Raw genomic sequence first — 133,061 nt, 5'->3', positions numbered from 1 at the left:
CCATTAAATAAGAAAATTCACCCAAATCATTTAAAATGTTTTATCTCACAAACCGTAAATCGTTAGACGAAACAAAAAACATGGGTAGTCTTATAATTTCATCCTCTTTCATTAGAGATCCAATTCGATATAATTTTGACAACTTTTTAATTTTCATTTTTTTTCCCATCACGTTCATCCTACACATGTGTAGGATCATTGTTTTCACATGTAAATTAGTAAATGAACATATGTACACAACAATAAAGGTCAAGGGCGGAGCCCATCAATCTATGGCAGAGCCATGGTGGCCAAGGACGGAGCCCGTCAGTCCATGGCGGAGCCATAGCGGCTAAGGGCGGAGCCCGTTAGGTAGATCACCCCTCACTGGTCACCCCCTATGACCTATCACCCTCTATGACCTATCACCCTATGACCTATCACCCTCTATGACCTATCACCCCCACTAGCTTTGGTTTATGAATATCCTTAAGGGCGAAGCCCGTTCCGAATCATAATTTTTGTTCAACCTACACATGTGTAAGTTCAACCTACCCATGTGTAAGTTATGTGTAACTACAAAAAAAAACGAAAATTAAAAAGTCGTCAAAAGTATACTGAATTGGATCTCTAATGAAAGAGGACGAAATTTTAAGACTATCCATGCTTTTTGTTTCGTTTAACGATTTACGGTTTGTGAGTTATAACATTTTGAATGATTTGGGTGAATTTTATTATTTAAATGAAGAGAGAGAAAGAGGGAAAGAATGTGTGGTCCAGATTGGTTCCTGAGTTCTTTTTTTTTAAGAGTTCTCAAAATAACTCACCCTATATGTAGATAACTTAAAAAATTAAAAACCAACTCCAGTTGTATTCAGGTTTTTTAGCATATATATATATATAGGTTTTAAGTAAAATAAAACAAGTATTAAAGTAAAACAAATAAAACAATAAGTTTATATTCACTGAAAATCACCGTGCATCATTAAAATCATTTTGTATCAATTGTTTCGTGAATCTTCGTGCATCAATCTAATCATGATCTAAGGGTCAAGATCTTGTCTTATTTATTTTACTTTAATACTTATTTTACAATACCCAACCCCTATATATATATATATACTAGATTATTGTCTCGCGTAATACGCGAGATAACATATTAATTAGTGACAAGTTATCGTTTCACAATATCATACATTGACAACCATATATAAAAGATGTTGAAAATAGATTAATTAGTATCATGGTGCCAAAGTTGTAAATTAATTAGTATCTTATTGTTAATGTATGTCTTTATATAGAAAAAAAAACATAAAATTTCATGATTTTTATGTTTCTATAAACAATTGGTAACACTTCAAATTATTGTGTCAAGTGATAGTTTGAAATTCAATATAAACATATTTTTAACGGAATATAAATAAGAGCTCTATATGGATTTGACTTCTCTTTAATTAGTGTAACTATATTAGTCATTTTTTACAATTTTCACGTAGTTTAATGTTTATATAAATATACATATAAAGAAAATTTAACAAAACAAAAGTAGTTAGCATTTGGACCACGCATGTCTGAGATGAAACCCAATATTATTGAAAACCCTCTTAATTATCCACTCATACAAACTTCGAAAGTGTGATTTATACCCTGATGGATTTCCTTAAGGTTTAAGACCTTGCCAGTAGCTCGCCTTTTGAAAATTTACTTTTTGTGTTTATAGTTAACCTTTTGAAATTTTTAAAATTAATTTCACATCAATATATTGAGGTTTCGAATTATGTACTTATAGTTAAATTTTTAGAACTTTTCAAAATATTTTTTTAAAATCATGGTTGAATTGTATTATTAATATTAATAATATTTGAAGCAAATATTGGATTTATGTAACAAATTTAAAAACTAAAATATTTAGGAAATTAAAATCTTAAACTTTTAATATTTACTTTAATTAACATAACTTATGTAAAAGCAAATTATAATACAATAATTAAGATTTGAAAGTTTATAATATAATCTTATAAGAGACCCTAAATTTCAACTTCTAGATTTATTAGGAAAAACATATAATGAATAACTTATTAAAAAGTGTCAAATAATAAGTTTTTCAATTTGATGGGATCAACAACATAAGCAAATGTTAATTAAATGAAATAAAATATTTCAATTGGTTAATAATTATTTAAGAAAATCGTATTTTGGTATATATAAAAGTAAAATTATATTTTCTGTATATTAAGCGAGATAATATAAATACGCGAAATAAACACAATAAGTTTTAAGAATAACATAATTATTAATTATAGATAAAACATGTTAAAATACAGTTGTATTGTTATTTAAAGTTTTATTTGCATCAAAAATGGCTAGTAAGATATATAAATTTTGGTATAATGACAATGTAATGTTAATACATCTAATACTGGTGAATATAGTAATATTCAAAATTGCTCTTTAGTGTAGCTGTTTTCTATAATATAGTTGTTATATATTTGTATAATGACGATATAAAAGTAAATATAAACAAAACACTTTATCTACTATAATTAAATTTCAAACCAACTCATTTAGATGGGTTGGCCACCATGACATCATTGAGAGTCTGTTGTCTTGAGGGACGCATGTTCAATTCTTGTCGTGGATAAGACTGATAATGATAACTAATCATCGATGCAAAAAAACTCAACATTGAGGTTTCGTAGGTACCAATTCGGTACACGGGATCAAAGGATTCCCTTCGATCTACCCTGTGATTTAAATGAAATTTCAAAAAATATATTATCTTCTTATTTATATAAAATCAAATACTCGATTATAAATCTTAAACTACATTATGTATCTATTTAATAAAATAACATATTTATTTCATGTGTTTTGTTCGAATAATCTAACTTCCAATAATAAATTAGACAATCTAACTTCCATATTTTTGTGTTTTGTTCTAGTATTTTTTCATATTTTATAAATCTTTTTTTAATTTTTTTTCTTGTAATATTTTGTCAAAATATAAGAGGTAATTGTTCTTGCATTGAAATTTAAATATGCGTACGAAATGAAACTAAGTTAATAAAAAAATTTAAGGCTTGTAATGAAAAATTCAAACTTATTATGTTTTTATAAGTATATATCAAGTATTCAATCTCTCTATGTAACTAAGAGATGATAGTTTCATAGGTGACATTTTTAGTTTTTTTTGTCACATTAGATTTTTAATGAGGTGCCATATTTTCCATTTAAATTGTTATATCTATGTTGCCATGTACAATCTTTATCATCAATTTTGATCATAATCATTAATCATAATCCTAATCATTAATATTTAATTTTTCATTTTATATATAAGTACAAAGATTATATACATTATACTACTTTTTTTATAATAAATCAATGATATTTATCTTTTATCAAATAAGATTGTTTATTATTTTATGTTTATTTTTTGAAAAGTATTTATTATATTATTTTTTAATAATTATATATCACGAGAAAGACTTTTAAGATTTAAATATTTATGTTTCATTAGTCTTACTTTTATACTTGGCGTATATAATATAATAATAAACTATAAATTTTTTTATCGGTCGTAATCTGATAGTACTTTATATTACCATAACTATGAATAATAATGTAACTATCAATTATTGTTTTTATATTTATGTTCTCAATTATCTCGCACAACATACGAGTTTAATCTATTAAATATACAAAATTTAATTATTTCAAATACAAGGACTAATATTGTGTTTTCTTAATATTAGTGATTAAATATTAATGGTGGAAACTGTAAATTAGTGATGGAAAACAAAAAAGTGTAAATTATCCAAAGTAGATGGACTAATGTTGTGTTTAATTAATATTAAATTTGGTAATGGTACTATTATTTAGATCTAAGGGTTGTAATCAAAAGTTTGAATTCATCTAACGGTCCTTGTTTCTCCATAAAAGAATTTAGCACCTTGTTATATATATTGGTAGATATACTAGGTATTTTACCCCCACGATGCGCGGCTAACTAAAAAGATTATTTTATACATTAGTAAATAGCTATTCTATAGGTTTATTATGTAAAAATTGATTATGTTATAATTCATGGTTAATTCATGTATCACGTATCACTCTGGTCACCCTTTGTTTTTTCGGACATGTCGATAGCACAGTCACTTAACATACTATAGTGATTACACATCCCTTCTAAGAATATTTAACCTAAGATATTTTGATATCATCAACAACACCATTTGTGTAGCCATAAATCGCGTAAAAATGTATTAACTTTATAGATTAACACTACAACAAATCAAACGTAAATCGCGTAATAATGTAGCATGTTATCTATGCATCAAACGTAATAATATGTACAAAGTAAAAAACCAAACATGACAAAAATTTAGTCATATAAAATACACATAAATTTAGTCATATGAAATACACATAAATACAATACGAATAAGTAAAAAAAAACCCAATAAGATAAATAAGAGAAAATCATTATAGTTTTTGCTTTTTATTATATAATAGACTTTGTTTTATGATAAGAATAACAACCAACTTTAGTTAAAGTTTCGGCAAAAAAAAAGAAACAACAAAATTGATTGGTCATATATAATCTAATAATATATTCAAATAATTTCTAAAATATGATATAGTCTTTAAAGTTGTATATATTTTAATAAATAATATTATTTTTGTCAAATATGTGTGCCAATTTAGTAGATGCATGGACGTTATTTTATTTTTTTAATATGAGTTTTGATATTATTTTTTTATCTTGTGTATATAATTATGATTAATATATTATATTATATTTAATAAAATAAAATAGATTATTTTGAGAATAAATAAAGGTTATAAAATAAATATATTGTAAAAAATGTATGGAGATGCCACGTAGGAGACTGGTCCGAGTGATCCCCCAGCATCATCTTCTGCAGCTTCTTCTTCTATTGCTGCTCATGATTCATTTGATGGTCAGTCTTTGTATCGGAGTTTGATGGAGTCGATCTTTGGACCACCTCAGGGTCCACGTCAGTGATTGGTACCTTCTATCCATTTTTCTAATTCTCTTTTGTGACTATGTGCTTTTCTATGTTTGTTTTGATGTTTTTGCATTTTCAATTTGTAGGTAGATTTAATTTCTAGTTAATTGCATTTATGTTTCTAGTTTAGATGTTGATTTACTTTCTTGTAATATTGAATTGAATCAAAGATACAAAATGTTCGAGTTATATTAGTTATATATGTTTGTAAAATGAGGTTTTCTTGTGATTGGATAAGTACATGTAAGTGGGGCTAGGTGGTGTAGGTTAGATTGCATGATATGATTGACTTATGAGCCGCTTGATAGAGTTGCTAGCAAGTAAAAACATAGAAATGTACAATTGAAGGTAATATGCCAATTGTGAGTCGCAATGCATTTATCACACTTATTTATCCGTTATATCCTTCAATTTCATGAGAAAAACGCCTCGTCGACGATTGATTTAGATTGTTAGCGTAGCATTGTTCTTGTGATCCTTATCATATTGTGTGAACCATTATTGTACATTAGGTTAGAACTAGTATACTTACCGTGTCGAGACCTCTAGCTTGAATTATGTGCTTAAAATCATAAAACAATCATACAAATCACTCCATAGTTCACTTCACTTCGTCATGAAATCCGTTAATAGTTCAAAGTTGTGTTGTTTATGATGATGAATCGAAAGAAAGAACAAATCAAAGTCAAATTGAAAAATCCGGTTAAGAAAGTCAAAGTATATGGTCATAAGTGAAATCCAATTCAATTATCCATGTAAGTTGATTCAAAAGAACCAAAAGTGAATTGTTCCAAAATCATTCTAGTAAATCGCCAATTGAGAATCATTACCGTGTTTCATTCCATATTTCCATCAATCTTGTATGAATACCGAAGTAATAGTTTGAGTTATGAGGTCTTGATTCGATTTGTGTACTAGCCTATGACTTGAGGTTTATTAGGTTTAATTGCACATTTATATATTTCTATTTGCTAGTCGTAAATCTTTTGATAGTTGTAAGTCTTGTGAGTTGGTTGTATTATGTGGTTTGGTTTGCATTACTTAGTTTTGCCCAAGTGTATTTTGAAGGTTGCTTGAAGATTGAGTTTTATAAATATATATAATCGATATAATTCTTATATGGTGTTTCTTTGGTGATAGAATATATTATGAGATTGTAAATTGACTTGTCACATGATGAATGTCTTTTTCGGGACGAAAAAGAGTTAAGTTGGGGAATGTGATAAACGCTTAATTCGTCTAATCTTAAAGTATGAAAACGAACATGTTTTGTGAATGTTAATAGACGATTAGGGCGTTTTTATGTTTGTTTAAGTGTTTCAGGTCTTTGGTGACAAATTGAAGTTAAATGGATCATTAAGAAGTCAAGCAAAGTCAAGAAGTGTCAAGGCAAAAATCTAGAAAAGTGCCATTTCTGGAGGGCAGTCTGGGACGCCCTGGTGACCATCTGGGACGGCTGTATCTGTATACAAATCCGAATTTGGTGGTTATATTCTAATTTTCAGTTTATATTCCCTCATACACGACTTTGGGAGGTTACACTTCATATTTTCTCATCCCTGGAGCAATTCCTAACCTACACAACACCCCAATTTCATCATCAATTCATATTTCCATGGAGATTCAAGCCCTAATTGAAGAATCAATGATATCAATGATGAAGATTTTAGGCTAATTCTCTTTTGATCATTCTCATGTGAAAAATTATGTAAGACAATTGCATTCAATTTTTCTTATGTTCATGTTGGATTAGATGTTTAATTTCCCATTAGTCTTTTAACATCTAATGTTGTTTGGATTGTTTGAATGATTACTAGTTTATGACTTGAATGAATTCCATCTATCTTTTGATTTCAAATTATTGTTAATCAATTATTATTGGAAAAATCTCTTGTGAACTTGTAATCTTGTTAATGAATAAATAATTTAGTTGTGTCAATTCCCCGGTTTTCATTATCGTGAATCATCACAACCTAATTGATTCTTAGCATTCATTCAATCCAAACATATAACGAATCATGTTTATATGATTTCCAACGAACATAAGTTAGGTTATACTCTTGAAAACATAATTTGAAGCATGAGAATGATCCCTTTTATTTAATTGAAGTAATTGTTAAGTTTATGATCAAATTTAGTTTTTAATCAAATTAATCAATCAATCGGTTTTAAGTTTCATGTCTAGTTTAATTAATTTTGTAAAATTCTTCAACACTTTCCCTTGATTCCCTGTGGATATGATACTCTACTTGCCCTAGCTAATTAGTGGTATTTAGTTTTATTTTTGATCGGTTCAACGACATTGATCACCTTCTATATCTAAAGTTACCTTTAAACATTACCACATAAGATTTTATCTTACGTGGCATCTCCATACTTTTTCTACAATATTTATTTTGTATCTTATATTTCTTCTCAATCTAATTTATATTATTAAAGATAATATAAAATATTAATTCAAAATTATATACACAAGATATAAAAAAAAAATCAAAACCCATATTATGAAGAATAAAAAGTCGTTTAATATCTCTACTAATTTGGCAAGGATATTTGACAAAAATAATATTATTTATTACAATATATACAACTTTGAAGACTATGAAATTTTAAAAATTATTTTAAAATATCATTAAGTTATATATGACAAAACAATTTTTTTGTTCATCTCTTTCGTTCTCTTGGCCGAATCACAAAATAAAGTAACCAAAATTGGTTGTTACTATTCTAGCCACAAAACAAAATCTACTATATAATAATGATAATAGTTACTGAGTTTTACAAACGAGTTTTTTGATTGACGGAGATAAAATACTCTATTTCTTAATTGTATTTAGGATTATTTTTTGCCATCACTAACATAAGGTTTTTTCTTCATCTTTTGAGCATAACTAGAAGCAAAAACTAACAGCATGCTACATTATCGATTTACGTTTGATTCATAGTAGCGTTAATCTATCAGGTGAATACATTTTTACGTAATTTATGGCTACACAAATAGTGGTGTTGATGATATCAAAATATCTTAGATTAAATGTTCTCATAAGGGGTGTGTAATTACTATAGTAGGTTAAGTGACTGTGATATCAACATGTTGGAAAAAACAAAAGGTGACCATAGTGATCCACGAATTAAGCATGAACTATAACATAATCAATTTCTACATGATAAATCTATAGAATAGATATTTACTAATGCATAAAATAACCTTTTTAACTAGCCGCGCATCGCGCGAGGTAAAATACCTAATGTATATATATGTATATAGAACTATAGAAAGATAGTCATACAAATCTTGGGATATGTAGTAGACGATGTATATATATATATATATATATATAGGGTAGAGATCCTGGAAGAAGGTGTCTTAAGGAGAATAGGGAGAGAAGGTCCTATAGGCCAATTAGAACGCGACATGTGTCAAAATGAAAAAAAATGCGCGGTGGCATATTTGTAAATAAATCAAACTTTTGTCAGCCTGGTTTTGGGTCAGCTTGGGTCTGGGTCAGTTTTGGTTATGATCAGCTTGGTAAGTCAGCTTGGTTTGGTCAGCTTGGGTTCTGGGTCAGCTTGGGTGGTCAGCTTGGTCTTGGTCAGCTTGGGTTCTGATCAGCTTGGTTGGTCAGCATGATCAGTTTGGTCAGATTGGGGTCAGGGTCTGATTGGGGCAGCTTGGGTCAGGTTGGGTCAGCTTGGTTAGCTTGGGTTGGGCCAGCTTGACACAATCTACACAAATGTAGATTAATCTACACAGATGTAGATTATAGGTTTTGGGTCAACTTGGGGTTGTGTTGGGTCAACTTGAGGTCTGGGTCAGGTTGGGTGAGCTTGGTTAGCTTGGGTTGGGTCAACTTGACACAATCTATACAAATGTAGATTATGGGTTTTGGGTCAGCTTGGGGTCAGGTTGGGTCAGCTTGGGGTTGGGAAGTCAGCTTGGGGTCTGGGTTGGGTCAGCTTGACACAAAACTACACATAATCTACACAAATGTAGATCCCAAGCTGACCCATAACCCAGGCTGACCAATCTGACCCAACCAAGCTGACCCACCAAGATGACAGACCAAGCTGATCATAACCCAAGCTGACCCAAAACCAGGCTGACAAAAGTTTGATTTATTTACAAAAATGCCACCGCGTTTTTTTTTTTAAATCCACATGTCGCGTTCTGATTGGTTCATAAGACCTTCTCTCCCTTCTCTCCTTAAGACACCTTCTTATTTGATCTCTCTCCAATATATATATATATATATATATATATAGGGAGCCTTATTTTGAGAACATATTTTTTTGTAAGAATCTTGAAAATTCTTAAATTATGTATTGGATCACATGTTTTTTTTTTCCATTCATATGTGAAATGTTATAAAAATACATGTAGAAGAAGAAAGTTTTTTTCAAAACTTTATATATACTCATTTGTTAACATGTGAACGAAAACGTGAACATATTCATTTACAAGTTCACAAAAGGCTATTTTGAAGGTTTTTAAAATTTATTTTTTCTACAATATACTTTTTATATCATTTTACATGTGAATGAACAAAAAAAACATGTGAACAAATATATTATTTAAGAGTTCTCATGATTCTTAAAAAAATGGTTTTCAAAATAAAGAAACTATATATATATATAACACCCTTAAAATGAGAACAATGTAAGAAGACTTAAAAACATCATTTTGATTCATTAAAAGTCCATAGAATTAAACTAACATGATGTATAACTAATTATTACTATTTAACTGTTTAATAACATATTGATCCGTCAAAATTAAAAAAATCTTGTTTTTTATTTTGTGCATCCATTTTGATGAATATGCATCCAAGATGGATGCACAAAACAAAAAATACGATTTTCTTGATTTTCACATATCAATGTGTTATTAAACACTTAAATAATGATAATTAGTTATACACTATGTTAGTTTTATGAATTTTTAATGCATTAAAATAAAAGTTTTTAAGTGTTCTCCCCGTGTTCTTATTTTAAGAGTGTTTTTATTTAGATTTACCTTATATATGAATTGTATATATATGTGAATAATTGTCACATGAATATTTTCTTTCTACCAATGTGTAGATAAATCAAAGGAAGTATGAATGATAAACAGAGGTATTAGTTGCTTATCGCATATTCAATTCTAGATTCTAGTTTACGACAGCTATACTTATAAAAGTAAAAACAACACATCTTCCAGAACTAATTAAACATATATAGATATGTAGCTTAACAAAATATTCTTTACACAACAGCTTTGCTTAGATTTTTTTTTATATTCTTTTTTATTGGTTTTAGAATTATAGGGTTCTGATTTTCTTTTTTATAGATACTAGCATTGTACCCGCGCGATGCAACGGTGTGGTGGTGGAGGCGAGTGTTGGTGGTGGATGCGACGTCGAGTGCCGTTGATAATTCATATAAAAGTAATTGATTTAAAAGGTTAATGAAGATATTTTAGAAAAATAAAGGATTGATAGTGTAATTTAATTATTAATGTTAAGAGAATAGTGTATGTGAAAATATTTTAAAGGGTTGTAGCCTTATATGTGTAAATATTACATAGGAGGGTATTTTAAACATTTCCCCATGTAACTTTCAACATGGAAGTATTTTCTTTAATATAGAGTATAGATATATATCAACATCACTACTTATTAACCAAGATATACACGTACATAGCTAGTTAGAAGCTGTAATTACTTTCAAGCAAACAAGTTTAGTTTTTCAGATTCACATAGTATAGTATATTTTAATATGGGTTATGACTTATGACCGAAAGAATTCGAATTTGAACTTACGTTCCTTCTATAGTTCTATAATTATTTTATTTTGAACAGTCCTATAATTATTTGAGTATGACAACCTTTGTAATTTTGTATTATAAAAATATTTTCTTACACCCATTAGGCCATTTGGTTGTTTTAACTTCTTAAGCACTTTGGAAGTTTTAAGGAAATGAATTGGTAAGTTTTTTGTTTATATTTTAAGAGTTTATGGCAGATAATTAACTAATAAATGTTTTAATTAAGGGACAATTCGACCTTGTTATATCAGGATTATAAGTTATATGAGCATTAGGTATAGTTAAGTATTTAAGGCATGCAAAACCATCCAGAACGTCACCTTAGCACCATATCAGCTTTCATCATTTCATTAGTTTTAAACAGTTATAGTCGCAGAACCATCCAGAACGCAGAACACCATTTTTTTTTAATTTTTTATTTTATATCTTACACTATGTTTAATTGTTGTTTCAATTGTTTATTAATAAAAAGATATTACTAACAAAAATTAGATATTAATAATCAAAGTAGAATAACACTTAATAATAAACTAAAATTACATTAACATTAACAGTAATCACCTTAAATTACATTGACAATAAACAATTAATAAAATAAAATAATCATGTCTGCATGCATTTCGTGATATCTATCATGTCTACTAAACTTGGCTGCATATATATAGAGAGAGATAATGTTAAAGAACATAAGATTTAACATACAAGTAGTGGTGGGCCTCTTTATTCGCCTCTTGCGAATAGAATAATAACACCACTCACCTCAGAATAAGTAAATGAACTTTTTATTAGCCAAGACATAAATACTCACTACATGCCAAGATATTGAGCTAACGCCGGACATCCGCTTCTCCACGAAGAACCCCAAATTCTTGATCGGTGTTGAATGAAGTGTTATGGTCAAGTGTTCGGTGCCAATTGCCAACTCATTGTCCGGGGTCGTCATAACGCTACCATACCCCATGCTCTACTACTAAAGGTTTTGTTTCAAACAAAACAAATTTTAACGTAAACTAAATAAACAATCATTTTTTTACTGTAAATCATTACGTATTATGAAAACCTTCGTGTGTCAGTGTACATTTGTGCTCCATAAACCTTTATGTGCATGTCATTTTTATCATGATCTATTGGTCAATATTTTATTTTATTTATTTTTTTTAATATTTGTTTTACAAAAACCAGTTTTTAGTACTATCTATACTCTATATTAAAGAAAATAACCTCATGTTGAAAGTTACATGGGGGAAAATGTCTAAAATGTCCTACTATGTAATATTTTCACCTACAAGGCTACAACCCTTTAAAATATTTTCACATACACTATTCTCTTAACATCAATAATTAAATTACACTATCAATCATTTATATTTATAAAATATTTCCATTAACCTTTTAAATCAATTACTTTTATATGAATTATCTATGGCACTCGACGTCGCATCCACCACCAACACTCGCCTCCACTATCACACCGTCGCCGTCATGACCACCGCCGCATCACGCGGATACAATGCTAGTAGATATTAACACACATAATGTCCAATTAAATTTTCTTACTTAGTTACCTATTTAAGCTAGCTAGTATTTTATGAAAAACAGTTTTTAAAATTTGTGTCCTTATAAAACGTACATGTTAATATGCAATTCGTTGTTTTTGAATACTATCAATCAAATGTATTGATACGTATAAAATGTATACAAGCTATTTTCTAATAGACATATAATTAATGCTTATATTTGTACTTTTTTATAAAAATATGAAATGTATCACACCCTCCAATTTTGAAAAGTGTTACACAATAGTTACATATGAAATTACTAAATTATCCTTAATAAACACTCACTATGAAAAGAATTTTTATAAACTACCAAATTTGTCTTTAATGAATTAATTTACCCGCCAAACCCTTATTTTAATTAGTAACATTCTAAGCTCTTATTTTCTAAAATATTTAATCATCACCTTTATATCAACCTACATCACTTGATACCGTCAACACCACCAATAGTACTATCACCGACACCATCAAACCGCCATCCCAGTCACCACCATCGCATTATGGGGGTACCATACTCGTTAGTTTTTAAGCTGATTAATGCGTACAAATAAGAAAATTCCTTATAAGAAATTTGTAAAAACATTTATTTAATAATAAACGGTAAAAACATACATTTACTTGGGAATACACTATATTTATTTTATTACTAGTCTTCAGGTCCGTTCGATGAACGGATAGTCTCAATATATATATATATATACATACAAAGGTTAATATAAAAATAATAAATAACAAAATAAGTAAAAATAACAAAACATGAAGAAAACAAATTTAAAAAAGTACACCCTTTTGTAGTAGAAAAATAAGTCATAATCAAACTAAAATTTACAACAAACTCAATTGAAAGAAATGATAAATAAAAAAAACATAACAATTCAATATCAAATAATAAACAAACACGAATAAAATACCAAAAATAAAATTAAAGTTTTTTTTTTTTTAGAAACTTACTTGATTTGTTTATTAATAGTTACGATGAAGAAGAATAAAATGAATGAGAATGATTAATAAAAATTTAGGTTATATATATAATAATACATTGGGAGAATTTTAAGGATATTATATATCTTTAAAACTTAAAAATATTTGTTTTCATATAAAAAGATTTATGATAAAGTTTTAAATATAATTATCTATTTAATAAGCAAATAAAAAATAAATAAAAATCTAGACAAAAAAGGAGGGAGAACTCTAAAGTAATTAAGAGAGAGTTTAGGCCTAAAAAGAGCTTTAATGGATGTTAAAAATTACCTCCAACCTCCTATTTTAATTATTATATAGACTCTACACTTTTTACGAGTATATTATATCTACTTTAGATATTGATTCCAAAACAAATAAAGTAAATTTTTAGCTAGGTAGACATTTTACCTTTTCGAAATAGGTCTGAAACTTAAGTAGATTATATATAGAAGATTAACCAATTTGTTTATGCCATATTAACAAAAAGGATAAATGGGTGAGAATATGCCACCAGAATGCATACTGCATAGAACTCATGTCTGTTAAATCATCTTTACACATGAATTACAAATTATAGTTTTTTCACTTGTCTTTAACAAGTTTTGAACATGTGACATAAACATGTGTTTCAAAAAAATTAATGAAATTATTCCTTGTAAAATAGTACTAAGAATAAACTTTAACGATGTGCATTTTATTTTTTTTTCAATACTTTTGAAAAGTTTAGAGTTCATCAAATATGCTTAAATTTAGGCTTTAAATTTGAGTGATTAAATCCATTAAAGGTCATATTGAATCAAAAACTTGTGGGGAAAATTACATTTTCCGTCCTTCAATTTGACATGTTTTGTACTTTTCATCCTTAAAGTGAAAAAATAGCAAAAAAACCCTAAACTTGACACTTTTTTCACTTTTCGTCCATACGATAACGGTGTTAGTTTTTCTTCGTTAGGGTTGTCAACATTCGTTAGCTTTTTTGTTCACTTTTTATCCTTTCCCTTTTTCCACTTTTTTTTTATTATTAAAAATGTCGAAACTGCAAAGCGATGTAGAAATCGTAAAGGAGTAGACAACGAATCTTAAAATAAACTATTGAATGAGTAAAGTCAGTATCAAATAATACAAAGAAAGCACGAATATCTATGAACACATGACGATTTATTGAACAAGACAGTTACATAAATGTACAATTAAGACGATGAATAAATAAAAGCAAACACATAATATGTCATCTCTACCAATATGCTAAAATACGATTGAGATTTTTTTAAGTGACACATGACAATATATTTAAACGACTCATGTTTCTTTTAGGTTATACTTAGTTAAAAAGAAAAAATTTCTTTTAAGCATTAATAAACAATAAATTTTCATACTTTTCGCATTATTAAAATTAGTATTATATTTATTAATTAAACATATATACATAAATTATTTTTCGATTATTGAATTTTACAAATCATCAAACCAACCTACGGTTATACTATACTATAGGGATGAGCAGAAAAACCGTGACTGAACCGGTACCGAAAATCGGTACCGATGGGGATTCGGTTTCGGTTCTCATTTTAGGATGAAATCGGTTTCGGTACTAATCGGTTCGGTACGGGAAAACCGAATATGAATCCCGATTACTTGAAAAACATAAACCGTAGGATGTAGTGGTAGGTTTAGCCTATACTATTCATTTGTTGTAGGCTACTGCGAATGTTATACTATCATGTTGTAGTGACTGACGGCTTAAATGGTCACACAGTATGCTAATTCTGCAAATAATTATTACTATCTCTACAAGAAAATTGGGATGCACTGAACTTTTCAATTAGAGTATGTAATTAGCACAACATGTACACTAACAATGGAGAAGCTGGAGGTGGTATTTGACTATTTTCATACTGAAAAGTGAAAACAATAAATTTATTGGAACATTTCCAGTTTTTCAAATGCCCATAATTTGATTACCAGTTATGCTCTTTGAGTTGTTGCACACTCTTTTTGTATCAAATATAATTTTCTAGAATATGTTCTTATATATATATGATTTTGTTTCTAAATTGAAGTTGATTACTGATTGGGAGGGTGCCATGGTGCAACAAGGCAATTTCGGATTTTTTGTTCAATAAAATTCGGTATTATAGGGGTATGGTACCGAAAAACCGATACCGGTACCGGTACCGAACCGGTACTGATACCTATACTTTCGGTACGGTATCGGTTTTGGGATTGAGATGATTTCGGTATCGGTATCAATCGGTTCGGTACGGTATAGTACCGAATACCATCCCTACTATACTATAATGCTTTTGCTAAGTATATTGTGTTATCTAAATTTCAACAAATGTATTTGGATAAGTAAAAATATAATTTTTTTTTTGTAATAGGTCTCTAACTCTGATTACAAATATGGTTTATACATCATTGGGCAGTTTTGAAATTATCAAAATGAAAAAAAAAAGTGAAAAAAGAAAGAATGGACGACAAGTGAATAAAAACTAACGAATGTTGGCAACTTTAACAGAGAAAAATTAACATTGTTATCGGGGGATGAAAAATGAAAAAAGTGCCAAGTTTAGGGGGTTTTTTTTATTATTTTTTCACTTTAAGAACGAAAAGTGCAAAATGTGTCAAATTCAGAGACAAAAAATATAATTTTCTCAAACTTGTGTGATTGATTTAAGTTTGATACATTCCTAACTACCTATTTATGGGTAGATTTTAGGGGTTGGTAGATTAAAGGTAATTGCTTAGAAGTTTTATCGGGTTTTATACAAGAAAAACAGGAAGAAGAAAAGGCATGAAAAAGGAGGAAAACTAAACGAGAAAGATGCGGGCGCCGGAAACTGATTGCGAATTCCACACGTTATTTGCTGCTCGATCGCCGCCGCCCATGCTTACAACTGTGCTGCATGGAAAAAGTAGTGGTTGCCTGGCTCGCTCTCTTTTCATTTTCTTTTCTATTCTTCACCATCATATTCTATTTTATTACGGTACATATATATTTTATTGAAAAAAAGATTCATATTATTGGATCATGTTCACACTTTCGCAGGTTTAAACACAACATTTGGAAGTAGCAATTAACTCATGTCATTTCTTACGTTAATGTTGAGAGTTGAGACACAAATATATATATGGGGATGAAAATATAAGGCTGTAAGGTACATAAGGTTAGGTGTTGAATACTCACATATTACTTTTTTAATTCATGAAAATTATTGGGGCCCAACCATTTATTCATTAATCAAGATATATTAAAAAAATTGTATGTGAAGGGTTCCACACCTAAGCTTAGGTGCCGGACAACATTTGGAGTAATATAAGTAATATTTATATCAATATTTTATTTTATGTTATTAATTGTAATCAACTTATTGTAATAATGTTCTTATTAACAATTGTAATCAAACTATATTTAGATAATAACAAATTCTTTAACCCTACATATAAAATCACAACGCACGAAATCATTTAAAACCCCACGAACCAACTGCTACTTTTATTGTTTTTAACAAACATGACTAACAAAAATAAAATTACTTTTAATCTTAGACCCATTATTTTTACTGTCATTAGCAAAAGTTAGCAATTTTTACATTATTATTCTATAATTTTTAAATTAGTAATAATATATATTTTGTAATTTTATTAACTGATAATTTACTAATTAATATCATTATTCAATTAGCTACCTAATACTACTAGTCTACCACTATGTAGTTGTGTGTGTATTTAAGGGGTCATGAGTTCTTCGCAGTCTTACTACTAGCTAATTAAGTTAGAACAGTAGTGTGTGTATTCGGTTAATTTAAAATCAAAGAAAACTTTTCCTTTGTCTACACATAGAGACATAGAGTACGTAATAGGGACAGATAAACGAACAATAACAAAAAGAGACTTTATGTGAGGCTACGATGGTCCCACGTAGTTTTTTTTTGTTTTTTTTTTTTATTTTTTTTGTTTTTTTTTTTATTTTTAAAGAAGGTAGTTTAAATTCAGACGTGTTACAGACAATTTTAACCAGCGATTTGCTGAAGCTTCAACCCTCTCCTCATGGAAAATACGTTTAGATAAGAAACCCAATACTCGAACCCGAAACCTTAAGAAAAACTCACTTTCGGGGTTCACATAATGGATTTAGAAGATACTCTGATCAACTGCACCTAAGCGGAGTTGGGGAGTTGGTTTCCACGTAACTTTAGTTAATTACAAACTTACTCGATATACAACCTGACTTTGCTTTGTGTTATATACTTATATGATCGTTTTGACAATATATTTCTTAAGTTTAAACTAATGTTTTATAATGTTATGTATATGCAATAACAATCCAAATTAGCAGGGGAAATGATTAATCCGTTTAAAAAAAATAGCCAAAAAATCTTCCTAATTATTGGATGATGACATATGGAAAAATCAAAGGACAAGATTAAGAAAGAAAATTAGTGGATACCACATGTCACCTTTTTTATAATGTTAAGAGGAATTTTAAGCTATTTTGTTGGGAGGATTAGTCATTTTCCAATTAGTAGTTATCTATAGTAAATAAACAAGCACAAATAAAAAGGAAATACGGTCCTTAATAATCATCTCAAGTCAAGTATTTTATTTGAAGTTCTTTGTATTAATTATTCAATGAATTTGTATAATTTAAGGTATTCAAACCGATTACCTTTTACATGGAAAAAACATATTTAAAAAGTATGCTTGAACCTTATAATTTTCGTTGAGTAGAACATGTTTGTATCATGTTAATTACTTTCTAAGATATTACATCGTGTGAATGACATCGAAAAACTTTTTATGTTACTTTCTAAGATATTACTACATCATGTTAATGACATCTTATTTTCAATATAGCATTAAAATATGTAGACTTTTTTTAATTCTTACTACAATATCTAGTTATCTAGATTATTACCCGCGTAACATGCGAAATTTGTATATTTTATTTGCATTAATTAAAAAACTTTTAATGCCAGAAAACTATTAACATTTAAAAAATTTTTACAACCTGTTTAGACCATAATATTTAGAATATAATATCGTCAAAGAAAATATTAACAAATAATGTTTTCAACCATAAACTAAAATATATACATAAAATATTAAAGAGATATTTTTATTATCACTAAGTTGTAACTATATTTCTATTCTTATCAAGGGTATTAAAGATGTTATTTTAATCCATATATTTAAGCAATCACATAAAAAAACCATGTAATATAAAAATCTTTGAAAAAATATTTGTATTGTTATTGAAATAAAACGTTATTGATGGAAAGAAAATGTAACTGAAAATTCTCAGAACAATATATATTTTAACGTTTTATTATAATTAAACACTAACATTTTTTAAAACAAAAACATACGACTAAAATTTATTATCAAAAAATAACTAGTGAAGTTAATTAAGGTATATATCATCAACAAATAAATAAGCGTATAGTAAATTTATCAATTTTTTTTTTATCAAACTTAAATATCATATCCAATTTATTAACCTATATTAAATTGAAATATTGTCAAATACTCAGTTAGACGACATTAAAATATAAAACTTTGTATACATGAATATATAATATATACTATATAAATAAATGATTTTTTTTATAAGTTATAACATTAAAAAAAAGAGTACCATTATTATAAAGATTTGATTAATAAAATTATTACTAAAATAAATAAAATTAATTGATTTATTTGTATAAAAATAAAATATAAGGACTACAAATGTTATTAACTAATTTGTTGGTCAATGATGATGGCATCAAAGAAATCTAATGGTGAAAAATTAAAGGCAAAACTTAATCAATGGTTAACATTTTCTCAATTTAAAATTAAGGTTTTTGGTTGAATATATATTAAAGATGCTGTAAATTTCAAAAGATTACACATATGGATATAAAACAAATTGTACAGTATCATATAGAAGAAAAAAAATATAAGTTTTATACAAGAAAAAAAACTATCACAAAATTATCAGACCTCAATATGAAAAAGAAAAGAAAAAAAAATAGAGAAAACAATGTTGTCAAATTTCAACCGTTGTCAGTTCAACGTCATATTAAGGGTGTTCACGGTTTGGTTTTTACCCAGTTAAACTATAAACCAAACCGTTTAAAAAGCTGAAAAAAACTAAACCGTTTTTGAATTTGGTTTTGGGTTTGGTTTGTAACTGAAACCGAATTATATATTCCGGATTTTGGTTTGGTTATGGGTAAAAGATAATGAATTTGGTTAAACCGAAAAAACCGAATAACTTATATTACTATTATGTATTATTAAAATATTTAATTCGTATTTTTTTTTATGGACAATTATTAATGTATTTTTTACTTTATATGTCTATTTGTTTATCATATTAACTTTTTTTTTTTATGAAATTAGATAAATTCAATTTTGATGAATAATTTTTTAATAATGATGGCAAACAAGAGTTTAGTTGTTTTACTTATGTTATTTGTTCATCCATATGGTTTAAATTTACTACTTTGGTGAAAATTGAAATTATGAACCTATTTTGATTAATCACAACTTAGACAAAAAGAAATGGTAAATTTGTGTTTTTCATATTTGGTTTTTTCGGTTTTAAACCGAAACCGAACGGAATTCTAATTTGGTTTTCGGTTTGGTTTTTCTATTTCGAATTAGGTTTTGGTTTTGAAAAACAAAAATAAAAAAACAAAAAACCCGAACCAAATAAACCAAATAACCGAAACCGAACCGATGAACACCCCTCCGTCATATTAGTATTAAACTTGAGGGAATCTCATTCCTATTTTTAAACTAATACGAGTTTTAAACTAATACGCTAATTGACACATTATTATCAATAACATTTCTTCACTTCCTTTATTATTTTACCCTTTTTTATTGTTTACTATCAAATTCAATAATACTAAAAAATGATATTTATAAAAAAAAGTTACGATCGAATTCTCATTCGAGACATCATTATAGCAACTTATTAGTAATTGTCTAAAGAAGATAATATTACAAATAGACTTACATATTCTATTAGAACTATGCATATTAAAATACTATATTGTCTTGTCTTTGGGTTCATGCTCGATCGATCAAATACTGTGGAGTACATAGGTACCGTCTATTCCTAGTGGGGGTGGCGTGATACGTAATACTCGTAGTATATATTATCCAAAATTAGTTAGTCAAACAGAGAGTTAATTAGCGTTGACATTTCTTTAAATTATTGATTCGAAATTATTTTATGAACCCCTTCAAACGCCATCACCCCTCTCCCTTTCATTATGATCGAAAATTGCTCGTATTTCTTAATTGTAGAAACTATAGAAGTCTTTCTAACACACTTGCAGAGTCATAGATGTGTCACTGTCGTAGAAATACATACAACTTGTATAACGACTTTGTACGAAACAGGACACGGTATCAACACGTACAGAAATATTCAAGATGTCATTGTAAAGTTCATGTATGCAATCAAAGTTTTGGGTTAAATGAGAAGGATATATTAGCCGCATCATAAATATGTTTTAAGGCGTTGTACTGTATAATAATGTGAAATATGTTTGATAGTGTACGGCTAAACATAAGTGGTGTACGGATTACTACTCACCATGTAACATAGTATTAACCATATCCCTATTGAAAAGAAATAGCATGTGATTGCTTGTATATTTGCTATAAAGAAGAGAAAGTTTTGAGTTTGATTATGAATTTAGTGGATGCTATGGAATTGCTCATATATGGTTACAAACTTACAATAAGAAATGCATGATATCATACATTTCTTTGGCAAAACGGCAATTGCCTAATTTCATTAGACCTTTACTGCAATCGTTTTTCGCCAGTTTAGATATAGCTGAGCCTACTTTATATTCTAACTTATGCATCTAAGAGAGGAAGCTTGGAAGAATTTTCCCCATTCCCTTCTTTTTAACGGGTAATGAACATATAAACTAAGATGGGATCTCTCATCATTAGATAGGTACTTATTTAACAATTAAAACTATAATTATAAATGAACTTATTACATAAAATGAACTTATTATAATACAGATATAGAAATCCTATTCAGATTGGGAAAGACATGGTCATGGAACTAAAAGGGAGCCAAGAACAGATGAATGACTTGCATGATAAACAATGATAGAGAATTGAAGGGTAACATGTCCTTGGTGGTGATGAAGCTACATGGGAAGGATCGGTGCTGGTCACAAGTCACAACGGATCCAGACTCAAACGCCTGTCTTAACCAGCCATTAATTTAACTTGAAAGGGAAATCTTAATAATCCCCATCAATCCCAATCAGTCCAAGACTTCTAGTGTCATGGCCCATACTAATTCCATGACTCCATGAGAAAGACCCAACTGGCCGGGTCCATTTGGGATTTGGGTGCTCGGAAGGGTCAAATTTTGGAAATCAGAAAAACACAAATTCTAGTTTCATCTGCAGTCCTGCACAAGAGGTGAAACTTGAAAGGGTCAAATTTTTATGGTGGGAAAAGTAACATGCATGTAGATCAAGTTTCTTGAATGAAACCTTATCAAGTTGGGAACTTTAGACTGCACATGTTCCACCCTCATCCCCACTTTACCTAATTCCCACCCATCTGTTTTCATGTTCAAATTTTAACCAATTACTCAACAAAGACAAGTTATTGGTTCATTGATTCTTAGACAATTTTACCACACATCATAGGTGAACTGCATAGCAGACAAAAGTGGAGGACAAATTTGCAAAGAAGAATGACTTGCCCTAAACAAATAAAATCTAACATTGAAAAGAATGACATCTGCAAGCTTACAACTTTTCAGTTAACCTATTCCTGGAAGAAGGAAAATAATTTGTCATGTTACCTATTCTGACTATAGTCTTAGTTCATGCACTAGCATATATACCTACGTCAGCTGACTGATGGTTTATCAAAAGTTTAATAATTGAAATCTCATGTACGTCTTGTAACGACTGCAACAAGATTAACCAATATCCCCTGAAATAGGACAACGATATCAGCCCTCAAAGGGCAGAGTATGAGAATGTCCCCAGAAACAGTATCGGTAATAATATATAAATCAAGTAGGTCACTTCAAAAAAGTAGGTCACTTCAAGATCACAAGACTTGCACAAAAATAAAAGCTTCCTGGCTTCTAGGCCATAACAGAATTCTGAACATTGAGCAGATCTAGGACACCATATACCCAAAAGGATTCATCCTTGAGCAGAATGATCATATGTATACTATCCAACCAAAGGGCATTTAACCTAGCAGTATTGGGGTGGCCCAATGGTTCAAGTCTTGTTAGAGGCACTTGATATTAGGTGGTTTTAGAATTTAAATATTTTCCTTTCAAAAATAAAAATAAAAATGTAAATCATCACAGGAAGCTTGCATAGTATTCACATGATCTTAGATTCAAATGCTTCACTTTTCAACTGCCCTTGTGTTCCAAATTGTAATAAAATCACAGAAAGGAAAAGATTCCAGAACTAGCAGTCCTACGTGCTACCATTCTTATCCTTCCAATAAGCGTGCCTTTTCAGTCTCCAGGTGAATATGTTCATTATAGAGGCAGTCTTAGTGTAAACTTTGATACCAAGTCTAGTATTCAGTCAAAACATTACCAGATGAAAAACCATTACCTAAAAGGTCCTGAAGGCACAAGACCAGCGTTATAGAAATTGTCAACTCCAAATTTAGTTTTACCTTTTGTCATGCATTTCCCTGGAACCACCTTCAATTTCAAGAGTATACCATATATTCCTTTATAAGTTTTTAAACTCTCAACTCTTAAGCAACCTGTTTGGAATAGCATTGCAATTTTGCACATTATTTTTGGAAGAATTTGGCATAAAATGCATGCTTTTGCAAAAATGGGAAACTTTTTTACCGTGAAAATGTATACCATACTTTAAATCTGTACTTATTATGTGTATTTAACTTCAAACTTTTGCATTTTGATGGAATTAACCCAGTGACGGAGTGACCTACTACAATACATACAGAGGTGACATGACACAGTTGATGTATCGAGTATACATATTTTTTAGTTTGACTAATAAATACGAGCATATCTTTTAAGACAGCGGTGTCGATTAACGAGATGGAACTTAGTTGATTTACATGAGTCGATTAACGTTGGAACTTAATTTGGCTAATATATCGAGTATATAGATTAGGTTATAACAGTGGTGTCGATTAACAGTCAACACCACTAAGAAGCAACACTCTGCTGCGACCACCCACTGATACGTCTACCAGTGCCTCCACACACAACACAAATACATAAATGTAAAGGCCAAATGGAGAAGAAGCCACCCACATAGAGGGATATCAAAAAGAGAGGCAAAACAATTTGTTGTAAACAAAGTAGCAAACACTAACTACATCTAAACTTAAACTTTAGATCCACGAACTTCAACCAAGATTAGCCTAAGATCACTGATCAATGCACTTCTTTATGACTTTGTGTGATATGTGCCGATGTTAAATGAAATGCCTACATGACAATTGATTATATTTGCATACTAACTAATTCATGGTGGTATAATGAAAGGTGAAAAAGGTTGAAGCACATGAAAATGAGGACACTCTAGTCGAGGAGGTGATGTCAAAGAAGGGTGAAAGGAGTCAATGAAGGACAGGACAAGGCAGAGGAATACCCAGTGGCTGAGCATGTAAAAGGACCAAAAAGAAAGAGGGCCGAGGGCAATGGTGACAGGGCATATCCAGCAGGGAAGAGTCCTTGGATCTTTGCTAACCAACAGATTGAGTAACAGCGTGACACGATAAAACACATGAACTAAAAACATAACTCCTTCAAGCATCAGACTATTTCTCAGGAAACTCAACCCGTGGAGCTGATAACTGGTCCTAGTTTTCTGAAGCAAGCTACTACAAGGATTAAGGAACAATACAATTCTGCTGACTTTCAGATTCAACACTATACAATACGAATGCAAAATCGAACACTGTATTTAGCACAATTCATCCATAATCACTGGCCAAAAAGTCACAAACTTTAAGCAGAATCATCAACAACTTCCACAAATTCAAGTCCATCCTAACAGTTACTTTCCTGTGCATTCCTTGTAAACGCCTTATCGTTTCAATTGCTTCCAAGTCACAAGAATTTCCACAAAACTGATACAACCTCATGCGTTTTATTACCTTCGTTTACACAGACAAAAATGTCATCCAAAACATTAAAACCAACAATATAAAGAAAGTAAATATACTGAAAGTGGTCAAATCGATCAGCGATAGAGCCGGTGGGCTATGATAAATCATGAGTTGAATCCTGTTGTTGATCATCAACAACTTTTTGATCATCTAAGGTTCCAAACTTCTGCTTGAATGTGTCTTGTCTCTGTAACCACATCATATGCCCCTACATACATACACATATATATATCCATAGCTTCAATCACAATTCTTAAAAAAATGAAAAAAAAAAAGAACAACAAAAAACAAAGGAAAGGAAAGATGTGTTTACCTGTAAAGCAGCAGCCCAACCAATAAGGAAAGAAGCGAACCAAAACCTCTTATCCTTCAATAGCTTCTTCACATCAAAATCACGACTTCCCATTTCCCCCCAATTTTTATGTTTTTTATAAACCCTAAACCCTAATTTTACTACACAGAATCATTCATTTTCAATTGTGTTCCTAAAATATCGTATTTATGTAATTTACAAAATCACCCCCATAAGTTTTTGGTAATTTTCATTTCAAACCTCCAAACATTTTATTTATTTTTTCGTCTCTTAGTTTTGTAGAACTTCACACAACTATTGACGGAGCCACATAGAGGCTAATGGTGGTCATGACAATTCCACATTGTCTAATTAGCTACCCAACAAAACATACATTTAATATTCTATATGCTTAACTCAACTCAATTTATTAGTTTTTATTAAAAGAAAAGAGAAGAGAAAATTAGATAGGGGAAGAAAGAATAGAAAATTACATAAAAAAGAGGCATTCTCAAGTTGAAAGAAAAGAAAAGAAGAAGGGAATGAAAAGAAAAGGTAAAAAGATACAATTTTACATTTATAGCCTTGTAGTAATTAAAACCTTTATATAAGTTTGAGGGGTATAATAATAATTTAACCACTTTTCCTTCCAAATCTTGCCAAAAGTATCAAGAAAGCTTTGGGATCAAAACACTCTATTTTTTCCTTTCTTTCCCTTCCCTTTCTTTTATAACAAAAACTCAAGAATACCAAAACTAAAAATTTCTTACCTTTTCTTTTCTTATCTCCTCAAAATAAAACTCAAGAATGGAGCCTAAATATACCATTCTATTTTATCCAATACGTACATTTGTTAGTATCTTGTAATTGTTCAGCAACACGTGACTTAAAATCTTGGATTCACCCCACAACTTGTATATACTTGACTTGACCAACAAATATGTTGTTATTAGATTGCTATCAAGGTTGGTCTGCCGTTACAAGACGGTTTGTGTTTATGACGCGTTTTGGTAGCTGCTTCGTATGTCCAAGCTCCATCTTGAGAAAAAAATATTTGTTTGAATGTATGTATGGAACTATAATGATTATACGAGTATTGGTAGCTGCTATTTTTGCTTACACTTAACTGGTGTGGTTTGTCAAATGCATCCACTGCTATGTGTTTAGGTGTATGTCCTTTCGGGGTCTACGCCATGATGCGCTAACTTGTTTAAGGAAGACAAGTATCCATGAAAACCTACAAATATAAATACCGCTAAGGAAGACAAGTATTATGATGGATCCGTTTGAGTATATGTTGGATAGTAAGCCTTGTGTAAAATTGTGTCAAAGCTTCCTTTTCAATAAGCTTTGTGGTGGCTATCAATATCAAGCATTGTTGAGTTTCATTTTTTCTGATAGGCACGCTAACCAAATGATGGTTCATATTCTTTTATTTTCGAGAACCACGAAAACAAATCTTGAATCAATATGGGCCTTGAATCAAGAATGGACAATCACCTGCAAGAAACTATAATCTCATGTGAATGTGTATAATCACACGTGTTACTAAGCCGTTTGGACCTTTTTTTTTTTCTGATGGTTTGAGTGGCTTCCTAGTTTTAAGTTTCCTGTGATCCTCAAATGAACTCGCCCCTATCATGTTAATTTACTTTATACGGGTCATGTTAATTCAATACATAATATATCTTGTTGATTCAATACATAATATATCGTGTTGATTCAATACATAATATATCTTGATGATTTGTTGGTTCAAACCAGAACATGGCTTACACATCTCATATAGAAACTCAACTATCAAGAACCGACTAGATAAACCTAAAGGTTGATTGGATCTCATATTAGTGCTTCAGTTTTCGTATCTTCATGCAAAATCACTTTTTAATGTATACGTAGTGACTGAACTGGATTTTAACCACTATACCTGCTACTTCACTGCAAAACAATCTTTCTATGAGATAATGCAAAGATTAAGGAATAAACTTTGCGATTGCTAACACTTTCAAGGAATGAACTTGTCACTAAGTTGCAAATCAAACATTGTACAGTAGTTTGTTAGCTTTCAGTAAAAGTACTGCATAAAAATTGCAAACTTCAATGTTTACTTCCATCTTTCACAAGTTTAAGAGCCCTAGTAACTAATGTAAACCACGTAGAAAAGGCACCCATTTCAGTACCGGTTCCATGTTTTGCAGGTAAGTGACGAGTATAATCTTCACAACAAAAAAAATGGCAAAAATCAAATTGCATAAAAAAACCAAAAAAAATAAAAATAAAGCAACAATACTATCATATTCCTTGAGCTTTAACCAAAATTTATGAAATAAAACAGTCTCATCTCATTTTTAGTTTATATAAGAAAAAGAAATGGTATAAAATCCAAAGACTAAAATGAAACAAAACAGCTATTGCACTGATCTTCCAGACAAATAAGCTGAAATCTTCTCTCTCAAAACCAAACCATTCTGGTCATCATCCGAATTACAAAGGACTGGGCGGTAATCCAAATCCTGAAGGTGCGAGAACACGTGCTTCTCTTGAACTTCATCTTCCATATCAATAAGTATATTATGCAGGATGCAACAAGCAAATATAATCAAGGGTAATCTGTTTCTGTCTGGTCTCCACATTACTCCTTTAATGATCTTCCAGTTCTCTTTCAACCTCACAAATGCTTCTTTCGCCACCATTTGTGTCTTTAACAACATTTCATTGAACTTCACTTCAGAATCAGAAAGCATGTCACCTTGATATGGAGTTATTAACCATTTTAGTAAAGGGAATCCTGAACTACCAACTATATATTCTTCTATTTCAATTCCTACTGATAGTTTTCTTTTTTTCCCGTTTAATCTCTCCCCTTCTTTACATCTTTCGAAAAATGCTGACTGTTTATGGATGTGCTCATCAGTTAATCTTCCTGGACACCCGGCAACAATATCACGGAATTTCAAATCAGCATCCACAATTGCTTGAATAGTCATACTTTGATTTTTCTCACGATCACACCAAACGTTAGTTGACCTGTCTGCGTTGGAGAGAGACATCAAAACGTGAGTGGTGTCGATTGCACCACAGCAATTTGGAAGACCTCCAACCTTTTCAAGCTTACGTTTTATGTCATCCATCGCACATTCAGTTGAAGACCATTCGAGATGGGAGAGTCCTTGAATTATCAGAGTATCCACGAACCGTTTAGTTAGCTGAGCAACCGTGGTTTGGTTTAGATTAAGTGAACGTCCGACCCATTTCAAAGATTCACCAGACCCTAACCTTGTTAAAACAATGGCAACCTTATCATAAAGGCTCAACGGATTTCCGTTGACGTCAGTTAAACTTGTAGTCTTGGCCATCATTTTTTCTTTTACAAGCGAACAGATATAGTCAAACGTTTTCATTGACATCTTGAACATAGACTCAAAGGTTTGTGAATCCGCTGATTCTTTTAAACTCCCTGAGAAATAACACAAATTTGATATTTTTTATATAGATTCTGATTAGGATTTATCGACATCTTTAGCCACACCAACATTTGAAAAGATCTGGCAGAGACTTTGATGAACTAAGAAAAATGAAAACTTTCTAGCTATACAGAAAAATATACTATTTACATAATGACATACATAATTATATCCATATTTGATATTTTCATCACTTAACAAACATCTTACCACATATAGACTTCATAGAAGAGTGGTGTCAGTGAGGTCAAAACTAGCCAAGTTTTAACTTCAAAGAGACTCAAACTTACAACTACATATTATAGATAGAGAAGTAATGGTTAGAGATGGGAAAAGACCCAGCCCGGCCCGTATTTTTTTTGGCCCAGTCATAACAATATGAAAAAGACCGGCTGGGCTTTGTGCTTTTTTTGGCGCGCATTTTAGAACTGACGATAAATTTTGAAGTATAATAAAATATTTAGTTCATAATGAGTTTTTGAATGACAAAACTTGTTAACATAAAATGTTAAAAATGACAGTTAAATATTTTCTTGATATTTATACAAGAGGACAGCCATATGCACAAAAGAGAGCTACTGGGTTTTCATCATATCCTTGTCCAAGTCTATATGAATGTTAAAGTTTTCACAAAGCTTTTCAATGGGTGAAGTCCAACCTCCATTGTGCCTGATGTCTACTGCCACAATTAAATTATCGTTATAGGTCGGGTTTAAGACCCTATAGTGTCATTGACATTCTGAATAATCTATGACCATGAAGGACCCTATAATGATCTAATCCATCATTGAACCAAGTTCCAACGGAGATCTTGTGGTTGAAGTTGATGAATAATGATTCCTACGATTACGTGCAAAATTAACAAATCTTAAAAATGTACAGCATATTTAACATTGACCATGTGTTTGACTTTTCCATCCATGGCCAACAGCAATCACAAAGGGCTCAAAGAGTGTCTTTTGGTGCAAATTATGCTCTTTGTGTTGGTGTTCTAGCAGCATTTCCAAGTTAAAAAGTTTATTATTTTTTGAGGAGTCACAACCTCTGCGTTGTAGAGAACTACTTTTACCATTGCGTGAAATTAGTTTTGAATGCAAAAGGACCATGAGAATGTAGTGTACTAGATTCATGCCATTCTTCTTAGTTTGACATACAACAATACATTATAAGAGAAGGCCAAAAACAACAGTTTTGAATCATCTGATGAAGTCATTTGGTACATTCAAGTCAAGCAGACTATCTATTTAGATCTGTAAAATGGTTCCCAAACCCTTTCTAAGCATCGAGTAGTGGTGCATCACGGTCAACCTTTTAATTATAGACTGTGAACCCCGGAAAGAACACACATCTAGTCAATACCTCCACATAGCATCATAAATTTACCCAGAAATCCTATATTAAGCAGTCAAAGTATGATCTTTTACTCTTTTAGTATCAAGTGAGTCAGTTTTCAAAGTCAAAGTTGATAAAACCTTGTCATGGTAACATTTGACACATTGAAACAAATACCAAATTAAACACCTTTAGAGATTATAAAGCAAATGCTTTGGGTGAACCTTTATTCTAAAAAGATGACTTAAGGTAATCAAACACTTTAATGTTAAACAAACATAAGGAACACAAAAATAAATGTCTAACAAAAAAAAAACAGATCCTTCAAGTTTATCCATTGCAACAAAAATCAACAAAAACATGAGGTACACATTGATTTACTTGACATAAAAAAACAAAAAATCCCCTATATATAAAATAAAAAAAAAAAACATGAAGAAACATCCCCACAATCACATTCTACCAAAACATAACTAAGAAAACCAAATAAACACGTAAGCAAGCAAGAAACCTTAAATCAAATCATACCCACAAAGATTAAAAGAACCATATATACATATGTATATACAAATTAAAGCAAGATACTTAAAGTAAAAGATACATAGATATAAATAGATAGATAGATGTATGTACCATGAAATCTTTTGGTGAAATCAGGCCACCAATCGGAAGGATGTTGCTGTTGTTGAGAAAGCGGCGGAGTAAGATTAAGGCTGCTGCTGCTGCAGGTGGTAGCAGACTGTACATCCATAGCCTGTTTCTTTTTTGATTTCAACTTCTTATTATTAATGGGCCCCATTACCACAAGATTTAACAACAACAACGACAAGTACTAGAACTTAAAGTCAAGAAACCTTGGAATGAATTCTTTTTTAAGGATAGATAATATTGGAAAAGAAAAGAGTCAAATGATGTCTCTCTGAAAAACCAACTAAATGGGGTTTCAGAATATCGTAATAAGAAGGAAAAACGGGTTTTTTTGGTTAAGGAATTTGAATGTAGACAGCATGCAATATATGATGATGATGATATATATATATATATATATAACAATCAAATCATAACCAATTTAAAATGAGAACAAATTAGAATATTTAAAAACTACATTTTGATACATTAAAAGTCCATAAAACTGACATAATGCATAACTAATTATCATTATTTAAGTGTTTAACAACACATGGATCTGCCAAAATAAAAAAAAATCACGTTTTTTGTTGGATGCTTCATTTTGATAATATGCATCCAAGATGGATGCACAAAACAAAAAACGTGATTTTTTCGATTTTGAAGGATCAATGTGTTGTTAAACACTTAAATAATGATAATTAGTTATTCACTATGTTAGTTTTATGGACTTTTAATCCATCAAAAAGATGTTTTTAAGTGTTCTCACCGTTCTTATTTTAAAAGTGTTCTCACCGGAGTGTTACCCTATATATATATATATAAGTGCCTTAAGTCGTTTTTTGGGTGAAATAAAACTTTAGAAAACGATTTTTGGAAATTAGGATTTAGGAATTGAATAAATTTATATATTATTTTTATTTTATTATATGTAGCACTCGTACAACAAAAATATAGAAGGTGTATTTGGTATTTTTATATACACATGTCATATACATGTATATCCGTGTATACACATGAAATTATTATGAAAAGTTGTACGAGTAATACAATTTAATAGATTGGTAGGAATGGCAATGGGGCGGGTAGTGATAAACCCGAACCCGATAAGAAAACCTCTACCCGAACCCGCCCCGATCCCCGTCGGGTATCTTATCGGAGATCCCCATCGGGGGTAAATGGTCCCCAAAACAGACCCAATACCTGATCCCCATTATAAAACCCGAAACCCGACCCGATATTAGGCAAAATATATCAAACAGAATGTTGACTGTTGTTATAGCAAAGTAGCAAACAAAGACTTTGTACTAACACAAAAGATGCAGAATGTTAATCGAAAATACTAACAAACAAAAGCTAACTTCATTTTGTGTAAATTTAAGAATATAAAAGTTGAAACGGACTGTGGGCTTTGGCGATGTGAACTGTGAAACAAAGAAGCAATGTAGTTCTTATTATTTAGTGGTAGTTATACTTTATGTATGATATATATACATATTATCGGGGTCGGGTCGGGGTAACCATGCCCCAGTCACTGCCCCGAACCCGAATAAAAACCCGATAATTGCCCCGAAACCCGATAAGCTTGCCCCGCCCCGCCCCAAATCTTTCGGGTATCGGGTTTTCCCATCGGGTTCGGGTTTTTTGGCCATCTCTACGGATTGGGTTTTGCGAAAGCTGAGCGATGGAATGGGGTCTAATCGGAACTCACAATGTGGTAATAAACAAAGAGAAAACCCGAAAGAAAACACCAAAGTGGGGTGCGACGTGACGAAAGTCAAATGATGGAAATGTGTGTCTTAATATTTAAAAAGGAATTGATATTCGTACCATTTTTTAAAATTATTTTATACAAATAAATTAACAAACTGTACACAATGGATGCATAAGTGTGGTAACTTCATTGAAATATTTGGTACTAATATCATCCATTTAAAAAGGGAAAAATTGTGCAAGATCCCAACAAAAACTTGAAAAGTGTGCAAGATCCCAACAAAAACTTGAAACAGAAAGACTCAAACCAATTAAGCGGTGTCTAAATCCGGACAATGAAACGGGATGCAACATGGTCAAATCGAAACTCACAACGTCGCAAGTCATAATTCACATCAAGTTCTATTAATATTGAACATAATGGTTAAAATATACAACGTGTTTCTATTGTTAATCATTACACGTTATCGAGGGGAAAATTAGGTTAGTAAATAATGTGTCATTATGTTTTTTTCTCAAATATTCAGTCGGTATACAACATCGGAAAAACATCATCGTATAATACATTAGACAATGAGATGTTGATCATGGACCGTTACAAATATTTAGAGGGAAAAACCCTAAGGTATTGCCATCTCTAAGAATCGAACTCAAAACCTTGGGTAAAACCACATTAGACAACGAGATGTTGATCATGGACCGTTACAAGTACTTAGAGGGAAAAACCCTAAGGTATTGCCATCTCTAAGAATCGAACTCAAAACCTTAGGTAAAACCGAAAATGTCTCCGACCAGTTGGGTTGACCTTCATTGACGGGACGTTATGTAAATTATAATTTGGATGGTTAATTTGTACTTTTATAAATAAGTAGATTTTTTTTTTTGAAAAATAAGTGTTAATCAAATTAATCACACTACTACGTAATTACTGAGTGGTAACATAGTCACAATTAGAATAAAGATTAGATTACATTAAAACTATTTCAATCACTAGAAGTTCGATATTTAATTATGCATTACAAATTTACAAGACTAGTCATGGAAGCAATGATAATGAGCAGATGGAGATTTTCTTTGTTAAATTATATGGAATTAATCCATTATGAATCCATCTTTAATTGACTTTTGGATTGAGACTCAGGAGGATTTGTTATTGGTTAACGAACTGATGAACGCCTAATTAGTCTAATCTTAAGATATGAAAATAACAAGTTTTGTGAAGATTAATAGACGATTAGGGCTTTTTTTATGTTTGTTTAAATGTTTCAGGTCTTTGGTGACAAATTGAAGTTAAATGGATCATAAACAAGTCAAGCAAAGTCAAGAATCAAGTCAAGAAGTGTCAAGGCAAAAATCTGGAAAATTGCCATTTCTGGAGGGCAGTCTCAGACGCCCTGGTGACAGTCTGGGACGGCCCTAGCTGCACTAAAAATCTGAAAATTAGGGATTTAATTACTTTTCAGTTTATAATTCCCTCATGGACGACTTGGGAAGTAACCACTTCATATTTTCTCATCCCTGGGCAGTTTCCTAACACACACAACACCTCAATTTCATCATCAATTCATATTTCCATGGAGATTCAAGCCCTAATTGAAGAATCAATGATGATATCAATGATGAAAATTATAGGCTAATTCTCTTTTGATCATTCTCATGTGAACAATTATGTAAGACTTTTATGTTCAACCTTTCTCATATTCATGTTGGATTAGATGTTTAATTCTTAATTGTGTTTTGCATCTAATGTTGTTTGGATTTGAATGAATGATTACATGTCTATGACTTTGAATGAATTTCATCCATCCTTTGATTTCAAATTATTGTTTATCATGGATTTTTGAAAGAATCTCTTATAAACTTGTAATTCTATGTTAATGAATTGAAAATCTAGTTGTGTCAATTCCTCGGTTTTTCATTATCGTGAATCATCACAACCAATTACTTTAGTTCTTAAGTTCATTCAATCCAAACATTATAACGAATCATGTCTATGTGGTTTCCAACGAATATAAGTTAGGTTACATATTTGAAAGCATAATTGGGAGCATGAGAATGGTCTACTTTGTTAATTGAAGTATTTTGTTAAGTTTATGCTTTTAATCAAACAAATCAATCAATCAATCGATTTTAAGCTTGCCACAATACATGCATCACACTCTCACAATATGCACTCCCCTCGGGTTCATATTTGAGTGAATTGGCAAAAAATGTGCCAATATATTTATATATGAAGCTCTCAACTCATTATTGCACACTAAAAGTCATAGGCTAGTACACAAATCGAACCAAAACCTCATAACTTAAACTATTACTTCGGTATTCATACAAAATTGATGGAAATATGGAATGAAACACGGTAATGATTCTCAATTGGGCGATTACTAGAATGATTTAGGAACATTTCACTTTTGGTTCTTTTGATCAACTTACATGGATAATTGAACTGAATTTCATTTATGACCATATACTTTGACTTTTCAACCTGATTTTTCAATTTGACTTTGATTTGTTCTTTCTTTCGATTCATCATTATAAACAACACAACTTTGAGCTATTAGCGGATTTCATGACGAAGTGAGGTGAAATATGGAGTGATTTGTATGATTGTTTTTAGTTTTAAGCACATAATTCAAGCTAGAGGTCTCGACACGGTAAGTGTACTAGTTCTAACCTAATGTACAATAATGGTTCACACAATATGATAAGGATCACAAGAAACAATGCTACGCTAACAATCTAAATCAATCGTCGACGAGGCGTTTTTCTCTCATGAAATTGAAGGATATAACGGATAAATAAGTGTGATACATGCATTGCGACTCACAATTGACATATTACCTTCAATTGTACATTTCTATGTTTTTACTTGCTAGCAACTCTATCAAGCGGCTCATAAATCAATCATATCATACAATCTAGCCTACACTACCTAGCCCCACTTACATGTACTCATCCAATCACAAGAAAACCTCATTTTACAAACATATATAACTAATATAACTCAAACATTTTGTCTCTTTGACTCAATTCCATATTACAAGAGAATAAATCAACATCTAAACTAGAGACGTAAATGAAATTAACTAGAAGTTAAATCTACCTACGAATTGAAAATGCAAAAATTTAAAACAAACATAGAAAAAGCACATAGTCACACAAGAGAAATAGAAAAATGGATAGAAAGTACCAATCACTGGCGTGGACCCTGAGGTGGTCCAAAGATCGACTCCATCAAACTCCGATACAAAGACTGGCCATCAAATGAATCATGAGCAGCAGTGGAAGAAGAAGCTGCAGAAGATGATGCTGGGGGATCACTCGGACCAGTCTCCATCCTACCCACACAAGACTGCCGTGGTAACCACTCAGAATCGTGGCTCTGAGGATAAGCTGGATGTTTCTCCTCCTCATAATCTCCTATGGTCTGAAAGTTATAGACTGGAGGAGTCTCGATAAAAGGAAGTCCTGCAGTGTGATCCTCGTGATGACGAACGACTTCAGTATATTGGAATCTTCTCCTGATTTCCAACTCATGAGCATATGCCATTGCCCGTTCATAATCTCTCTGCTTTTGTCGCCTAACTCTTGCTTCTTCAGCTTGTTGAGCAGCCAAATCCCGCATACTCCTCTCAAAAGAAGTCCATCGATGATAATCACTAGGCCGCTTAATCCCAACACTCGGCCTATTTCTCCCTATACCTGCATCTAACACACCAGCACATATCCTTGGTAGTTCTTCCTCATTCCCCACATTATCACCACTAGGCTCACCATGCTCGTCAACATCGACAGGCCCCACAAGCTCCAATTGAGCCTCAACCTCCTCCAAAGTTAACCCATCCTTAGGAGCTATCAAACGCCCCATTGACTTCAAATCCTTTAGAATCCTACATTGAGGCCTATCCTCCAAAGCCCACTCAGTTCCATTCAACAATTTCTTCATGGTAACAACAACTTGATTCACCGGAATTGTGGGTGAGTCAATTGTAGCGGCTTTATGACTCAAGATTAGGCGAGTAATGAGCCTCGGATAAGGAATGATCAATTTAACCTTCTTGTTGCGACCCTCCCAAATGTTTGTCATGATAATGTGTCTAAGTGACAAATTCAACTTTCCAGTTACCAAAGCATACAACACTACAACTTCTTGTAACCTTATTGAACCCTTGTCACTACTTCTTGGACAAATATTCCAACTAATAATTCTCATGATCAAACGGGGTAACGGTTTTAACCTAGCACGACTCAACTTAATGTTTAAATTCAAAGCATCTCTAGGATAAGTGAACAACTCGGCTATCATCTCCACCAAATTCATATCCGGAGCTACCCCATTTAACACATCATCAGACACAAAATCAAACGGCTTTTTCGACTTAGGACCTAAATCAAACTTCACTATTTTATACAAAGTTTCAAAAGACATTATGACATCATTACCATCCACCTTACTGACTAACTTGGTGGTCTCGGGAGGTTTCTTACCGGCAACTTTTCTCAATGACCCAACCATTCAATAATAACTTCTAAATTTACTTCCGGATCATCATTATTATTCCACACTAAAGCATTTTTCCAACCAATATTTTCAAAAGCTTCAATGAACCCAAAACCCCTAAAATCTTTCAACAAAACTTTCCTTTCACCCAACAATTGTTTTTTCATATTTTCGGCCGTACCCATTTTATCTCTAAACAATTCACATTGCCATTTATAAGGTAAAGAAGATAAGGGCTTACTACACGGTCATTCGGGTTTCTCTTCTTGTTGAACCTCCATTGCTTGTTGTTGGGTTGTGTCATCTTCTTCGTCTTCTTGAATAATCATCTTTCTTTTCTTCTTGCTCGGTTGATTTGAAGACGGCTCAATTGATTTGGCCAAGCTTTTCATCAACTTTCCTCCTATTTTTGTCATCCTATTAAGAAAAATAACTAAAAAGTTACAAACTTTATTAATGGTTAACAATTAAAAACAAAAACAAGAAAAATCTTCAAAAATTCGTTTCTTGACTCACTTTTCCAGAAAAATCTATGTCGAAATTGAACAAACAAAGGTAAGGGTTTTGTAGCTCTCGAAAAATTATGCGATTTTGAATCAAGAATTGTTTGATTTGGTTAAGAATTTATGGAGATATGATGATTTAAAGATTTGGGGTTTATAGAGAAAAATTGTTTTTGAATAATAGAGGGAGAGAGAGACGATCGACTGGTTAGATAGATACATGGATCGGTTTGTATATGTGTGACTATAATTAAAAATTTTCCGATTTAAAAAAAACATAAATTAAAGATGTGAGTACCCGACCCACCTACCAGACGGCCCGACCCACGTGTCAAACGCCCAACAAAACTGGTTTGCCACTGTTGGCTTACCGTCTCAGACGTAGTCAGCCACCATCCCAGACGGTGGCTTGGAAAGTCAAATGTGGCCGTCTCGTTCACCATAAGTCAGAAGATACCAGCGTCTAGAGACCGTGCATTTTTTTGAGACATTTCAGAAGCCCGTCTCATACGCCTAATCACCGTCCCAGACGGTTGTTGTTTTTGAGCCAACGTGTCAAACGCTTCCAGCCACCGTCCCAGACGGTGGCCTGGAACATGGTGTTTCACCGTGTGGGTCGACGTAAGACAGACTCTGAGGTCGTGTGGCACCCGTCCACCATTTTAGAACATTCAAGGAAACCGTCCAAGACGGCTGGTCAACGCCCCAGACTTTTTTTTTTTTAAGTACAACACATAAACTTTAAAACTTTAAATATTCTTAAACCAACAACTTTAAAATTTATTTAAAACAAATTTAAAACATGATTATTAAACAAAGTTAAACTTTAACTAATTAATCTTTGTAATTAAACAAACCACAAATGATTAATTAAACTTTAAACTTGATTTAATAACAATTGCAATTATATAAAATTTTAACTCCCTTCCCCAACTTAATCGTACGTTGTCCCCAACGTACACATAAATTAGAGATAAGTTAGTCGGCTCAATTAATTGCAAAAACGATCTCAACCCAAACCGACCTTCCCCTACTTAATTCTCAAACATGGATGCCGAAAATTATCCAACTTGTGTAACTATGCGACGAATCATTAAAACAACTAAATAAAAATAAACGAAAGCGAAAACATACCAAAAATGAAGATAGAAAGCAAACAAACAATGGGTTGCCTCCCGTTTAGCGCTAAGTTTATTGTCCTCAGCCCGACATTACCTCAAACAATTTAAGCAACCTCATATGATGGTGGACTTGAGATGAAGTTCACCATTTCCTTCTTTGTCGCTCCATTGATGTCGGTTGCATCCAAATACGGCTTCAATCGGTGTCCGTTGACCATCTGCTTTCCCCATCTTTCCGGTCTTCAATTTCAACTTCACCAAATTTTGCAACTCTTGTAATCACATATGGACCCATCCATTTGCTTTTGAGCTTTCCCGGAAAAAATTTTAGTCTTGAATTGTAAAGCCAAACTTTTTGGCCAACTTCGAACACCTTCTTCTTCAACTTAGCATCATGAACCGCTTTCATCTTGTCTTTGTATGTTGATGCGCATTCATATGCTTCATTCCTCAATTCTTCCAATTCACATAGTTGTAACTTTCTTTCCTTACCTGCACTCTTAAAATCTATGTTAACGGCCTTGACGGCCCACAAAGCCCTATGTGCAAGCTCAATTGGAAGATGACAACCCTTTCCATAAACCAACCGATATGGTGTGGTTCCAATAGGTGTTTTGAAAGCGGTACGGTAGGCCTATAAAGCATCGTTGAGTTTGGTAGACCAATCTTTTCTATCGGGCCTAATCGTCTTTTGCAAAATTTCTTTAATTTGCCTATTGGAAACCTCAACTTGACCACTCGTTTGTGGGTGGTAAGGAGTAGCAATTCGGTGGTTTATACCATACCGTTTGAGAAGTTTGCCAAACTAAAAATTTTTAAAATGAGACCCCCCCATCACTTATGATGACATGAGGGATTCCAAATCTTGAGAAAATATTGCTTTGTACAAACTTACAAACAACGGTATGGTCATTGGTTCTAGTGGCTATGGCTTCTACCCATTTGGAAACATAGTCTACGGCCACTAAAATGTAGTAATTACCAAAGGAGTTAGGGAAAGGACCCATGAAATCAATGCCCCAAACATCAAAAATATTAACAACTAAAATTGGTTGCATGGGCATTTCGTTTCTTTTGGTAATACTACCTAATTGTTGACACCTAACACACTTTTTGACAAATTCAGCGGCATCTTTAAAAATGCTAGGCCAAAACAAACCATACATTAAAACCTTATAACCTGTCTTTTGGCCGCTGAAATGACCTCCACATGCAAATGAGTGTGCATGAGTCAACACCTCCTGAATTTCTTCTTCCGGAACGCATCTTCTCACCAATTGATCCGGGCCAACTTTGAACAAATCCGGCTCGTCCCAAATGTATTGTTTTGCTTGTGCCAAGAACTGTTGCTTCTTTCTTTTAGGCCAATGTTCCGGTATCTTACCTGCAGACAAGAAATTCACAAAATTTGCATACCAAGGAACAACAGAAATGGTTAGTAAATGTTCATCCGGAAACGTTTCATTGATCTCCTTGGTTGATCCATCATCCATGGTTTGAATTCTTGACAAATGGTCTGCCACCACGTTCTCACTTCCTTTCTTGTCTCGAATCTCCAAGTCAAACTCTTGTAGTAGCAACACCCATCGAATTAGCCTTGGTTTTGCATCTTTCTTCTCCATCAAATGCTTCACCGTGCTATGATCTGTGTACACTATCACTTTGCTACCACAAATGTAAGAACGAAACTTGTCAAGTGCATAAACAACCGCAAGCAATTCTTTTTCGGTGGTTGTATAATTCAATTGGGCATCCGATAAAGTCTTGCTTGCATAATAAATCACAACGGGTTTCTTGTCCACCCATTGTCCCAAAACAGCCCCAATTGCAAAGTCACTTGCATCACACATAATTTCAAATGGCATGGACCAATTAGGTGATTGCAAAATGGGGGCTTCAACCAATTTTTCTTTCAAAGTTTCGAAAGCTTTCAAACACTCTTCATCAAAAACAAAAGGTACATCTTTTAGTAACAAATTACACAAAGGTTTTGTTATGACACTAAATCCCTTGATGAACCTTCTATAGAACCCGGCGTGTCCAAGAAAAGAACGGACACCCTTGACATTGGTTGGAGGGGGTAAAGTAGAAATGACTTTGATTTTGGCTCGGTCAACTTCCATGCCTTTGTTTGAAATCACATGACCCAAAACCGTCCCTTCTTGAACCATAAAGTGGCTCTTTTCCCAACTTAACACCAAATTTGTCTCAACACATCTTTTCAAGACTTTTGTAAGCTCATCAAGACACTTGTCAAAGGTTTGGCCAAAAATTGAAAAATCATCCATAAAGATTTCTAGTGAATCACCGACCATATCTGAAAAGATACTCATCATGCACCTTTGAAAGGTGGCTGGAGCATTACATAACCCGAATGGCATTCGCCTAAAGGCAAAAGTCCCATAGGGGCATGTAAATGTGGTCTTGTGTTGGTCATCGGGATGAATAGCAATCTGATTATAACCTGAATAACCATCTAGAAAACAATAAAACTTCTGACCTGCAAGTTTTTCGATGATTTGATCAATGAATGGTAATGGGAAATGATATTTTGAAGTAGCGGTGTTCAATTTCCAGTAATCAATGCACACCCTCCACCCGGTGATGGGTCAAGTTGCAATTTACTCACCACTATTTCCTTTCACCACTTGAATTCCAGCTTTCTTAGGCACCGTTTGTGTTGGACTTACCCACGTGCTATCCGAAATTGGGTAAACAATTCCAGCATCCAACCATTTTAGCACCTCCTTCTTCACAACTTCACGCATATGAGGATTCAACCTTCTTTGAGCATCACGTGAAGGTTTTGCTTCAGAATTGGTGATTATCTTATACATCACAATTGATGGACTAATGCCTTTTAAATCGGTAATTGTCCACCCAATGGCTGCCTTGTATTCCTTAAGCACTTTTAACAATGCTTTTTCTTGCACTTCTTCCAAATTTGATGCAATAATCACCGGCAAAGTTTGTTCTTCTCCAAAAAATGCATACTTTAAATGAGATGGGAGTTCTTTCAACTCAACTTGTGGTGGACTTTCAATGGAAGGTTTGAGATGAGTGTCAATGTGATCTGGTAGACTTTCAACCAAATGAGTCCATGGTGGTCTACCTTCTTGAATTGCCATGATCTCCCAATCCTTCTCTTCCTTCTTCAATGTCTCACTATGCTCCACAATTAACCTGTCAACCAAAGCACAAGACTCCCGTGTGTCTTCCTCACTTTCATGAGAAATGCACTCGTCAATGACATCCGCCATAAAGCATTCGTCACTAACTACGGGGTTAGAAACACTAGCAAAAACATTTATTCTAATCTTACGGTTGCCAAAGGTCATTTCAACCGTACCCCTTCTACAATCGATTAATGCATTAGCGGTGGCCAAAAAGGGCCTACCCATGATGACATTGGGCTGCCTCACATTACCGCTTGGTGCAAAATCAAGAACCAAAAAGTCTACGGGGTAATAGAAATCCTCCACCTTCACTATGACATCTTGGACAATTCCTCTTGGAAGTTTAAGAGACAAATCAGCCATTACCAAGGTGGTGTCGACTTTTTCCAATGGTCCAAAGTCATATTGATCATACAACATACCCGGTAGGATACTCACACCCGCCCCCATATCCAAAAGTGCCTTATTCATTTTAAAATCACCAACTTGAATTGTAATTAAAGGCGCTCCCGGATCTTGGAGTTTAGGTGGGAGTATACCCATCACAACGGCACTAACTTCTTCATTTAAAACAATTTTCTTTGGAAGCTTATGTTGTCGTTTTTGGGTACACAACTCCTTAAGATACTTAGCATAAGCCGGAACTTGTTTGATTATGTCAATAAGAGGGATGTTGATTTTTACTTGCTTAAAAATTTCCCACATTTCTTCCTCATGGGGACCTCTTTTCCTAAGTGTAGGCCTAAGTTTTGGATCAATCAAAGCCAAAGGAAAAGGAATGGTATTACCCTCCATATCCTTTCCTTGTTTTTCAGAAAATTTACCATTAGACCTATTGTTTTCTACCTCTTTAAAAGACACTTTTTTATTTGATTTAGGTAAAACAGGTTCCGGTTCATGCTCACTATCTTGGTCATCATCAACATCCTCCACCACACCATCAACCAGTGATGATGGAGGTTCAACTTTATTATCATAAATCCTACCACTACGAAGAGTACTTACATTGTTTATCTCCACATTCTTGACATTCTTCGGACCGCCACTTTGATGTTGTGGATTGATCTTCGTGTCACTTGGTAGTTTTCCTGGATTCTTCCTCGATTCCGACACATCCTCCGCCAATTGACCTACTTGCTTTTGCAAACTCTCAACCATCTTGTCCAGAATCTCAGTCTTCATATCCATCTCTTTCAAGTACTCCATGATCTCCCCGGTTGATACTTCCATTGCTTCCCGAAGGTACACCTTGGTTATTACCTTGTTGATAGTTCCTTGGATAGCCTCTATTGAATCCTCCCTGATTTTGACCACCTTGGCAATTCTCTTGGTTGTAATTTCGGCCTTGGAATGGTTGAAATGGTGCTCCACTGTTTTGGTTGTTTCCTTGAAAGTTCGGGTTGAGTTGATTTGAAGAATTTCCATACCGAAGGTTTGGATGGTTTCTCATTCCCGGATGATAAGTGTTGGAGTTCATGTCAAATGGTCTCTTTTCTCCATACACTTGATTAACTTCTTCAACCTGTTCCGGGATCAATGGACATTGCAAAGTTGTATGTCCAAGTTACATCACAACTTTCACAAATCGGATATTCTTGAGAAACATGAGCAACACCCTGATTTTCAGCTTTCCCCAACTTAGCAAACTTCCATTACAAAACTTCAAGTCGATCTTTGGTGGCTTGATCACTTGTAGATGATGAAGAAGCTATTGGATGTCTTGCTCTCCTATTTGATTGAGCTTGCCTTTTCGAATTCACACTCATTTTCTCCAAGAATTCCCAATCAACATCTTCGGGATTAGTCAAGAAAGTTCCATTGCTAATTGAATTCACATCTCTTTTCTCTTCCGGTAGTAAACCATCATAGAAAGCTGTGATTAATTCCCATCTAGCAATCTCATGGTGTGGACATGTTCTCAACAACTCATTAAACCTCTTGAAAGCTTCATGAAAAGTTTCACCCGATTGTTGCTGAAAATTTCTTATTGAAGTTCTTGCATCACTAGTCTTTTGCATCGTGTAATACTCATCCAAGAATTGTTGTTGCATTTCAGCCCATGTAAAGATACTACTCGATGGCAATGATAAAAACCATTGCTTTGCTTTATCCTTCAAAGTGAACTGAAATAAGACTAGTTTAACTTCATCCGGAGAAAATCCTTGACCTCCAATGGTACCACAAATAGCCTCAAACTCCGACAAATGCAAATAAGGCTCCTCCGTTGCTTTACCATAGAAACTCGGTAAAATACTCAAACATTGAGGTCTAACTTCAAAAGCTCTACCCCTTAACACCGGTGGTACTATAGGCGAAACATTAACGGCTATGGCGGGTCGAAAATGACTATCAACTCCTTGTGGTGGAGGTTGATAGTTCATGTTTGGAATGACACGGTTGTGTGGTTGGTTAATGGGTGGGACTCCACGACGGTAGTGACGTGGTGGTGGTCCTTGAGGAATTCTTTGGTTGATGTATTGAGGTTGGTTAAATTGAGGGTATTGGCGGTTTTGTGGTTGCCCATAATCATCTCCATCATTCCAATCATATCCATCATCATGATTATCGAACCTCCCATCATTCCAATTATCAACCTTTTCATACACCGACTCCGTACACCGTGATCCCTCTCCAACAAAGGTTGGTGTTCCAGTTCGGTGAGGAGTTGTGAATCCGCTTCTCACGGATCGGGGTGGATGTTGTTGTTGAGGTTGGTTTTGGGGTTGGACATTTTGTTCAAGGTTGGGTTCTTGTTGGGTTCCGGTTGGTTGAATAATTGGTGGTATATTTCCGGGATTACTCATGTTTGCACGGTGAAGTACTCGGTTTCTCCTAGCTGTTTTCTCAATTTCCGGATCAAACAACAAAGGTGATTTCTTCTTTGAATACCTCGTATGCATAAACAACCTGTAACCTACACAAATAACACACCTAGCGTAATTCGGAAATACAAAAATGCAAAGAAAATAAACAAACTACTAACAACACTAAATTAATTCTTTTTGTATTTTCTGAAAATTTTAACAAATTGAAAGCAACTTTAACACTTTGCACACTGATTCCCCGGCAATGGCGCCAAAATTTGATCGTTGTCGTTGGACCGATCAAAAATAAAACTAATTACCACTAATTAGCTAGGGTAAGTCGAGTATCGTATCCACAGGGAATCAAGGGAAAGTGTTAAACAATTTTATAAAATTAATTAAACTAGACATAAACTTAAAATCGATTGATTGATTGATTTGTTTGATTAAAACTAAAATTGAGCATAAACTTAACAAAATACTTCAATTAACAAAGTAGACCATTTTCATGCTCCCAATTATGCTTTCAAATATGTAACCTAACTTATATTCGTTGGAAACCACATAGACATGATTCGTTATAATGTTTGGATTGAATGAACTTAAGAACTAAAGTAATCGGTTGTGATGATTCACGATAATGAAAAACCGAGGAATTGACACAACTAGATTTTCAATTCATTAACATAGAATTACAAGTTTATAAGAGATTCTTTCAATAATCCATGATAAACAATAATTTGAAATCAAAGGATGGATGAAATTCATTCAAAGTCATAGACATGTAATCATTCATTCAAATCCAAACAACATTAGATGCAAAACACAATTAAGAATTAAACATCTAATCCAACATGAATATGAGAAAGGTTGAACATAAAAGTCTTACATAATTGTTCACATGAGAATGATCAAAAGAGAATTAGCCTATAATTTTCATCATTGATATCATCATTGAATCTTCAATTTGGATTGTCATCTCTATGAATTTGTGATTTGATGATGAAATTGGGGTGTTGAGAGGATGAGATTTGATGATATCAACATGATTTGATGATATCATCATTGATCGGTCCAACGACAACGATCACGAACATGGTACCTGTACAATACGGCAGCGGTGGTGGGGAAGACGGTTTAGTAGTGTCGGTGATGGTACTATTGGCGGTGGTGGCGGTGTCAAGTGGTGTAGATTGATGTAATTGTGATTGTGAAAATTTTTAGTAGATAAGGGCTTAAAGTGTTATTTATTAAAATAAAGGTTTAAAATATAAATTAATTTATTAAGGAATAAACATAAAAAGTCAATAGTAATTCTGGTAACTCAAAGATAGAATTACCTAAAATAAAAAAGTGGATTCTCTTTATAAGGTAGTATAAATTGGTTTTTAATAAAGATTTTGCTAAATATTATCCTAACTAGATTTTAGACCCGTGTCCAACACTGGACACGGAGTTACGATATTATCAATATTAGATCATACATTTAATTCATAAAAGCTTATAATTTTGAAGATATACGGTTCTAGATGTTATACTTCGCAAGTTGTAATACAATAATCGTAGGTTCATCACTGCCATTATTAGCTAAGACATATTGATGAAATTGTTTGCCGTAGTCATTTCACAAGACACATGCTACAATAATTTTCCTATTATAGAATTATTTGAAACCAGTTGTACTCATAATGTGATATTATTATGAAAGATGATTAAGAATTAGAATATAAATATGTTTGTGATCTTGTACTTGACATTCAAGTATATGTATTTGATCATGATATAGACCGTAACACGAATAGGTGTATTTTCAATCACCTGTCCTATGATAACTAGATGTCAATTAGGATTGTTTTCATATTATTTGATAACAATTAGAACTCTATTTGAGTGACAATTGTAACATTAAATAATTAAATATATAAATATTGTCGTTCTAAAAAATATATAAAAAAAACTCTCAATTTGATGGTTACGTATAATTATATATATAAATTTTTTTTTAAAGTTGATGGTTAAAAATAAAAATAAATTAAGTATTCAGGGCTAAAAAGTGTCAATTATTGATGGAAAACAAAAAAGTGTAAGTTAATGAGACTTTTTCTACAAATTAAAATAAATAGTAATATAATAATACATTTGGATATTGATTATTAAGATTTTTAATTTATATTTAATCTAAATGATGACATAATCGAAAATCAATTTAATAAAATTGAGCGATTTGATTGGTTAATAAGTCATTAGTTCAACTGTCTTATAGTATATATTAAAATTAAGATTAAGATTAAGATAATAATTTCGATACATCTTTTCTTTCGTTCATCTAAAAAATCAGAGATATCCATATACACACAAGCAGAGGTTGATTATAAATCTAAAAAACAATTATAAATCTAAAAAACAGATATGAGCTATAGAATATAAAATAATTATAAAAACAAAAATTACCATAAACTAAAACTAAATTAAATTACATTGAAATTCATTATTAGGATAAAAACTACAGCCAAAAATCAAAAATAAAAAAACCACCTACAAAAGTAAATAATGAGAAAAAAAACTTAAAAATCTCTCGTACCTTATTCGAATAAATACTTTTATGAAACAATCAAAGAAAAAGAAAAATAAAACGAATTTTGAATTTCAATATGAGAATCAAGAGAATTATAGTTTAAACAATTGTTGTAGTAGTCGATTAGATTTTGGGAAGTCGTTTAATTTCATAGTGTTTTCAATTAGATTATGGATGGGAAATCATTTTCCGATAATAGTTCCAAAACGTATCCTCTTTCTTTTTAAGTTTCTTTCTTTTCTTTTTTTTTCTTCTTTTTTTTTTTTTAATCAAAATCCGTATATCTTTTAGGATTTTACGGATATTTTTTAAGGAAAGAGTAACAGCCACTTGGCAACTTTTTAAAATTTTAACTATAGGGATCCTGTTTTATGAAAAATGAAGATTCCTAAGGTTGTAGTCAAAGAGTATAAAAAATAATACTCCCCCTGTTCCACTAAACTTGTCCACTTTTATATTTTCAAAGTCAAACTTTATGAACTTTGACCATAAATATTTTTGTTTGTATTATATAACATTTGATGAAAGTTATATGAATTGATTGTGTTTTATATGTGTGTTTCATTGGTATAACTTTCATCAACTATTATATAACACAAATAAAAATATTTATGGTCAAAGTTCGTAAAATTTGACTTTGAAAATCAAAAAGTGGACAAGTTTAATGGGACAGAGAGAGTAGGACATTTATCATAATATTCATGACTTAGTTTTTGAAAAGGAAAGTACTGCTCCTCCCACAACCCTTTTTGTGACCAAATTAAAAAGAAAATAATAAATAATAAATGTGAGACAAATGATTGAAAAAGCTGCCGTGCGAATGATGCCTTAAGTCGGGTTTTCACTCCTCTCCTCGAATCTCAAGAATGAATGGTTGATCGTTGCCTCTAAAAAAAACCATAAAAAACGACAATTGTCTCCACAGAAAGACCCCTTGGTTTTGGCAAACAAAAATACCCCATGATTCTCTAACTTTCTCTTGTAGGCCTTTACTAGTGACTTGAACCACCACTAAGGTGCTAAGGTGCCAAAGTAGTCAAACATCTTGATTGGTTTCTCGTAGGAATCTCATTAGATGAACATAATAGGAATGACCGATAAAAAGTTGAGAAACGGTCTCGAAAATACCTTGATCAAGTTGTGTACAACTTACTCAACAACTCATCTTCCCTAAATAGAACAAACCTTATACGTTTAACTTTACTTCTCAATATTTAGGGGCGATCAACATATAAACCCATCCAATTGTTAACATATCATTTTAGTGTATCTTTGGAGTGAGCTTTTTGGAAGTTTTTGGGTATTTAGCTTTTTAGTTTTAAACAATAATTTTTTTTTTATTATGATCAAAGCTTTGTGTAAATGCAACTACTTGGAGCTTACATTTTGAAAAAAATGATAACTTTAGAATGAAAAGCTATTTCATAGAGCTTCTGGTGAGCAAGCTATTTTGGCATCTCGAGAGAGCTAAGAGTTTAAGAGGGTATTTGGTATTACGATTACAAAACAAAATGTGCGTTTTCAAAATAGATTATACGTTTGAAAAAGCATGTAGGTACATGTTTATCTAAAACTGCGTTTTCATAACCAATAATCACCTTTTCATACAAACATTTTTTTAGATTATTTGCTTTTTACAAACGTAATAGTCAGATAATCACTTTATAACGCAATCCCAAACACCCTCTAAGTATCCAATATGGAAAATGGTTAATGTGCCTAATCAAAGTTAGACAACTAATCTTAATCACACATTACATCAACAGTTTTCTCATCTCAAGCGAGACTGGACCACAATATTCGGGTTTATAAGTCAAACATAAATACCATTATGGAAAGGAACCACTGGTAAAATCGAACTGGAATCATCTATGAATACATGCTTATTCGGTTCCATTCAATACCAATTATAACATATATATGGTTAGATAAATCCAATATCTATCTTTTCCTCTGTTACTTTGTGTTGGAAACTAGGATTTGTATCAGCAGCCCAAAGTTTTGTCCAGATTACATTGCAAAATGAAAGTGAACTGAACTGAACTGATACATAAATCAGTTATTGATACTCATATTATCAAATTTATATGTACTGTTCAACATATGTTCAGCCTGTCATCCCCCTAAAAGTAACTTCCTATATGTTTCGAAATTATATGATCATTAAACAAGTGCCTATGTCGAAAGCGTTTGTAACAATGTACCTTTGGTGACTAACAGATGAAATCCATATATAAACATTTCTTATCATACGAATGGAACTTATCTATATTCCATCACAAGTATAAAAATTAATCAATTTTAAAGTTTTTTACTATATAAATAACAATGGAAGAAACAAAACTGTTATAAACAAAAACAAGCATACAAAAAATCAACAAAGCCTATAGTCCTACCTATACTTACACTATCGATCTGCAGCGGTCCCATTTGAGTCCAGATCACTGATGGTCTCAATATCGACACTCTCTACATCTGGAATGCGATCAGGAATGTCCGAGATACCCCTCATACTATCTGCATCATCAGCATATCCATAAGAAGCTTCCTGCAACTGAAGAGCATACTCCAGATTCCATAAAACATCACCCATTGATGGCCTTTCATTCCCATTTTCATTTAAACATTTCTGAGCAGTTTCACCAAACTTTCTTAAAGATTCAAGATTTACTCTACCAATTAAATTTTGATCCATAATCTTCTCTAGTTCACCTTTCTTTTGCCAATTCACAGCCCATTCTGCTATATTCACTTGTTCTCTCGGTAAAGTAGGATTTATAGCTGGCCTTGCACACAAAACCTCTAACATCACTACCCCGAATGAGTAAACATCTGATTTTTCGGTAAGTTGCTGTCTACGGAAGTATTCAGGATCAAGATACCCGAAACTACCCTTCACTGCAGTACTGACATGCGTTTGATTAATACTAGGACCGAATTTTGACAATCCAAAGTCGGCAACTTTAGCATCAAGATTCTCATCTAACAAGATGTTGGTCGTCTTTACATCTCGGTGTATGATGGTTTCGGCTACACCTGTGTGAAGATAATGCAACCCTTTTGCAGCGCCAACCAATATTTCAACCCGTTGTTTCCAAGTCAAGGGAGGGAGGTTCGAACCATACAAGTGTCGTCTTAGGGGCCCACCAGCCATGTACTCATAAACAAGGATCATTTCGTTTAGTTCTTCACAGTAGCCGATTAGGGACACTAAGTGCCGATGGCGAAGTTTGGATAGCATCTCGATTTCTGTCTTGAACTCCACTAAACCTTGTTGAGATTGTGGGTTTCCTCTCTTGACAGCCACCACGAGCCCATTTTCAAGAACCCCCTTGTACACTTTTCCAAACCCACCCGCCCCTAATACCAAGCTCTTGTCGAAGTTACGGGTTGCTTCACGAACCTCAGAAAATGATATCATTTGACCTAAACTATTTGTGCCCGTGGCGGAACCAAAGGTGTTTGATGAAAACTTTGTTCCTGAATTGCCAACATAAGTCGGGAGAGCCGACCACCCAACTGAATCTTCCTTTTTTGGTTTCTTTTTGCGTCGTAAACACAAGATAAACATGAATGATATTATTAAAATCAGAACAATCACTAAACCACCACCCAGACACGAAAAAAGCACAATCATCATTCTCATTTTCTTACTTTTCTTGATGTCATTTGAATCAAGATTCACAGCCAATTTCCCATCAAGACTATCACTAGGATTGCTCATTTTCATGATCTCTAAACCATTTAATAGTGCTGTGGGTAAATAACCTGTTAAATGATTCGGGCCAATTTGAACCAAAATTTTATCCGAACCCATTGACATATTGGTAAAAAAATCGACAAAAAATGCACTAGCTAACCCTTTTGCCCTACGTGACACATCAAGAGATTCAATAGCAGATTGATTGTTAATATAAACATTAAACATCAAATCATGTAATCTCGACCCAACGATATCACAAAAATGAAATCTGATAAAGTAACCAAAACCTTGTTCGACTTCAAACTGCCACGAGATATTAAAGCTCTGGTCATTAACCTTTGCATCAGCCATTTCTTCGGCAGTGGCATAAACCCAATTTGGAGCAATGTCACTCGAAACCCCATCATGGTACCTAATCAAATCAGGGTTTACAGAAACATTCCTAGCAGTAGCCAAATGAACCAAAAACGGTTCATCAGATTCCCATTTCCTCCATAAAGAATCATTCTTGAATGACAAACCTGACCCACCCATATCAACCCTATAAACCGTCTCAAACCCAACATGAACAGGAAGCTCATAAGCAACCCCTAAAGGAATGGGAATCACTTTCGACCCAAAAACCTTATCAGGAATCCAAAGAATTTCGATACCATTAACAAATGCAATCGAGTTATCCCAAGGCAATAATCCCAGAACCAATTTCCCCGAACTCGAGCCACTAACTTCAATAACATATTCTTTAAAAAGATGGTAACTTTTATTTCCTCTAAAGAAAGCAAACTCATGAATCAAAGTAATCCCATTTGCTTCCACAGAAAAAACCGCAGAATTCAGGTCAAACTTAGGGTTCTTAACAGGATAAAAATGTAATCTTAACCAATATCTACCAATTTTCTTCGTACTAAAAGTATATATGGAACTAGTACGAAAAACTCGAGCTGAAAATAAGATCTTGGAGACACCCTTTTGAGAATTGGAAACATTTATGTTAGAAAATGGTGAAATATTGACATGGGCATTCTTGAAATCAGATTCAAAAACCCTGCCATCTTCTAACTGAACTGGGTCAGTTTGCCCACAAGAAATTAAGAAACTATCAACATGGGTATGACTATTTGAAGTGCAGATCACAAAATGGAGATAAATAAAGCATAAAAAGGCATAAAGTTTGAATCTTTTTGAATGAAACATTGCTTGTGATGTTCTTAACAAGTAAAGATTGAAACTTTATGTAAAAAAAGGGGGGAATTGTTGAGCTATGATTTGGACATTACCTTAATTAACAGAGGAAGTGAAGAAAAGAAAGACATGAAAGGGAAGTTTTAGGTGGCAGAGAACAGATAGCTGGTTACAAATTGCAGGGGTGGGGTAAGGGAGTAAACCCACACACATGAGGATAGAAGTGATTTAAGAGGAGAGGATTAAAGAGGGAAGGGGGTTTATGGGTGGCAGCTGGGAATGCTCAACTGGCTTACTCTTTCATTAGCTGTTATATACAAAAAGGTTATTTTCGTAAAAGAGATGTTTTTAGTTTTTTTTACGTTTTTATTTTTCTTCTTTGTTTGTGTTTAAGTTTTGAGATAAACATTGTAAACAGAGTTACTCCAATAAATAAGGGTTTCCTCGTTGTGTATTTTAAATAGATATTTTTATTTTGAAAAACTCTCTATCATAGACTCTGTTTAAACAACATATGTTTAACTTTCCGTTATCAAATCAGGACACGAAATTTAAAACGAAATTCAGCATTTAAAAAAAAGTAAGTTTTGTTTTTTTAAAGGTTATTCAAAGAGACGAAAATCAACATATCTTCGTAGTTCTTTCTGAACCTTTTATCAGCCTACTCCAACCACATGTCTCTGATGTTCAAAACTTCAAATCTCATATCTTTTATGAAAATATAAAATGACTTATCACCAATGTTACTTTTGATTGATGACAGTTTGTTCAAACAGTATTTGTATTAGTCAAATAACCTCAAACCCACCCATCTTATCTAATTACTAACTTTTAAAAATATATTATCTTTATAATTAAATAATAATTGCAAAATAGTTAACTAATGGATAGTAGATTATTAAAAAAATGGAGTTTTGGAAGTAAGATGACAGTTTTTTGTTTGCTTGCAGATCTATAGGTGAAAATCTAGCTTAAACTTCACAATTAGGAATGATACTTTAATTAACCGACAAAAAAGTGTGAGAAAAATTTTGTTGGGTTTTGTATTGTTTCATTTAAAAAATTGCTAATCATTTGAGATATTTTATTTGATTATCTTAAGTTTATCAAATGCTGCCATATTTGGATTTGTGTTCCTTAACCTTTTAACATTGATGTGAGTTCGTTCAAATTTTGAAAAACGGATTAGAGTTTTTTTTTTCTTTTTTTCTTTTTCTTTGTACCAAAAACTTGAAAATTGGAACTAATACATGTCAAGCAGTTTATTTTGAATAAATTATTTTTTTCCTTATAGAAAGAACAAATTATTTTGTTTATATAGTGCTACCAAAATATAATTAGTCCAATGGCTAAAAAAGTTGAGAGATTCAATAAAACAAATGAATTTATTTGATATGGTTTTTGTTATACTACAAGAAATAAAAGTTAAAAAGAGAAACACGAAAGATTTGACGTGGTTACTTCTACAATCGTTTAAATATATACAACTATTTTCGTTAACTCTCATCAAAGTGATCTAGTCGTCATTGTCTTCATAATGTTGGGGAAATTCGAGATAACAAACAGATAACCGGATATAAACAATTTTTGAAGGCACGTGATCGCTTTCAGATTGAATCAATTTGACGGTTCACCCAAACTATTCAACCGGATACAATCAAAGATTAAGAATTTTCTGTGTGTATGTATTTGAGAGAAAGAACCAGAAAAGAAGAAGAAAAAGAATGATCAAAATGTGTTACGGGATTTTGTTTTATCAACAAAAAAAGGCAGTTATTGCAAGGTTTCGAAATTGCCATTTTTAGTCCCTCAAGTTTCAAAAATTTAATTTTCGGAGGGATTTTTACTATAGCAATTTAATGGACCCCAGCCAGGGGCTCTGCCCCTTGGACCCCGCTCCCAGGGGCACTGCCCCCGGACCCCCGTACCTTAAGGGCTTCGCCCTTAAAGTCATAATAAATTCAAATAGGTGTGCACTCCGCACCACCAATCCTATATGATGTATTATTATGACAATACTGATCAAACAAGTTAACCCAATTACACTAAAATATCCAACACATAACAAGTCTTAAGAAAAAGATTCAAAATATGTTTTAGATAACTTGAAAAGGAAAAAGCTCATTTGTTTACTCGTTTTAGCTTAAGTTATGTTATTCAAAGAGAGCTCGTGTAAAATTATTTTACTATGTGTATCAAGAAAGTTCAGTGTTGAGTTCTAACTATAAAGAACTTATACGTCTGTCATGTTTCGAGCCTAGCGACTCTTGACTTGCTTCATCTACTTATTTTTAGAAAAACATGGTTTCAGAAAGCTTATATCGAAGACAGATGTAAAAAGTTTGTGTTTCACTCAAAGGGGTTGCGTTTTAATGCTTGTTTCATATATCAGATTCAGGTTGTGAGCTTGATCCGAGATTGCGTGGGAGCACGTGCTTACTCCATTTATATTTTTGTGTAACACATTTGATATACCACTTGTGGTTTTAAAATAGTATACAACATTTATTGTAGTTTGCAAGTGAGATCCTTGAATAATTATGAACTTACACTATTGTGTTATTTAACTCACTGTCATGTTATAAAGAGCACCGAAATCCGAATCCCTCCATTCAATTATATTCATTAACATAATTCATAATTGTAAGTAAAGGATAGTAAAAGACAAAAAATTAACTTATAAAGTTCAAAAAGAAAAAAAAAGCAAAAAAAATTAAATTATAAGATAATCCAAATAAGGTTAATGTAAATAGTTTATGGAAATATGATTAAATATATGTTTTAAAGCTTAAGTTTACAAGCTGAGACTGTCGATTCTCAAGTTATTTAACAATACGCATCATTCAGAGAGAAAAGAAAATGAGCTAACCGAAACAGTTGAAATGAGCTAATTGCGACTTTTATAAACCCATACTTCGTATACAAAAAGGTGTTCGAGTTAGCTTATTTTCATCATTAATAATCATTTGTTGGTTTATGTGAATTTTTAAGTAGTCAATAAACCAAGTTTTCTTCTAACTTATAAGTTATCAACTTTAACATATAGACATCATCATGTAGAAAGTTGAAATTTTATAAACTTATAACCTTTAGAAAAAGTGTCTAATGATATTTTAAAATGATATATTATTCTATTCTTACTCCAAAATTACTGTCTATTATTACTTTTATTTTTTCAAATATATAAAAATAAGTAGATCGAAAAGCAAAAGATTATGAAACATTAACTAGTAGTCGAGAAGTACTCTAGTAGTGATCAGACAGAGAAAAAAAAAAGTATAGCCGACTAGCCGAGAGTCAAAATAGCACCAAAAGAAGACAAGTCCAATCCAACCAAACACAAACTGCTCTCACTATCCACATATGCCATATCGCTTCATCAACAATACAAAATAAATTATAAGCAGTTTCCATGGAAATATAGCACCCATCACAAAAAATGGCAGTTTCATCACTTTCATTCTCATCTGCAATCTTATCCAAAAAGGTTAGTCACATTCTACCTTTTCTAACACCATTCAAATATTCACTATTTTTGTGTTGTAAGTTCTCTAAACGAGATATGGCTATCTTGTTTCAAAACGAATATTGGTCACTTGGTTACATATGAGATTTTTTGCAGTTAAATTTACAATATAAGCCTGCTTGTTCTACATGTTCTTGGCCAAGCATCATTGCATCTACAAAAGATTCATATGTTGATGAAGAAAGTAAGCTACTTTAAGTCCTTTGTAATTCCCTTCTGTTACAAGTTTAGGGATGATGTTGTTGGAAAAACATCGTTGCATCCACTCGGGGTTTTAGTAATTTAAACACGACTATATTGTGTGAAACAGGATTGGGAAATTGCAAAAGGAGATCACTTCTGATAGGCATTGGTGCTGTAAGCTTGTTGCCTACAAAAATCTTGTTGGCTCAAGGTATATCTTCCTATCCCGCCCTATCTCATGTATATGTTAGTTTTAAGCCAGAGGCTTATTCATGACCGTGTCGATATGTAGATATGATGTTGGAAAAACTGTAATTCAAAGAAATATCTTTCAAGGCCGAATATCAATATGAATCGTGTGATCACTTTCCAGATACAACAATTCATTCTTATAAAGCTTGTGTTACACGAAATTTCTATTGGGATGATACGTGTTGTTATTGTTTTGACTGCAAATCAAGAAGCCTGTTGCATAAGAATATCTCAGTATTGTGTGTTCTTGTCTTGAAGTTGTGTAGAAACTGAAACATAAATCAGTTTTAACTATCCCAAAAGTTAGAAATAGTTAATGACGGTTGGATAGGCACAACTAATCAGGGATAATTATATTCACATACCGCCTATACGCCAATAGTCTTATTAGTCAGCAAGACCATAGCAAGGAGCACGGCGTTGCCCCCCCCCCCCCCCCCCCCCCCCACACACACACACACACACACTTACTTTTTGGTCTCGGGCACAAAATGCTTTTATATGGGCATTACTCCAAACCTCTTAACCCGCATAAAGTACAATGTCCAATTACATAAAATACTAACACATGATATAGTTTTTTGGGTCTAGTTAACATTCTAAGGCTCGTGTGACATTGATATTAACAGAGAAACCACCGAACTATGATGAATTTGTAGACTTACAAGATGGTTATTCATATTACTATCCGTCAGACTGGAGGGTAAGTTACAGCAGAAACTTACAGATTTGATGTTTCTCAACATTCAATATTTTGCTCACATATATGACTCTTTTATTCTTTAAAGGAATTTGATTTCAGAGGACATGATTCTGCATTCAAGGATCGATATTTGCAGCTACAAAATGTGAGACTTAGCTTTATACCTACTGATAAAAAAGATATCCATGACATGGGTCCAATAGAGAAGGTAATTATGCATAATTCAATTAGAGTAATAAATTGATCATTCCTTCCTACATCTTATACAAGAAATAAAAGCATCCATTTTACATTTTGTAGGTTGTAGCCCACTTGGTGAAACATGTGTATTCAACACCGAATCAAGTTCCAGATGTTTTCGATATGCAGGAGGTTTGAATTCAAAACCTCAAGTATTCGAATTTATTAAAGGGTGTTTGGTATAGCATTTTTAAATTGCATAATGAAAACCCAAAACATCAGTTTTTCATCCAAACATTTTGACTGAATATTTGCGTTTTGAAGACACAATAATCAAGTAATCTCTCTAAAGCGCAATAAAAAGTTGATTATTTATGATTGGTGTCAAAGGCACCCAGCTTAGCGTGTCCTCCCCACCAATCTACACCGGTTTTCCTAAACGTCACTGTTTTAACCAAATTACATATAAATTTCGGTTCTCTTTCATATCTCCAATGAGTCATACAATGGGCTGAATTAAACTGGATTAAAGCAGTAGTAGAGAGGGGAACGGGTCAGATAGATTCAAATTCATCAGAAGTCTATTATCAAGACCTACATCAACATGATCTAAAAACTTGGATTATGGTAATACTTTGATTATGCAACATGGGGTACTATTTAATGCATTATTTATGTAACTATTAGAAATGAACAAACATTGCTAACTATCTTGTCTTGATCCGTATTAGAAAATGACCCGTTAGCCTTTTCACATTTATGTAAATATTAGAAATGAACAAACATTGCTAACTATCTTGTCTTGATCCGTATTAGAAAATGACCTGTTAGCCTTTCACATGTTATCAGCCCCAGTGCCCCACCCATATTGCAACATCTATATTTCATGAATCTTATTGATGGCCCTAAAACCTCGCCAAAGATAACATTTTAAATGGCCATATTAAAACTGCAGAGGACTACGGATGGCAAAAATTACTACACGTTTGAGTACACGCTTACATCTCCAAACTTCTCACGAGCAGCTTTCGCAACCATAGCAGTTGCAAATGGTAAGATACTATTTATAGAGCTACTACAAGAACCAAAAAAGAAAAAAAAACACTGAAGTTAGCTCATACAAATTTTTACTTTTGCATCAGGGAGATACTATACTCTAATAGTTGGTGCAAATGAACGAAGATGGAGAAGATTCAGAAATCAGCTTAAAGTGGTAGCAGACTCATTCAAGGTGCTTGACATTTAATGGGATTGTATATTTGGTTGTCATTACTACAATGTACAAAGCATTGAGTATTCTTAAAGCTACATGCTTTTTCACTCGCATGCAATATAAATAGCTCTATAAAAGTAAAAAGTAAATGATGAGAAAAAGAGTCTTGAATCGATCTAAACCTCTTTATATACAGAAGGATTGCATGAACATTGTTACTCGGTCCCTTTTAAGCCTCATAAACTTCCACAAAATTCCAAAAAATATACAAATGTACAAAAGCAGATAATAGCCAGAACACACAACCAGAATGGAAAAAATATCAGAGAGAACACACTAAACTTTATACTCAACAAATCAATATATAATGGAGACTCAGTGAAATTCTAACCTGTAATTGTTGTGCCTCCAAAAGAATATGCAATCCGACTTTAGAACCCGAATTTACAACCCTAAAGCCTGCCTAAACTGCCTGCACAGCCTGAAGAGTAAAGGCTACATCCACCACCACCACATGCCCCCATCCAGTAAGGCTCTTTCAGAACTGCAGATGACTGACATTATGAGTCAATTTCCAATACCACACCAAATTCACAGAACTACATTAGTCTATGCTGACGGATACCCTTTACAAAGTGAGGTTGCATTAACCGCACATATAAGCCATTCTTCCCCATTAAAGAATCATGGGACCCATCTTCCACGATACGGCCCCCATTAAGTACAACTATGTTGTCAACATGTCTCATCATTGCGGCTCTATGAGCTATCAGAATGGTCGTTTTGTTTCCCATTATTAAAGTGTCTAGAGCCTCTTGGACCACGCGACTTGACTCAGACTCGATGGATGAGCTCGCTTCATCCAATAATAAAATGGGTGCGTTTTTCAACACAACCCGTGCGATAGCAATCCTCTGCTTCTGGCCTGGCGTTAAATCCACACCCCTCATTCCCACATGGGTATCATACCCATGAGGTAGGTTGCTAATAAAATGGTGAGCATTTGCTATTCTTGCAGCTTCTTTAACCTCGGCCTCACTTACATTATGTCTAGCATATATAATATTTTCCCGGATCGTTGTTGAAAAGATAATGGGTTCTTGTTGAACAAGACCAAGGTGATTTCTCAACCATCTTAAGTTAAATTGCTTTAAATCACGCCCATCTAGCATCACCTGACCAGCAACGGGATCAAAAAATCGTTCAATCAATGAGATAATTGTGCTCTTTCCGGATCCCGAAACCCCAACAACTGCTACTGTTTGGCCACCATTGACTTTGAGGCTGAAATTGCTGAGTACCAGAATCTCGGGCCGAGTTGGGTAAGCAAAATCAACATTTTTCAACTCAATGCTTCCATATACATTAGGCGGTTTCAAAGCAGAGGTATCATCCGGCTCAATCTTGGGTACTCTATCTATTATTTCAAATACAGATATTAAAGATTTCCTTCTTTTGAGAATATAGGGAGCCAAACCAAAAGGCTCTACAAGGGCGAAAGTGGCAAAAGAGAAAACCATGTACTCTTTAAGAGCGGTTGGGAGATCCACATATTTATTCTTGACGCAGAGGGCGGTGTACCATAAAAGAAGAGCATTGCAGGCAAAAAGTAGAAACTGTGAAAGGCCAAAAGCAAAACCTATAGCCATGCCATGAAAGAAGCTCTGATAGAATATCTTGCTTAACTGCAATCGGTAAAGCTCCATAACTTTGTTACCGGCACAAAATGCCACAACAGTGTATATATTCCTAACCGCATCCTCAAGAACCAATGATGCTTTCCTGTGCATCTCCTGTATCCCCTTTGAAAATCCAGCTAGCCATAATTTCTGCAAATTTAAATTTAGGAAGCGAAATTCAAGATTAATTTTAGAGTAACAAATACTCAAGATTAATTTTAAAGATAAAGTTAAGTTGTGAGACAGGAACCCACAGTCTCTTGGTTGGTGGGACACCTTATTAATCACGGGGCTAAAGGCCTGTTATAAGAAATAATGGTTAACTTAACAAAAACACATAAGATGATAACCTGAGCAATGGCAGAAAGAGTGAGTACAGGCAATGTGGCCAAAGCTACAAGAGCCAACCGCCAATGTAGAAGCATTCCTATCAATATTGCCACAACAACTGCTGCACTATCTTGAATGAGAATAGAAAGGCGGTTGCTAAAAGCCGCTCTCACAAATGTTGCATCATTTGCTAATCGCATTGACAATGTATCAGCACTGTTCTCTTCGTCATCAAACCATCCAACTTCATTGCGAAGCATTGCTGTAAGAAAAGTAAGTTGGCAAACATCACACACGCTGATCCATGTAGAGAAGAATAGAGGTGACAATTCAACTCAATTACCAAGATGCATTTTAGCCTATGTTTTATCTGTGATGACTTAAAGAGATGAAACAAAACAACTTTAACAAGAAACAGGTTGAAAGTTAGCCAAAGTGTACTATTAATGTATAAACGTCCTATATAAGTTTACTCAATATATGTAGTTATATTTTTGGAAAGACGACTTTACTCAAGATTTTAGACTGCTATGGAAATAATAAACCTCTTAGTAAGTCATATATTTGACACACTAAATGTCTACAAAAAGTAAAACCTCTTGGAGAAAACAATCAACCATTTTGCCAACTCTAGGGAAGAACGGAATTACTAACCAGAAAACATCATTCTCCTAACTCGTTCAGTCATCTTTTCCCCCATTATCCCAAAGTAAAAGTGTTGTAAAAAATTTGCTATTATGGTGACAAATCCCATGCATGCAATAATCAAGCACCACTTGTTCACTTCATCACGTATATTGTGTCTGTCAACTTCGTTTCTATAATAAGCTGTCATTATTAGTGCAATCACATAAGCAAGAAGAGGGTTAAAAGAACCAAATATTGCAGCACCCGTGCTTCCCAAAACAGCATACAGCCATTCAGCCAAACTCAACTCTATGAGTCTCCAGATTGATGGTTCTTTTTTATGCTGTTTTTCCTCCACATGTTGAACCTTAATTGGCTTTTCAGTAAGCTGAGAATTAGGCCGACTAAAAGTTTGTGAATGCGACCTTTCACTTTGGGGATCAGATGTCAAAAGGGGTGAAATAGGTGACTCGGGATTAGATCCGTTAGATGTTTGTCGACGAATAGAATGGATATCAAGCTTTGGTAACTCGGGCAATCTTTTCTCAAAACTGTCTTGTCTATTCATCGATGGTTCTTTGTTTGTTTCATCTAACGACAACCCATTCTCTTTTTCAGTAGGGGTTGGATGTTTTGGTGGTTCATGTAACCCGTAAGCAGAATCTTGAGGCCTCGTTGAATGTAAGTTTGAAGCTCGTTGAAGTGATGGTGACTTGGCAAATTTTGGAGATGAAGGTTCTTGGAAATCACGACTTTCTAAATAATCTTTTTCAGCTTGGAAAGCCGCAGTCTCATTGTAGGTTCTCAATGGCATCCTATAACGATAAATTCATGTTTAAAGCATTGATAAATAATTTGACAAGAAATACACCACCAAGATATTAACAATAGCATAAGAATATGTGTAAATGTTAATAACACTTTACCCAAAAGAGAATATCTGTAATTGAATTGGTCGAACTTGGATTATATTTTATCTCTAGCGGTCAAATGGGTGGTTAAAATTTATAGCTAACAAATACAGATCAAATAGGTAAATATGTTTTAGATAAAGCAATTTGAAACAAGTTCATTACTGTGTTTATGTTCATGAATAAAAAATTTAAGTAGCTTTAGTTGGAAAATAGAGTATTGAAAGATATACTATTGGAAATCTTATTCAACAAGCTAAACATTTATAAAGAAGTGCTAACAAATGGACACTAAGTATTTCAGGACAACCCAAAAGATTCAAGACCCATTAGTCCATTACCAAACCCAACCCAATTTGCATACCTTCTCGGGAGTTTAGCTGCTTCCTCACATCTTAGAAGTTCTGCATATAGTCCATCTGAGGCTATCAGCTCATCATGTGTCCCGATCTCCATTAACTGACCATCCTCCATCACAGCAATAAAATCAGCATTCCTTATCAGAGAAAGTCGGCGAGCAATTATGATCGTTGACCGGCCTAACATCAAGAGATCCAAAGCCTCCTGAACGGATCTTTCAGCTTCAAAATCTAGCCCACCAGTGACCTCATCAAGAAGAAGAATAGATGGGTTTGAAAGCACAGCCCTAGCAATAGAGAGCCTTATTTTCTGTTCTTCTGTCAAAGATAAACCCGCCCTACCTACCTGAAAGTAAACAAATATTCTTTTTTCTTCAAGTTAGGAAGTTGATAATAAAAAAATAATAATAATAAGCCAGCGGTATAGCACTTGGAATTCAGAATTCTACCTGTGTGTCATATCCTTTCTCCAGTGAAGTAATAAATGTATGTGCTTTAGCGATTTTAGCAGCATCTTCAATTTGAAGCAATGTTGCACCTCTGCCATACGCAATGTTTTCCCTAATACTCAAGCTTAGCAAAGCCGGTTCTTGTGTGACTAACCCAATTTGGCTTCTTAGCCACTCCAATTTCAGGTTTTTGATATTCTCCCCGTCTAAAAGAACTTCACCTGAATAACGATAGATACAAGAAAGGGTTGCAATGAGCAACTATATGCAAAAAGACAGAGGTGCAATATGGGTGCTCTGGGTAACAGGTCAATTGACAAATCGTTGATGTAAGTCAAAAAGAGTAGTCGAATGTCCCATTTTATCAGATATTATGGCAATTTTCTACAGTTTGATATATTGGACCCAATTCCAATTAAGCTTAATTTTTCTAGATTACATATTTCACCAGTCAGAGATGTAACGTAACCCTAACTCTTAAGTAAATGAGTGAAATATGGACCTTTAATCATTAGTAATTTCAAGGGGTAGACAGGAGATAAGAAATAATGCAAAGATGGATGAGTTTAATACCTAAAGTAGGATCATAGAACCGTTCCATAAGCGGTATAATACTACTTTTACCAGAGCCATTTCGTCCAACAAGTGCCACGGTTTTTTTTGCTGGCACAGTTAGGTAAAATCCACTTAAAATGGGAATTTCAGGACGAGACAAGTAACTAAAATACACATTTCGAAATTCGATGTTCCCTTGTACATTAGAAAAAGTGTTTCCATCATTATCAACCGTGGAGGATGAACGGCTAATCATCTCAAAAAGTCGATATGCAGCAATTCTTCCTTGCTCAAATGAATAAAAATTAGTTGCCGCTTGATTGAGTCCACTGTCAAATGACATTGACAGAAATGTCAGTATGAAAGTAGTATGTAAAGGTGGCAATTTCAAATTATTAACTTGTAATGGATTGAGCTGGGATATGTTTTTATCTCAAACGAGGTCACATGAAAGGCTTAGCTAAAGGGGGATAAAATACCCAGTTTTAACTAAAACTAAAAAGTAAAGATTATTATTGGATTGATATTGTCGTACTCATACATAACATGAAAGGCTTTGGTGCTTCCTAGATATTGTAATTGTAACACTTTTTTGACATCTAGTGCTTTGCTAGATGTCCTCTTTTTTATAATATATTGCCGTTATAAAAGAAAAATACATAACATGATAACAATTCAAACAAATAGGCCTGTTTTGACCCATTAACCATCTGCACATATTGCCACCTCAACACTCTTCAATTGTACGAAAGAAGAAAGAAAAAGGAAAATAAAATGCTTACAGGCCACTTAAAATGACAGCAAAAAGGGCAGTTATAATTTCTCCACCGTGAGCTTTTCTATGTGTCACCAAAAACCTTCCAACATAAAGTTGCAAGGCACAAGAGCATATTGCAAGTCCATATGTGAATCCAAGTCCAAGTCCTTGTACAAGACTTATCAATATACCATATCTCAATGTAGCTTGCAGTGATGCTGCATAAGAATATTTTGCTAATGTTTCATTCGTAAAAGCATATAACGTCCTAACATACGAAAGTGCCTGCAAAATGAAAACTAATAAAACATTAGCAGTCTTTTAATATCTACGAAAACTATAGATTGTAAATTTATTAAGTTGCTTCAAGATCATGCTACATGTTGGAAGCCTTCATATACTCGTTAATCAAGTCTACATACAGATTTAGCTGCAACTACCACTATGACATCATTCACTTAAAGGCGGAAAAAAAACAATGGAAGTAAAGTGACCTGTTCAGCAACGCTTGCTGCTTCAGCATATGCATCTTGGATATTCTCAGCAAGCCTGTGGAGAAATATATTTGATATTCCTCCTGCAGCCACAATAAAGGGTCCAGTGGCTAAAGTAATGAGGGCAATTTGCCAACAATTGATGAATCCAATTGCAAGGCCACTGAAGAATGTCGCCATGTTATGAATATAATTTCCAACCTGCGGCACTCAAACTAATCAGATATCTCAAAAGACTAGATTCTAATTTACCACAAACATATACTGGAAAAAAAATGATATCTATTAGGTCCGACGTACTTTTTCACTAAGGGCAGACTGGATAAGCAATACATCACTCAGCACTTGGCTCACAATGTCTCCATTGTTCCCATAAGTGTCAAAGAAACTCATATCTTGATTAAGTAGTACTTGCACATATCTTGACCTGATCACAGCAGTCTGCCTTTCACCAGTAAGAATCCAACATGAAACCTCTGAATACAAAAGTAAAGAGAAAATGATGGATGATAAAGAGCATATTCACATGAGAGTGACTACAATACTATTTAATCAGACAATTTACCTATCCAACCAGCAGCAAAAACACCACCAGCAATATAGATAAGGATGAGAGCAAGCTGTAGAAATTGTGAAAAAAAACGTCACTAATTGAAACAATGAACATTTACTCTTGAAGATGTAATATACATGCTATCTAAGAGTCAAACTAGCCAATCCATATCATAAGGTATTTACGATAAATGAATGATAAAATTTACTTTACTGGTGTACTTGTGTGAGTATGGTGGTAAAATTTCAACCTTTAGCTTAAGTTGCATAAGCTCACAGAACAATGAGTTTTTCACATGATTTATAGAAATTTTAGAAAAAAAATTGTGGTAGTAGCTTATAAAGCTTTGATGAGCCAGAAAGCTTGGAAATTAAACTCTTTACACAAAACATGCATCTTCATTGTCAATAAAATTAAGAATGGATGTAAAGGGACACTGGATAAAAGATCATTCTTGTGGGCTTAGCATGATAGATAAACAAGTGAGTGATGCTCTTATTGTTCAAAAATTGAAAATCATTTCTCTGCATGGAAATTGGCAAATAACCTTTTCCTTGGGTAAGGTAAACGGTGGTTGAAGAAACTGACAGATGCCTACTTTAAGCACTGCACGGTGTTCTTAATTGCAGTTAGACCTACACTTACCTTAACAAAATAAAGTTAAAGCTCTTTGTATTTGATCTACATATGTTTCTGTCCTAACATAAAAACAATGAATTACAGCCCGACATATTATGTATAGGAAGAGTAGCCAGAATGCTAAAAAGAAAAAATGACAGTTGATGGTACTATGCTGACACATTATTGTTTCTTAGTTGGTTATTAAAAGAATGTCCTAGAATATGTAGGGAACCCACTGTAGAAAGTTGGCTCTTGTTACAAACACTGCTTTCACACTAGACATCAATAATGACATGGTAACTCCATAGCTCATATGGACAGCTTAAATTCCCTTCTACCACTATCAGAGTTAACTATAAGTCAACGTCCAATCCATAACGTATTACTAAGCACGTTTTACTAAACTTTGATACACCTATATCTTGAAATTCAAGTTCATTGTCAACTACTTAATTGCATACACAAAAACAATATCAGCAAACATCATCCTATCTAATTTCCATAATTGTTCCACACTGCTTTCAAGTAATTCCTTACAAAGTTCAGATATTCAATGATAATGTCACCTTTGAAACCATATCATGGCAGTAAATACTAGACTAACCTTTCAAGTAATACCTAATGAACTTCAGACATATAATGAGTAATGACATCATAACATAGTTACTGATGTAATCCTCCATCAACTTGCAAATATGCAGCTTGGTGATCCCTTGATCATCCATATGAGAGCACTACACCAGATCAAACCCACATTACTGTTCACTTGTCCTGAAAAAAGAACATAATCGAAAACACCAGCTACCCAATTTCTTATCTACATTTCTCCCATAAACAATAAGCAATCCCATGCTAGTTCACCAACCCCGCATCCTTAACTATACTTACACCGTCATCAAACTTGATCAAAGTTCAGTTACTAGTTACTACTCATGGTTTGGATGGGAGTTAACATCCTTTAATATATTTTTAATTATTTCTTTACGTAAGAACAGATTGCATTACAGTTCGAAACTCATGCATCAACAGCAACAACATTATAGAGCAGTACTTATAGCCAAAAAAAAGTAAAGCCTAACTACTTAATTAGCATCACTAGCTCCTCAATCTTTGAACTACGGTTCTGCTATAAACTCTAAAAAACGATATCATATTACTTTTTCATTACCATTTCACTATTCTTAGCTACATTCCACAATTGTTACACCCCTATAAAATTATAGCTTCTTAAGAAAAAAAAAACAAAACTAAATTGGCATCACTAGCAACTCAATTTCTTATACCTATAATAAACAACTAAAACCTAACTACTCAATTGGCATCACTGGCAAGTCAATTTCTTCGTTACATTTCCACTTCAAACACCAAAAAACGACATCATTTTACCTCTTATATTTCCAATTTCGCAATTCTTACCTATATTTCACCAACATGAAATCCCAACTTAGTTCAATCGCTACTTACAAATCACGGTATCCTCAGACGTTTACATTATTTAACTTTATTCGATATTTTTAACATTTCAAACAAACTGAATTACAATTCACAAGTCATAATCAAGAGCAACAGATATAAACATTTCTTATACTTAGAAGGTATATAGATATATACAATTATATATATATATATACACTACCTCTTTAAACCGATGGAAGAGGTGATCAGGATCATCATGAGCATGAGCAAGTAACTGAACAATCTTAGCAAAATAATGCAAGTAAATAACAAGTGCAGTTCCATGTGCAGCTGCAGCAACCGATCCAACGATCATAAGTACCCAATCAAACTTATCAGCGCATACGAATAGTTTCGAAAACGGAACAGCAGCCGGTGGCGGTTCGATCTCTTCGGTTTCTTCTAACTCATCAGCATCTTGCTGTTGTTGTTGATCAACAGGTACTCCGTCATTACTTATATCCATATATGGTGATGGTGATTCCGGTGGCTCTGATACTTCCGATACCGGCGTTAACGGTTGTATGTGCGGTGGGGACCATCCGAATAATCCTCTTGATATCATCATGATTTACAAACCCTAATTTACAGTAAGATGTTATTTATTTATTTAATTAATTAATTAATTAATTAGAAGTGTCTCAAAACCCTAGAATTCAACATCAATTTTACAATTCTCAAATTATAAAAAATTTGAATTATGAGTGTGAATTTCGTTGTCGTTGCTGAAGATTTATCAGTTTTGGTTTTCTATGCAGCTCTTTTTTATCTCACACACGAAATTCTGTGTGTGTGTGTGTGACAGAGGGAAAGTGAGAGAGAATAGGAGAGAGGTTGAGAACGAGTTGGTGACTCAGTCAAAAAAGGCGTGAAAGGAGAAAGAGTTGACTCGGCAGCCCCATTACTTTTCTTCTTTTTCCCTTTTGGTTTGGTTTTTTCTTTTTCATGACAAAATCTACTAATAAACACCAAAAATGACTACTATCGAGAATTAAACCTTGTACTTCTCTACTTCTTTTCAAGATACAAAAGTTTTTATCAAATATTTGTATTCATAAGAAGAATCATACTAAAATTAAAAGGAACTAACTAAATTTTGAATTGTTGTTTTCATTCGAGTGTTTTGACACCTAATATTAGGGGCGAGCAAAAATCAAACCGGAAAATCGAAAACCGAAAAAAACCGAACCGATAAAACCGAAAACCGAACTAGACCCATTGGATTAGTTTTGATTTTCTAAAACCAAACTTATCAGTTCGGGTTTTGGTTTTATATGCAAAAACCGACCTCAAAAACCGAACCGTATATAGTTTAGTTTTTTTTACATTTATATCATGTTATCATTAAATCTATATTACTAATTGTATTTTATTATTTGTTTTTGGATAGACGTAAACCTAAGAATGGAAAATCCTTTGATTATAATTTCTATCAACTTAGAGGCGGAATAGTACAGGAACAAAACCGTATATGCAAATACTGTATTATGCATTGTAAAACTTTACAAATTAAGAGTAAAAAGCTAGAAGTTTGTGGTAGATAAGTGAAAGATGAGGGTGTATGTTGTAATTACAACTATAAATTTTGTACTGGGAAGAGGCGGGGGAGACAGTTGGGTAATCCCAACCCTCGAGGACAGCTGTCTAATAAGTATTGGAGGTCCGAATCAGCAAAAAGTGATAATTGCAGGGAACAAGTAGTTTTTCTCGCATTATATATATTTCGGTTTGTATTTTATAATTGAGAAAAAGAAGAAAAAAAATTAAAAGAGAAAAAGTGGGAGAACCATAATGGAAGATGCCAGTCCATATTCTCTGTTTGCTTTTGCCTTTTTTGACACATCATTGATCATTCATTTATCTCCCTATTATATATTTATAGAGAAAGATTAGGTAAAACATGTCGTATACGCCAGTATTTATTTTAGGTAAAGCGTGCAGTATCTATCTTAGGTAAAGCAGGGTGATTATGTAAAATTCAAAGGTTTAATTTGTATTTTTAAAGTAGCAGTACCTAAACTTAGGTAAAGTATGCAGTACGGATGATTTTCCTTATATTTATATGTTCAGTTTCATGTTAAAGATCTGTCACTTTCTCTCTTTTTTTTTTCAATATTTTAATGTTGATTTTCATGTTAAGTTGGTCATTTTCATTCAATGGAAAAACAAGATCATACTATATATTAAGTTTGTTCACCTCTCATTAGAAAATGTAGAAGGATAATATATAAACAAAACACGCAAAGTTGTTCATATATTAAAAGAAAACCTTTTAAGGCGTTGCCAAGAGTTAAACTGGCATGAGCGCACTCGTATAAATTGTTAGCCATTTATCCATTGTTTTTCAAAAAAAGAAGGAAAACGTGTGAAATTAAAATATACCTGAGAGTTTTTCTTAAAGGGTTTTGTTAGTGACAGTCCTTAGGGTTGTCAGTAAAAACTAATTGGGTTGCATTAAAATTTGTACCTTGCTGTTAGAAAAATCAAGAGGCGATTTTTAATATATAATGTACAAATTTTTAAGCATGTAATAATTTGTTAATCATTTTCCTTTCTGAAAATATCTTTTCATTGAAGTTTTATTATATCAATGATTTGACAACTAGACCGCTTTAGCATTAGTTCGTTTAAAGCTATGGTTAAGTAGTTAACATAGAAATAGAAACCCAGCTAAAATGATCTCCAATTTATACACCAAAAATTTATATCCAATTAAGTCACCAAATTTGGTTCAACTTTTAGTCTAATACTAAATTTTTGGACAGTTTATATCATCTATGGTTCGACCACAGTCCACAAACATTACGCCAAAACTTCCATACCTTTGATTTCAAACATTTTAAACAATACTGTATTTTTAAATTATACATTTATACCGTGGAGTCATATAATTCCAAAATGCTAAAAGTTTAGAAAAACATTTTTTTATGCAAAACATTGAAGAGAAAATCAAATTCACCAAATTTGATACATACATTGATGTTATGTTGTTACATTTTCACACCTTTTAAGTAGTAGCTTTTACTTTCAAATATTAAATATTAATATGCTCAAATAGCGCACAAACAGAGAAATAGACCTATGTAATTATTCGAAAAAGACATGAACCAAATAAAGAAAAGAATGGTCAAATGAAATTGCTTACATTTAATTAATACCTTCTGGAGATTATCTTGTAAAGAAACGTGAACATTGTTTAATGCGAAAAAAGGGAATAAAAATATCGAACACGCACACAATTTATATCTGCATCATTTTTCCTAATACGTACGTAGTATAATATATTTTCAGTTTTCAGAGTAATGCAATAGCTAATGATAACCTTCGCCTAGAAAACACATGTAACAATTGTCTATTGGTAAAATGAACACTAACATTTCATGGTAAAATAAAATTAATCCAAAATACGTATGCTGAAGAAGCAATGGTCGTTGAACACTTGAACATGTAACTCTACTTCCGTTGGTCCTTTTTCTTTGCGTTCAAGTGAACCTCGTTATCACAGTAGTAGCAGCTATAATCTCTATGTAGAATTTATTAACGAGGAAAGATGAGTTCCAACATGTAGCTTGCTAATTAGGCAGCTTAATTCATTTACAATTCACAGTTTCGGTAAATACCAAAACATTGCTAGTGTATTATCAGATTTCATTTTTCAAGCAGTTTTGTATGTTAGGATGTTATATGATTTTAGAAATGAAAAACATTAGAAAATATTCTTAGCAGCATCATTACAAGCTACTTAGCTAATAGGAGTAATAGCTACCTTAAGATATGGTATATTGACAAGTTTTGTGCAATGACTTGGACTTGGATTCACATATGGTCTTGCGATATGCTCTCGTGCCTTGCAACTTTATGTTGGAAGGTTTTTGCTATCATTAAGTGCCTGTAAGCATTTTGTTAACCTTTTTCCACCTTTCTTCTTTTGTACATTATAATTGAGTGGTGAGGTGACAATATGGGCAATTGGGTAACGGGTCAAAAGGGGGTATTTGCTTGAATAGTTTTCATGTTAAGTATGTATACAACAATATCAATCCAATACTAATCTGTACTTCATAGTATCATTAGAACCGGTTAATTCATCTCCCCTTTCGTTAGTCTTTTCATGTACGTATTTCAGCTAGAAACATATCTCAGACCAACCCATTACAGATTTACAAGTATGTAATTTGAAATTGCCACCTTTACATATTACTTTCATATTTGGCATTCTAGTCGATGTCATTTGACAATGGACTCAAACACGCTGCAACCAACTTATATTCATTTGATCATGATGGATACTACTAATGATTTATCTCTAACTGGTGAAATATGTAACATCTAAAAAGAAATAGCTTAAACGGAAATGAGTAGATCAAAGTGGTTGAAATTTGTCAAAATATACGTCTATTAAAAAAAGAAAAAGATGAAGAGTCAGTTTTCCTATGTCTTCGGGTCACATTATTGTCTTGCATAATGAAAAACTTACTATATATCAAGTTTTTGTTGTGTACCTACAAATTATCTTTTCATCACTTAACTCTCCAACAGTGTCAAGCAAATCTTGTTCATCTACAAGCTTACCAACATACCAAAACAGTCCTAAAATGAAAGATCTCACACAAACTGAAAAGATCTAAACGCCTTGGAAATACAGATTTAATCCAACCAACAGTAGGTATCATAGATGTTTAGCAGACAAGATAAAAGTCTTATAACTATGAAGATATAACACTGCTTCAAATTTATGGTCTCAACCAGAAACCTAAGTAGAACTGGTTGCTAAGCAAGAATAGAGAAGATTGAAACAAGAGAAATGTTTCATGAACAATAAAGGTGTGAAAATCAGGCACATCAAAACAAAGGAACTGCAACTATTAGCAAAATTTGAATCCGCATTTCAAAGCAACATAACATTTTAGAATAATCCAAGACAACAAAACTAATAAAATGTCAAATTGACAATAACTCTTAAACTTAAACAACGGGGTAACCTAGATAATTCCAATCTTGTTCGCAACATCCAAAGCATCATAGTCTGGGGTTAGTTTAACATATGCCTTCTTTGTGCCATCAGGCCTGCGAAACATTCAAAGAAAAAATAAACCAAAGTGCTTGTTGATTCATCAATATATAGTTTGTAACCAAAAGCAGAAAAACTTGGATTGGTGAAGTCCAAATGCAAATAACATGTTCAACTAAAACTTCACAAAATACATTCTATTATAAAACAATGTAACCAATTAAACCTGTCTAGTAATGAATGGGTTTACTCAACTCGTGCCTCAAGCAGGTCTAAGGAGAAGGGAACAAGTATAATAGCCAATAGGGGACACAAACAAGTCAAACAATGCAACCAAACGAGTGGACTGATTCATGTTGGAAGATTATTCAATAACACTGTATGTAAAAATCGTATTTACCCATGAACTATCACTTCGTTACCGTTTTTTAATACTTGATACCCAAAGAACTGGCAGTCACAACTCAAATAGCTAGGAATCAATGAATCATTATTCAAAACTTGAGAGAGTATTAATTGACAAAATACCTGATCAAAGTGTTCACTTTCTTGGTCTGGATGTCATACATCTTCTTCACTGCAGCTTTAATCTTCCTTTTGTCAGCACGGATGTCAACAATGAAAACAAGAGTATTATTGTCTTCAATCTTTTTCATTGCTGATTCAGTTGTTAAAGGAAACTTAAGAATCTGATAGTGGTCCAATTTGTTTCTAGGGGTGGCACTGATGCGAGGATATTTCGGGTTTCTGTCTGTCGTCAATGTCTTTGGGCGATGAAAGGTAGTAGTGGTTCGGATCTTCTTGGACTTCTTCTTGAATGTGGAACCAGTCTTCACAGCCTTGGCTGTCTTCAAAGCCTGAGCTTTCACATCACCTTTCTTGGCATCAGCTGTAAAAACCAACAAATTATAGCTAAGAACTAGTGAAGGACTTGTACGACATAATTCTGTATCAGTAATTTACAAAATGATAACCTAAAAGAGTCAAGTATCATTACATTTTAACCAAAACCATTCAAAAAATGTTAAGACAATTAATCTAAAACTAAGGGTATTACCTTATTAAGTAATGAAAAATATCAGTGTCAACAGGTCTAAACTTTTCATGGACAACAAAAAAAAAACAAAAAAACAAAGCCCATTCATTAATTTGACTAACAAAAATGTTCTCATTACCAAAACACAGGTATACAAAACTATTACAATTAACTTCTTGTAAATGACTTTTACTAAAGCTTTTATACACGCAATTAATGTTAAACTCAGTTAAATACAAATGCGAATTTCTGGGTGTAAATCTCAAAATGGACAAATAACAGACTAGTATAAAATTAAATAATATAATTTTCATGTAAACCCTAATTAACTTCATATCTAATTATTCGCGAAAATATATAAATGAAAGTAGAGAAACACATACACGAATAATTGGATATAAATAAATTACATAAATAAAAAATTAAAGGATGAACAAACCTTTAGGAGCCATTGCTTTTCTTGCTGAGAGAATCTACTTCAAACAATCGATTAAACTGAACAAACAAAATACACAAACAGATTATTAGAAGACATAAATCAGAAGGAAATATAGATAGAAAAACGCAATTTAGATAGAAAGAGTACGTGGGTGGTTTGCATACCCTGATGAGGATGCGGCAGCAGCTAGGGTTTCAGTCTATGCTAGGTTTATATATATTTATAACCCAAAATCTTATAAATGGGCCGGAAGGTTAAATTTACTACCGAAGAAATTGTAAGCCCAGTTATTTAGCCCGACTTCTCTAGAAAGTAGAAACGATTTTTTTTGGTGTTTTTTTTTTCTTTCCTCTTTTTTTTTTAGAATGCTTATTAAGTTAAACGATCTTACATCATCAAAATAGAAGATAAGCGGACAACAAACTGCACCACCACCTCTTTTTGAATTGCAAAACCTAACCTATTAGAAACAAACTCATGCCCCCTTGGAGTCGAGATATTGCTATGCATAATCCGTTGAACCCTGGACATGAAATGAATTGCTTCTGATGCAAGAGAGCCAAAGGTGTCAAAATCCAAAGGGACAAACACATGTTGGTTCTCTTCACAAGCTTTGGCATTCTTTTTCACTTTCTTCGCTTCAGCCCTTTCTCAATGCTTGTTCAACTACAAAACCATTTTCTCTCAAACCAGCTAGAGGGGATACCCCCGTGAGGTCAACGCATGCATGTTTCCCCCTTACCCAACCAAAAACCAGAAGATCTGTTGGTTGTAGAGTAGACCTCCTATCCGTGGGATCCGTAAGGAAGTTCATAGGTGCCTCTTTTTTGGAAACGATCCAAGTGCGCCTTAAAATGTCCCATAGAATGTTTTCGCACCCAAATGTGTTAGTATTTAAACCCGGGAATCTCCTTGCAATGGACCGCATGTTCCCCATACTTATCCAGACAAGTCTTGCGGCAGATATGACATGTTTCGTCTTCAGGGTACATGGGAATCATCAAACTGTGTTTGAGGATGGCCTTATACTCTACTACATAGGCAAGAGGACCTTGCAAGCATCCAAGAACCACCTTCTGGTGAGATGACATACCAAAATCATCTCCCAGACCTTGTGCAATTTTGCTAAAAAAGGCATTCACCAAAGTTTTATGAGGCTTGGGGGGTGTCCTTATTAGAGAAAATGTCAAAATCAAAGTCTGGGAAAGAGTCATTTAGGCATCGGAGGGCCTGCGCATAGTCAGAGTACAGGCCAACAACCCCACATGCCTCAAGATGTGGTCCTGCAGCTTCCACGACTGAGCCCTCGATGCCACAAAGGCGTAAGTCATAACATCCCGATATGAAAGAAGGCCGAGCCCTCCCAGACGCATCGGCAGGGACGCCAACTGCCATATAATCTAAAATTGAAAGTAACGCATTTCACGTTTATGTTTTTAACACGATACTTGCGCAATGTAACGGTGTGGTGGTGGGGGCGACTGTTAGTGGTGGAGGTGGCGTCGAGTGATGTAGATAATTGATGTAAATGGTTAATGAGATGTTTTTAAAAATAAAGGACTGATTGTGTAATTTAATCATTAAGAGTATTTTAGACAATTCCCTCGATGTAACTTTTAAGATGGACGTTATTTTTTTTTATAATATAGTATAGAAAGTATACATAAAGGCAATTTATCCTACTTGTACTCTTAAATTACAGGATTGTTTAAAATACAATCTATAACTTTCGAAAAACCTTAATAATCCACACCACAAATGTAAAGTGTGAAACTCGAACCAAATGGGTATCCTTAGGTTACAAACCTTACCAATAAACTATTAACCCCATCGGTCACATTTATGTTTATTGATGTTCAATAATGAAGCCAATAAAAAATATGATATGTGAGCATTTAGTTCTACTTTAATAGACTTGATATATCCAATTATGAGAAATAAGTAACCTTGAGTATACATCTAGGAATATTTGGGTAGACAATAATAGTATAACAATACCACACAACAATGTTGGATCCAAGGTTGTCCGGGGTTCACGTCAACCATATGTTTTATTTTGAAATAATGTAAATTGTTGTTAGAAGTTTCAAATTTTGTAGAATGCATGTCCAAAGTCCAAACACTATCTGCACATGGTAACATTTAATCTTGGTTATTCGTCACGTCACATAATCATGAGATAAAGTGTCATTTTCTACCTAAATTTGATGGTTGGTATAGGATATATATACATTGTTATCAGTTGGTTGAGTTTGACAAATATGCATACGTCGTTCTATATAGGCTTCCTTCAGCTAGGTTGAGGCTATGTGTTTCCATGTCGTTCGACGTCTCCTTGAAACAACTTTTCTTAAGCTTGAATTGGTGGAACTAACAGACCAAGACTATAACGGGGAAATCTTGGTGTTGTAATGGTGAAAAACGAAAAGTGATAGGGCATTAGTGCCATTGAAATGGTATCCGAAGTTTTCTTGTGTCCGGTAACTACATTTGATGCTATTGATAGAAAATAACTTACCTCTACAATACAGAATATTTTAGAACTTTTGCAAACATTTCAAAATTGGAAGTTGCTTCTATAGTATAAAACCAGTTGAACTTGTCTGGTTGTCTCAATAATACTTTCATTAGTTTCAGAAACAAATAACTCAGCATCAGCCAATCTGTTCATGGAATTTTTTTTCATCCCAAATGTAAAATAACTTTCATAAAATAGAAAACACTTGACGTGATAGCACAAAAATACAGCAAGAAATAAACTTTTCTGGTTCATGTAATATACGATTATTAAAGAACCCCATGGACCAAGTATGTACAAACGCCACAACCCAAAAAAGCTGAAAAAGAGTTTGACAAGTCAAAACGGCACATGAGAATTACTGCTCTCATCAGTAACAGTGTGCAAATATAGTCAGCCGAGATAAAAACACAACAATCAACATATATATAATCGGATACTAGCATACTACTAGATCTTACAACTTGCCACAACCAAAAACCTATAAAACCAAACGGCATAAATGATTGCATAGCACATAAATGTTAACGAACTCCTATTTGTTTAGACAGCACTGCAAAACCGAAGTCACGCATAAAGAACAAACTTAAGAACATTACATACTAGTAAATAATGTATGACCTTTCCAAAATTGAGTTGTACATAATTGAGAAAATGACCCAACGTCAGTGATTGCCACCTCTGTTTCTCCTAGAAGAAACTATTGTCCAGCCATCTGCATCTACCTTTGGTGCGGGAGCAGGCGTCTGTGCCGAATCAGTAACAGTCAAATCTGACATGTTTGAATCAGGTTCTTCTGCAGTCTCCATCGACTCGTCCTCTGAACTTGATGTTGAATCTTCATCACCATTCACAACCTAACAGTTACATAAGCAAGAATGAGCTCGAATCATGAGATTTGGCATGATGCAATTGCAATGAATGTACTCAATCTCATCAAAATTCTAGTATGCACACTGTTACAGTCTTCGACTAGTATAGAAAGACTATTTGATCAAAAACACTATATTAATAGTTACATGAGCAAGAATGAGCTCAAATCATTAGATTTGGCATAATGCAATTGCAATGACTCTACTCAATCTCATCAAAATTCTAGTATGCACACTGTTATAGTTTTTGACTAGTATAGAAAGACTATTTGATCAAAAACACAATAGTAATACAGCAATTATCCACAGCTTTAAGTAAAAACAATAGTTGTATGTATTAGAAATAGAGTTTTGGCAGCTCTCACACAACTAACACCAACACAGATTATGTCTTTACTTGACACAAGGGTGCATAAGAAAATGAAAATTATTAGCTTAACTTTGAAATGTAGCTCTTCGTTTAAATCTATAGAGCAAAACAAGAAAAGAATGATAAAATGAAATTGAGGTAATACCTGCATGCGATGATTAGCAGCTGGAATCGATTGCCTTAGTCGTTCAATTGAGACAAAGTTACCCTCCAAACATTCTTCATGCATTATCATTAGATTATCTGATATCTATATATAAATTAATGTAATCAATAAAAAAAATATAGCTAAAACAAAGTAATAAAAAAAACTCATGACATGATAATAATACTGGAATACATATACAGTGGAAAAGAAGCGAAAAAGGCAATATAACAGAGAGAAAATTATACTCCGTAATACATATATAGGATCGTATGTCAACTACTTGGAAAAATTTGAGTCAAAGCCCCCCTGCCTATTGTATTTAAAAATACTAAAATACACCATAAGCAAAGAAGAAAAAAGATTGAGCACAAACTTTATAAAACATCATATAGATATCAAAAATACTTGATATTTAGAACATCAAGAAAGTAGCATATCTCTTTAAATTGGGTCATAATCTTACTGGAAAAACAGAGTAGAAAATAATACAACCTGCACGATGTACCTATCCCCTACAGAATAATAATGATAACAAAAGTTGACAATAAGTTATATAGAAAAGACTACCTCCTCAATGCTACCATCATCAATCTCGGTATTAAGAGAGAGCATAAAATCATCAAGTAAATTCTCCAAATCATCCACATATAATGTCTCTGAATTTGGAACAGGAAAAATAGAGTTACATAAGGGATAAAGGCAGATAATGATACACATGGTTCACACTGTTAACAAACTCAGAAGCTTAAGCACAAATATATAATTTTCAGTGTCACAGAGACATTAAAAACAATGAATTGTTGAGTAACTAAATAGTTTTAGCAGCAAAAACAAAACTCTTCACATTGATTACAACTAATTCCGGCTATACATCATCATATGCCTATAAAAAAGCCTAAGAATACAATGAGAATCAGAATCACACAATTACCTAACTTTATCAAACACTCATTATTGTGAACTAGCCTTTGTATAGGGATCCATATACAGGTAAATATACAATTCATTTTAAATGAAAATTGGAAGGAATGAAAATACCAGCAGGTCGAATGAGCCAATGATAGATATCAACAGCAAGCTGTTGAGCTCTTTGACGAGTATCACGACCACCCCATTCGTTCTGAATAGCCATCTGCAATGCGCTCCATCGTCCCAACAACAAATCAATACCTTCCCTAAGCTGATTTACAGCCTCAGCTGTTAGTTGTGCTGGCACCACCATTACAGTTCACAAAACACCCCACCTGCAAAAACCCTAAATTTTTTTCATATTTATTTAACACTCCCTCCTAAAAGATAATTAACTCTTCATTTTACTAATTTAACTAGCTCTTACGAAGGCGATAAAAGATTTACGTTTCACATATTATACACTATTTGAGATTAATATAACAAATTTCACCAGTGTAATATCTATTAAGAGTTAAGACTGAATTGAATCCATAGATATATAAATATACACAAAGGTATAGAATTGGATAGAGATTTTTTATATACATATAATGGACAGATATATATATGAAATACCAGTTGGATATTAAGGCGAGAAACAGGGTAAGGGAGTAGTAGCGGCTGCGGCTGCAGCTGCGGCTGCTTATATGTAGAAAAAGAGGGGTTTGTAATTCCTTTATAATATACATATAGAGAAATTGAGCTACAAAATGTGATTATTAAGTTAAATATATAGCATGTGACAAATGTTAGCTTTTTTTTTCCCATTTTCTATTCATTAATAAGATCTCAAGTAAATAACATGATACCACAAAGCTATTTTTATTCAAACTTGTTTGGAAGTGCAAGCAAGGGAGGGAACAGAAAAGGTTAAAGATTTTTGATAGATAGTCACTTTCACTTACCCGCCGATAGACTTTAGAGAGGGGAACCGCCGAGGGGGATCGGAGAAGAGAAGGATAGATGACAAAGAGAAAGTAGGGTTAGGTTGGGAAATTTCTGGGAGGGACGAGGGGTTTTAGCAGTTGTAAACATGTCCAAAAGACCTTTTTGTAGTTTTGTTTACAAGTAGCCCTAAGGATCAGCCCAACCCAAGTTTATAAATTTAGACAAACACTAAACGATTTGCGGACTGCTAGCAACGACGGATGGTAATGATGGTGGCGATATCAAATGGTTTAATGAGTAGTAAAACTATTTTATAGTACACATGACTTATCGCTAATAGTGTAATTTAAGATTTAGGGTTGAGTGATTTAATTCATTAAGGATAGTTTGATCAATTCGCATCTCTCATTTTTCTTAACTTTTAACATAAGGTTATAATTTTGTTCTTATGTAGTAATATATATAGAAGTATAGATAATTGGTATCCAAATATCGGTTCCAAGTACCGCGTTGGTACCCGCATAGGGTCGTAAGTCCGTAACTGTCATGTTAAGTTTGCATTGATGGTTAGCTACTATTTTTAGTGTTGATTTTGGCAAGAAAGTGGTGGGATATCCAAATTGGGAATTCAGGTTTCAAATATCTGAAAATCCAAATATCCGGAACTGTAACTGCAGAGGGATGGTTTGAAATAGAGAAGCAAATCAATGATAGTTTAAAGGATTAGAATATGAAAGGAAATAGATATTTAGATGTATAGATAAGTTAATTATTTCACATTAGTTCTTCGATAGGTCATGAATTTGTAATTTGGTTTTTTTGATATAATAAAAGATAGAGGGATAGATAATAAAAGAAGTAAAAAATGTTTCTATATTATTATATTTCTTATGGTATATTAGTTTGCAAGATGGATATACTTTTTAACATAATGAAATTAGGAATTTCTAAGAAATTTTCTATTGTCCGTAATTACTTGACAACTTCAACATGTTTATACTAGGTTAATTTTTGTTACATATTTGTTCCTTGAAAAATCAAACAAGTATAACTTTAAGGATTTGAGGAAAAAAAAAGGTTTTTAAAGCGTCTATGAGTTACCACCTATTAAATTGTTTTCTTTAAGAATATTAAAACTTGATAGGGTTAGTTTAATCATAGTTAATACTAGAAAGTTCTGGTGCCGCCCGTTGGGCGACGTCAGTGTTTAAAGCAGTTGTGGTACTTATCAGGAAGGGTGGTGTCGGTGTTTGAAACATGTTGTGGTACTTACCAGGAAGGGCGACGTCGGTATTTAAAACATGTTGTGGTACTTACCAGAAGTTTTTAGATGTAAGAAAATCGGTTAATGGTGGAAATATGTGTCTAATTGCAAAAAAAAAAATTTATGAAAACAAATAATAATTGGAAAACAAATAAATCAAAAAGTTCTAAAAAAATGTAAAGAATTTCTAAACAAAAAAGTTTGAAAGCAAAATAAAAATAAAAATTCAACAAAGTGAACTAAACTAATACACAAAATCATCAAATGTAAAAAGGTCAGGGTTATATATGTAAAGTTTAAAGGGTTGAAAATGTAATATTTAAAAACATTGGAAAAAAAATTAAAGAATGGTGGTAGGGGGACTCGAACCCACGCCCTTTACACCATAAGGGGAGCCCAAGTCCAGTTGAACTAAATCAGTTCTTTGTTTATTATCTCATTTACCAAATATATAATTCATATTTGTAGCAAAAAATCTACTGTTCATTAGCCTCAGCCTTAATGATATTCTAATATCAAATAACTATTTACAAATGAAAAAAATAATAATAAATAAATATATATAAGGGTGATTTTTAGTAAAAAGAAACCTATTGTTTACTTTAATACTTGTTTTATTTTCCCTATCCATTTTATTAGCTTAGCTCAGGTGGTAGGGATAAAAACTACGTTGCCAACAATACTATGTTAAACTCATCACTTATTGACATTTTGAAACCACTCTTACACAAACTATATACAATGAATTTTATCAATTGGACAAATTCGCTATGGTTAACAGACAAAAGCCAACTGGAGCCTGGCAGTAGAAAACTCTACAAAGAAAATATATCTGGCTATGAATCCAGTGTCTAAAATACCTTTCAATAATAACAAAAAGATATGAATCTTGTGCACCAACTGTAAAATGGGGCATGGCCCCGCCACCTTCATGTTTTCTCCATCATCATATATCAAGTTCTGCCATCTCTATTGACTCATCCTCTGAACTTGATGTTAAATCTTCACCACCATTCACAACCTAACAATTACATGAGCACAAATGAGCTCGAGCATTAGATTTGGCATGATGCAATGACTCTAATCAATCTCATCATTGTAGATACCAATCACAATGTGTGTACTTTGTAACATACTCTAGCAGGCACAATAATGCATATAAGTACCAAACCAAGACATACTATAGCAGGCACGTTAAATTGGTTTGAGACGCTCAGTATTCTAGTATGCACACAGCACACTGTTATAATCCTTTACTAGTATAAAAAAATGTACTTGATTACAAACACAATAATATAACAGCAATTATCTACAGCAATGAATAAAAACGATAACGGAGTTGTATATGTACTAGAAATAAAGTTTTGGCAGCTTTAAGCCGCCTTTTAGTAAATACAAACACCAATATAGACTATGTCCTTTACATGACATGAGGGTGCATAAGAAAATGGAAATTATTAGGTTAACTTTAAATTGTAACTCTTCGTTTAAATATGTTGAGCGAGCCAAAAAAGGAATGATGAAGTGAAATTGAGGTAATACCTGCATGCGAAGATTAGAGGCCGGAATCGATTTCCTTAATCGTTCAATAGTAACAAAGTTACCTTTCAAACATTCTTCATGCATCATCATTACATTATCTGATATCTATATATATAAAAATGAACGAAATCAATAAATTAATATAGCCAAAACCAGCAACTGACAAAAAGAAAAAAACTCAGTATAAAAATACTGAAATACATATACACTGGGAAAAAAAAATCTAAAAATGGTGATATAAAAGAGAGAAAATTATAATACATATATAAAATCATATCTCAACTACTTGGGAAAATTTGAGTCTATGCCTATTAAGAAAGACGAATAAAGAATGAGCATTCAAAACACAACATTTAAATGGCATTATAACATTAAAAATAATTAACTCTTCATTATACTAGTTCAATTTGTCGCTTACAAACAGCCATAAAAGATTCTGTTGCACATACTATACACAGTTGAAATCAGTAAATAATACGTAATAATTCAAGCACAATTATTTTGGAACGTGAAAATTATGTATTAAGACTGAAGTGATTCCACAAATACATACAGCCATACAGGTTTAGAACTGGATAGAGATTCTATATATAATAGATAGATATAGATGAAAGACCAGTTGTATATTAGGGCGAGAAAGAGGGTAGCGTTATGAAGGGGAGTAGCGTTACTGAGTTAGGTTGGGAATTCTGGGAGGGACGAGGGGTTTTAGGCTTTTAGGAGTTGTAAACATGATCCAGAAGACCTTTTGTTTACAAGTAACCTATGTATCAGCCCAACCCAAGTATATACTCGTATATAATTTCACATATTTCGGTATACTAGGCTTGCGAACGAAGGCATGAGTTTTGTATTTATGTTCGTTCATTAAAAGAATTAGTTTGTTCATGTTCGTTTGTTTGTGTTCATAAAAGAATGTCCATTTTCATGAACACAGACGAACGAACATGAAAGGAAAAACATTTATCTAAAAGTATTACCACCTAAGTGAAACCCCCATATTATCGCCATTATGTGATCACATAAACCCACAAATAAAGGTTACATGTCAAAACAGTACATGAGGCTAGAAGATACTGCTTCACTAGGCATGAGTAGGGATGGCAAAAAAAACCCGACCCGACGGGAAAACCCGATAACCGATGAGAATACCCGATACCCGAACCCGTACGGGGCAGGGAGTAGGGCATGTCCACCCCGACCCGACCCGATATCAATAACTATACATATACTTATAAGTGATTAGTTTTGAATGTATATTTCACCTTTGTAATTACAATGTTTTACGCTTATATCAACTAATTTGTATTTAAATTCCACACTTGCATATCCATTTCTCAAAACATCAAGAGCATGTAGTGTGATTTCTCAAATTAAACAAGATTTTAGTAATTATTATTGAAAAGTAACTTATCGGGTTGGGTTTTGGGGTATTATTTTACCCCAACGGGGTCCCCGATAAGATACCCGATGGGTATCAGGTCGCATATTCCTTATCGGGTTCGGGTTTAGTTTGACACTACCCGACCCATTGCCATTCCTAGGCATGAGTTTTGTATGGTGTTTGTTCTGGGTACCTAAATGGTATATAAAAATAGAAAGTTCCACCTGTAACCCTTTATAATTAAAAGTATTAGAATTCTATATTACAAAATATGATTTCATGAACATTCTTAATTATGATTCTATTATTAAACATTGAGGTCAATATCAAAAAAAATTAATAATAATAAAAAAAAAATTATTTTCTTGTTTAATATATAGATAACTAGACGGGTACCCGCATAATATATCGGCGGTGATGGCGAGTGGTGGCGGCGGATAACGGCTGATATCAAAATGAAAATATTTAAGTTTGTGTTTAAGAAGTATTAAAATCTAACTTTTTGTGTTTAATGTATAGATTAGCTTTTAATTAAAATGTTTCTATCATATACATGAAGATTACATTTACATTATAAGTGAACATATACAAACAAATGTTTACGAACATAAAACAGATGTTGACAAACATAAACGAAAGAACGAACATATAATTGAATATTCATGAACATAAATTTACGAAAGAGGACTTCGTTCATGTCCGTTCATTTAACTATAATTTGTTTTCATATTTGTTTATTTAAGTATATGAAAGAACAAAAGCCGAACGATCTTGTAAAGGCTATATATCGATTAATGTCTAAATTGAAATAATATATTGTGTATGTGTAAAATTGTAAGTCTCATTTTTCGTATGTTGTTTCAGATTCATATGATGAACTGTGACTTATTTCTAACCAAAATGTACCGTGAAATGATCTTGCAACGACGACTATCGATTATTGCAAAGAAAGTTCAAAGGAGCAACTCATACGCCCAACACATTCGTAACAGATAGATCAACATTTAAATATAAAACTGAAATTGACCAGACGATCACATTAAATAAACATGGAATCAATAACATTACTCAAGAAAGAACCAAAACATTTCAAAGATTTAACATCAACATAGTGACTTTTAAAAACAAACCAAAAATCCATCATAGTCTTTATTCAGAGGAGCGCAGCACAGCATCCTTAAGACAGAAACACCCTAGTAAGCACATTCTTGGTCTCGAAGGAGGCCTTAAGCAACATCAAACCCTGCAAGTATCATACAATGAGCAATTACTCTTTCATGATGATAATTATAAGATTACTAAAATAACGGATCATTCTAATAACGCAGTTGTTAATTAGAACATGGCATACCTCTTCCATCTCCAAAGAAACCATCTTTTCCTCGAGAGCACCAACTTCTTTAACATTGAATTTGTTCAACAAGGTGATACTAGATATGGTGGACATGGGCTCCACCACCAGATCATCCATAACCATATAAGTCACCACCCCTTTCACGAATCCCCCGCTTTCTGTCGCCTCCTTAACTTCACCACCCCCAGCAACATAGGGGATATCCGTGTTCATGTAATTGTTGCATGAAGGACACACTGCAGTCTTATCATCAGCTACATAGTTATGACTACGGCACGTGTAGAACTTCCTAGCCATCAAAACGCCATCGTTAGCCAATAAAAGTGGGACGGGAGCCCCAAAGTCTGTGATCTTGGGATTCAAAACTACATCTTTGCTTTGATTTGGTTGCATATATGTATGGTTTAATTTGTCAATGCTGTGGTAGAGGTTTCCTAGTGAACCCACCATCGAATCCCTACTAAGAAGCTTAATCACGGTACCAACTGGCAAGGAAAGAATGTAAAACAAGAAATCCACAAATTCTTTGCTGGCTTCGGCAAATAGAACTTTCTTGGATTTTGTGTCTATCAGAAGCTTCAAACTTACTTTTGTTGAATCCGGAGAAGAGGCTGCCATTCTTGTTTGGTTGAAGAAAACATGTACAGATTGGGTCTTATTTATAAACTTGGTTAAGGAATACCAAAAGCAATCGTTCTAATGGTCAAAATTTAAGGCTCTTAACTTATGAGATTTTTGGGATTCCAGTAACATAAATCATAAATGTAACTGTGTGTCAAGCCATAAATTGATATGATGGTAACTTTTACATCTATGTAATCTCAAAAGTCAAATACGATTTTTTTTTGCTGTATATTAGTCTTGCAGGATGGATGCATTTTTAACATAATGATTTCCTAAAATTCTTCACAAGGTTGTCATCTGCAGCAATCTAATCTACATTTATAGTATTGTAGATGGCTAAATGTTGTTGTAGCAATATCATTCCCCTTATACAAAGTTAGTTTTTGTTACATTTTGTTCTTAACGGATCAAACAAGTGAAACTTCAAAAAAATTTGAAAAAAGAAAAAATCAAACAGTTTCGTAAAGCATCTACATGTACAAATGTTTAAGACCTCTTATATTGTTTTCCTTAAGAATATTAAATCGTAATAGGATTGATAGTAGTTATAATCAGTCATCAAATGCAAAAAAATAAAATAAAAGATCATAAAATTTTTTTGAGGCCAACCGATATTTGACACGTTCTAAAAGTTAATGTGTTTTACTACCTAAACTCATGCCATTTGCCACTTATACAATTACTTATGAATCATCATCCGGTAAGGATAAAGACTAGATTGGCAGCGATACTCTGTTAAACCTGATTTAGATTTTCGAACTCTTCTTACAATCTATATACATTGAATTCCATCGATGGGACCCATTTACTATGGTTAAGATACAAAAGCCAACTGGAGCCTGGAAGTAGAAAATTCTACAAAGAAAAAAAAATCCTGGCTATGAATCCAATGTCTAAAATACCTTTCAATAATAACAAAAACATATGAATCTTGTGCACCAAAACGAATAAACTGCAAGTCTGCACTATAACAATGGGCAAACAAGGAGCTACGGCTTGAAATCTTGCTAAAAGGAATGGTCATGATATTCTTCAGATATTTCCAAGTAGAAAACTGTTGCGATCAACTGTAAAAAAGGGCATGTCCTCGCCATCTTCATGTTTTCTCCAGCATCATTCACTAGACTATCGTCAAAAGCACATAACTAATAAGTATGAAAGATGGTGCCGGTGGGACTTCTGATCAGCTTTATGACCGAGAAAACCCAGCAGTTCCAAGTAATTCAGAATATTCTTTGTCTTGCCAGTTGCCACAACCTAGAAGATTAAATGAGTAAATACAGGTTGTTAGATATTATATATGAGAGATCAACATTAACATGTCCATCCTGCATCAAAGTGGAAAATACTGGTCAAAAACTCTTGAATGGTGTTCAAGTATGCATCTTAAAGAGTTAAGGGATTATCGCCAACTTCAGGTTTAAGTGTTTCAATTATTTAGCCTTGAAATATGTTGATTATCAATTTTCAAATAGCAGTAATCACTTTGAAAATGCAAACACACCTAGTTATTCCGTTCACTAAAGACCCCGTTAATTTGTCCAAAGATGCAAGGAATCCAATAAAGGTGAGAAAACGGGCAAGTTGGGTAACCGCTAATTGGGCCATTTAGGAATAAAAAAAGGGCTGCTCAGGTTGGGTTGACCTGGTTCACTATTTGTCCTAAGCCTTTTTAGAATGTCACATGATTACAAAAATCATAATGATTCCAATAATGGCCTACCTTTTTAAATTAAAATGATTTAAGAGGTTTTATGCATTCATATACACTTTAGCAGCTTCCTGTTCAGCGCTACCCTCCGTTTCTTTCTAGGCTTTCTTCACTCATTTGCTAGATATATAAGCCACAAATGGATCCATTCATAATCTTCTAGAATCAATCGTAATCACTCTCCTTAAAGGACACAACTAAAGAGACCATTTTGTCCTAAACCATTTTTATAGCTCACAAAATATCGAATACTAGATAAGTACAAAAACCAAGTGACCATTTTGCATTATCTTCATTGGAACTCAAATAACATTAAGTGATTCACATCTAGAACAATTTGTACCTTGATATGAGTGTCCTTTAACAGGTCCATGTGATCAAGAATATCGCTAATAAATTCAATCATCTGAATCTTTTAGACATGGAGAATCTTGAGGCACGGCCTGTTGATTTGGGGCCTTCTGAATGTCATTCGTATCAACACTTACTTGTTCACAGTCCCGAGAATCATCATTCACCGTCAGCAGATTTAAACATTTGGAAGAACCCTCTCTGTGTTCAGCAATAGAAACTGTAGATGTTTTTGATGGTGAACATATTGATCGAGAACACGGGTCAGACGTAAAATTAACATCAATGAATTCTGAACTTTTAGATATAGAATGAGGGGATAGTTTGGTTGAAAGTGATAAGTTTGATAACTTAGAAGCCAAAACAAATTCCTTCATATTTCCGAATGCAAACTTTCGCCTCAACACACTCCAAGTACTTTCCCTAGCAGGAAGGTGTGTTTCTTGCTCGGTTTCAGATGATGCAAAAGGCGGCACAAATCCACCCACAATTGCTTTTTGAAAGATCTCAAAGTCGACATTATATGAATCAACCATTCTTTTACCTGGTAAAAGTTTAGATGACTCAACAACGTCCATTAAAGGTAGAAAATTTGAAAAGCAATCCCAAAAGTAAGACGGCTCTTCGCCTTCTTTAACCACAACTATAGGTCCATTAACCTTTTCATATCTCACAATCTGGCAAACAGCTCCTCTTGCATCTCGTTCCATTAGAGATTCACATTGCTGACCAACCCATAAGTAGATAGCTGAAGGTACATGGATAATAAATGCACCTCTAGAATCCAATGCAGTTGGACATGGTGAGTTCAACATTTTTGGAACAAGATGTAATGGATCATAAGGGGAGTGGGGTGCGAGTCTGTATAATCTAAGTAAGGAACTTGGGCTTAGAGGAAAGGCATGTACCCTTTTTTGACATTGTAACAGTTGGCACGCGAAACCCATATTTGGGTCAGCGATTCCCCGAGCTTTCTTGACGTATTGAAAGGCATCATCAAAGCTTTGGCCTTCTCTCCACATCCTATAGGCAATAACTAATGAAGTAGAACGGGACACCCCTTGACAACAATGAACAAAAACCACCCCATTTTGTTCTCTAACATCTTCGAAATAATCAAAAACGTCATACAATATGCTTGTGATATCTTCTGAAGGGCTATCTTGTAACCATAAAGTTCGATAAACAAAGTTCTCCTTAAAATACTCAGGGCAGACAAAACCAACACAGTTAAGAATATGTGTGATCCCATGTTGTTTAAGAATATTCTTATCTTTTGCCACCGCATCACCACCAAGGAAAATATGATCAGCAACCTTCGAGCATTTCTTATCAAACAATGCAATTCTTTCTCGTTTACAAAGGGTTGCATTCTTATCAGGGATTCTTTGTATTGTCGACAAATCAAGCTTCAACCTTTCACCACTAGGTGTACTAGGAAGCGGCCACTCACCAACATCATCTGAGCCCGCTTTTGGCCACTCATCTAAGCTCCTTCTAGCAATCGAAAGAGGTGGCAAAAGCGACCTACCTTTACTATTCGATCTGGGCGTTAACGGAGCAGGAAACCGCCTACTATTCCCACCATTAGGATCTAAACAATCTTTCTCATTATCCGGAACTAGCGGTGGCAAAGACATCCGTGAGGACGTCCAAGAAGCCGACCGCCAATACATTTTCCGGTTTACCCCACCATCGCCACTGGTACCTTCATTACCGTCATCACTACCATCTTCCTTTCCTAACATTCCCCTAAATTATCCAACCTAAAATCAAAATCCAAACTTGGGTATTCTATATTTTACATAAGCTAACTACACATTCCAAAATCTAACACTTCCTTTGGAATTTCACCTGTAAGTCCAGACACTAAATAATCAAGAAACACAATAGTACATCAATCAAAGTAACAAACTTTATTATAATAATAACATGAAATATATACTTGTAATTTTTAAATCACACCCACAAATGAAAAACAAATATATACATACAATATAGATCTAAAAAATACATAAAATTCAAGAAAAGCTATAATAATTAATGAATTTTTAGGGTTTATTTAACATAAAAATCAAATCTTTAATAGAAGGCTTACCGATTTGCAGTTGACGGAGATATCAAGAAAACGAACAACATATTAGTGGAAAACGAAACTTGAATGAATTCCTAGATTGTTTGATACGACAACTGACTGACTACAAAGCAATATAACGTTTGAAGTTTTGACTAAGTGTGTGTTTGAGTGCGAGTGTGTATTAATTTGGGAAGGTGAAGTCATGTGAAACGTTTTAAAGGACTAATTAAGGAAAGGGGAAAATATCATGTGGAAATGCACTGCCTATTGAAACTTTTGTATTAAATGACCAAAAGTATTTCATGTTTTGGTAAACAATATCAAAAGTTTTCGTTAAGTTGTATGCTTACGATATAATATAAGGGTAACTTTTTGATATTAAAAAAATACAATTTTTGTACGCATCTTTATTAAGCCTAACGAACTTCGATTAACAATCTCTTTTTTTCTTCTTTTTTTTTTTATATATAACAACATATTCAAATTAAAAATGTCATCTATACTAAATAGCTCATTTTATTTATAAAAGTGTTGAAAATATGTAATATTTTCACTTAGCACCCCTTAAAATATTTCAACATACACTACCACATAACATTAATGATTAATTTACACTACCAATCCTTTATTTTTTTAATATATTTTCATTAACCATTTACATCAATTATCCACACCACTCGACGTTGTCTCCACCACCAACATTCGGCCCCCACTATAACGGCATTGTCACGACCACCGCCGCATTGCGCGGGTAACGTGCTAGTATAATAAAACATAGGTTAATTATCATTATCTTATAACTATACATACATGGCTATTTCTTTATCATGACCACTCGATGAAATGGGAACGGAATTTAGTTTGAACTATTTATTAGATATTAACAACGCTATATAAGGTTGGTGCGTATATGTAAATTTTAAGTATATGTTTTGTTGGGTGGTTAGTTAGCTATTAACTACATTAAATCTGTAAATAATAAAGATAGTACTAAAAAAAAGTAATATAAAATGTGTGGGTCGTCATGATTACCCTTGGCCTCCATGTAACTATGGCACTGAAATGAGATAAATTGCTGAAATTATTGAAAAAATTCTTATTTGGATAAAAAGTATTGTAACTACTATTTTTATGATCAGTTTATATTTTGTTTTATGTTGTATTCTAGATTGAATTTATCATTGTAGTAAAGTTACATGAGTTTAACGAATAATAAATTAGGAGTTTAGTTAGAATAATGTATGAGTTAAATGAGTTTAACGAATTGGAATAGTGAGTTGTTAAAGATGAAACTACTTAGCCATTTTCTAGCATGCTTCGAGTTTGTATCTAGTTTGATTTTGGTTCTGGATTTTTGGTTTGTTTCTGGTCATAATGTGTTGTAAGTGTAGTATTGCAGTAGCTTGGATTTTAGTTGTTGCATGTATTTTAGGTAGTTTGGGATTTGGGTATGTCCAAGTGTTTGATTGGTTTATTTGTACATATTTTTTTTAATATCAATACAATTCACAAGTTTAATTAAATGTATGAGTTAAATTAGTTTGACCAAGCGGTTAAAGTCTTTATATATGATAGAAGTTAAGGGCTTGATGTTCATGTTCGTTTTTCACTGATCTTGATTAACACGTCAGCTTTTTTCTTTCCAAGACATACCCAATAACACTCCTACCTATCATAACCTCATCTTTATCCCATTTTTTATTTTTACATTTTATTTTAACCAAAACTAAATAAACTATTAATAATTAATTAATTAATAATAGTTAAAAAATAAAATACATGTTTTTAAAAAACCTTTTAATATCTTAAAATTGTTGGCATGTAGCACAATAATCCACTCTATTTAACTATTAATTGATTTTAACATTTTTATATTATTAATCTTTAAGAAATACCAAGTCAGTTAAAACTTATGGATTAATATTTGTTAATGTAACTAACTATGGACGAATGTCTATAGTGTGAAAAAAACTAAAGTTGTGTTTATTGTATGCAATAACTTTCAAATCTTGTTTATTGTATGTATCCGACAAAAAAAAACTTACAAGTGACAACTTATATAGTTGCCACATATACCCAAATACATATAATAGACAAAATTTGAAAATTATTTCATACTATGAACACAATTTTAGTTTTTTCACACTATAGACATTTGTTCATAGTTATTTACATTCACAGATACTAAACCGTTTATTCTAACAAAATATGAGATTATCGAAACAATCAAAGGTAACTAATGTTATAAAGAATAAGTGACATAGAAAGATATCCAATTTTATTGTCATCTGAAGTGCGATTATGTTAATAAAAAAATTGTGGTTATCCAACTTTTTTTGTTTTAATTCTTAGAGGTGAATTCAACTTTATGTTATATAAAAATTAAAAACATTATGAATATGATGTTATAAATCCATTATTATGTGGCTATCCACCTTTCTAACTCCTTTCCTTATGTATTCTACCATTATGAGTGTACTTATTACATAGACTATTATATCACTATATATATGGTGATCTTATTTGTAATGAGTAGATATAGATCAATGAAAATCTCTTCTTTCATTCTCTCTATTATTTTTACTATTGTTATTGTATATTACTTTGCTATTAGGTCGTTGTTTCACAACACGTTATCAGCACGAAAGCTGTCGTAATTGGATCCGTGAATACATCAATTCATCGATCATCAAACTTTGGAAAAAATCTATAAAAAAAAATCAAATAAATACTGGTCAGATATGTATTTGTTTCCTCAAGGATACGTATTGACGGATCGGTTATATATATAAAACTCTAAATGGATGGGATAAAAGTTGTAGTCATTGTTCTTGAATATGTGATTGCACAATCACATGAAAGGTAATAGACCAACTTTTTAGTATATATTAATTTCTTCGTCGTATAATACTATCTATTACATGATACATGAAAAATTAGATCTGTGATGAGTTGATAATTAGTGCATGTGTGCTCACATAATTACTATTATTCAAGATACTTCTTTATATTTTATTTATAACCTTTTATAAAGTATATACAATTTAATTTTAATGGGTTTTTGCTGCTCATGAATGATATTGATCCTGGTATTGATCCTTTCGTATAGTCATTAGTTGATTAAATGTCGGCTGAATAATATAAGTTGCTATAGATATAAATAGGTAATTATACTATTGATGAAACTTAAACATGAAACCTGAAAAACAGATCAATCTACTATTGAATTCCTATTCTACTTGACAAAAGAATACATTTAGCCTTATGACAGAGTGAGAAACCCAAATTATATTACTTTTACTTGATGTATCTACGTCTATGCCATTATCAATAATTTCTCATATCATTTTATATTATGTTATATGCTTAATTATCGTATCAATGTTGATATATGTGTCAACAATAATTTCTTCGGATAATTCATATCCTTTCATCAGTTAAATAATTCATTTTTGCTAAATTTTTGTATACTCTAATATTCATTTAGCGGGCCAAAGTTGTCATGAACTTTATTACATTAGAATGCAATATGAGCCATAAACATTAACTCGTTTATTTTATTACAAAAAATACTAAATACATTTAATTGATCAAAATGATATTTGGACCATGTATATTTTAGAATTTAGAAGTGTTTATATTTTATCGTTCTTGTATAAGTGACAGTTATTTACACATCTACTTACTGTGATATATATATGTGGTAGAGACTTTAAATTAAAAAGAAAAAAAATTTCAAACAGTGCATGATAAACTATTAACTGTCACGGATACTGTTATTACATTAGAGATTTTTGAAGTTCTCCAAGTTATACTTTTGGAAAATAATAATCATGGAATCCCAATAATGTTAGAATACACTTTTGGTTGTTTAAATTATAGAAAGTAATTATTTTATGACTTTGTACCCCTTTTTTAATTTGTAGATTTGAGTAATATGATAGGTCCATATTAAGAAGAATTTATTATATGAAGTTATTAAATGATACTCAAACGTTAGAAAATTTTGGGTTTTAATGGGAACTTAAGGTCCTAATTAGTCCTTAATTATAAGTTATAACTCAACTAGATTGCACCGACTTTTGGAGGGTGATGGACTAATGTGTTAACTTCATATTCTATTGACATGAGTTATCAATTTAATGTCATATTATTTTCATGGATGTTAGACAATATATGCTTATATAGTGCATTAAAACTAAAAGTCCATACTTAATTTTCATCTTATCGTCTAAATTATAAGTTAATTGTTTGTAACCGATTATTTTGAACAAAGAAAAACGCCCCGACTTTCATTGGAGGTAACATTTTGATTGCATAAGGCATACTTGAAATCCTATAGTTTGTTAATATCCTAATGTTGTCAATCTTGATTTTAAGAATTTCGTTTTCATTAGAATTATTTGGATAAGTCTTATAACAATGGATTATAGATGGTACTACAAGTTGTTTTATCTAAATCAAATTGTTAATTTGGGATTCAAATTTTGTTTTTGGACTTATTATTTTTATTAATAATTGCATCTCACATCTTCCATTATCTATGTATAAGTCGAATTGTTCAATTGTTCAAAAATGTGTATAGATTAAATATTTGATACATTAGAACTTTATGTTAAACGAAATGGACAAAGAATATATTATGCTAAGGTAAAACTTAATTATAAATGTTCATTAAGGTACATAGTTTTCTGTCAACAAAATATAGATACATGTAATACGTTATATTTTGACGTCACAATATTCATCATATCATGTATTTATATACAAATCACCACAAGCTTTTATTCGATTATTTCCCGAATAATTTATGGCATGTGCTCACAAATTTAGCTAAGATGTGCCAACTGCCAATATGGATACATGAATTCTAATAGTATTCGATATTCAATGGTATATGTAACTATAAAGTGATGCATTCAATTAATTTGATACTGTTTGTTGTGTTAGAATATCCACGTGTTAACTTGGTATAATTTATAGGTAATGTATGTGATATTTGATGATAATTAACATGTGGTTGTAATATACAAATTGACAAATAAGAAATTCTTGACTATATATGTAATCACTCTTAATTGAAATTATCATTTCTTATAAGTAATATCATAAAATGGTTACTTATTATTATCGTGAATTGATATTTACGATCATGCTAAAAAACGAGCTACTCGATTATACGTAATTATTTGAAGAGAATGTGTTAATATAGTGATCAAAATATAATGAGCATGCACTGGATGTGGCTTATTTGTTTATGATGTGCAACTTGAATATAATTGCATGCTCAGTTGATATGGCTATAGGCAAATGCAATATTAGACTTGATTATATTAAATTATTTGGAAGCTCTAGAAGAGTCATTATAACTTAATCATGAGAAACACATGCTTTGAGATGTGATAATAGATATGGCTATAAAACATATCACATGTGAGTCATAAACGAAAAGTTTATAGACCATGAGCATTTATTTAATTGGCATGACTGGATAGACCATCCCAGATCAATGATGATGTGAAAAGAATATAGAATAATCAATATATTCTTCAAATTGAAGATTAAAAATGTGATCATTTGCTATATGAGGAAGTATATGCCAAGTACAATAAGGATGAAATCCTTTAACGTAATGGAACATATGTAAATGTGATGTAAATAGGACTATACATCGTCCAAAAGACCATTTAGTGTTTAAAATCGATGCATCGTCTAAATGGTCATAAAAAACTTGAAGTTTGCGTAATTAATTCCTCATGTCATGAGATTGATAACATGTTCCATTTTGTACTAGAAATAATGATCAGTTTTATAATGATCATTTGAGAACAAAATGAGTAACTTATAATTTGGGGCCATGTTACTTAACATGCAAAAATATGAATTCGCATCATGCCAATAGTTTATTGTATTTCCTCCCTGTTGAAATTCATTTATGGTCAGAAATCAAATATGTCTCATATGAGGGTTTTTGGTTGTGCGGTATATGTTAAAGTTGCTCCACCACAACGCACAAAGATGAGACCTCATGAAATGTTGGAAATAATGTTGGGAAAATAAGTGTGCAGGCTAATGCTTACGCAGTCAATAAAGCCATCATTGGAATAAGCCATCATTGGGATATTTGTTTTTGGCTTACGTTTCTCATTGATATAATATAGTTTCCCAACATTAGGGGGAGATGTTTCCAACATTAGGAAGATATGAAAAGCAGCTTAAAGTTGAAATAAGCAAAAGATGAATTATCAAAGATCCTCACATCAAATTATATGATTATAATGTATTACATTTAGTAATTGCCAGATATGTTGACTGACCAAAAAGAGAGTGATTAATTTATATATGTCAGCTGCTAATGCTCCGATCAGTAATGAGTATACATATGTTTGAAGCATAGTACATAAGTTGATTCCAAATAAAAAGTCCTCGAAAGAAAAGGAGCAAGAAAATAAGATGGTCAAATTCGAGGTATGAAAGACTCCATTAAAGGTTATTGATGAAACAAGACATGAAGGTTTTAGAGAAACCTCAGGTACCTGAAAAAGTGAATATTAAACATTGAGATCTCAATAACAATATCATGTCTAGAGAGTTATGGAATCGATCGAATAAGTGAAATCGACGTCGATAATAACTTTAAATTTGATATAGCGCTAAGTACTATGAATAAATATGAGGATCTTGAAATCATGCATGAGAATGAAGTTCTAAGATGTATATGATTGGCCAATAGAAAAAGACGCAAAAGTTGGACCTCGAGTCCGTACACCTGAAAGTGTAACATTTTTATGATATAATTTATGAGTGCGAAAAATAAATGACAAATTACATGTATGTTACATATACAGTGGTTGTCCATATATGATATAACTTGGTCATTGTATAATTTGTTATGAAATGAGGATATTTCGCAAAAGATATTGACTTGATTAAAATGAGTTTTGTTCTCACGTGGTGGATGCAACAATTGATATCTTATAATTCTAGCAATATAAAATAATATGAAAATGTGTCTTACAGATTATTTTGAGCTCTGAATATATTATATATAGTGCATAAAGTATGTGAAGTATCTTTAAATAGCAATATTACTTGAAGTATCTAATGACCCAAAGCTACTACAAACATGTTTGAAAAATCCTTGAAAACAACATGTAGCAAATATAATCTATAAGTCCGTAATAAACATTTGGTAAAGTCGATCTCTTTGAAATTTAGTTTGAAGTTATGAGATATATTTGCCCAAAGATATTAAAGAAATATAAAACTTGAATACGTTAGTAATGCAAAAGATCTTTATGGGCAATTTTATGTTGGAAGTATGAGGTGGAAAATCTTGAATAAACAAAATCAGAAATTTATAGTGATGAATAATTACTCACAAGGAATTTATATGATGATGAAAATATTTTGTGGGTATATCTATTTATTGAGTATAATAAATAATTTGTATATATAATCATTTGGTATTGATACATATCACTTGGTATTGAGAAAAATGGTATTGATAATGATCATTTTCATTCCTTGTGGATATAAGTTCCTGATTCAAAATACTATATTTGAGTAGCATCGGGTCAATATTTTAGTATATTCATATATATTGTTTTCAGTTCTTTCAGTAAAGATAGAAATCTCATCCCATGAGAATGTATTAGTGGGTAAAACATATATTTTATTACCTTGGAGACGATAAAGTTATAATTTAAATTATACTAACCTATCAAAGCAGTTTTAGTCTGTTTTGATAATGCAGGATGATCTATTACAAACGGATATGTATTTATAAATGTTTGCATCAACTTTATCGTATATTATAAGTTAATTGACAGATCAACATGAAGATAATGCAGCATAGATGTTTTCAACAATTAAAGTTGTATATCAAATGAAGCTTGTTCGTGATACTAACGACTCAAGAGTTCAAGTGATGTGATCATGAGGGGAGAAGATACGCGTTGCACTCTTTTTCCCTTGGCCATGGTTTTGTCCCATTGAGTTTTCCTGGCAAGGTTTTTAATGAGGCAGCATCCCCAAGCGTATCGAAAGAACTATGTACTCTTTTTCCTTCACTAGATTTTTGTCCCAATGGGTTTTTTCTAGTAAGGTTTTAACGAAGCATATATTCTTTTGACATATGGATAGCCAAGGGGGAGTGTTATAAATCCATTATTATGTGGCTATTCACGTCTCTAACTCCTGTCCTTATGTATTCTACCATTATGAGTGTACTTATTACATAGACTATTATATCACTATATATATGGTGATCTTATTTGTAATGAGTAGATATAGATCAATGAAAATCTTTTCTTTCATTCTCTCTATTATTTTTACTATTGTTATTATATATTACTTTGCTATTAGGTTAACATAAGGCAAAAAATAAGCGTAGAGAAACAACCATGATCGTTAAAAACCCCCGGCAGGCGTAAAAAGTAATTACCGCGTAAGCGTTGGTTAAACGCAATATACCCATATCTATAAATATTAAATACACACTAGTTACACATCATTCCCATTCTTCATCAACACACACTACTCGGTCGTATCTATGTATATTCGTAATTAATTAATAATAATTAGGGTTTTGATTTCTATTGTTGGATAAACTTATTCCTTGGAGAAATAACTTCAATTCATAGCAGTTCAAGATCCAGATATCATCGTGATTCAGTCGACGATTATCATGTACGCTCACTATATCTATCCATTTGTTATTTTTACAACATTTGAATGATTATTTCTCTATTCAATTTTACTTGATTTTAACATGATAATTAATAATCTTGGTAGGATTTTCCACTTAACATTACTGGTGTCCTCTTAAATGTTTCTTTGGATATTTTTCGGTACGAATTGCAATTGCTATTGTCTTATGCTCCCTATTAATCAAGTATAACTTTTATATCTATAATTATAAAAAGTTAGTTTGGCAAGTCCTATTAATCTATTTCTATTATACTTGAAAATGTGCTACCTTGCATTCAAGAAACCATAATCTAGGTTGTTGTTTTAGCGCGGAATGCATTCTTGATAGGGGATCTTTCTGTTTTTTTTTTGGTTGATTTGGTTTTGGTATTCACGATTATTATTTTGTTTTTGACTTGCCATATTTTCGTCTATTATGACATTTGTGGCTACATTTAATTTTTAAAGTTTTTCAATGGCTTTTGTAGTTCTCAACTACTAGAACACAAAAACACTCGTTTCAACTTCTCTTGTACTTCGAGACTTGTGCTTGAGAGTTGATCGTGTGTGTCTAGGTTGTTGTAGAAGGGATTGCTTTAGCTTTTGAGTTTCCTAGTTTTAGTGATTTTGATAATGTATTCGTTAAATATTACAACACTTAAACAGTCGTTTAACTTCTGTTGTACTCTGAGGCATGCACTTGAGGGTTGATCTTGTGTATCACTGTATCTAGACTGTTCTTGTAGACGAGTTTGCATTTGCTTTTGAATTCCCGTTACTTAATGTGGTTTTGATGTTTTGCTAACGGGGATTGGGTTATACATATGTTTATAAAGTTTTCAATTGCTTTTGTATTTTTCATCCACTACAAGAACAGCTGAACATCTTCAACTTCTCTTGTACTTTGAGGGTTGATTGTGTGTATGCAAGTTCTTGTACTGTGAATTTCCATAGCTTTTGACTTCCCCTGCTTAATGTGTTTTTATGTTTTTAATAATGGGGTTGCATATGTTATTAAATGTTCAATTGCTTTTGTGTTACCAACTACTAGAACACTCGGACACTTGTTTCAGCTTCTCTTGTACTTTGAGGCTTGTGCTTGACCGTTGATCAGGTGTTTGCAGGTTCTTGTAGTTGAGGTTGCTTTAGCTTTCGACTCTTCCTTTAGTTCTTTATGCGGTTTTGTCATTTTTAATATTGGGGTTACATATGTTTTTGAGATGTTCAATTGCTTTTGTATCTGCATACTAGAGTACCTAAACGTCTGTTTCAACTTTTCGTGTACTTTGAGGCTTTGTACTCGAAGTTGATACAGATGTATGTATGTTTTCCTGTAGTGGGGATAACATTTGCATTTGACTTCTCCTATCTTTTGTGATTTTGACATTTTTATTGTTTGGATTGCATATGTTACTAAAGTTTCAATTGCTTTTGAAATCCCCTACAAGAAGTATATGTGTAGTCAGTTAGTTTTTCTGTAACAAGTTCACTAGAGATGTAGAGCCAGATATCATATAGAGCTAGCTTTAAAACAACCGATTTAAATATGTAACAAGTCAAGTTCGTATTTTTTGGTGTACACTTGAACATGTGACCAGTTCCCACTAAATAAACGAGAAATGGACTGTTTGATACTTTGATGTCATATGGATCTAGCTTTATTCAATTTTTCTGGTAATTAAGTGATTGGAGGTTCAAGAAGTTATAACCAGAACATCAGTTTCAATGGTATGGTTGCTTCTTACAATGTGTGTTGGTTGTTGTGTAATTGCTGGGTGGCACTGTACCCTCTAGTAATGAAGTTAATCCGAGTGTTATATTACCTTCTTACTGTTACCTTTCTTTGCTCATAATATGTTCAATTCTTTTTGTGATCAAGTGAGTCTAGGTTCAAGAAACTAAGACCAGATTGGCGGATACCATCAATGCCATTGTTGATTTTGATGATTAATCTCAAATCGAAAGTAATCTGTAACTGCTTAAAGGTTCTTTTCCTTGTTTCTTCAGCCATGTGAATTTTCAATCACAAAATTATGGTTAGAATTAGGGAATTCCAGACTCAGGGAATTTGGGACTTCATAGGACGATAACATAAAACCAAAAAGTCTGTGACATCGCATTTTGCTGTAGGACCAGGTTGTAGTTGTTCTATTCATAGGATAAAGTAAGATTCATTGATAGTTGCTATTTTTATTCTATCCATGGGTATTTTTGTTTGTTCCATGATTAATATGCCTTGGTAGTATTTCATTATCTTGCAGCTGGATGGTTATTGATCATCTGGTTTGAACTGTAAGACCACTGTTGATGGTACATTGCTTCGTCAAGTTTTGGTTGGTTGTATATATTTGTTCTCATAGTCCCGTGTGGAAGGGCTCTCGCTCAACGGATCAAAGGTACGCCGGGGATAACAGGCTGATGACTCCCAAGAGCTCTTATCGACGGAGTAGATCAGATCGATTGCTCGTTCTTCTCTTCCTCTTTTTTCCCAATAAGTCGACGGCCTTACACCATTGGGAGACTTCGAATAAACTGGAGTACATATAGGATAGACCGGTGCTAAAACCTTTTCTTTTCGATCTTGTACCCACGGAGCGGTACACTGAACACCAACCCAATCGAGACGAAAAAAAGAAAGAATAGCAACCCCACTGAGCTGAGCCCTATGACTAGAGACTAGAAAGGCAGAAAGAAATTCCTATTAGCTGAAAGTGGGTCTATTGGTGGGGAGGTATATGAAGGATAGTACATGCGCAATGCGGAAGCGATGACGGCAGTGTGATGGCGGCGACAGATGATGGTGGTGGCGGCGTCAAAGCTATAGATAATTGATGTAAAGGTGTTTGATTTAAAGGGGGTAGTAGAGATATTTTATAATATAGAAGGTTGATAGTGTAATCTAATATTAAGGGTTGGTGGTGATTTATTTCATTAAGGGTAACTTGGTCAATTCGCGTGTCCCATTTTTCTTAACTTTCAACATGAGCCCGATGGCGGTGGTCTGGTGGCGACGATTAGTGGTGGTGACAGGGTTGAATGGTGTAGGTTTATGTAAATGCAATTCATGTAAAGGTGATGATGGAGATATTTTAGAATATTAAGGGTTTAGGGTGGGAATTGATAAAATAAGGGTTTAGTGTGGAAATTAATTTATTAAGGGCAAAATGGTCATTTGCATTTGGGACATTTTCACAAGGGTGGGTAATCTTTATATAGAAGTATAGATATAGAAATATAGAAGTATAGATTACTTTTTATCTCGAAACTATGTTAGAGAACTCTGGATTTTGTAGGTTGATCAAGGAGTTAGGACGGCATAGGCTTCTCATTATCACATTTTAGTTGGACTCTATGACCGGTTCTTATTATATGTCTTGTTGTTGCTAATATATAGTTGAATGTGTTTTTTCTTCTATTCAGTTTTTTTTCTTTTTCTTTTTGAATTCACAATTACATTTTTCTTATGTGTTTGGAGGGTTTTGCTCTGTTAATAGCAATCAGATATTCAGATATTTTCCATATTTACTATTTTGTCTCTGCCCTTAGATCTACTTCATCTTTATAATCTATTTTATGTTATAACATATTTTCAGACTGTTAACATCATTATCATGTAGTTTGTGTATCCAAGGAGTTTCTGGTACAAAATTTCAGGCTCTTATAATCTTCGTTAAAGGTCATACTCCGTATTTTTTCATTATGATCATTTTTCAGTAACATAATTATGACTTGAATTAGAGAATTGCAGGTTTAAGGAATTAGAAACTTGATAGGATGATAACATAAAACCAATGAATTCGTGATGTCACATTTTGCGGTACGAAGGGAGCATGGTAATACTTCACTGGGTGATAGTTGCTCTGTTTAGTTGTCATATATTCAAAATTCAAAAAACTTTATTTAGAGTCAGTAGATACTATTTAACGTTTCTTGGGTTTTGTGCGGAATCTGTGCTGCCTAGTTGTCAGTGATCAATTTTAGTGGTAAAGCTGACCTTATCCACTTGTTAAAATTGCTCATGACTAGATTGTTTGCAGTAGTATGAATTTATTGACAATAACTCTGTTAAGTTATCGTTTATTCAATTACATTTTTAGAGTGACCTGTGTGCTTATAGGGTTTTTGTTGGATGTTGAGAACTTGAGAAATGTGGTCACTGCTTCAATCACTTATGGATGGTTGTATTTGACCTGATTTCTTTCTTTGGTAACTGGTATTTTTTTTTACCTTGTGTGGTACATATATCTAATAGTTATTGTTAATGGCTTCTGCAGATTTGAGTAAGTATCGTTTGCATTTTTTCCAAAGGAGTTCATGATAACTGGTTCAGGTAATCTCTGCAACGTTTCTTTTTGTTGGTTTACTTGTACCTTGGTCGAGGTATATAGATTGAATGAAAGCAAAGCAATCAACTTGGTGATGCTCGACAATCCTGGTTGTTTTGTTTTTAATATGGTTTTTCATTACAATTTTTCTTTTCTTCTCATACGCTATTAATATATGATACCTTTGGTTGTTGAGCTGTTGGATCTGAGCAGAAGTTGCTTGAGAGGTGGCAGGTTGGGTCCCTTCATTAACGTGCTGCAAAACAAACATCACATATTCCTAAACTAAGTTAACCTACTTTTTTTTTTAATAATATATAAGGTGATAAGTTATCTTTGTCGCTACAGCAATATCGATAAGCCTTTTTGGACCAAGTGGACTTTGGCCTAGCAGTATTCGAGGGGACCTAAAACTAAGAGGTTGTAAGTTGGAGTCCCATTTCAGACAAATGTGTAGAGTAGTCGGTTTGCATTTTGCGGAAAGAAAATAAAATCTATAAGATACTAGCCAAAAGTTAAATATATTTCTTGACTAATTAATCATACAAATAGGATGAGGTTTTGAGGTTACTTCGGGAGGAGAGTATATGACTCAGATGTATGTGGCCTACCGGAAATTCTCCGTGACCGTTTCATAACCTTTTCTTTAACCACTCTAAGATGTTTACTTAGGGAGTTTACAAGTTTAAACCTAAGACCTCTTGTGAGGACACCAGGGCGCCTAACTACTAGGTCACCTTGGTGGTGCTTAACTAATCCTTAGTCATTACTACTAAAAAATACCGGCTGAGTAGATAAGAAGAGGAGGTCTTTAACCGGACAGAAGATAGGGGTTGAGATAAGGCGTAGCCGGTATGCAAAAGTATCTACATACATGATGCTCTATGTGAGGGGTGGTTGTAGATTAATACTTTTTTAAGATAACTAGATAAGATCAACCTTCACAATACATAAGAGAGTTTTCACCTCATGTTTGGCTCTGACATGGTCATAGGTACTATATTTGTTAAGGTATTGCTAGTGGTCCTGAACACCTGGTACCTTCTTATCTTTCAATTTGTTACTATCTGATATGCATTTTGTTCATTGAAGGTACTATGTTGTCTATCAGCCTGTAACCAATTTCAGCACATTGTTTTTTCTTCTGTCAGTGCAATTGATATAGACATATGTCCGTTAGTAATCCTTCATAATTAGCATGATTTATCATTGGTCTTCTACAGCTTTTATATTTAGGAGGTAGTGCTTGATGATGGCTGTTGTTGTTATTGCTGTTTAAAGTTTCTGTAATATAGGGTCACATGTTATTCGAGAGATGCTAGGCACTGTTGGAATATAGATGCCCCACCCTTGTGCTTGAAATTCAATTGGAGATGACAAAATGGACGGGTTGGGTAATGGGTTTGGTCAGACATGTAAATTCTGGTGCAGACTGTAACAGGCCTGAATGGGCTGACCTGAAACTTTTATTTTTCCAACTTAACTATATAATTGATTAAGGCGTTAGATGTGACAGTGAAGACTGTATTACGGGTATTACAATATCATTGAGGTTGAATGCACAATAGGAAGAATGTATCAGACAGCCCAAATCAACTCATTCATAACTAAAAGCGTCGATATATGCCACCTCTTGCAGCCATGCTTTTCAGCATCTATTGTGAAACTTAACCTCTTGTTATGACTGTATAAAGCATAATATTATTGATTCTAGTTATTTGTCTGTCGTCTGATAATATACTTATAATGTTTCAAGGCATGAAATTAAATGGAGATTATTATGCAGCTAGAGCCAATTTCTGGCCATGGTGAGGAAGTATTCATTCCGTGCTTCATTTTTCTTTTGATCTTGAATTATACATACATGTTTTAAATCTATAATTGTGACTTTTGTACCTCACATCAGGACAGTGCATATGACACTATAATCTTGGATTTTTCTGGAGATACATATCAAGGACCACAACTTCTAATTATGTAACTTTTACGTTGTCTATGATCATGATTAGTAGGGTTTAAAGGGGTTTAAATGGAGATAACTTAATTTTGAGTGAATGGAATTTCAAATTGATAATTGATAATTTCTACGTCTCAAAATAAATGTAAGATTTTTTCCGAACTTTTCCCACTATAAATTCATCTTCTTTTTAGATCTTGTTGAACTGCAAGATTTATATGTGTCAGAAAATTGCCACTGAGGTTCCTCTAAGTTACTTATTTCTTGAAAGGTAATTTGAATAAATGACTAGTATTCAAACATTCTTGTTACACTGTTTAACAAGTTATATGTTGAATTTATTCAGGGAAGGATGGAATATTTTGCTTTCACATTTGCATTCATTTATGGACAGAGTGGGGTCGGGTTGTGATACAATTATTGTCCTAAAGTAGGACTAAAAGAAGAAATAATCTGCATTAATGTAGATGCATGCATCTTCTTTTTATGGCTGGTTGTTTGTGCCCCTTGAATCTTATATCAAGGGGCACAAACATTGATGATATGGGCAAGGTTGCTATTTTGCCCTCACAACCTCAAAAAACCTACTTGAGTCGTTGGACGACATTGAAACATCTAATGCAATATAAAGACACATCCGAGAAGAGTTGTACATTTGACTGGTTCCTTTTGAGCATAAACAACTGAAGAAAATCGAACCCAACACGTATACTTGTTCAGTTTTGCTACTATTATGCCTCTTAATCAATTGTATGCCTCCACCTGTTGCAGACAATCTTCCATCTACCTCAGCACCAGTTTTTGATAAAGAACACCATATGGCGGTATTCTATTGGATAGAGTTGCTGAGTCATTTGTTGGTCTAACAGTATAGAATGTCCATAGGACCCGCCGGCCACGTGGGCCTTGGGCTGCCAAATGGGAATCCTACATGTCAGAAAGAGTCATTAACAAATCTCTTCTAATCCCTTCTCAACCAGTAATTATCTATCTCCCACGTGGGACTCCTTGGCCCACAGCAGCATCTCTCATTTTTTAGTGTCTATATAATTTCATCTTCCCTTCCTTCGCGTAATGACTACTGCTCCATATGCAGCTGTGATCATTTCAGTGGTGCTTGTGGTTAGAATCTCCTAATAATACGCCCAAACTCTTATAAGTCTTCGGAATTTGATTATTTCATATTGTTGGTTAGAAGGAACGATAATAGTTCGTCTTGATGGGTGACACTTCTGCTTCGTACATACATATGGTAGTGCATTTGTTTATCTTATGTCAAGTTTTTTTCTTTTATCAGTGTTCGATAGTTGATAACAGCTAATTCTAATTTTTCGGTGACTTGATGTAGGTGCAACATCTTATAGAGAAGTGTTTGATCTTCCGCATGAGCAAAGACGAATGCATGGAAGCACTTTCTAAACATGCAAAGATCAAACCTGTAATCACCTCTACTGGTTAGTCACCCATCATGTGTCTTCTTTACAGTCTTGATCATGTCCAGATCATGCATGCATACGCAGGATCTAGTGTTCCCTCCATCTTATATCAGGGTTGTGAGATGAGCTGTATTATTTATACAAATTAAATGACCAACATGGTTTGTTAAGATTACAAACACCTGAGATTTGAAAGGTCGATGACTTCATCTCCCAACCACACATTCTAAAAGCAAGGGCTAGATGATCACTTTAGTCGTTTTCACATATTGTAAATCAAATCACTTTCCTCAAAAGGCTGAAAGAGAAAGGCACCCGAATAGTACTTCTAGATAGAGGTGGTAATGTATATGAGTGGGTACTTCGGTTTTATGCACTTATTAATTTACAAGAATAGTTATCTAGTTCTTTACAAAATAGTACTTTAGGAGGATGTGTACACTAAAAAAACTTTTGGCAATCCATTCCCCTTTTTGCTAAATTTCGATTTGACCCATCTGAGATAAAAGTCATAAAACACAACCCAAGGTGGCCTATTCATAAGCATACGAAACAAAATCGCTTCCTGTATTTTCCATGTTTGTATTAAACATCAGTGAATTGTCGCTATGCAGTGTGGAACGAGTTAGAGAAAGAGAACAAGGAGTTCTTTGAGTCTTACTCTCATTCTCAGTCTCAGTCCTCAAGTGTAGCAGATCGGATGTCTGAAGCGGAAACAAGCCAACTGATCCAGAAGATGATAAATGACCATCAAGCAGACGGCTCAGACAGCGATGACAAGTAACACACGGCATACATAAATATAAATTGCTAGCTGCGTATAAGTAACTTTAGTCACTAAGCCTACCAAAGTATAAATGAATTGACCAAATTACCCTTGGAGCTTGAAAACCCTAGAGCATAACCTATTTATAAACTTTGGATCCCCCGAGGTGGGCGTGCACCTGGAATCTTAGTGAATCAATTATAGCTCGTATAAAAGTTAACAGTCGCAATCTAATGCTGTTTTTGTGTCGTGTTGAAGTATGGGATATTTTGTTTTGTTGTGTGTTTTTTTGTTGTTATGTAATGTAGAAACAAATGAAGCTTAAATTGTTGGGTCCATCAATTGTCATAATCATATGCTTTTTATTTCTGTTAGGAAATCTGAACCAATGGTCTAAAATACTTGTGGCATGACATCTCTATATAAAAGCTTATCAAATACGTTTTCCCTAGTATGAAAGTTACACGTGTTGTATAATTTGTTCTTTCTTTAATGCAACTGTTGTATTTTTGTGGTATTTTCATTGTCATATTTGACTGTATCTGCTTAGTAGAGGTATACCAAACCAAGTGTCTAGATTGGTTAGTTTTACTCGCGGACCAGCTAGAATCATTGGTCATTGTTAAAGACCAATTCAACCTTTCCACGAAAATGTTATGTAAATGAGCTACCTCTTGAATTTTGATTTTGACATGTCGGTGGTTTTAACTATAGCCTTCTTGGTGTAACGTAAGTCCAGGAATGGATCCTTTTGCCTAGAATGACTGATGTCAAATGACACATTAGGCAGTAGCCATTCAAAAGGCCAAGAGACGATACCCTGGTTTGACGTCTTCCCCAAAATTTTTTTAAACCGGTTGATCGATTGTCTGAGATGGGCCTGCTTTGCCAAAGTAATAGGTCCTGGACGTCTTTTGTGAATCCAGAAAGCCTCTTTAGAGGGATCCTCAAAATACTAAGTTAGAAGGAGTCTCGTTATTTATGCACGTACATGAGGTATACTTGCGAGATGCAAGCGGATACCTCGTGTGGCTCCTCGTGTTGCAAATTTGTATGGGCTGAAAGATGATAGATGTATGACGTATGAGGATGAGTCATATTATGCTATTGTGATAGAAAAATTGAAATTGCAAGTAGTGTATGTAACATTGGAACCCATAACTTAAAAAAAAAATAAATTATTCAACTATATCCTATAATCGACTTAGTTCACTGGATTATTAGGGGGTTTTAAGAGTCTTGAGTTGAGTTTCATTTTAGACATGCATGGTTTGAGTTTTGCTTATTGTCTAATTGAATGTTATTGTGGTTTCTCGAATATTAAAAACTAAACCCGTTTGTTAAACAAAAATGTTATTGGCCATATTTAACTTTAAGCATGTTGTTGTCCAGTGGTGAAACCAGAACCGGAAGTGACCCGTAGTACAATTTTTTTTCCACTAGTCTTGTATCGACATAAAGTAATGATAACAATGATAACGACTAAATTGTTACAATTTTTAGCATTTTTTAACAAGTTTTTGACTATTTTTAATGAATTTTAAGGATTTTTAGCATTTTTAGTAGTTTTCTCTTTATCATTTAGTTGTACAGATACATCTTTATAAGCTTTATGGATAAAAATATGTTTCAAAAGTTTAAAGTTGGTTACAAAACCGATATCTCATATTTATTTGATCCGTAACACCAATAAAAAATATATACATCATTTTTTGAAAAGTTTTATATCATTGTAGTTCCGCCAGTATTGTTGTCTGTATTTAGTTTTGTTTTCTTTTTTTAACAGCGTCTATATATACGTTTTTAATTTTAATATTGTAAGTCTATGATTGTTGACTTAAAACTTTTAAACTAGTGACATGACAACAGACATGGATGATTATACTGATATCACATATTTACATATCTAAATTTAAATACATAAAATGAAAAACTTTATAATATATACTATAAGACAGTTGAACTAATGACTTATTAACCAATCAAATCGTTCGATTTCATCCAATTGACTTTCGCTTATGTTATCATTTAGATTAACTATAAATTAAAAATCCATATGAGTACAACTGGTTTCAAAAAGTTATATACTTGATTGTCAAATACAGGATCAAAATTGGGTACGCATCATGATCAAATACATATACTTGAATGTCAAATACAGGATCAAAATTATGTTTATATTTTAATTATTTATTATTTTTCATAATAATATCACATTATGAGTACAACTGGTTTCAAAAAGTTATATAATAGAGAAATTATTATAATATGTGCCTCGTGGAACGAATATGACAAACAATTTCATCAATATGTCTCAACTAATAATGACAGTGACGAACATATGATTATTGTATTACAACTTGCAAAGTATAACACTTAGAACCCTATATCTTCAAAATTATAAGCTTTTATGACTTAATATATGAATATTTAAGATTAATAATATCGTAAACTCCGTGTCCAGTGTTGGACACGGAACTAAAATCTAGTAGCATACTACCTTCACAATATTTTGAAATATATCAATATATTGCATAGTAACGCTAAATTATCTTTAATCTTTCTGCGATTATAAACCAGATGTTAGAAAAAGCAATTTCAACCGCCCAAATTTAGAAATCTCGCATTAATATATGTCCTTAGCTGAGCTAGGTGATATACAATAAGATCACGACACATAATTAAAAATTAATTAAATAATAATATATGTCTTTATTAATCGATGTATAGCTTTGAATCTTCGATATTGAGTTGACAGTTGATGCAAAATGTCTTTTTCGATTAAAGTTCTTCCCACATATATCGTGTTTATAGAATATATATAGATGTATAGCTTTGAACTAGATTTTAGACCCGTGTCCAATACTGGACACGGGGTTTACGATATTATCAATATTAGATCTTCATACATTTAATTCATAAAATCTTATAATTTTGAAGATATACGATTCTAAGTGTTATAATGTGCAAGTTGTAGTACAATAATCGCATGCTCGTCACTGTCATTATTAGCTGAGACATATTGATGGAATTGTTTGACGTAGTCATTCCACAAGGCATATGCTATAATAATTTTTCTATTATAAAAGTTTTTGAAACCAGTTATACTCATAATGTAATATTATTATTAAAATATAGTTAAGAGTTAAAATATAACTATACTTGTGATCTTATACTTGACATTCAAGTATATGTATGTGGTCATGATGCAGGTTCTTTTTCAATCATCTGTCTTATGATAATTAGATAACAATTATGATTGTTTTCAATTTTTTTGATAACAATTAGGACTCTTGATTTGAGTGACAATTGTAACTTAAAAAAAAATATGAATACTTTTTGTAACGTTTTTAAGAAAATTTTTAAAAAATCCTCTCAAGTTGATGGTTAAAAACAAATATAGATTAAGTGTTGAGGGCTAAAAAGTATAAATTGTTGATGGAAAACAAAAAAGTGTAAATTAATGAGACTTTTTCTACAAATTAATATAAATAATATTATAATAATATATTTGGATAATTATTATTAGGATTTTTAATTTATAGTTTATCTAAATGATGACATAAGCGAGAGTCAATTTGATAAAATTGAGCGATTTGATTGGTTAATAAGTCATTAGTTCAACTGTCTTATAGTATATATTAAGATCTTTGATATTGAGTTGACAGTTGATGCAAAATGTCTTTTTCGACTAAAGTTTTTCTCACATATATCGTGTTTATAGAATATATATATATAGGGAAAAAGGAATATAAGGCTGTCCGACACCTAAGCTTAGGTGTGGAACCCCTCACATACTAATATTTTATTATTTCTTCTTTAATGAATAAATGCATGAGCCCCCATGATTTTTATGGATTAAAAAAATAATTTGTGAGTGTTCCACACCTAAGTTTAGATACCCGACAGCCTTATATTCCCATCCCCCATATATATATATAGGGTAACGTTCCAGTGAGAACAATCTTAAAATAAGAACGGCGAGAACACTTAAAAAACATCATTTTGATGCATTAAAAGTTCATAAAACTAACATAGTGCTTAACTAATTATCATTATTTAAGTGTTTAACAACACATTGATCTGTTAAAATCGAGAAAATCACGTTTTTTGTTTTGTGCATCCATCTTGGATGCATATTCATCAAAATGATGCATCCAACAAAAAACGTGATTTTTTCACTTTTGACGGATCAATGTGTTGTTAAACACTTAAATAATGATAATTAGTTAAGCACTATGTTAGTTTTATAAATTTTTAATGCATCAAAATGATGTTTTTTAAGTGTTCTCACCGTTCTTATTTTAAAACTGTTCTTATTTGAATGATGCACCGAAACTCCAAACAGCTAGTTGTACCCGTTTCAGAAACTCCATGGAAACGTTTCCGTGTACGAAACACGAGTGAAACTTTCCTTGAATTTTCCATACATACCGAAACGGTTTTTTTGAAGTTTTCATACCGAGTCTAATTAATATTAGAGTTTAATGGACTTTTCATATTCCAAACAGAATACATTATATACAATTTGATCAACATTCGATTTTTTTTAATTTCAAAACCAATTATTAAATACTAAATATTCGATGAGTGATCACTGATCAAGCATATATTATACAAATACAGTTATACATAATATCTGAAGTCTCGAGTCTGTATATAAAAAATTGATATATTTTAAATTTGTATGTTTTTTATTGCCGTACCCGTATCTTGCATTTTTTAGTTTTTCCGTTTCCCGTTCCCGTATCTTTCTTGTACCCCTTTGCCGTACCCGTTTCGGTGCTACATAGGTGAGAACACTTAAAAACATCATTTTGATGCATTAAAACTCCATAAAACTAACATAGTGCATAACTAATTATCATTATCTAAGTGTTTAACAACACGTTGATCCGTCAAAATCGAAAAAATCACGTTTTTTGTTGGATGCATTATTTTGATAAATATGCATCCACACAAAACAAAAAACATGATTTTCTCGAATTTGACAGGCCAATATGTTGTTAAACGCTTAAATAATGATAATTAGTTTTACACTATGTTAGTTTTATGGACGTTTAATGCATCAAAATTTAGTTTTTAAGTGTTCTCACCGTTTCTTATTTTAAGAATTCTTATTTGATTGTCCCCTATATATATAATATATATATTTACAAATGCCCAACTTACCGACCATCTATATAAACAACTAATTATTAAGCCGATAAACAACATAATATTAAGTATTAATCCCATGTAACATAAAAAAATCCTCGTCTTTCGTTACGTACGTTCTTTCTTTCTTCTTCCCAATACAAGCAATAAATAACAATATCTTAATTGTTGTCGTGCCTGAACCATTCAATTATTTTACTATTATATATTATATACAATAACTTATAATTATCATAATAATGTTTATTATAAATCAAACAATCCCACTAAATTATAATCGTTGGTCACTTAAGTAGATGCTACATTATATGCTTAGAGTTGGTAAAACAACAATGTTGTATATTTGACTAATTTTATTTCAAATTGATTTGTAGACATATATATAAATAACATAATAACTTTCGAGAAAATATATATCCTGATTAACCAAAAACCATAAAGCTATTCAATTTCGAAGCAACCAATCTTTTATTAAGAGCTCCCCCAAAGTAACCAAAAAGATTTCGTAAAAAGATATCTCATTTTCATTTTCATGCATTATAATATCTCTTGTCCTAATTTTGCTTAAAATAATAAGGTTGTAAGTTATAGAACCATAAAAGGTTAATGTTACAATCACAAGGGACCAAAATGGAAAATTCAGTCATGTGTAAATGGAGCAGAATTATGGCGCGCAATTCTTCAAAGGGCGTTGACCAACAAACCGGTATCAATGTTGGTGGGCGCCCGTACGAAAGATGCCACTAATCTTCCATTAAACACACTCATCAAAATAAAATACCCTATAATTTCTCTCTTTCTCTTTCTCTTTCTCCCTCACATTAATTACTGTTTAAAAAACGTTACGATAATTTTTAATTTTAATTAATTATTACTATCTATTAATCCCAGCATCTTCGCAGCAGATTCCCATAATTGTCGCCTTTCATTAATCTGCTACTAATCATTTGGACGATTACCATACAGATCCATTATTATATTATTTCTTCTACTGATGATTATACTTTTGAGCCACAATTGTCTCACTTATCAAGGTTGGTTAATTATTCCTTCATTTCTTATTTAATTTATAATTTCTAGTAAGTAATTTAGTTGATTAACTGTACTATATGTATGCTGAATTTGTAATATATGTATGTATAGTATATATTAATGATACAAATTTCAATCAATTAAATTAAATTATTGTACTTGTGGAATAAGAATTAAGAAAAGAAAAAAGGTAGCTTGTGAAATGATGGTTAATGGTTTGTGCTATCTGCATATATATATATAGGTGTGAACTAATTGTTGAAAAAGATGGAAAACGGTCAAAGCGCTGAAAGTATAATTGCAAATTTGATGGGTTTTGATGATAAATCGTCACGATATCAGGCTGTTTCTGGACAACAAAAAGTGTTTTCTGATAGATATCTACAGAAACATGGTTGTATAGGGAAGAATAAGAGAAAAAACTCTCAAAATCATCTCCTGAGATCCAAGAAAAAGGCGAATTTGAGAACAAGTGGTTCAGATAATGATATTTTATCGAGTGACGTTATGCAGGGTACGAAGTCACCTATTGTTGGCAATTCTGTGAACAATGGACAACATTTGAAATCTCGTACAATGATAAGACCAAATTTAACGAATGTAGAGTGTGCTTCTGGACCTTCCTTTCTGATTGATTCTCGCACTGTTTTCGGCTGGGAAGTCAAGAAACGACTATTGGAGAGTCTCAAAATGACCAAAGTTTCTCAACCAGAATTCAGAAGTTTGATTGGTATTAAAGAAGGTCAGAAAAATGAATATGTCATCAAGTTACCAGTATTCAAACCTTTGAATTTTTCTTCCAAATCGAACACTACAAAATCTGTGAGAATGACTAGAACTGATGCGAAGACAAGTTTCGGGAAATTGGTGAATAATTCAAAAGCAAATTCAGGAATAAAAAGTGCTGAATCTTTTCATATTACCGAAAAAAAATGTAACTGCTCTGCAAAAGAAGAATGCTCTTCCCATGTTTCGGATCTGTCGTCTGAACAGGTATTATCCGGAATGACAATTTTCATTTACTACCATCTTAATATATATCTGGTCTTTGGTTTGAGAGATTCATGGTTACTTCTTAAATTTTCAGGATTCACTGGTTGTATCTCATGGATACGGCTTAGTGTATTCAGATTTCTTACAACATGATGAAGAACACCCTGATGGTAAAGGTGAAATATATCAGCGTACTCCAATTTCAGTTCTAGAACCTCCATTTAGGGAAGATAATTCATCAAGCTCTGAGTATGGTGGAAGTACGGAAGCTGATCTCCATGGTTAGTGTACTCAAAACCCTTTTTTTGCATCATATAACTAGTAGTGTCAAGCTGGGTATGTTGGGTAGTGAGTCGAAACCGACACTTTCTAACATTTTTCTTTTCAGTTTCATGAACGCTTAATATGTTGAATATGATCATAAAACGATAATGCATTTGAGAGTTATAATATAATAATAATAATAATAATAATAAAGTATTAACCTTTTCTTACAGACAATTTCTGAAGGTTTTATGCAAATGACTACACGTCTGATGACTTTTTTTGGAAGGCAGAAACATGTCTTATGACTTTTAATTCATACAAGTATTCACCTATATAGTTAAATCACTTTGACCCATATGACTAGCTACAACTTACAAGTGACAAATTATAAAAAGTGACCTTATTCAATATATTCGTAGTCTCATGTGTGTTCTACATTAATTGGTAGGTTTGTCGATGCAACTTCAGCTTCTTAAGTCAGAATCAGAGGAAAATGACATCAACCCTGAAATGGTTACATCGAGTGATGATGAAAAATCTTGTACAGATGAAATTATACAATTAATGATACCCTTTGGTACCAAAGAAAGTCGGGATTATTCGTACCTGGTAGATGTACTAGATGAATCAGGTTTCCAAGATGGCAACAGGGAGATAAACCTTGAAAGATGGCATTCTTCAGAATTCATGGCGAGCCCCTTGGTATTTGAAATGTTAGAGAAGAAATATGGGAAGCAAGAGTTATGGCATAAGGCTGAGAGGAGGCTTCTATTTGATCGTATAAATGCAGGCATGACATATATTGTTAGACCACATGTAGACATTCGTGCTTCCTCCAAGCCTTTAAGAAGAAAGATGGCAAATATTTTGAGGAGAGATGTCATCGAGGAAGAACTTTTGACTGTTTTAGTTAGTCAAGAAAAGGGAGTCAATGATGGGTTGTCTGAGAAGGCCGTGGGAAGAGGACCCTGGTTTGACCCTGTCGAAGAACTGGATTCTCTTGTGAGGGAGATCGAAATCTTTTTGTTTGATCAGCTAGCAGCAGAGTTAGTCTCAGCTTGAAGTGTCCGTGTTTTAGAGGTGGCAAAGTGGGCTGGTTGAGTAATGGGTCAAATGGGTCCAGGGTAAAGAAATATAAGATTTTTTATTACGGGCCATACATGTTGGGTTGGGTTACCCTTCAACACTTATTTTTTTCTTCGTTTTCTCATCTTTAGAAATTTCTATAAATTAAATTGATTATAAAGTGAAAGTAATAATTCAAATTTTTGTAAGGAGGTTTAAGCATTCAAAACATTCATTTGATGGCTTTCAAGCTAGTCGACCCATTAGACCTGTTTCCATTTTTTTCAAGCTTTAAAACGTCACTGGTTTGACCCGTAGTTTGTATTCGCCCATTTTTGTCAAATGGGATAAAGTTGTCATATGTACTGCATTTGTATGTTCTTTTGGTTTGATGAAGATATAAAATGGGTTTTAAGCAATAGGACTATGCAGCTAACATTTCAGATCTGAAAACACTTCAATTCAAGCAAGAATCGCAAAACATTAATCAATGTAAGTACATAAGAACTCTTTATGGTGTAGTAAGGTAGACATTAACATGAACAATGGTTTCAACTCCATCAGTAGTGTGTTCATCCACTTGAGGTAGACTTTCAATGGTAGCATATCCCTTGGCATCTTCATACTTACCTGTCCCACCAATTACAGCTATATGAGAGACTTCTGAAGCAGTCCGGTGAACCCCAAAGAAACTAATTGTATCATCTACTTCATGATCACTACCGTGGAACAATGTGGTTAGTGCAAATGTGTGACTACTCCCATCTAATGAGCTTGAGAGGTAGAACCCTTGTCCTCTTCCGAGCACCCCGGTCCCAAGTTCATGTCCTTCAGTCAACTCGTTATCTATCACAGTGATTGACCCAAACATGAGTTGTTGCAGGGTTATGCCAGATGGAAGTTGACCTGCAGAGACAAATGGTAAGTTGTTTCCTCCATTGACAACATTGTTGTTCCCAGTGTTTTGGAGGACAGTGTTGGAATTCGGGTTGTTTGGGCTATTGCCATTGAAGCCAGCTAAGAATGGAAGATTGTTGTTATTGACTATGCCATTGATGTTGCTTAGCGGGACTCCACCGGTTATTGGAAAAACTTGACTGTTGGGTCTTGAAAAGGGCACAGCATTGGCATCAGATGTGGCAACAATTCCTGTGACCACTCTGCTTGTAGCATGAGACCCTCCTAGCACATCATGCATAAAGAAGCTCAAGGTTGGGTGTTCGCCATTGGTTGCACCAACTGCTGCAGACCCACCTGTTGGAGTTGCCACTGGTGTTACTGGTGCCACATTAGTAGTAGCAGTTGTTGCTACCGGGGAACCTGTGACACCAGGGGCAACAACAGGACTTGTTGCGTCTGGTAAAGGGACAGAAGGACTAACTGGTGCAGGTGCTATGGTAGTGGGGGTATCATCTGTTGGTAGGTCAGGGGTGGGGTCATCTTGAGGTTCCACATCAGGGGCATCAGCCGCGTTTATTGGACCAAACGAGTCGTGCTGGGTAGTCAAAAGTGGGGTTGTATCGACAAGGATACGGGTTCCAGTAGCACATCCAAATAAGAAGGCTAGCAAAAAGATGCAAAGGGTAGACGTGCAAAACTTAAAATTTGCCATTTGGGGTTTGAAATGAGATTGAGGGATTGTTTTTTGTGTATGTATGTGTTCGATGAGACACTGGGGGATATATATGCATTTGTGCTGTATGCATTTGATGAGAAGTGGAGTCGATGAGATTGATATATGGAGACTGGAGTTGTTGTATTTAGAGGTTTGGTTTATAAGTATATTTGGTGGTCTACTTAAATTGGTTATTGTGTTCTTCAATCATATTATTTTAAAAAAACCCACATTTTGGCTACATGTTTGTATAATGTTTATCAAGTTAAAGCTGATCAGTAATCTAATATATTGAAGTTAGATTCATGCATTAAATTTTTTCAAAAAATATAGGAGATTGTACACTTTGATTCTTTGAAATCACCTAGCCATCCAGGTTGTTCATAGTCAAAACCAAACTAAACCGGACTAATTAACTCGAACTTGAAATTTATAATAAAAACATGACTGCAAACCCGACTGGAATGTTGAATGCACTCATTTGGTACAACTCCACTCTAAAGTGAACAAGAATCTGCGATAGAGACTTTGGATGTGATTCATGTTGGTACTAATACAAACCTTCTATAGGTTATACGCCATCTTCCAAAAACTGAATCTATACTTGTATTGTATTTTTTTTTTGGAAAGGTAAATTTCTGAGGGTGTACACATACGTTACACCTCAGAACCGCAACACTAGGACCACGTGAGAAGAAAACCCCCAATTAAATAGTCCAAAAGGACGAACCTAAGCCCTCATAGAAGGACCTCAAATATATATCAAAGTTAACCGTGAGAATTCGAACCTGGGACAAATATGTCACCAAGCACATCACTAACCATAAGGGAAAATCATAAGAACTGTTCCGAATTACAGTTCTTACATTCAACGGGTTGATTATTTTCAAATTATTTTCTCGAAAAATGAATGAATAAATAAACATTTAATAAAAAAGGAAATTGAGAAATATTTCTAGCTTTTGTTTGGAGATAACCTTATTTACCATAGGTTTGGTTGAATTTTTTTGACATGTAGATAAATGATTTGTGTTAAAAAAATAATTAAAAATACAAAACATAGAGATTGATTTCATGACAGCAGCAGCAAGGAGGAGTCCACAATACCGATCAATCTTCACACAATTCCTGGAATACACCCACCACAAAAACATCCCACCCGGCAAATCCCTTCACGCCCACGTCATCAAAACCGGCTCCACCCACTCCTGCCCTTACGTCGCCAACGCCCTCGTCAACTTCTACGCCAAATGCCATCTTTTGCCCGACGCCCATCGCGCATTCTTAACCATCCATCACAAAGACATCGTTTCATGGAATTCCTTAATCAACGGCTATTCTCAACTAACCGGCCGTCACAATTCCATCATTGTAATGCAACTTTTCAAACAAATGATGTCACAAGATGTGTTGCCGGATGCCCGAACTTTCGCAGGCGTATTTACCGCTGCTTCGAATTTAATGGATTCTGTTAATGGGAAAGTGGTGCATTGTGTTGCTGTTAAGTTGGGCAAGTGTGAGGATATATTTGTTGGGAGTTCTTTGTTGAATGTATATTGTAAATGTGGCTTGGTTGAGGATGCACGTAAGGTGTTTGATGAAATGCCTGACAGGAATTCGTTTTCTTGGGCGACGATGATTTCTGGGTATTCGATGCAGAGGATTTGTGGTGAGGCGTTTGGGTTGTTTAAGAAGTTGGTTTGTGAAGAAGACGAGTGTGTTAATGAGTTTGTTGTCACGAGTGTTTTGAGTGCGTTTACTTTGCCGGAGTTTGTTGGAGTTGGGTCGCAGATTCATTGTCTTGGACTTAAACATGGGTTGCTGTCTTTCGTGTCTGTTGGGAATGCGATTGTGACAATGTATTCGAAGTGTGGTAGCTTGGATGAGGCTGTTAAGGCGTTTGAGTGGTCTAGTAATAAGAATTCGATTACTTGGTCTGCAATGATTACGGGCTATGCGCAGGGTGGGGATTGTAGAAAGGCGTTGGGGATGTTTAGTAAGATGCATTTGAACGGGTTGGTTGCTAGTGAGTTTACGCTTGTTGGAGTTATCAATGCTTGTAGTGATGGTTTGGCTCTTGGGGAAGGAAAGGAGGCACATGCATACTCGATTAAGTTAGGATTTCAGTATCAGATTTATATAATGACGGCTTTGGTTGATATGTATGCTAAATGTGGTTCCTTGGATGATGCACGAAAGGGGTTTGATCATCTACAAGAACCGGATATTGTGTTTTGGACTTCAATGATTAGTGGGTATGTTCAAAATGGAGAAAATGAGGCCGCCATGGATTTGTTTTGTAGAATGCGGAAACAAGGTATCTCACCCAATGAGCTCACCATGGCAAGTGTGCTCAAAGCATGCTCGAGTCTTGCTGCATTAGAGCAAGGAAAACAAATCCACGCCTCTAGTATTAAACATGGATTTGGGCTTAAGGTTCCTATTGGAGGTGCACTCTCCACCATGTATGCTAAATGTGGAAGCTTCAAAGACGGGGATCTTGTATTTGCAAGGATGCCATCAAGGGATGTTATTTCTTGGAACTCAATGATTTCGGGTCTTGCTCAAAATGGACATGGTAACGAAGCACTTGAATTGTTCAATAAAATGCATATTGAGGGTACAAAGCCGGACTATGTAACATTTGTAAATATTCTCACTGCTTGTAGCCACATGGGAATGGTAGAAAAAGGTTGGGATTTTTTCAATATGATGTCAAATGAGTATGGTATCACTCCAAAATTAGACCATTATGCGTGCATGGTTGATCTTCTAAGCCGTGGGGGAAAGCTCACCGAAGCAAAAGAATTTATCGAATCAGCACCAATAGATCATGGTCTCTGTCTATGGCGTATATTGTTAAGTGCTTGTAGGAATTATCGTTATTATGAATTAGGAGTCTATGCTGGTGAGAAGTTAATGGAATTGGGCTCACAAGAATCTTCTGCATATGTTTTATTAGCTAGTATATATAAGGCTTTGGCAAGGTCAGAAGATGTTGAACGAGTTCGTAAATTGATGAATATCCGTGGGGTGAACAAGGAGCCCGGAGTCAGCTGGATTGACCTTAAGAGTCACTGTAATGTGTTTGTCGTTGGAGACCAGTTGCATCCACAAATAAAAGAAATACGTTCAGAGGTACATAGGTTAGGCAAGCTTATGAAAGATGAAGGTTACTATCCTGAATCTGATTCAAATTTTGCAGATTTAGAATTTTGAGATGCTACAGTAGTACAGCACTACAGCTAGTAAGGATTATGAAACTTGCTATCTGGTTGAGCTTTACCTTTTAAATATCTTCTTTTAAACTCAACAAACCGGTACATATTGCGGATACACATATGTTATCTTGGATTAGAGACCATTATACATAATTGGTGATCTGGGAATCCTTGTTTCTCCATGTGATTTTTGTTTTTCTACACCTGAAAACTTGACGAAGTAATGAAGCACATTCAGGTATGTATTTCCTTTTTACCGAATGCTGTCACTTGTAATATTATTAGTGTTTTTAGTTATTAAGTTCCCACATTACATTTTTTCTTGTGTTTTAGCATGTACAAAATTGATACAAATGAGAAGAAAAAAAATGATAGGGAAGACAAAGAGTCAATAATGGAAGGAACTCTTAATCATTGAAGTTGTTATTTTACCTACCACTATCTTTGATTTTGTTGTTCAAGTTTTGTGGTAGGTTTGCCTTTGGACAGCCTTTGGATTTAGATTTTAAACCCTTTTATATGAACCATTAGGTGAACGTTAGTCCTTGATAAGTCTATATATTTGGAACATTAGGTAGAGCTTTCCATCACATTTTAAGATTGATTTGAATTGTCTCTTGATTCGTATGACTTGCTAACTCTTTGATTTGATATCATATCATATTATAATTTGGCTGATTGACACACTATTTTATGCTTAAATCTAAATATATGTTTGAAACAGTTTACGTGCATACGTTTACAAACCTCAAAGAAAAGGAATTATGATTTTTATGTAAAGAAACACAAGAAAAAGGAAGTGCTTGCTATGCATTTTTACATTAGTAAAAACCCTAGTAATCGCTTGTTTTACTTTTTATGAAGCTCGTCATTTACGTTCTTTTGTTCCCTCTCTAGTCTTGAGTTTCCTCTCGCGATTCTTTCATTTATCCAGCTAATAATATCAGCAAAAACATTATCGGTGTTTTCAGTAAACTCTCCGTAAGTGAGCGCATGCCACATTCCTGGATACATCTTTAAGGTCTTGTCAGTACTAGAAGCAGTTTCGTATAACAGTTTGCTCGTCAAGGGATCGGTCACTTTGTCATCCTCGCCATGTGCAATTAAGAACGGTAATGTTACTTCTTTTAGCCTCTTTTCAAGGTCTACGGCGACATTAAACAATTCCAAAGCAGTTTGTAGGCGCACACGGCCTTTGTAGCATAATGGGTTCTTGCGAATCTGTCACAAGGAAATACACATGCTTAAATTCGTAACAGGGGAAACAGAATTATCGTGACATTGTATAGAGATATTTGAAGTTGATTACTTCCTCTCTAATTTTAGGATCTCTAAAGGCTAGGTCAATGATATCTTCACCAGGAACAACTCTCCAAGTTGGTATGAACCTAGTAAGTTGTAATAAAACACTGAACACAATTTGTGGTGGTTTCATATTGTCAGCAAGCTGAAAAATTAAACTTAAACTGTTAAGAGGGCAATGAAACAATATATAAGCAATGGATTTACGTTTAACAAAAATATATCTATATCTACAAACATATACAAGAAACTGGTAGAAATTTGGAGGGGAGGAGTTGTACACACCTTACACATGGGTGCAACCAAAACACCACCATCCCAGAATTCCGACTTCTTCCTATGTAATCTGAGAACCATTGCTCCTCCCATGGATTCTCCAAGCAATATCCTCAACTTATTCTTGTTCTCTTTCCTTTCTATTAACCAATACATCAAAAATTGCATTCAGTGCTCAAATAGTAGCATTTTTACCCAGCTGTAGTCCGAATTTGCATTAAGAAATAGCAAAAGGGTAAAGGGGTTTTTTTCCTTGAAATTAAGCTATTTTTGCGTTCAACAGTTCCGGGTAAGAAATGGAACTGCTAAACTTAATTATTTAATGATGAAAATGGGTTGTTACTTGATCATTCTATGTTCAACTGATTTTTTTTTTATTATTTTACTTATATATATACAGAATAAAATAACTTTATTTATCCATCAAGCAAGGATAAAAAAAAAAAAACAACTGCCAATATGCCATTCTTCCAAGTTTGAATTGAATCGGTCAAGATTACATTTCAAACTTTTTTTTCTTGAACTGGTAAAAACAGAAAGAATACTTGAAGAACACAATATAAATAATAATAAAACTAACCACAAACGCTCGTGAAAAACTGAGAACAATCATCAACAAGATCATCAAAACAAGGAATATAACCCTGAATTCCATCAGATTTTCCATGGCCTTCATTATCTATTCCGTACACTCCAAATCCTGCTTTCACAAGCCTCATTGCAGCTCCTGTTTATTCAAGTTTTATTTCATTCCATAATACATCAAATAATGCATTTTTTGTTAACAGAATTTTCAAAATAAAGCTTCACCTTTCATGGAGACACTACATTCCATGGCATACCCATGGTTAAGAAACACTAAAGCTTGCGGTTCACTATCAACCGGCATCCATCGATACGTAGAAAGCTTCAATCCCCTTGAATTTGTAATAACTTCCTGAAAATAATGGCAAAAACTTTAGAGTTTCATGCATGATCTTCTAAGAAAACAAAAAACAGAACACTTTGATGTATAAGTTGATATTATTCTTGAAAAAATGGGTCAATTGTACGTACCTCTTCGTATCTGGCATCTGAAGCTTCCTTTGCCTGAAATTTGTGGGAAACGAAACAAAAAGCATATGATCAAAAGAATGAGCCATGAATATTATATTTGAAGATACATATGATACAAAATAGAGAACATACCATGAAACAAAGTGTGTATGTGAGTGTGTTTTAGAAAACACAAATTTGTTTTGATGGATCCTGAGATATTGGAAGTGGGAGACAGAAAAGGAGAGATTTTAGAATCTGAGAAGCTCAAATGCAATAGGGAAGTTTGATCCCTACTAATACGGAGAGGAGAGGTGCACTATGGTTTTTTTTAAATAAATCTTACGGGGTGTTTGGGATTGATTATGTAAAATAGATTTTGCGTTTAAAAACTGTGTTTTGTCTCTGTGTAATCACTTTTTTATGCCAAAATTTTTTTCCATTAAATGCATTATGCAAACGCAATAATCAGATAATCTCTTTAAAACTCAATCCCAAACACACTCTTAAATCTTAATTTATTGGGGGGTAGACTGTATTGGTGTTCTTTTTGGCAAATGATCAAATTCTATGTTTCTCTTATGACTTTTGCTAATCATACTATTTAGCGTTAAATTTGTCGGGGTATGTATAAAAGAGTTGCTATCTATGTATAGATATGAGTATAACAATTTTATACCTGTACTAGACAGTTTAAACACAACCACTATACTAGAAAATATATCAGACCCACTCCCTAGGAAGACAATGTGACTTTTTTGTTAATTCTTAGCATATATGACTTCACTATTTTTTTTAGATCACTTTTAACGTAGCTTCGCTATTTACGGCAGCGATGAAAAAAATAAGTAGTTAAGAGTCCGTTTAGTTGTAGAAAATTAGAAGTGTTGGAAAGTTTTTCAAAGGAAACAGAAAACCTATTGATCAAATGTGATTTTGTTAAAAAGTTTTTTTCCTAAAAAGAGAAAGTTTTCTAATTTATAACTTATACTTTTAAAAACTTGTTTATATTATTAGAAAGTAATTTTCATTTTATAATTGGCTAACTCCTTGTGTTTTTCTAGTTGACAACTAAAAACGTTTTCAAATTTTTGAAGGCTTTTACAGAGATAAAAAACACTTTTTTGTTTCTTGAGAACTGAAAATGGAAAATTATAAAATAACTAAACCCAATTTAAGCCTTCAAGTAAAATTTTTTTTTTTTTTAATATGAAAATTTACAAACTTTTTATGCACGTTAAGTTAATTTCTAAGTACTTTATTTAATATTTTTTTATTTACTTTTATTATAATATCTGAAACTCATATTTGAATCTACTTCACTTATTAGAGACAAAATATCTTACTTCACTCTACTCAATTTGAGATGTTCTTGAGTTTTATTTGAGAAAGAAAGGAAAAGAAACTAAAAGATGTTATAACTTATGTTCTTGGGTTTTTTAAAGAAATGAAGTGAAGTGATTTGAAAAGAAATGAATGAAAAATTCTAGTTAATTTACGTTGTATTGTTTAGTTAACTTAAGAGGGGAAAGGAGAAGAGAGGGAAAGAAAGTTTTCCTTCCCAATCACCTCAAAAATGAGAGGAAAATTTTTTAAACACAAAACAACTACACTCTCCCTCCTAATCCTTTCCACTCATTCTCTTTCCATACTTCAAAAAATCTAAAGAATGTATTTTATAATTTTTTCCTCTTTTCTCCTTTCCTTTCCACCTCTAAATAAACTAAACAATACAGTGTTAGTGTAAAATCAATCATCCCATTTTTGGGATGATTTAGAAAGAAAGAAACAAAGCTCCTTCTTTTCTAATCATTTATTACTCTTTCTTTTTTTTTCTTCTAAATATAAACTCAAGAACAAAGTAGTCACTGGCATTTATTTTTATTTTTATTTTTTCTGGAATTAGAATTCGTTTTGAGCTTTGAATTAGAGAAATAGTCAACCATGTATATCCATGTGATGAAACATGAAGCCTCCAAAAGTAGAGAATTGGTAGCGGGTTCACAAAGACGACGTCATTTGATAATGCGTGGAATTTTGTTAGCGGGACACGATCACATACTCCAATGGTTAAGTTTTCTTGAATGAATTCTAAAGATGTCTCTACTTAACGATCAACTCGTATCTCAAGTGATATATAGATACAATACAACTAGTTACGGATTTGCCACCAATCTCTTTTTAATGAATTTGTTTGACACCAAGATTATCAATTTATCATACTAAATTCAATCAAAGATATCGTTATATACTTCTTATTTATGTATTATCAAAAGGGGCGGTTAGTATTGGCTTGTCTATCAAGCTTTTATGAGAGAAACTAATTTCACGGATCGATGGATAATTGGATAGTTAGCCAAAAATGACTCTACAAAAACAAAGACATAATTTAAACTTTTACGACTATGGATTTAATCATGAAAACGAAAGGTATAAATATTCATGTACTTTTTGCTTACATTTTTAATTTCTATTGTGTTATAAACTTGACTATTTGTTTCTTTTTAAATATATGAAATAAATGTTTGTTGATTATGTTAAAAATGAACTCAATATTATGTAAAAGAATGTTTTCTAGAGGAGGTTGATCCATATATATATCCTTTCTTAGTCATACACTACCAAACATGTTTCGTATTATGGTATAGTATGTCACATTGTGATATATATATATATATATATATATAAACAATTAAATAAGAATAGTCTTAAAATAAGAACGGTGAGAACACTTAAAAAAATCATTTTGATGCATTAAAAGTCCATAAAACTAACATGGTGCATAAATAATTATCATTATTTAAGTGTTTAACAACACATTGATCCGTCAAAATCGAAAAAATCACGTTTTTTGGTGGATGCATCGTTTTGAAGAATATGCATCCAAGATGGATGCACAAAACAAAAAAACATGATTTTCTTCATTTTGACAGGTCAATGTGTTGTTAAACACTTAAATAATGATAATTAGTTATGCACTATGTTAGTTTTACCGACTTTTAATGCATCAGAATGATGTTTTTTAAGTGAATATACCGTTTTTATTTTAAGACTGTTCTCAGCGGAGTGTTATGGTATATATATATATGGTAACACTCCGGTGAGAACATATATACAGACAAAAAGGGAGTGTGGAACTGTGGATCATCACCCTTTCTTGAGCTATCTTAATATATGAGTATATATATGACGACGAGAAGTGGTTGCAATTTGACCAAGGCACAGAGAATAGGAGATGCACGGTCATTTTCTCTAATATCGATGGTTCAAAAGATGCGGGTAAATTATCAATTTAGTCCATCTATAAGGGGGGAAAGAGTGGTTACCCATCCTCCCCCAACACTAACCAATTAAATTCTTACACCTCAATTTTCCCCAATCTTCCCCCGCCTTCCCCAAATCACTGGCGCCACTTTCCCCCATCTTCCCCCATCTCCATCTCATCATTTATTTTTAATACTATATATTTTTAAAAACTATATAGACTAAAACTTATATATATATATATATATATACAATCAAAATTATATAAATTTAAAGTACAGGGGCAATCTGTAAATAATAATAGTATACAGGGACCGAATTGCAATTAATATAAATAAATAAACTAGTCTACAGGGACTAAAATGTAATTAACAATAAAAATAAAAAAATAAAACAGATCTATATCTGTCTCCTTCAACCTATGTATACATATATTCATACATATATATACTCCATTGATGATGATCAAGTTAATAAAAGAAAAAAAAAACGTAGCCCAGATTTTTAGCCAATCACCTTCTCCTTCTCTCTTCCCTCCTTTCTCTCTCTTTTCTTCCCCCCTTTTCTTCTTCTCCCTCATGCGGTGAACCGCCGGCGGCGGTGTGCCCGCGCAGCCCCGCTTCCCCGCGACCACTCCCTCCCCCCTAATGTCTATAGTTTTTGCAAGCACGATTGGCTTAATTTATTGGTCTTTAGTTCTTTACAGGATAATTACCCATATGAAATACTCATGATTTTATTCACTTATAAAATAATCAAGTCTATAATATAATATAACTTTGTGGCTACAAAATAAAAAGTGTGATATAAAAGCATTTGTCAATAGCTTACCATCCTCTATAATCCCTTATAAAATAAATTAGTCTCTCTATCTTAGGAAATTCAACATTTTTTCAATATCCCCATAGTACTCCTAAATAACCCTAACAAATATATTTAAAATGGTTAATTTTTACACCTTAACATTTTTTACATCTAATCATCGACTTATATTTAAAATGATAATCACGGTTAGATGTCTCATCGATATATATCATGAAAATAACCTAAACAACTTGTATTACCGTTACGATATCTCACGCGTTATAAACCGTTGCCGCTACAACGCGTGGGCATCCTTCTAGTTTACTATGAGCAACCTTAGTGAAACAAATTGCACAACAATATGTCAATTTGTCCTTTTTTTTTCTTCACGACAAGATGCATGCCTGTTAGCCGGATCTAAATCTAAATATGCATAATTTATTTAAAAATCTTTAGCCCTTTTTTATTATGCTTTTATCTAATGTTGATTTTCATTTTTTTTTTATTCATTTAGTAATATATTAATTTGTATTCATTTTTATGAAGGGTCTTTTGCATAAAAAGAAAAGTAACTGTTATTATCCTCATTCAACGTTCACATAATCCCCATAACAACCATGGCTACCTATAAGAATACATATTTGATTTTTTATTTTTACCTTATTTCTTTTATGGTAATACTTTTTCATAATGTATCTTTCATTTGTTCTTACGTTCAAGTAATCCCCGGTTAACTACCATAAACACATGACACTATGATGAAGTATTTTTATTAAAATAGTCTTTTGAACCAATTTTTATTTTCTGTGTTGTTTTTCTTTAGCTTTATGATACACTTTTGTAATGTACGTTTATTACGTATCTATCACCGATCTTGTACACATTGCAAGTTTTATGTATCGTTATGTTTTCGCGTGGCCACGCCCTGGTTAAATAGTTATTATAATATAATTTTGTGGAGTGCAAAGGAAAACTTTATTTTGAATACAAACACAAATACTTAAAGGGTGTTTGTGATTGTCTTTTGAGCTGATTTCTGATTATTGTGTTTGCATAATGCAAATAATGAAAGAAATGCTTGACAAAATAAATGATTCCCTGCGTTTTCATAGAGAGAAAACACTGGAAAAGCAGGCGGTGCATACTTTTTTAAAACATAGTTTTTAAATGCATAATTTATTTTACAAACTCAATCCCAAACACTCTCATAATATGCGATTATAGTAAATTGTTTAAAAATGAAAAAGTGGTAGCAATATTAATTCTTTTAAACGATTACATAACATTTTTATAAAAAAAAAAAATGAAATATTAACTGGGCTTTCCAAAGAAACAAAAGATTTCATGAACTGGGCTGAAAGTAGATACAGCCCAAATGTATGTAAATATGTATACATGTATATATTAGCCCTAACCTGTCGCTCATTTGTTAGCAGCAGCTAGGGTTTCATATATTCAAGGCGGCCAGCGTAGTTGACACTCCATCTTCATCAATCAATCAATGGGTACGTAATTTATTTATTTGAATGCTTTTCTTATGATGATGATGATTGTTAATTTTTCAAATTGATGAAAAAATAACAGCGAGAATCAAGGTTCATGAGCTTAGGAGCAAATCAAAGGCTGATTTGTTTGATCAGTTGAAGGATCTCAAGGCTGAACTTGCTCTTCTTCGTGTTGCCAAGGTTACTGGCGGAGCTCCCAACAAACTATCCAAGATGTATATATCTCTCAATATCTCTATATATTATTTTATTATTTTATATATATAAGAAATCAGTTAAAGTAATACATTTTCTTTATTTTTGTTACTGGATTGTAGTATATAGCACACAATAGGTTAGAGCTGTATATGTATTGGATTAGGGTTAGAAATCGAACATGAATTTTTTTGAGCTGTTTTTAACAATCCCATTTAGTATCTAACTGAAATTAATCCTAACAGTAAATTTTGTAAAACTTATCAAGCCTGAACTTAATCTGAAAGTTTTTTTTTTTTTTTTTTTAATTTCCGTTGTTCAATACATTTACGTTTAAATTGGTTGTTGTGGGATGCCAGGATGGTGATACTCTAGATCTTAAAAAAGAGGAATGTTAGAGAAGGATTTATTTATGTTTGTCTACTATGTTGTTTTTTATGTGTCTTTCGTTATGTAATGATGTGATTCTTGTGTGGTGAGCTGCTCTATATGCTTTTACACCTGATTTTGTAAAATAATGTCACTTTTTAATCGACTCTTTGGATTTGTAATATGTCGCAGTTGGTTAATTGTCTCGTTGTTCTGTTCTGTTTTTGTGTAATCTGCAACCTCTGTATATACCTGATTCAAATGTGATGCAAGTTATATATTTTAATTGTATATTGTTGTCTTATCTTGCTTCTGGTTTTCATGATTTTGGTTTCTGTTTATTCTTGCAGTAAAGTGGTGAGGACATCAATTGCTCAGGTTTTGACTGTCATTTCCCAAACCCAGAAGTCTGCTCTTAGGGAAGCCTACAAGGGCAAAAAGTACTTGCCTCTTGATTTGCGTCCAAAGAAAACCAGAGCCATCCGTAGACGTCTTACCAAGCATCAGGTATTACTGTATTGTCTTTTCTTTTATGCCATTTCGCGCACTTACTTCAATTGATTATATATTTGCTGGGAAGATTCCAGACTCTTTTTCCAGTTGCTCAGTTTGTTGGATTTATGTATTGATTGTTCAAATAGAGATGTTTTCTGAGATTGTTTTTCTGTGTATTTAGGCTTCATTGAAGACTGAAAGAGAGAAGAAGAAGGAAAAGTACTTCCCTTTGAGGAAATATGCTATCAAGGCCTAAGATGATAATTATTAAGGATGAGATTTAGGTACTGATGTATGTTAATCTCTTTCCATTTTTGAATTCAAGTTGTGTAAGATCCGTCAGAAATTATGTATTTGATAGTTTGTCTGCTATGAGTTACAATATGGTTGACATTGGAGGTTGCTCTTTATGCTTTTAGTTATGTGAACTTGCTTTCGTAGAAGGTTGGTTTTACCTTTTTTTTTTTTTTACGTTTTTGGTTGCTATGTGTGGTCAGCTGTATGTATCTACGATCACGACATACCTCAAAGACTGAATTTCAAACCAAACGTCATACACTCTCATCTCACAAAGTGTTTATACACATACACTGATACACACCCTCTTATACGAGAGGTCTCAATTAAAATCTTATAGGTACCATTTTGGAGGTGGAGATTCAGAGACAATATGCTGAAACTATGGATAACTCCTAAGTCTCATATACATATATACACTTTAGCTAACACCTCTCAGGTGTTACTGAATAGTGCTCAACATCTAAAAAATGCATCTTTTTTTGGGTTTCATTGAAATTTTCCAAGGCCGATGATTGTGGATATTTCTTCACGACAATGAAAAAGAAAATTCCCTTGTGTATGTGTAATCGTGTAAGGCTGTGTACATCAAAAACTCCCCATAAACAGTCTAGGACCTGAAAATGGTTGAAGACAACATTGGGTGTTCATTATTTTTTTTAGATTTTTTTTTTAATCTTAATTTTCATGGTACCATCACTTTTTATTAGTTTATAACAATACACAAGTTTTTTTTAGCATGTTGTACAAACTACAAACCAATAATATTGTGTGTGGTAGATATATCACTTATGTGGTATGAATATCACTTTCAATTTAAAAAAACATTAAGTTTGTGGTAAAAATGTTATAAGAGGGAATCGTTTATTTTTTGCTCTTATAGTGTTTTTTTTTTTTTCCTTTTCCAAATTGGTCTAGCACAACAAAATTTTGGAAAAAACACCCATGGACTATTAATCCCCGTCACAAGAATTTTGGAAAGCACCCATATGTATGTGTACAAAACCATGTCTAACAGGAAGATTTTATGTTAAACAAACAATTTCATAAGACCTTATAGCCCTTCATATAAAAAATTTAGAACTTTTTGTACGGATGCGACATTTTTCGAGGCGTATGATATAAATACGAACTTTTGCTTTTGAATTTGTAAATCTACGAAAACCGGTGTCTAAGACACCGGTCTTCATTTTTTTGTACCAAAGCTGGTGTCTAAGACACCGGTCATACATTACGTGACACTTTTTCTGACGAAGCCGGTGTCTTAGACACCGGTCTTCCAAAAGTCGATATCTAATCAAATAATGAAATAAGCAAAGATAACATTTGGCTGGAAGAGAAATACATCGACTAAGTCCGGTGTCTAAGGCACCAGTTTTGGCAGTTAAGTGCAAATCACCAGAAACCCCGTCCTTAGACACCGACTTTGGTGTAAAAAGTGAAGACCTGTGTCTATGACACCGGCTTTGTCAAGGAAATGTGCCATGTAATGTAAGACTGGTGTCTTAAACGCCGGCTTTGGTCCAAAAAAATGAAGACCGGTGCCTAAGACACCGGTTTTCGTAGTTTTACAAAGCAAAAATTCGTATTTACACCATACGCCTCGAAAAATGTCGCATCAGTACAAAAATTCAAATATTTAACTACATACAACATAGAATTAAGAGGACGCTATTGTTTACATCTATACGGCTTAAACATTGATGATCTTTAGCTACGACAATGGTCTTCTAAAGCAACCTAAAGTCTCGATTTCTTGTCCTATATATTCTAGCTATCATAGACAGGCGCCTTTCATATGTATTAGGCTCGGGAAATGCGTGTATATCCTAGGCTAGTTGAATTTTAGCCAACTAGCTAGGCTGGGTAAATTCCAGGTTCAATTTGGATATGATGGACCAATTCCATAACACTAATACCAAGTGGCTGAATTTGTGGCCAAAATTTGAAGTTCGTAGATGACTTTGTTGTGTTTTTGGGAACTATTATGCTTATTTGACTATACACTATTCACTATTTCAGGGATTTTATCCAAATTGTATGTATTTCAACACCTCATTTACATGGGTATGATGATGACATTATCTTGGAATGTAATTCTTGATATATATGCAACCTATATTACACACTCATCAACAATAACGAGACTTAATCCCTGCAAGCGGGGTATGGAAGAGGTGACACGTAAAAAGTCTTGCCTCTACTGAATTGGAGGTAGAGAGTCTGCTTCCATTTATTTTTGAGTTTGACTAGCTAGAAGTTGGACATTAAATACACTCTGCATTATAATTGGGTCTGTATCCACTTGTATTTGCATCGTAGAAAATTAAATCTAAGTTTCGACTTTTAAGTTTTAAAATCACTGGCAGGAAATGCTTTCATTTCGCAACTTTTGAAAAAGATGACTCAATTTCCATCTGATATAAATATACTTTAAATGGGTTTGACCGACTATGTGATTTAAAGTTTTCAGAGTCAGAACCGGAAGAAGTTATAAGTGTATTTGTCCGTTGGGTGTAAATATAACAATACAAATAATGTCATGAATAATATATTGTAAGAGTAAGGTTCAAAGTTTTGGGACAGTTCTAAGAGTAGAATTAAATTTGATGTACGTATTATTAGTTTTCTTAAAAAAAAAGAAAAAAATTATCTTATAAAATAACCATATACTAGAATAAGCTATTTGCAACTAAACTAATCATCGTATGTTTATCACTTTTTCCTGTTTATAGTTTTATCACCTCAGTTCCTCCTTGTTATTTTTTAAAATAAAAATACAATTAACACACCATGTCACCACAAGTCCACAACCTATAATAACTTTTCATTTTCCCTTCTCTTTCCTCGACATTTTATATTTTTATTAGTAACTAGGTCTTTTACTCGCACGATGTGCGGTTATTTAAAAATGTTGTTTTAGTTATATGAATATTTATAATAACTTTTAACAACTATACATTATTTAGGCATGTACATATAAATCTATATTATCATTAAATGGAAATTTTTACATTTATTGAAATAGATAAATTCAAAATATAACTCTTATTATTTATGAAAATCTTTGCATTTATATAAAAACATACGTTATCAAATATTCATATTAACTATCACATATTATACTTCATGCAATACTAATAAACATAAAATGAAGTTAAAATGTAAATATAATGTAAAATCATAACGATCTTTTATTTTTTGCAAAGTGATATGTGACTTATTAGAATTTCATCACACTCTTTCAAATAAAATAGTTTCATAAAACTTACTTCATCAAATAATAAAATTCGTAAAAATTGAAAAACTTTAATTATATATAGTTAGAAACTAAATTCAAATTATAATTAAATTATAAAGAACAAACCTATGATTCAAATTACGTTGAATTCACCTAGTAATTGATAATAGTTTTTATAAAACGTAAAATCACCACCACGAAAAGGATAAAAAAATATATTACAATGTGATATATAATATTGGTTATATTGGATAGTAAAATTAAGAAATAAAGAATTTGAAAACCAAATATTTTCCAATTTTAAAAATAGATTTTAAATTCGTACGGTTTTTATTATGATATAGAATGTGATTTTTTACTTTTATTTTTGTAAGACTTTGTTTATATATAGATTTTATTTTTATTTAATTTAATAGTTTTAGATAATATAATTTTGTAGATTTATATATTGTAAAAAAACTAGCATTGAACCCGCGCAATGCGGCGACGGTTTGGTGGTGACGACGATTGGCGGTGGTGACGGTGGCTTTGGTGGTATTGTTCATGGTGGGTGCAACTGTGTAAGTAATTTGTGTAAATGTAATTGATGTAAAGTGATAGTATATATAATTTAAAAGATAAAGGATTAATGATGTAAATTAATTTATAAAGGGTAAAATAGTAATTTTCCATCTAACACTTTTATGAGAGAGAATGTGATAATTATTATAAGATAGTATAGATATAGAGATGTCACATAGGATAAAGACTTATGTGGCAATTTTTAAAAATAGCTTTAAATTGTAGAAGACTTTATAATGATAGGATAACTATTGTTTTAATATTTATATAGATATAGATATAAACATATATATCCATTTACACATATAA

General features: G+C 32.9%; 15 protein-coding genes, 1 long non-coding RNA gene and 1 pseudogene across 22 annotated transcripts; 6 read left to right on the top strand and 11 right to left on the bottom strand.

The window, feature by feature from the left end:
* Positions 1-24,322: 24,322 nt before the first annotated feature.
* LOC122605951 lies at positions 24,323-24,965 on the bottom strand. Its single transcript, XM_043778917.1, has 2 exons — positions 24,817-24,965; positions 24,323-24,711 (listed from the first exon to the last, which is right to left on the bottom strand). The coding sequence occupies exons 1-2, from the start codon at positions 24,907-24,909 to the stop codon at positions 24,598-24,600; spliced, it is 207 nt and encodes a 68-aa protein (XP_043634852.1). The 5' UTR covers positions 24,910-24,965; the 3' UTR covers positions 24,323-24,597.
* A 2,100-nt stretch (positions 24,966-27,065) lies between these two features.
* Positions 27,066-30,573, bottom strand: LOC122605565 (protein ALP1-like). Its single transcript, XM_043778524.1, has 2 exons — positions 30,225-30,573; positions 27,066-28,252 (listed from the first exon to the last, which is right to left on the bottom strand). Exons 1-2 carry the CDS (start codon positions 30,388-30,390, stop codon positions 27,204-27,206), a joined length of 1,215 nt encoding a protein of 404 aa, XP_043634459.1. The 5' UTR covers positions 30,391-30,573; the 3' UTR covers positions 27,066-27,203.
* Positions 30,574-43,128: 12,555 nt separating this feature from the next.
* LOC122606366 lies at positions 43,129-43,227 on the top strand (annotated as a pseudogene).
* Positions 43,228-48,816: 5,589 nt separating this feature from the next.
* Positions 48,817-51,761, bottom strand: LOC122602860 (receptor-like protein kinase THESEUS 1). The gene has a single exon (XM_043775466.1). It carries the CDS (start codon positions 51,506-51,508, stop codon positions 49,019-49,021), a length of 2,490 nt encoding a protein of 829 aa, XP_043631401.1. The 5' UTR covers positions 51,509-51,761; the 3' UTR covers positions 48,817-49,018.
* Positions 51,762-54,876: 3,115 nt separating this feature from the next.
* Positions 54,877-57,660, top strand: LOC122602866 (photosynthetic NDH subunit of lumenal location 1, chloroplastic). The gene is made up of 8 exons (XM_043775473.1): positions 54,877-54,983; positions 55,119-55,206; positions 55,333-55,416; positions 56,087-56,160; positions 56,246-56,368; positions 56,461-56,532; positions 57,296-57,392; positions 57,483-57,660. Exons 1-8 carry the CDS (start codon positions 54,936-54,938, stop codon positions 57,584-57,586), a joined length of 690 nt encoding a protein of 229 aa, XP_043631408.1. The 5' UTR covers positions 54,877-54,935; the 3' UTR covers positions 57,587-57,660.
* Positions 55,201-67,258, bottom strand: LOC122602859 (ABC transporter B family member 6). Of its 2 annotated transcripts, XR_006324410.1 has the most exons (12): positions 66,525-67,258; positions 64,280-64,334; positions 64,015-64,190; positions 63,715-63,915; positions 63,246-63,505; positions 62,482-62,792; positions 61,909-62,129; positions 61,465-61,805; positions 60,217-61,004; positions 59,583-59,824; positions 57,945-59,382; positions 55,201-55,670 (listed from the first exon to the last, which is right to left on the bottom strand). XR_006324410.1 is itself a non-coding variant. In XM_043775464.1 (11 exons), the coding sequence occupies exons 1-11, from the start codon at positions 66,909-66,911 to the stop codon at positions 58,153-58,155; spliced, it is 4,212 nt and encodes a 1,403-aa protein (XP_043631399.1). In that variant the 5' UTR covers positions 66,912-67,258; the 3' UTR covers positions 57,725-58,152. The 2 variants fall into 2 exon arrangements, 1 of the variants encoding a protein (XP_043631399.1); XM_043775464.1 differs by lacking the exon at positions 55,201-55,670 and having other exon boundaries at positions 57,725-59,382.
* Positions 67,259-71,185: 3,927 nt separating this feature from the next.
* On the bottom strand, positions 71,186-73,045 carry LOC122602869 (60S ribosomal protein L23A). 2 transcript variants are annotated; one of them, XM_043775476.1, is made up of 4 exons: positions 72,994-73,045; positions 72,830-72,885; positions 71,883-72,243; positions 71,186-71,410 (listed from the first exon to the last, which is right to left on the bottom strand). In XM_043775476.1, exons 2-4 carry the CDS (start codon positions 72,840-72,842, stop codon positions 71,326-71,328), a joined length of 459 nt encoding a protein of 152 aa, XP_043631411.1. In that variant the 5' UTR covers positions 72,843-72,885; positions 72,994-73,045; the 3' UTR covers positions 71,186-71,325. The 2 variants fall into 2 exon arrangements, with proteins under 2 accessions (XP_043631411.1, XP_043631413.1); XM_043775478.1 differs by having other exon boundaries at positions 72,977-73,008.
* Positions 73,046-75,831: 2,786 nt separating this feature from the next.
* LOC122602868 (pre-rRNA-processing protein TSR2 homolog) lies at positions 75,832-78,728 on the bottom strand. Of its 2 annotated transcripts, none has more exons than XM_043775475.1 (5): positions 78,594-78,728; positions 77,776-77,992; positions 77,305-77,393; positions 76,735-76,839; positions 75,832-76,204 (listed from the first exon to the last, which is right to left on the bottom strand). In XM_043775475.1, the coding sequence occupies exons 2-5, from the start codon at positions 77,957-77,959 to the stop codon at positions 76,013-76,015; spliced, it is 570 nt and encodes a 189-aa protein (XP_043631410.1). In that variant the 5' UTR covers positions 77,960-77,992; positions 78,594-78,728; the 3' UTR covers positions 75,832-76,012. The 2 variants fall into 2 exon arrangements, with proteins under 2 accessions (XP_043631410.1, XP_043631409.1); XM_043775474.1 differs by having other exon boundaries at positions 77,776-77,981.
* Positions 78,729-80,523: 1,795 nt separating this feature from the next.
* LOC122602872 lies at positions 80,524-82,146 on the bottom strand. Of its 2 annotated transcripts, none has more exons than XR_006324411.1 (3): positions 81,936-82,146; positions 81,383-81,487; positions 80,524-80,861 (listed from the first exon to the last, which is right to left on the bottom strand). It is a non-coding gene; the product is annotated as an uncharacterized LOC122602872 (long non-coding RNA). The 2 variants fall into 2 exon arrangements; XR_006324412.1 differs by having other exon boundaries at positions 81,999-82,146.
* A 1,797-nt stretch (positions 82,147-83,943) lies between these two features.
* LOC122604885 lies at positions 83,944-84,738 on the bottom strand. The gene is made up of 2 exons (XM_043777746.1): positions 84,118-84,738; positions 83,944-84,009 (listed from the first exon to the last, which is right to left on the bottom strand). The coding sequence occupies exons 1-2, from the start codon at positions 84,736-84,738 to the stop codon at positions 83,944-83,946; spliced, it is 687 nt and encodes a 228-aa protein (XP_043633681.1).
* Positions 84,739-85,474: 736 nt separating this feature from the next.
* On the bottom strand, positions 85,475-89,093 carry LOC122602863 (protein-tyrosine-phosphatase MKP1-like). 2 transcript variants are annotated; one of them, XM_043775470.1, is made up of 3 exons: positions 88,905-89,093; positions 86,799-88,675; positions 85,475-86,001 (listed from the first exon to the last, which is right to left on the bottom strand). In XM_043775470.1, exon 2 carries the CDS (start codon positions 88,552-88,554, stop codon positions 86,854-86,856), a length of 1,701 nt encoding a protein of 566 aa, XP_043631405.1. In that variant the 5' UTR covers positions 88,555-88,675; positions 88,905-89,093; the 3' UTR covers positions 85,475-86,001; positions 86,799-86,853. The 2 variants fall into 2 exon arrangements, with proteins under 2 accessions (XP_043631405.1, XP_043631404.1); XM_043775469.1 differs by having other exon boundaries at positions 86,799-88,660.
* Positions 89,094-104,399: 15,306 nt separating this feature from the next.
* On the top strand, positions 104,400-106,396 carry LOC122602871. Of its 2 annotated transcripts, XM_043775481.1 has the most exons (4): positions 104,400-104,835; positions 104,953-105,108; positions 105,205-105,310; positions 105,907-106,396. In XM_043775481.1, exons 2-4 carry the CDS (start codon positions 105,076-105,078, stop codon positions 106,074-106,076), a joined length of 309 nt encoding a protein of 102 aa, XP_043631416.1. In that variant the 5' UTR covers positions 104,400-104,835; positions 104,953-105,075; the 3' UTR covers positions 106,077-106,396. The 2 variants fall into 2 exon arrangements, with proteins under 2 accessions (XP_043631416.1, XP_043631415.1); XM_043775480.1 differs by lacking the exon at positions 104,400-104,835 and having other exon boundaries at positions 104,888-105,108.
* Positions 106,397-112,112: 5,716 nt separating this feature from the next.
* Positions 112,113-114,971, top strand: LOC122602864. The gene is made up of 4 exons (XM_043775471.1): positions 112,113-112,249; positions 112,492-113,240; positions 113,335-113,521; positions 113,956-114,971. The coding sequence occupies exons 2-4, from the start codon at positions 112,515-112,517 to the stop codon at positions 114,567-114,569; spliced, it is 1,527 nt and encodes a 508-aa protein (XP_043631406.1). The 5' UTR covers positions 112,113-112,249; positions 112,492-112,514; the 3' UTR covers positions 114,570-114,971.
* Positions 114,972-115,083: 112 nt separating this feature from the next.
* LOC122604884 (dirigent protein 24) lies at positions 115,084-116,184 on the bottom strand. Its single transcript, XM_043777745.1, has one exon. It carries the CDS (start codon positions 116,182-116,184, stop codon positions 115,084-115,086), a length of 1,101 nt encoding a protein of 366 aa, XP_043633680.1.
* A 1,073-nt stretch (positions 116,185-117,257) lies between these two features.
* LOC122602861 (pentatricopeptide repeat-containing protein At2g33680) lies at positions 117,258-120,850 on the top strand. The gene is made up of 2 exons (XM_043775467.1): positions 117,258-119,646; positions 120,380-120,850. Exon 1 carries the CDS (start codon positions 117,262-117,264, stop codon positions 119,404-119,406), a length of 2,145 nt encoding a protein of 714 aa, XP_043631402.1. The 5' UTR covers positions 117,258-117,261; the 3' UTR covers positions 119,407-119,646; positions 120,380-120,850.
* Positions 120,110-122,379, bottom strand: LOC122602865 (caffeoylshikimate esterase-like). Its single transcript, XM_043775472.1, has 7 exons — positions 122,175-122,379; positions 122,043-122,075; positions 121,797-121,923; positions 121,567-121,713; positions 120,996-121,126; positions 120,718-120,855; positions 120,110-120,629 (listed from the first exon to the last, which is right to left on the bottom strand). Exons 1-7 carry the CDS (start codon positions 122,175-122,177, stop codon positions 120,258-120,260), a joined length of 951 nt encoding a protein of 316 aa, XP_043631407.1. The 5' UTR covers positions 122,178-122,379; the 3' UTR covers positions 120,110-120,257.
* Positions 122,380-127,485: 5,106 nt separating this feature from the next.
* On the top strand, positions 127,486-129,096 carry LOC122602870 (60S ribosomal protein L35-2-like). Its single transcript, XM_043775479.1, has 4 exons — positions 127,486-127,594; positions 127,674-127,809; positions 128,509-128,665; positions 128,835-129,096. Exons 1-4 carry the CDS (start codon positions 127,591-127,593, stop codon positions 128,907-128,909), a joined length of 372 nt encoding a protein of 123 aa, XP_043631414.1. The 5' UTR covers positions 127,486-127,590; the 3' UTR covers positions 128,910-129,096.
* Positions 129,097-133,061: the final 3,965 nt, after the last annotated feature.

This window comes from Erigeron canadensis, chromosome 6 (assembly GCF_010389155.1).
Source record: "Erigeron canadensis isolate Cc75 chromosome 6, C_canadensis_v1, whole genome shotgun sequence".
NCBI classification, from domain to species: Eukaryota; Viridiplantae; Streptophyta; class Magnoliopsida; order Asterales; family Asteraceae; genus Erigeron; species Erigeron canadensis.
Note: the sequence above shows the minus strand (reverse complement) of the source record. Positions and strands in the feature narration are given on the sequence as shown.

Coding starts and splice junctions, on each gene's coding strand:
- LOC122604885 (XM_043777746.1), bottom strand. CDS start 84,738: ATGGCAGCCTCTTCTCCGGATTCAACAAAAGTAAGTTTGAAGCTTCTG. Junction 84,010..84,117: donor TTTCTTTGGAGATGGAAGAG/GTATGCCATGTT, acceptor TGATACTTGCAG/GGTTTGATGTTGCTTAAGGC.
- LOC122602860 (XM_043775466.1), bottom strand. CDS start 51,508: ATGTTTCATTCAAAAAGATTCAAACTTTATGCCTTTTTATGCTTTATT.
- LOC122602868 (XM_043775475.1), bottom strand. CDS start 77,959: ATGGTGGTGCCAGCACAACTAACAGCTGAGGCTGTAAATCAGCTTAGG. Junction 77,394..77,775: donor TTGGCTCATTCGACCTGCTG/GTATTTTCATTC, acceptor TTCCAAATTCAG/AGACATTATATGTGGATGAT. Junction 76,840..77,304: donor ATGATGGTAGCATTGAGGAG/GTAGTCTTTTCT, acceptor ATTTATATATAG/ATATCAGATAATCTAATGAT.
- LOC122602861 (XM_043775467.1), top strand. CDS start 117,262: ATGACAGCAGCAGCAAGGAGGAGTCCACAATACCGATCAATCTTCACA.
- LOC122602869 (XM_043775476.1), bottom strand. Junction 71,411..71,882: donor AAAGTGAACACTTTGATCAG/GTATTTTGTCAA, acceptor AATGTTTCGCAG/GCCTGATGGCACAAAGAAGG.
- LOC122602864 (XM_043775471.1), top strand. CDS start 112,515: ATGGAAAACGGTCAAAGCGCTGAAAGTATAATTGCAAATTTGATGGGT. Junction 113,241..113,334: donor CGGATCTGTCGTCTGAACAG/GTATTATCCGGA, acceptor TTAAATTTTCAG/GATTCACTGGTTGTATCTCA. Junction 113,522..113,955: donor TACGGAAGCTGATCTCCATG/GTTAGTGTACTC, acceptor ATTAATTGGTAG/GTTTGTCGATGCAACTTCAG.
- LOC122602863 (XM_043775470.1), bottom strand. CDS start 88,554: ATGTTAGGAAAGGAAGATGGTAGTGATGACGGTAATGAAGGTACCAGT.
- LOC122604884 (XM_043777745.1), bottom strand. CDS start 116,184: ATGGCAAATTTTAAGTTTTGCACGTCTACCCTTTGCATCTTTTTGCTA.
- LOC122602865 (XM_043775472.1), bottom strand. Junction 121,924..122,042: donor CAGATGCCAGATACGAAGAG/GTACGTACAATT, acceptor CATTATTTTCAG/GAAGTTATTACAAATTCAAG. Junction 121,127..121,566: donor GTTTTTCACGAGCGTTTGTG/GTTAGTTTTATT, acceptor ATTGGTTAATAG/AAAGGAAAGAGAACAAGAAT.
- LOC122605565 (XM_043778524.1), bottom strand. CDS start 30,390: ATGGGGCCCATTAATAATAAGAAGTTGAAATCAAAAAAGAAACAGGCT. Junction 28,253..30,224: donor TTTCACCAAAAGATTTCATG/GTACATACATCT, acceptor GTTATTTCTCAG/GGAGTTTAAAAGAATCAGCG.
- LOC122602871 (XM_043775481.1), top strand. CDS start 105,076: ATGGGTGACACTTCTGCTTCGTACATACATATG. Junction 105,109..105,204: donor CTGCTTCGTACATACATATG/GTAGTGCATTTG, acceptor GACTTGATGTAG/GTGCAACATCTTATAGAGAA. Junction 105,311..105,906: donor ACCTGTAATCACCTCTACTG/GTTAGTCACCCA, acceptor GTCGCTATGCAG/TGTGGAACGAGTTAGAGAAA.
- LOC122605951 (XM_043778917.1), bottom strand. CDS start 24,909: ATGGGAAGTCGTGATTTTGATGTGAAGAAGCTATTGAAGGATAAGAGG. Junction 24,712..24,816: donor GTTGGGCTGCTGCTTTACAG/GTAAACACATCT, acceptor GTATGTATGTAG/GGGCATATGATGTGGTTACA.
- LOC122602870 (XM_043775479.1), top strand. Junction 127,810..128,508: donor CCCAACAAACTATCCAAGAT/GTATATATCTCT, acceptor TTATTCTTGCAG/TAAAGTGGTGAGGACATCAA. Junction 128,666..128,834: donor GACGTCTTACCAAGCATCAG/GTATTACTGTAT, acceptor CTGTGTATTTAG/GCTTCATTGAAGACTGAAAG.
- LOC122602859 (XM_043775464.1), bottom strand. CDS start 66,911: ATGATGATATCAAGAGGATTATTCGGATGGTCCCCACCGCACATACAA. Junction 63,916..64,014: donor AGTCTGCCCTTAGTGAAAAA/GTACGTCGGACC, acceptor TGAGTGCCGCAG/GTTGGAAATTATATTCATAA. Junction 59,383..59,582: donor CTCTTTCTGCCATTGCTCAG/GTTATCATCTTA, acceptor TTAAATTTGCAG/AAATTATGGCTAGCTGGATT.
- LOC122602866 (XM_043775473.1), top strand. CDS start 54,936: ATGGCAGTTTCATCACTTTCATTCTCATCTGCAATCTTATCCAAAAAG. Junction 55,207..55,332: donor TTCATATGTTGATGAAGAAA/GTAAGCTACTTT, acceptor TGTGTGAAACAG/GATTGGGAAATTGCAAAAGG. Junction 56,369..56,460: donor ACATGGGTCCAATAGAGAAG/GTAATTATGCAT, acceptor TACATTTTGTAG/GTTGTAGCCCACTTGGTGAA.